This window comes from Myotis myotis, unplaced genomic scaffold, assembly GCF_014108235.1.
Source record: "Myotis myotis isolate mMyoMyo1 unplaced genomic scaffold, mMyoMyo1.p scaffold_m19_p_19, whole genome shotgun sequence".
In the NCBI taxonomy this organism is placed as follows: domain Eukaryota; kingdom Metazoa; phylum Chordata; class Mammalia; order Chiroptera; family Vespertilionidae; genus Myotis; species Myotis myotis.
The window spans coordinates 10,076,086-10,220,264 of record NW_023416323.1 but is presented as its reverse complement, the minus strand read 5'-3'; the positions used below and the strand labels follow the sequence as shown (position 1 = coordinate 10,220,264).

Below are 144,179 nucleotides of genomic sequence, written 5' to 3'. Positions count from 1 at the left end.
GTATTACAAATATGTCCTCATCCCCCCATTAACCCCCCAACCCCTCCCCCCCCCCGCCTCGCACACTCATGCTCCCATCCCCCTGTTGTCCATGTCCATTGGTTTGGCTTATATACATGTATACAAGTCCTTCGGTTGATCTCTTCCATTTCTGTCATTTGTGACCTTTTTCTTTGTCTCCACATTTTTTATGCTTTCCTGTGTTGGTAGAGTGATTTTGTGTGCTAGGTGTCCTATAGGGCCCAGTGGCTCAGCCTCCCCAGTTACCTGAGGTGGACACTCTTGGTGCACCCCTTTGTGGGCTTTGTGCACAGTCTTGTTGTAGTTAAGCCTTGATTGTTGTAGGTATCACTGGGAGGAATTGACCTCCAGGCCAATTGGCAGTGAGAATCAGCTGTGTCTGCAGTGGGAGAACTTCTGTGCTGGAGACACCCTTCTGGGGCAAGACTTGCTTCAGTGGGGCTTTGGTGCTCACTGAGTCTGCCCCTGAGTGTGTCGTCCCTTATGGATCTGAGGAGTTGTAATCTGGATGGTCCCACTCTGACCACTGGGTACACTGGCTCTTGGATCTAAGGAGGTGCTAATTTAGTCTCTTCCTGAGGTTACCCAGCAGGAGCTATGAAAAGATCTGCAGATTCCCCTTCCTTTTTTGGAGTTTGGAGGTGCCCAGATGAGGCCCAGCTGTGAAGCAATGCAAGCTGCTGTGGGGCCTTGGGCCTTCTCTTGGAAGTTCTGGGTCTGTCTGGCCCAGCTGTAATTTGTTAGGTAATTTTCAGGTTGCAAAGGGCCAGGGCATTCATATGCAAAAGCCTCTGCTGCAGCCTGGGTGGGGCGGGGTCTCAAGGAATCAACAGGGCGGAGCAAACAGCTATGGCAGATCCTCAGCCCTGCCCTAAGGGGCCCCTCGACTCAGTGTCCCGGTAATTTAATTGCTGCAAGCACCTCTGAGGGAAAGCCACCCTCGAGTTCCAAGTTCTGCCCGTTGCCAGACAGTCCAGTTTCTCCCCGTATGGGTCCTGGGTCCCCAGAGACTTACCGGAATTGGAGTTCAGAGCAGTTGGGAGCTTGTGACTCCCTCCCGATTAAAAAAGACAGCCCCGTCCTCAGGTGCCAGCCCCTTTCCGCGCTCGCTCGAGCCTCTGTACCTCTGCACTTTACTTCTGCAGCTCCTCTGAGTCTCAGTGTGCTTTTCTCTTTGTCGAATGTTTCCTTCCACGACCCGCGTGGAGTAGGGTTCGGTACCTGAAAGAGGAGCCGCACAACAAATGAGAGAAAAAGACACGAGATAATTTTGCAATATTGGAGCTCCAGGCGGGCAAGTCCAACTCAAGGAGAGGAACTTCCACCCATGCTCAGGCTGCTCCAATCTTTTATTGATCTGGAGTAGCCCTTAGGCAGGTGACCCCCTAGTAACAAACAGACTAGCCCATCAGCAAGGATTTACCTAATAATAAATGGGGGAGTAGTTTCAGCTACCACTGTCTGGACAAACAGAGGTGGCGCCTAGCTCCGGGCTTTGCTAGGGCTTCAAAGGCACCCAGCCTTCGGGGGGTTTCGGGGAGTTCTCTGTCTATGCTTATCAGATAGTGAAGGCAATAAACAGTTTCCCACACTCTTTCCTTCTAGTTGTAGAATTTCCACTCAGCCAGCCTTCCTGTAGTTCTGGATGATAAAAGATAAAAGATAAAACCAGGCGAGACGGACACGGTAGTGTGGAACGAGATCCATCACAAGACAGAGATGGACCGCAACGTGACAGGCCATGGCTACCCGGACCCCAACTACCTGCAGAATGTGCTGGCTGAGCTGGCTGCCCAGGGAGTGACTGAGGACTGCCTGGAGCAGCAGTGACCACCAGCTGGCAGCCAGCCGCCCATCCCCACTGCTGGCTGGGCTGCTCTTGAGATGGACCGGCAGGAAGGTGCTTTCCGCAGGAGCTGGCATGTTTATTGGGGGGTGGGCATTTTCCACCAAAGCTGGGGCCTCTCCTGTTTGCCTTTCCTCCTTCCTCTTCCCCTCCAGGCCTGGATTTGCATGGGAATCCGCAAGCCTGGGGAGTTGAACTTGTGGGGGCGTAAGATGCAGCTACCTCAGTGCGGGGCCTGGCATGGGCTGAGGAGAGACTGCCCCACCCCTAGCCAGGGGCAGGCATGGGTCTGGGTCAGCTTCTCATACCTCAGATGTTCTGTTTGCAATAAATGTCCAATAGCCAAAAAAAAAAAAAAAAAGTTGTTGTAGGAGGCAGCAATTTCAGTGTTTGACTATGCCGCCATCTTGGTTTCTCCCGTACCATAGTTTTAAACCCACTCAACTGCTGATGGGCACTTAGACTGTTTCCAAATCTTAGCTATTGTAAGTTGAGCTGCTATGAATATAGGGGTATATATATTCTTTCTGATTGGTGATTCTAATTTCTTGGGATATATTCCTAGCAGTGTGATTACTGGGTCAAATGTGAGTTCCATTTTTAATTTTTTAAGGAAACTCCATACTGTTTTTCATATTGGCTGCACATTCTGCATTCCCTTCAGTAGTGTATGAAGGTTTCCTTTTCTCCACATCCTTGCCAGCACTTGTCATTTGTGGATTTGTTGATGATAGCCATTCTAATAGGTGTGAGGTGGTACCTCATTGTTATTTTGATTTGCATCTCTCTGATGATCAGTGACTTTGAGCATTTTTTTCATATGCCTCTTGGCTTTCTGTATGTCCACTTTGCAGAAGTGTCTATTTAGGTTCTTTGGCCATTTTTAAATTGGATTGTTTGTCTTCCTTTTGTTAAGTTGTATGAGTATTTTATAAATTTTGGAAATTAACCCCATATTGGATGTATCATTGGCAAATATGTCCTCCTATGCAGTGGGCTCTCTTGTTAGTTTGTTGATGGTTTCTTTTTCTGTGCAGGAGCTTTTTATTTTATGTCGTCCCATTTGATTTTCTCCTTAGTTTCCATTGTCCTAGGAGATGTATCGGTAAACATATTACTACAAGATGTGTTTGATATTTTCCTACCTATGGATTCTTCTAATATATTTATGGTTTCCCATTTTATATTTAAGTATTTTATCCATTCTGAGTTTATTTTTGTGTATGGTGTAAATTGGTGGTCTAGTTTCATTTTTTTTGCATGTATCTGTACAATTTTCCCAGCACTGTTTATTGAATAAACTGTCTTGAGTCCATTGTATGCTCTTGCCTCCTTTGTCAAATATTAATTGAGCGTAATGTCTTGGATTGATTTCTGGGTCCTCTGTTCTGTTCCATTGCTCTATATGCCTGTTCTTGTGCCAGTACCAGGCTGTTTTGAGAATAGTGGCTTTGTAACATAATTTGATTTCTGGTATTGTGATTCCTCCAACTTTTTTCTTTCTCAGGATTGCTGCGGCTACTTGGGGTCTTTTTTATTCCATATAAATTTTGGAGAATTTGTCCTAAGTCTGTGAAATATGTTGTTGTTATTTTATTTTATTTTATTTTTTAAATATATTTTATTAATTTTTTACAGAGAAGAAGGGAGAGGGGATAGAGAGTTAGAAACATCGATAAGCGAGATCAATCAGCTGCCTCCTGCACAGCCCCCAGTGGGGATGTGCCCACAACTAAGGTACATGCCCCTGACCTGAATCGAACCTGGGATCCTTCAGTCCGCAGGCCGACGCTCTATCCACTGAGCCAAACCGGTTTGGCTGTTGTTGTTATTTTAATAGAGATTGCATTGAATCTGTAGATTGCTTTGGGTAGTATGGACATTCATTTTAATGATGTTGATTTTACCAATCCATGAACATGGTATATTTTCCTACTTGTTTATTTCTTCCTTTATCTCTTTTTTCAACGTCCTGTAGTTTTCCAAGTACAGGTCTTTTACCTTCTTAGTTAACATATTGCAGACAGATCATGAGAATTCTCGTGTTTTCATATTACAAAGTATCATACTTTAAAAAGACATTAGCTCGTAAGAACATGTAATAAATAACTTCAAAATGCAATGGGTAGTTAATTTTAAGTCGTGCCTTTAACATTTATGTAAAACGTTTTTTGTACTCATTCAATAGAAACTTATCTGGCCACTGGATAAAGCTAGCAATAAAACTACTGTGTTGCCAAAACCGGTTTGGCTTAGTGGATGGAGCGTCGGCCTGCAGACTGAAGGGTCCCAGGTTCGATTCCGGTCAAGGGCATGTACCTGGGTTGCGGGCACATTCCCAGTGGGGGATGTGCAGGAGGCAGCTGATCGATGTTTCTCTCTCACTGATGTTTCTAACTCTCTATCTCTCTGCCTTCCTCTCTGTAAAAAATCAATAAAATATATATTTTTTAAAAAAACTACTGTGTTAAGTTTATTCCTAGGTATTTTAATCCCATGGTAAATGGGATTTTTTTTTTTTTTTAAGTTTCTCTTTCTGTGAGTTCATTATTGATGTATAAAAATGCCCCAGATTTTGAGGTGTTAATTTTGTATCCTGCTACGTTGCCTAATTCATTATTAAACCTAGTAGTTTTTTGATGGAGTCTTAGGGTTTTCTATGTACAGTATCATGTCATCTGTGAATAGTGACAGTTTTACTTCCTCTTTTCCAGTTTGGATGCCTTTTATTTCTTCTTCTTGTCGGATCACTAAGGCTAGCACTATATCGAACTAGTACTATATCGATCTAGTACTATATCGAACAGGAGTGGTGAGAGTGGGCATCCCTGTCTTGTTGCTGTTCTTAGGAGAAATGGTTTTAGTTTTTGCCCATTGAGTATGATGTTGGCTGTAGGTTTGTCATATAGGGCTTTATTATGTTGAGTTATGATCCCTCTATTCCCATTTTGATGAGAGTTTTTATCAAAAAAGGGTGTTAGCTTTTGTGAAATGCTTTTTCTGCCTCAATTGATATGATCATGTGATTTTTGTCTTGCAGTCTGTTAATGTGCTGTATCACATTTATTGATTTGTGAATATTGTACCAGCCTTGCATCCTCGTAATAAATCTCACTTGGTCATGTGTATGATCTTTTTAATGTATTGCTGGATGCGATTTGCTAATATATATATATTTAATATATTTTTATTGATTTCAGAGAGGAAGAGAGAAGGATAGAGAGATAGAAACATCAATGATGAGAGAGAATCATTGATCGGCTGTCTCCTGCATGCCCCCAACTGGGGATCAAGGCCGCAACCCAGGCATGTGCCCTTGGCCAGAATTGAACCTGGGACCCTTCAGTTCGCAGGCAGCTGCTCCATCCACTGAGCCAAACAGGCTAGGGCAGTGGTCGGCAAACTGCGGTTCTCGAGCCACATGCGGTTCTTTGGTCCCTTGAGTGTGGCTCTTCCTAAGCCTTAGGAGTGCCCTAACCTAATCTAATAAAAGACAAACATGCAAATTGACCGTATCTTCGCTATGCCTTAAGCCACGCCCACCACCCAATCAGAGCGGCTATCTGCAAATTAACCCAACCAAGAAGGCGGCCGGCAGCCACGGAGCTGAAGCGAGCAGAGGAGGAAGCCAAGCTTCCTGGCCAGCTCTGAGCTCCACTCAAAGCAACAAAGTTTCAATTATAGAAGATAAATAAACCCCAGATACCTGCTTTCAGCCGGCCGTGGCCACGGAGCTGGAGCAAGCAGGAGCCGGCTCTGAGCTCCACTGAAGGCAACAAAGTTTCAATTATAGAAGGTAAATAAATCCCAGAATAAAAAAGAAAAAAGAAAAAAAGGAGAGACTGGGAGCTTCCGTTGCCAGGGGGGCTTGGCCAGCCTGAAAATGGCCCTTAGCCCCTCACCCAGACTGGCCAGGCACCCCAGTGGGGACCCCCCACCCTAAAGGGGGTGTGGCCAGCCTGAAAACAGCCATCAGCCCCTCACCCAGGCTGGCCAAACCTCCATGGGGTGAGGGTCCCCACTGGGGGGGGACTTGACCAGCCTGCAAACAGCCATCAGCCCCTCACCCAGGCTGGCCAGGCACCCCAGTGGGGACCCCCACCCTGAAGGGGATGTGACCAGCTGCAGACAGCCATTAGCCCCTCACCCAGGCTGGCCAGGCACCCCAGCGGGATCCCCACCCTGATCCGGGACACACTTCAGGGCAAACCAGCCGGCCCCCACCCATGCACCAGGCCTCTATCCTATATAATAAAAGGGTAATATGCAAATTGACCCTAACAGCAGAAAGACTGGGAATGACTGGTCACTACGACACACACTGACCACCAGGGGGAAAACGCTCAATGCAGGAGCTGCCCCCTGGTGGTCAGTGTGTTCCCACAGGGGGAGCTCTGCTCAGCCACAAGCCAGGCTGATGGCTGCCAGTACAGCGGTGGTGGTAGGACCCTCTCCCACCTCCTCAGCAGTGCTAAGGATGTCTGACTGCAGCTTAGGCCTGCTCCCTGCTGGCAAGTGGACATCCCCTGAGGGCTCCCGGGCTGCCAGAGTGATGTCTGACTGCCAGCTTAGGCCCAATTCCCCAGGGAGAGGGCCTAAGCCAGCAGGTGGTCATCCCCCAAGGGGTCCCAGACTGCGAGAGGGCACAGGCCAGGCTGAGGGACCCCCCCGAGTGCACAAATTTTTGTGCACTGGGCCTCTAGTTAATAACAATGTACCTACCTATATAGTTTAAGTTTAAAAAATTTGATTCTCAAAAGAAATTTCAATCATTGTACTGTTGATATTTGGCTCTGTTGACTAATGAGTTTGCCGATCACTGGGCTAGGGCAATGATTTGCTAATATTTTGTTGAGGATTTTAGCATCTATGTTCATTAGGGATATTGACCTGTAATTCTTTCTTTGTAGTGTCTTTATCTGGTTTTGGGATTAGGGTAATGCTGGCTTCATAGAAAGAGCTTGGAAGTGTTCCTTCCTCTTCAAATTTTTGGAATAGTCTGAGGAGGATAGGTGTTAGTTCTTCTTTGAATGTTTGGTAACACTGCCTTGTGAAGCCATCAGGACAGGGCTTTTGTTTGCTGGAAGTTTTTTGATTACTGCTTCAATTTCATAAGTAGTTATCAGCCTGTTCAGTTTTTCTTATTCTTCCTGTTTGAGTTTTGGAAGGTTGTATTTTTCTAGGAATATGTCCTTTTCATCGGGGTTGCCCAGTTTGTTCTAACAGAGTTGTTCATAGTATTTTTTTTTTTTATAATCCTTTGTATTTCTGTGGGGTCGGTTGTACTTCACATCTTTCATTTCTGATTTTGTTTATTTGGGTCCTCTCTCTCTCTCTCTCTCTCTTTTTTTTAAAATATATTTTATTGATTTTTTACAGAGAGGAAGGGAGAGAGACAGAGAGTTAGAAACATCGATGAGAGAGAAACATCGATTAACTGCCTCCTGCACATCTCCTACTGGGGATATGCCCGCAACCCAGGTACATGCCCTTGACCGGAATCGAACCTGGGACCTTTCAGTCCGCAGGCCGACGCTCTATCCACTGAGCCAAACCGGTTTCGGCAAGGGTCATGTTTTCTTATCAATTCAGCCGCTGTATCTTTTGATTGGGGCATTTAATCCATTTATGTTTAAGGTTATCATTGATAGGTACTTGTTTGTTGCCATTTTTATTATTTACTTAACTTTTAAATTTTTTATTGATTTCGGAGAGGAAGGGAGAGGGACAAAGAGATAGAAACATCAGTGATGAAAGAGAATCATTAATTGGCTGCCTTCTACATGCTCCACACTGGGCATTGAGCCTACAACCTGGGCATGTGCCCTGATCGGGAATCGAACTGTGACCTCCTGGTTTATAGGTCGATGCTTAACCACGGAGCCATACCAGTCTGGCGCCGTTTTTATTCTTTTTTTTTTTTTTACAGAGCTCCTCAGTTTATTGGCAATTATTTATGCAACATAAGTGGTCGTTTGTCCAGTTCTGAGGCACTCAAACCAGCAGAGTCCATTAGTGATTGTTCTTTAAATAACTTATGAGAAGCAAGCACAATTAGCAAGGAGCCCACATAGAGAATCAAGCATCTTGCCCGCACACCCATTGATGGCAAGCAGGCTGGGAGCGGGCAGGCACCAGGTGCTGGTGTAGTGGAAATTTCAAGGCACATATGCCGTCCTAACAGATAGCAGCTCCAGGGTCTGCCCTTGAGACCTGGTTCACATCTGGAACCACCAAGCTCATGCTTTGTGCATCACACCCCCTTTGGTCTACCATGGTTTTTATCACCTAACATGCTTCAACCTCGGATGTGTTGGGGGCTGCGTGCTCGGAGTCACAGTCCTTGCCCTTTACATTCTGAAGACAAGAGAGATGCAAAGAACGGACAACGACATGGCAATGATGTTTCTAGCACCACTAGGAGGTCATTGTTAGGGCGTCTTTAGATGTCTGTCTTCGGAGAGATGTGGGGGTGGGGGAGTTCCATCCCGGGAGCCAGAGGAAGGGGATGAGGGAGGGGATGCTTCCAATGAGATTCAAGGCACTAAAGCAGCGGTTCTCAACCTGGGGGTCGAACGACCCTTTCACAGGGGTCGCCTAAGACCATCGGAAAACACATATATAATTACATATTGTTTTTGTGATTAGTCACTATGCTTTAATTATGTTCAATTTGTAACAATGAAATTGGGGGTCACCACAACATGAGGAACTGTATTAAAGGGTCCCGGCAACAGGAAGGTTGAGAACCACTGCAAAGGATGGACGGATGGGGTGGGCCTTGGAAAAAGTCAGCTGGAAGCGGAGGTCCCCAGAAAAGAGCGGGTGGCTGGGTAGGCGACCTGGGCCTCCCCCCCACTCCTAAATGTGACCCTCCTATCCAGCCAGAAGGTACAAGGTACCCACCCCCAGGACTTTCCAGCCAGCCCAGGCGAGGTCTGGGGTCCACCTTCACAATCCCGTCTTCTCACTGCGATGGCTCGGCTGCTGGCACTCAGATCAGCACACAGCTCACGTTTATCGGACACCAGCCCGTCAGAGTTCAATTATGGCTTTTTGACTTAAAAATCATGAAGTGTTTTCCTAACTCTGTTCTCTCCCTGTGACCCAACCCTGACCATGGTGCGTGGAGCAGGAGATCCCTGAATGGACCACAGAGACAGAAAGAGTTGCACCCCTTGGTGTGGCCCCACATGGAATATGCCAAACCTGGGTCGGGGAGAGCAGGGGCAGTGCCCAGACCGGAGCACACGGCTCAGGTCCGTCTGCAGGCACAGCAGACAGTTGCGGGTGCACAGTGGCTCCTGCAGACGCCACGGGGAGGCGCTGGCCTCGCTGCCTGGCAGCACCCGACAGGCTAAGCCAGTCTGCGCTGTGACCGCCCCGGGCCTTTCCGGGCCTGCTGGCCCCCAGCAGGGCCCCCCCAAGTCCTTGGGGAGAGCCAACTCCACTTCAATCGAACCGCGCATCTCAGCAGACGGTGGGCCAAAGGCTGTGGTTCAAGCGGAAGTAGGGAAGGGCCGAGGCCAGGGCCCAGTCTAGTTAGTACCCAGGCCAGGAAGGACCCCGAGGCTGCGGGAAGCGGTGGGAGGGGCCGGCCCTGGGGGTAGGGAGGCTGAGGGGGCCAGCGGGGCGGGGACTGGCCTGGGAAGCTGGGGAGCTGGGGCTGCATCGGTAAGGAGGTGTCCCTCCCCCGAGGGGTAGGAGGGCTGTTGAAGATAAACCAGGACTGGGAGTCCGGCCCCGCCAAGGGGTACCCGGGGCCAGAGGCACCAGAGGCGGGCGCGGGATCGCTAGGCGGGATCGCTAGGCCAGGGCGGTGTGTCCTCTGTGGGGACCAAGAGTAGCTCCAGCAACCCTGGGCCCCGGCTGGGCTGACGGGAAAGGGGGACCCAGAGGTCCGCTATAGGAAAAGGGGGGCTGGGTCACCACGGGGAAGGGTGCTGGCTGCGGCACCCTGGGTGGCGGGGCCCATGGGCAACTCCGGAGAAGGGCTGTAGGGCAGAAGGTAGGGAGGCACCCCTGCCGGCTGCGGGGCGGGGTGGCTGCTCTTTGGCTGCAGGGGGGTCTCCTGGGGTCCGGGCGAGATGGGAGAGGCGGGCGGAGAGGAGGGGTGCCACCTCCGCCCGCGGGCTCCTGGGAAGCTCTGGGCTTCCTCACCACGTCCTGGAGCTTCTCCACGAACCCGCCGCAGGTGCGACAGCCATGGCTCAGACTCTTCTACCTTCATGCCTTCGACCTGCAGAAGGTCTAACAAGCTCCCCAGCTGTTGCGCCGACTAGACTTTCTCCAGCTTTTCTTTCTTTTTTTTTTTTTTTTAAAATATATTTTATTGATTTTTTACAGAGAGAGGAAGGGAGAGAGATAGAGAGTCAGAAACATTGATGAGAGAGAAACATCGATCAGCTGCCTCCTGCACATCTCCTACTGGGGATGTGCCCGCAACCCAGGTACATGCCCTTGACCGGAATCGAACCCCGGACCCTTCAGTCCGCAGGCCGACGCTCTATCCACTGAGCCAAGCCGGTTTCGGCTTTCTCCAGCTTTTCATTCTGCTCCTGGCATTGCTCTGCGGGCTTCCGGAGCTCCTGATACTTTTCCGAAAGGTCTGAGCGGCTGATCTACAGGGGCCTTGGGACTCCAGGTTCCACTCAGCCAGGCTGCTTTTGTTGGCCAGTGCCATCTCTTGTTCCAGCTGCAGGTCCTAGACCTCAGGGGACTCCTGGGCCAGGCGGTTGAGGGCCTCCTTGCTGGGGTCCAACCCCAGCAGGTCCAGGGGTCCCCAAAGGTGTGGACGGAGTCGGCGAAGAAGGAATGACACGGAGATAGCGTTCAGTTGATCAGCAGCCTAGCCAGGATCTCTAGCCAGGATCTCCAGCCAAGTTCTGTCCAGGTTCTCTTGCCATGTTCTCTCGCTAGGTTCTCCAGCCAGGTTCTGTCTTTTATTGTCTTGTTACATCTGTATTTATACCAGTTGATTTTAATCCTATCAATTTCTATTCCAAAGGTTAGAGCATTTCTTATCTCCATTCCAGGGAGCAAAGATTATGTAGCTTAAGCGTGATTGTTCATAGTTAAAGTGATTAACTACCCGCCTGGCATTTAGTTAAGGGGTTTTATTCCCTCCCTAACTTCAGGGAAAAATCCTCACCTGGGGAAACAACCTTTCTCGGAGAGGTGACCTTGGTTAAAACACATAGCTCTAAGAAGGGGAGCAAACATATTAAGAACAGTATGCCATATACACCAGGTCCCTTGAAACATGCTGTGCAGATGTTTCTTCTCTGCAGCGACTGTGTCAAGCAGCAAGGATGGACTAGCTTCTGGCACCTCCTGGTCATTCTGCATCTCCTCCAGCTCCTCCAGGGTCTTGTCTTTCAGGGTCTCCATCTCTCCCTGCAGGGCCGCAGCCGCCCTGGGGAAACCACAGCCCACACCCACCCCATTTTTATTCTTTATGTCTGCGTTTCTCCCTCTCTTTCTATTCCTTCTTCTTACACCACTCCCTTTAGCATTTCTTGCATTGCTGGTTTGGTGGTAAACTCTCTTAGCCTGTTTTTGTCTGTGAAGCTCCTGATCTCACCTTCAATTTTGAATGATAGCCTTGCTGGATAGAGTATTTTTGGATTCAGTCCCTTGCTTTTCATGACTTTGTATATTTCTTTTCTTTTTTTTTTTTTGTTCATCAGATTATTTATTCACTTAATTCTTAGATTCACTTGTTGATAGATGCGTATTTGTTGTTCATAATTTGTATCTTTACCTTTTTCTTCTTCTTCCTCTTCTTAAAGGATACCTTTCAGCATTTCATATAATCCTGGTTTGGTGGTGATGAACTCCTTTAGCTTTTCCTTATCTCTGAAGCTCTTTATCTGACCTTCAATTCTATCCAATACTTTGCTGGATAAAGTAATCTTGGTTGTAGGTTCTTGGCATTCATCACTTTGAATATTTCTTGCCACTCCCTTCTGGCCTGCAAAGTTTCTGTTGAGAAATCAGCTGAAAGTCGTATGGGTACTCCCTTGTAGGTAACTGAGTTTCTTTCTCTTGCTGCTTTTAGGATTTTCTCTTTGTCTTTTGCTCTTGGCATTTTAATTATGATGTGTCTTGGTGTGGTCCTCTTTGGATTCCTTTTGTTTGTGGTTCTCTGCACTTCCTGGACTTGTAAGTCTATTTCTTTCACCAGGTAGGGGAAGTTTTCTGTCATTATTTCTTCAAATAGGTTTTCAATATCTTGCTCTCTCTCTTCTTCTGGCACCCCTATAATTCGGATGTTGGTACGCTTGAAGCTGTCCCAGAGGCTCCGCTCCTTACACTATCTTCGTATTTTTGGATTCTTTTTTCATTTTGCTTTTCTGGTTGGGTGTTTTTTGCTTCTTCGCATTTCGAATCTTTGACTTGATTCTTGCGCTCCTCTGGTCTGCTGTTGGGAGTCTGTATAATATTCTTTATTTCAGTCAGTGTATGCTTAATTTCTAGTTGGTCCTTTATCACAACATCGAGGCTCTCATTACATTTCTTGAAGATCTCACTATATTTATCGGCGGTCTCATCAGTCTTTTCGAGGGCCTTACTAAATTTATCGGCGGTCTCACCAGTCTTTTCGAGGGCCTTACTAAATTTATCGGCGGCTTCTAGACAGTTCTTGAGAGACCTTAAAAGTGTGGTTTTGAGCTCTATATCCAGCATTTTGCCTTCCTCCATTTCTGTCCTGTTTCTTTGTCTCTGCATTTTTTATGCCTTTTTGGTGCACCCCCTAGTGGTCTTTGTGTGCTGTCTTGTTGTAGTTAAGCCTTGATTGTTGTAGGTAACACTGGGGGGGATTTGACCTCCAGGCCAACTGGCTGTGAGACAACTTTGTATATTTCATTCCATTCCATTCTGGCCTGATGCATTTCTGTTGAGAAATCATTTGATATTCTAATGGGAGATCCCTTGTAGGTAACTTTCTATCTCTTGCAGTCCTTTAGATTCTTTGTCTTTGACACCATTTTAATTATGATGTGTCTTGGTGTGAGTCTTTTTGGATTCATCTTGTTTGAGACTCTGTGCTTCTTGGACTTGTGTGACCTTTTTTCTTCCCCACGTCAGGGAAGTTTTCTGTCATTATTTCTTCAAACAGGTTTTCTATTCCTCGCTCAGCTTCTTCTCCTTCTGGCACCCCTTTCATGTTGCCCCAAAGCTCCTTTAAGCTCTCTGCCTACCCCCCTCCTTTTTTTTCCAATTGCTGTTCAGATTGGGTGTTATTTTTCTTTCTTTTTTTAAAATACATTTTTATTGATTTCAGAGAGGAAGGGAGAAGGAGAGAGAGAGAAACATCAATGATGAGAGAGAATCATTGATTGGCTGCCTCCTGCATGCCCCCTACTGGGGATTGAGCCCATAACCGAGGCATGTGCCCTTGACTGGAATCGAACCCAAGAAAGACCGCTCAGTCTTCAGGCTGAAGCTTCATCTACTGAGCCAAACCAGCCAGGGCTGGGTGTTATTTTCCTACCCTGTCTTCTAACTCGCTGATTTGGTCCTCATCTTCTTCTAGTCTACTGTTGAAACCTGCTAGGGTGTTCTTTATTGGAGCTATGTCATTCTTCATTTCCTCGTGTTTTTTTTCTTCTTCATTTCCTCTTGATTCTTATCCATGTTGGTGAATTTCTCATTCAGCTTCTTATAATTCTCATTGAGCTGCTTGTAATTCTGTCAGATGTTTAAGCATCTTTATAACCATTACTCTGAATTCTTTTTTTTTTAATTAAATCTTTATTGTTCAGATTATTACATTTGTTCCTCTTTTTTTCCCCCCCATAACTCCCCTCCTCCCAGTTCCCGCCCCACCCTTCGCCCTCACTCCCCACCCACTGTCCTCATCCATAGGTGCACGATTTTTGTCCAGTCTCTTCCCGCATCTCCCACACCCCTTTCCCCCCCAGGAATAGTCAGTCCATTCCCTTTCTATGTCCCTGATTCTATTATAATCGACAGTTCATTCTGTTCATCAGATTATTTATTCACTTGATTCTTAGATTCACTTGTTGATAGATGCATATTTGTTGTTCATAAATTGTATCTTTACCTTTTTCTTCCTCTTCCTCTTCTTAAAGGATACCTTTCAGCATTTCATATAATCCTGGTTTGGTGGTGATGAACTCCTTTAGCTTTTCCTTATCTGTGAAGCTCTTTATCTGACCTTCAATTCTGAATGATAGCTTTGCTGGATAAAGTAATCTTGGTTGTAGGTTCTTGGTATTCATCACTTTGAATATTTCTTGCCACTCCCTTCTGGCCTGCAAAGTTTCTGTTGAGAAATCAGCTGACAGTCATATGGGTATTCCCTTGTAGGTAACTGAGTTTCTTTCTCTTGCTGTTTTTAAGATTCTCTCTTTATCTTTTGCTCTTGGCATTTTAATTATGATGTGTCTTGGTGTGGTCCTCTTTGGATTCCTTTTGTTTGGGGTTCTCCGCGCTTCTTGGACCTGTAAGTCCATTTCTTGCACCAGGTGGGGGAAGTTTTCTGTCATTATTTCTTCAAATAGGTTTTCAATATCTTGCTCTCTCTCATCTTCTGGCACCCCTATAATTCTGATGTTGGTATGCTTGAAGCTGTCCCAGAGGCTCCTTACACTATCCTCGCATTTTTGGATTCTTTTTTCATTTTGCTTTTCCGGTTGGGTGTTTTTTTCTTCCTCGCATTTCAAATCATTGACTTGATTCTTGTGCTCCTCTGGTCTGCTGTCGGGAGTCTGTATAATATTCGTTATTTCAGTCCGTGTATGCTTAATTTCTAGTTGGTTCCCCAATATAAGATCGAGGGTCTCATTAGTTTTCTTGTAGATCTCATTAAGTTTATCGGCGGCTTCTAAACAGTTCTTGAGAGACCTTAAAAGTGTGGTTCTGAACTCTATATCTTCCATTGACAATTTTGTCCTGTTTCTTTGTCTCCGCATTTTGTTATGCTTCCTTGGTGCAACCCCTAGTGGTCTTTGTTCGCAGTCTTATAGTTAAATCTTGATTGTTGTAGCTAATTCCAGGGAGGGTTTGACCTCCAGGCCAAGTGGCTATGAGAATCAGCTGTGTCAGCAGTGAGAGAACTTCTGTCCTCTAGGGAGGTGCTAATCTAGCCTTTGCCTGAGGCTATCTGGCAAATGCCTCTGTGCAGGGCTTGGGTGGGATGGGTCGCACAGGATCAACAGAGTGGGCCGGAGAGAGCAGTTATGGCGGCTCTCAGTCCTGTCCCCAGGGGCTCTGCCTCTCTGAGTCCCAGCACCCGCTGCAAAGCTCGGAGAGAAAGCTGCACTCGCTCTGACCGAAGTCAGACAGTCCCGCTTCTCCCGTTTGAGTCTGGGTCCCTAAAGACTCGCCTGTATCTGGAGCTCAGAGTCTGCGACTCCCTCCCGATTGAAAACGCCAACCACGCCCTCCGCCGCCAGCCCGCTCCGCGCACTCCGCACCTCAGAATTTGACTTCAGCACTGCGCCTCCTCTGAGTGTCCGTATGCGTTTCTCTTTCCTCCTAGTTGTAGGACTTCCACTCAGCCAGCATTCCTGTGGTTCTGGGTGATGTCCCTTCCGTTTTTTGGTTTCACTTTTGAAGTAGTTGTTCAAAGCAGCAAACTCTGGCGTTAACCTATGCCGCCATCTTGGTTCTCCCTATTTCTCTATAACCATTACTCTGAATTCTTTATCTGACAAATTATTTGCCTCCATTTCATTAAGTTCCTTTTCTGGTGATTTCCCCTTTTCTTTCCTTTGGGGATTGTTTTTGTCTCCCCATTTTTGCTGTCCTTTTGTATTTGTTTCTATGTAATGTGAGTTGCTGTCTCTTCTGGCCCTGGGCAACTGATTGAGGTCCAAGAGGTTGAAGTGCCTAGTGGCCCAGTGGTCAGGTACTCCTTAGCCCAGAGGCTGGGTCTGCTTTGAGTCTCACACCTTTATTGTCTCTACTCTGAGTTGTTCTCCCTTTCCCCACAGATCTTGTCCCTCAGGTGTCCGCTGTAGATGCTCAGGGTTGGCGGGGCACTTGCACAGTTCCTTTGGTATGCAACTCCTTGTGAGGTCCCAGAGCCCTCTGGCATGCAGTTCACTGTGTAGCTCCAGCGCCTGTGGCAGGGTGGTGCCGAGGTGCCTCTGGCATGCACTTGTAGTGCAGCTCTGGGGTCTGGGTAGGGTGTTGTGTGAGGTGCCTCTGGCAAGCACTCACAGCACGCAGGTCCTGGGGCCTGGGGGGGGGTGGTGGTGCAGGAGGTCTCTCTGGGCACTCACCATGCACATCTGGGAGCCTGCAGTGAGGTAGTGTGGCACTCACTGAGGGGGTGCAGTGGAGGTCCCTTCCAAATTATGGCTGATGAGCAGCTCACTGCGCAGGTTTGGGGGTGGTGTCCCAGGCCAGTCTGGGTGTTGGTTTGGCTGCACTCTTAGCCTCTGCTGCTCCCCCTTTTGAGATGGCATGGTCTCTGTGCCAGAGCCATGCCCAGCCTGGGAGTGCCTATGGCAATAGCAGCGGCTCCCTGTCCAGGAGAGCCTGATCCACCAGTCCCCAAGACTTCTGCAAAATCTAACTGTCCCTCACTCACCCCCACACACACCACACATGTCCACACTCTCTCCTTGCACTCTTTTACTCACACTCTTTTCCTCACTGCCATTCTGCTGGCTGCCATGTTGCGATAAGCCAATTTGGGTACCTTTTATTACTTCTTCTTGTCTGATTGCTGTGGCTAGGACTTCCAGTACTATGTTGAATAAGAATGGTGAAAGCAGACATCCTTGTCTTGTTCCTGTTCGTAAGGGAAACATGTTTAGTTTTTGCCCATTGAGTATTATTTTGGGTATATGTCATATCTTGAGGTATGATCTCTCTATTCCTACTTTAGTGAGAGCTTTTATCAAAAAAGGGTGTTGGGAGAGCAACAGAAACTAAGAGGAGCTCAAACTGTTATAGTCTCGCCTTCAGAACTTTCGGAAAACATCACAGCCCTGCCAATACCTTGATTTGAGCCCAGAAAAACGTCCAACCCACAGAACGGTCAAACTTCAAGTGAAGGCCGGCCGCAACAGTGACGCAAGATGCAGCCAGCATAGGCTTGGGAGTAAAAGTCCCTCACAATTTTCGACTGTTGGAAGAACTTAAAGTGGCCAGAAAGGTAGAGGAGATTGAACAATTAATTGGGGTGTAGAAGATGACAAAGACATGACACTTACAAGATGGACAGGGATAATAATTGGGCCTCCAAGAACAGTTTATGAAAACCAAATGTACAGCCTTAAAATAGAATGTGGACCTAAATACCCTGAAGAACCCCCCGTTGTAGGATTTGTAACAAAAATTAATATGAATGGAGTTAATAGTTCTAATGGAGTGGTGGACCCAAGGGCCGTATTAGTGCTAGAGAAATGGCATCGTTCATATGGTATCAAACATGTCCTGCACGAGCTTCGGCATCTAATGCTGACTAGTGATAATATATCACTCCCTCAGCCTCCTGAAGGGCAGTGTTACAGCAACTAACCAAAAAGAAAACCACAGGCCCACCCCTCCCCCATTTGATTTAAGCAGTCTTCATTTTCCACAGTAGTAATCTTTCTAGATACGTCTTGTAGACATCAAAGTACTGGAAAGGAAGCTCCCGTTCAAAGGCAGTTTATCTTAAGATGCTGTAAGTGATACTAATTTGTTGTCCGTTTGAAATATAAGAAAAAAAAAGGGGGGTGCTGGATTTTGTCGAGTGCTTTTTCTGCATCTATTGATATGATCATGTGGTTTTTATATTTCAATTTGTTTATGTGATGTATCACATTTATTGATTTGTGAATATTGTATCAGCCTTGCATCCCTGGAATAAATCCCACTTCATCATGGTGTATGATCTTTTAAATATATTGCTGGATCCGATTTGCTAATATTTTAAAAAATATTTTTAAATTGAATTCAGAGAGGAAAGGAGAGGGAGATAGAAACATCAATGATGAGAGAGAATCATTGATTGGCTGTCTCCTGCACGCCCTCTACTGGGGACCGAGCCCACAACCCAAGCATGTGCCCTCGACAGGAATCAAACCTGGGACCCTTCCATCTGTAGGCTGATGCTTTATCCACTAAGCTAAACCCGCTACGGCTAATTTGCTAATATTTTGTTGAGGATTTTATTATCTGTGTTCATCAGGGATATTGGCCTGTAATTTTCTTTCTTTATAGTGTCTTTATCTGGTTTTGGAATTAGGGTAATGCTGGATTTGTAAAAAGAGCCTGGGAGTGTTCCTTCCTCTTGAATTTTTTGGAATAGTTTGAGGAGGATAGGAATTAGCTCTTCTTTGAATGTTTGCTAAAATTCACCTGTAAATCCATTCAGTCCAGGACTTTTGTTTGCTGGGAGTTTTAAAATTACTGTTTCAATTTCATCAGTTGTTATTGGTCTACTCAGGTTTTCTGATTCTTCCTGATTGAGTTTTGGAAGATTGTATGTTTCAATAAATTTGTCCATTTCACCCAGGTTGTACAGTTTGTTGGCATATTCATAGTATTTTCTTACAATCCTCTGTATTTTGTGGTGTCTGTTGTTATATTGCTTCTTTCATCTCTGATTTTATTTATTTGGGTCCTCTCCCTTTGTTTCTTGATGAGTCTGGCTAGGGGTTCATCAATCTTGTTTATCTTTTCAAGAATCAGCTCTTGGTTCTATTGATCTTTTCTACTGTGTTTTTAAGTCTCTATGTCATTTATTTCTGCTCTAATGTTTATTATTTTCTTCCTTCCACTTTCTTTGGAAGTTCTCTTTCTAATTCATTTAGCTGTAGGGTCAGACAGAGTGTTAGTGCTCTTTCTTGTTGTTTGAGGTAGGCCTGTAGTGCTATCAATTTCCCTCTCAGAACTCCTTTTGCATAGGTTTTGGGTGGTTGTGTGTTCATTTTCTTTTGTTTCCAGGAAGTTTTTAACTTCTTGCTTGATCTCATTGGTAACCCATTCATTGTTTAATACAAGCTATTTAGCCTTCATGTATTTGAGTGTTTTGTTTTTTATTGTCATTGATTTCTAACTTCATGCCATTGTGATCTGAGAAGATGCATGGTATTATGTCAATCTTCTTGAATTTGTATAGGCTTATTTTGTGTTCTAACATGTGGTCTATCTTTGAGAATGTTCCTTGTGTGCTTGAGAAGAATGTATATTCTGTTGCTTTGAGGTGAAATGTTCTGTAAATAACAGTTAGATCCATCTGATCTAGTGTGTCATTTGAGGCCTCTGTTTCCTTATTGATTTTTTATCTGGAAGATATATCCATTAATGTCAGTGGGGTGTTAAAGACCTCTAGTATGACTGTATTGTTCTCAATCTCTCCCTTAAAGTCCATCTAGAGTTTTTTAATGTACTTGGGTGCTCCTATATTGGGTGCATATATATTTACAAGGGATATATTTTCTTGTTGAATCATTCCCTTTAATATTATGAAATGGCCTTCTTTGTCTCTGGTTATGGACTTTATTTTAAAATCTATTTTGTCTTATATGAGTACTGGTGACCTGGTGCACAGATTCGTGCACATTGAAAGGAAATTAATTAGAAGGTGGCCAGCGGGGCAGGACTGGGCGAGAAGGGCCAGACACGCCCTGGAGCCAACCTCCTGTAGTCCCGCCCCGGCATCTGCAGAGTGAGTGGGGTCCCTCCGATAGGTGGGGCCCCTCAGCCTAGCCTGTGGGGATTGGGCCAAAACTGGCTCTCCAACATCCCCCAACGGGTCCTGGAGTGCGAGAGGGCACTCTGCAAAGTTGCTGTTATACAGGGTGTGGAATGCAAACGCAAGTGTGCAGTAAACTAGATTCGGGGCCAACAGTGCCCCAGTAACAATATAACCCACGGCCGAAGGTGGAATCGTATGGCCCCACAAGGAATCGGGCTCCTTCCTCTCTGGTTTTGGGGTGCATCACCTGAGAACCACCACTGCCAAGTCACTGCAGCTCGGCAGCTCCTGTGTTGAGCATCTGGCTCCTGGTGGTCAGTGCATGTCATAGCAACCAGTTGGATGGTAGGAGGGACACTTAACATATTAGCCTTTTATATATATAGATTGCTACCCCAGCTTTTTTTTCCTTTTCCATTTGCATGGAATATATTTTTCCATTCCTTCACTCTCAATCTGTGTGTATCTTTTGTTCTGAGTTGGATCTCTTATAGAGACCATATATATGGGTCATGTTTTCTTTTCCACTCAGTCACCCTATGTCTTTGGACTGAAGTATTTAATCCATTTACATTTAAGGTTATTTTTGACAGGTCTTTACTTATTGCTATTTTTAGTTTCTTTATGCTTATGATCTACTCTCTGTTCTTTTCTTCTTCCTCTTAAAGCATTCCCTTTAACATTTCTTGCATTGCTGGTTTGGTGGTAATGTACTCCTTTAACCTTTTTTTGTCTGGAAAATTTTCATTTTACCTTCAATTTTAAATGATAGCCTTGCTGGATACAGAGTCTTGGATTTAGGCCCTTGCTTTTCATTACTTTGAATACTTTATGCCACTCCCTTCTGGCCTGAAGTGAGTTTCTATTGAGAAATCAGCTGACATTCTAATGGGAACTCATTTGTAGGCAATTTTCTGTCTCTCTTGTTGCCTTTAAGATTCTTTCTTTGTCTTTAACATTTGCCATTTTAATTATGATGTGTCTACGTGTGGGTCTCCTTGGGTTCATCTTGATTGGGACTCTGTGCCTCCTGAACTTGTGTGACATTTTCCTTCACCAGGTTAGGGAAGTTTTCTCTCATTATTTCTTTAAACAGGCTCTCTGTTCCTTGCTCACCTTCTTGCCTTCTGGTATTCCTATCCTGTGGATATTGTTACCTTTAATATTGTCCCAGAGCTCTCTTAAGCTCTCTTCCGACTTTTTAATTTTTTATTTGCTGCTCTAATTGGGTATTTATTTTGACCTTGTCTTCCAAATTGCTGATTTGATTCTCTGCTTCATCAAATCTAATTTTAATTCTTTCCAGTGTGTTCTTTTTTTTTTCACTTTCATCTTTTAATCTTAAAATTTTAATGTAAGTTTATGCAATAGTATACACAATGAAAAGAGGAAAAATACATAAAGGTTTTTATCTATATTTTAAAACTAATGTTTCCCAGTTGCTGACTCTTGATCATCAAGTAGGTTTATATACAATTCCAGTTAGTATAGGAGCCTGAATACTTTGACCTATGAAAATACACATTCAACATTAAGTACAAGAAAGTGCAAAACTAGAAAGTAGCAAACTCAAGAATTTAACTCAGGATTACAGACCCCAAAGCCCTTTTATCAAGTGCCTTTCTTCACAGAGCCTTGGGCCTCTGAGGGTCTATGACTCCAGGAGGATGGAGCCAACACAGTTCTGTGACAGAAGCTGGCTGATCTAGTCTCTACTATATTGATTTGAAGCAAATCAAATCTTAATCTTTCTATGGCATCCACAATCCTTCCTGGGATGGTATGTCCTCAATTTTAAGATATCTGCTTTCCTACTTGAAGGTTATGCAATGCGAAGTAACTCACACATTTTAGCCTAAATCTTCTCTCCCTGTGAACCCTGCAAAAAATGACCAATATTTAAAATGCATACCCTTATGCAAGGATGGTTCAACATATGCAAATCAATGTGATACATCACATTATATAACATTAACAGAATGAAGGGGGAAAAATCATATAATCATCTCAATAGATGCAGAAAAAGCATGCAAGAGATTTCAACATCCATTTGTGATAAGAACTCTTAATGGCCGAAACCGGTTTGGCTCAGTGGATAGAGCGTCGGCCTGCGGACTGAAAGGTCCCAGGTTCGATTCCGGTCAAGGGCATGTACCTGGGTTGCGGGCACATCCCCAGTAGGGGGTGTGCAGGAGGCAGCTGATCGATGTTTCTCTCTCATCGATGTTTCTAACTCTCTATCTCTCTCCCTTCCTCTCTGTAAAAAATCAATAAAATATATTAAAAAAAAGAACTCTTAATGAATTAGGCATAGAAGAAACATATTGAAACATAATAAAGGACATATATGAAAAGTCCATAGCTAACATTATATCCAGTGTGTTCTTTTTTTTTTTTTAATAAAACATTAAATATTTGCTTTTTTTCTTCATAATCTCTTTTTTTTAAATTAAATCTTTATTGTTCAGATTATTACATTTGTTCCTCTTTTTTCCCCCCATAACTCCCCTCCTCCCAGTTCCCGCACCATCCTCCGCCCTCACTCCCCACCCACTGTCCTCTTCCATAGGTGCACGATTTTTGTCCAGTCTCTTTCTGCATCTCCCACACCCCTTTCCCCCCCAAGAATAGTCAGTCCATTCCCTTTCTATGTCCCTGATTCTATTATGATCACCAGATTATTTATTCACTTGATTCTTAGATTCACTTGTTGATAGATGCATATTTGTTGTTCATAATTTGTATCTTTACCTTTTTCTTCTTCTTCCTCTTCTTAAAGGATACCTTTCAGCATTTCATATAATACTGGTTTGGTGGTGATGAACTCCTTTAGCTTTTCCTTATCTGTGAAGCTCTTTATCTGACCTTCCGTTCTGAATGATAGCTTTGCTGGATAAAGTAATCTTGGTTGTAGGTTCTTGGTATTCATCACTTTGAATATTTCTTGCCACTCCCTTCTGGCCTGCAAAGTTTCTGTTGAGAAATCAGCTGACAGTCGTATGGGTATTCCCTTGTAGGTAACTGGGTTTCTTTCTCTTGCTGCTTTTAGGATTTTCTCTTTGTCTTTTGCTCTTGGCATTTTAATTATGATGTGTCTTGGTGTGGTCCTCTTTGGATTCCTTTTGTTTGGGGTTCTCTGCGCTTCCTGGACTTGTAAGTCTATTTCTTTCACCAGGTGGGGAAAGTTTTCTGTCATTATTTCTTCAAATAGGTTTTCAATATCTTGGTCTCTCTCATCTTCTGGCACCCCTATAATTCTGATGTTGGTATGCTTGAAGCTGTCCCAGAGGCTCCTTACACTATCTTCGTATTTTCGGATTCTTTTTTCATTTTGCTTTTCCAGTTGGGTGTTTTTTGCTTCTTCGCGTTTTGAATCTTTGACTTGATTCTTGCGCTCCTCTGGTCTGCTGTTGGGTGTCTGTATAGTATTCTTTATTTCAGTCAGTGTATGCTTAATTTCTAGTTGGTTCTTTATCATAACATTGAGGGTCTCATTAGATTTCTTGAGGATCTCACTACATTTATCGGCGGTCTCACCAGTCTTTTCGAGGGCCTTACTAAGTTTATCGGCAGCTTCTAGACAGTTCTTGAGAGACCTCAAAAGTGTGGTTTTGAGCTCTATATCTTCCATTTCTGACATTTGCGTCCTGTTTCTTTGTCTCCGCATTTTTTTATCTTTTCTTGGTGCACCCCCTAGTGGTCTTTGTGCGCAGTCTTGTAGTTAAGCCTTGATTGTTGTCGGTAATACCAGGGGTGATTTGACCTCCAGGCTAACTGGCTATGAGAGTCAGCTGTGTCTGCAGTGGGAGAGCTTCTGTGCTGGATCTCTAGGGCGGTGCTAATCTAGCCTTTGCCTGAGGCTATCCGGCAAATGGCTCTGCGCAGGGCTTGGGCAGGGCGGGTCCCCGGGGATCTACAGGGTGGGCGGAGCAAGCAGTTATGGCTGCTCTCAGTTCCGTCCCTAGGGGCTCTGCCTCTCAGAGTCCCAGCAACTGCTGCAAACCTCGGAGAGAAAGCTGCCTTCAAGTTCTGACCGAAGCCAGACAGTCCCGCTTCTCCCGTTTGAGTCTGGGTCCCCAGAGACTCGCCGGGATCTGGAGCTCAGAGTCTGAAACTCCCTCCCGATTGAAAACAACAACCGCGCCCTCCTCCGCCAGCCCGCTCCGCGCGCGCACTCTGCACCTGAGTATTTCACTTCAGCACTGCGCCTCCTCTGAGTCTGGGTATGATATTCTCTTTCCTCCTAGTTGTAGAATTTCCACTCAGCCAGCCTTCCTGTGGTTCTGGATGATGTCTGTTCTGTCCTTTAGTTATATCTCTGAAGTGGTTGTTCGAGGCAGCAATCTCCGGCGTTAACCTATGCCGCCATCTTGGTTTCTCTCCAGTGTGTTCTAGATGTCAGATATGTTATTCTTCATTTCTGTCTGGTTCTAGTTAATGGTTTCATTTCATTGTTTATGCTGCTATAGTTCCTACTGAGTTTCTTGTAATTTTCACTAAGCTCCTTAAGCACCATTAAAACCATTACTTTGAACTTTATGTCTGATAGGTTGCTTGCCTCCATTTCATTTAGTTCTTTTTCGGGAGATTCCTTATTATCTTTCATTTGGGGGTTGTTTCATTGTCTTACCATTTAGCTGTCTCTTTGTATTTGTTTCTATGCAGTAGGTAGAACTGCTATGCCTCCCTTATGTAGAAAGTATCTTGAGTCTAGTGGTGCAGTCTCTTTTATCACCTGAGCTGGATGTTTTAGAAATGCCCCTTGTGTGCATTATTTGGGCTTTCCTGTTGTAACGGGGACTTGATTGTTGATGTTCCTCTCATGGGAAGGATCTCCCCTCCAACTTTTTACCAGTGAGGTTCAACCCCAATATCATTGTGCTAGCTGTTATACAGGTGCTGACAGAACAGAGTAAGACACAACAGAACCAAAACAAAAACACCCCCAAAATCAATGCAACAACAACAGGAAAGACTTAGAAGGGGAAAAAAAAGCCAAGCAAATAAAAAATAAAAAGGATACTATAAGACATGTGACCAAAGACTTGGAGGGAATATAAAGAAAAAGAGAGAAAGAAGAAAAAAAAAATGGCAATATGGAAGCAAGAAGGAAGCTAAAAGAACTTGTATAGGAGGAAAAAAGAAAATGAAACAGAAAGTAATTGAAATAATAATAATGAATTTTAAACATATTAATAATGGGTATATTAAGATTAAGATAGGAAAAGTAAAATGGAATAAAATGAGAAAAAAGAGAAAAACAAAACAAGATAAGAAAAATTAATAATAATCAAAATAGGCTAAAGTAGAATATAATAAAAGGAAAGAGAGAAATTAGAGATATGCAAGAAAAAAAGAAAAAGGGTCAAACAAAAAAACCCCCAAAAATCCACATACACACACACACACTCATATGAAGACCTTTGGGTCTGCTATTTGTGGGGCTCTCTGGATTTTGCTCTGAAAAATTGAATCTGATCCCTTGGTGTGTCTATGTCAGGCTTCTTGGAAGCTGCTCTAGTGTAGGCCAGTGTGAGTCACTCCCTTTCTGGCCCTGTGCAACCTGATTGAGGTCTGAGAGGTTGAAGCCCCTAGTAGTCCAGTGGTTAGGGACTCAGCCCAGAGGCTGCGTCTGCCTTGAGTTTCACGTCTTCATTGTCTCTGTTCTGAGTTGTACTCCCTTCCCCCATGGACCTGGTCCTGCAGGTGTCAGCTGCAGGAGCTCGGGTCCATGGGGGTATGTGTGAAGTCCCGCTGGTGTTCCACTCACTGCTTGGTCAGGGAGTGGGGCTGGGGGAGGGGTGTCCAAGGCTAGACTGGGTGGTGGCAAGGCTGTACTCCTAGTCACTGCAGCTCCCCCCTTCAGGATGGGGGAGTACCTGGTTTTTGAGCCATAGCCGTGCTCGTTGGGGTAGTACCTGTGGTGGTAGCAGCCGCTCTTTGTCCAGGAGAGCCTGATCCGCCTGCTCCTGAGACTCCTGTCAGCTCTCTCTCTCTCTCTCTCTCTCTCTCACTCTCTCTCTCACACACACATACCCCTCTCGCTCCGCTCCCTTACTCACACTTTCTCCCTCACTCCAGTCCTGCCATGTATGTATCCACTTTCTATTGCTATTGTTACAAATTACCACAATAGTTACTTGAAATAATGTAAACTTACTCTCTTACTGTTCTGGAGATAAAAATCCAAAATTAGCTTCACTGAGCTAAAGTCATGATGTTGGCAAAGCTAATTACTTCTGGAGATTTCAGAGCACAGTCAATTTCCTTATCCTTATCCTTTCCATCTGCATTCCTTGGCTCATGACTCCTAAATCACTTCAACCCCCTGCTTCAATTGTCACATCTAATACTTTGATCTTACCCAAACCCTGTGGGCCCGGGTGTGGCTCAGTGGTTGAGCATTGACCCATGAACCAGGTCACGGTTTGATTCCTGGTCAGGGCACATGCCCAGGTTGCGGGCTCGATCCCCAGTGTGGGGTGTGCAGGAGACAACTGATCAATGATTCTCTCTCATCATTGATGTTTCTGACTCTCTTCTCCCTTCCTCTCTGAAATTAACAAAAATATATTTAAAAAAAACCCCAAACCCTTGTGGTTACATTGGGCCCACACCTGGATAATCCAGGATCATTTCTCCTTCTCAAGACCCTAACTTAATAAAACCCCCTTTGTCCTATATGACAGGAGTTTTAAGATGTGGTCATCTTTGTGAGGCCATTATCTAGCCTCCCACACCCAATTGTTTTTGTATGGTGCTGTCTGTAACCTTGTCATTGAGCATGACTAAAAGCAGGCCTAGCACCTAGCCATAGCAAGAACTCAAATAGTTTTAAAGGCCTTGAGTACTATTTTGGCTTTTAAAAAATATATGTTTTGCCCTGGCTGGTTTGGCTCAGTGGATAGAGTGTTGGCCTGTGGACTGAAGGGTCCTGGGTTTGATTCTGGTCAAGGGCACATGCCCTGGTTGTGGGTTTGGTCCCCACTGTGGTACATGCAGGTGGCAGCCAGTCAATGATTCTCTCACATCATTGGTGTTTCTCTCTCTCCCTCTCCCTTCCTTTCCGAAATCAATAAAAACATATATTTTAAAAAATATGTTTTTATTGCTTTCAGAGAGAAAGGGAGAGGGAGAGATAGAGACATCAAGGATGAGATGAAAACATCCATCAGCTGCCTCCTGCACACCCCCTACTGGGGATCAAGCCCACAACCCTGGCGTGTGCCCTGCCTAGGAATTGAACTGCGATCTTCTGATTGATGGGTCAATCACTGAGCCACACTGGCTGGGCTTTCTAGGCTTTTAAGCAACTTCATTTTTTTTTTTTCTATCGTCTGTTAATATTGTGGCTTTTTCTGTCTGTCTGAGTTGTCTTATTGGGCTAATAACCCTAATATGAATTTAGACCCTGGTTCTGCTGCTTACTTAGCTTTAGCCACCCCAAGTCTGTTTCATTTGTAAAATGGGATTATGACTACATCCCAGGCAATGTATATGAGAGAGGGAGAAAGGGCTGATCCCCAGCTGGTATGGTATGAGGGGAAAGGGACACAGGTCCATGTGGGTGTCAGAAGGGGTACATGGATGTCAGAGAGTGAGGACGGATCCTCCAGATTTGGGGGGAGGGCATGCATAGTTAGGTGAGTCTGGAAACCTCTTCCCTGTCCTTCCCCAGCTGCCTCAAGACCCTGACTGTCCCCAGGAGAGAGCCTGAGTTGGGATGCCCTCTGAATTTCAATGGCTCTGTCCTTAGTTACAGGCCATCATTGTCCCTTGAAGGTGAATATGTTTGCTTGCCAAGGTCTGGAGGGAGCATCTTTCGTTCCAGGCCCCGCCCCAGGCCTTTGGGCCTCTGATAGAGGGTGGAGAACTGCCCAGGAAAATCTCTTATCTTTCCTGGTACCCTTTTTCCTTCAGATTCTTATTTTAGCAAAGTCAATTAAGCCAGCGATGTTTTTAAACTTCCAGAATCACTTTTATTTCTGTTGAAATAGGAAAATGACCCAGTTAATTGATAACCTTCACACTCCATCTTAGTTAAGCCTACTACTGGATCTTTTCTGTCAGGAGAAACACATATAAAATCATGATTAATTTTCACACTGAACATTATCAGAATGTTTCAAAAACAGTTTGGTGAACTGAAAGGGATCTAATGAATCCTTTATTTTATTTTATTTTTTTAAATATATTTTATTGATTTTTTACAGAGAGGAAGGGAGAGGGATAGAGAATTAGAAACATTGATGAGAGAGAAACACCGATCAGCTGCCTCCTGCACACTCCCCACTGGGGATGTGCCCGTAACCAAGGTACATGCCCTTGACCGGAATCGAACCTGGGAATTGAGTCTGCAGGCTGACGCTCTATCCACTGAGCCAAACTGGTTAGGGCTGAATCCTTTATTTTTGAAAAGTAATTATTATGTTTAATAGCAAGGTAAAAAAAACCCCAGTTCTTTTTACCTTGGGTGTCTGAAGCTAGAACAATCATTACCCTATACAAGTGATGGCGAACCTTTTGACTCGGCGTGTCAGCATTTTGAAAAACCCTAACTTAACTCTGGTGCCGTGTCACATATAGAAATTTTTTGATATTTGCAACCATAGTAAAATAAAGATTTATATTTTTGATGTTTATTTTATATATTTAAATGCCATTTAACAAAGAAAAATCAACCCAAAAAATGAGTTCGCGTGTCACCACTGACACGCGTGTCATAGGTTCGCCATCACTGCCCTATACTATGATATTTAGTTATTTTTGTGGTTGCAAAGCATCCTTCTCTGTCATTTCAGATGAGATCACAGAGTGACCTGTCCCTCTCTCATTTCATCTCATCACAGGAAATAATGGACTGTGAGCATGGGTTGCAAGTGGCTTCAATAGTTCCAGTGAGATGGAGCTAGTGACCTCAGCAGCATATAGAGCCAAGGTTGAGGGGGAGGGGAGGAGGCTTAGTGCTGAGCTTGGCCTCTATTCAGTGAGGGAAGACTGTTGATACGACATGCTTATGTTAGGTTTTAGACCCAACTCTCTGGTGGCAAATAAGAGATGATGAGGGCTGAATTAAGGCAATATTAAAAATTATAACAATGATAAAATATAATTGATTATACAAATAACACAAGTTAATAAAGAATACATTTATAAATTAAGTATTAATGAATATAATTAAATACTTAGTAATAGTAATAACTATTATACATTAAATATATAAATATTATATAAAGACTATAAGTATTTTTTTTTATTTTTTATTCATTTTTTACCGAGAGGAAGGGAGAGGGATAGAGAGTTAGAAACACCTATGAGAGAGAAACATCAATCTGCTGCCTCCTGCACACTCCCTACTGGGGATGTGCCCCCAACCAAGGTACATGCCTCTAACCGGAATCAAACCTGGGACCCTTCAGTCCACAGGCTGATGCTCTATCCACTGAGTCAAACCGGTTAGGGCCTAATAATTATTAAATAATCTGGTAATGATACTAAATAGTAATGATTCCCCTCACATTTGTGATCTCCTTTACTTTGCCCTTTTTTCACCTTAATATCTCTTAATATTAACCTCCTATAAGTGGTCTTATTAAGAAAATTAAGTCTCAATCTGATTAAGCTTCTAGATACCAACTACCAATTAATAGGAAATACCAGGGATAGAGGAGCATGTTAAATTACACAAGGATGCAGCCAACAAAAAGCAGTCTCTGGAAAGTCTCCAGGGCAAACAACTTCGTTTCTTCAAAAAATACATTGCAAGAAAAAAAAAGGATGAGGGAGAATGCATAGACTTAGATTTAAGAGACATGACTATCAACTGCAGTTTGTGAACATTATTTGTTTTTTTTAAAGTGACATTTATAAAATCATTAGAAAGCACTATCATATATGTAATGGATTTAAAGCAGTATTGTCAGATTTTTAAGGACTAAAAAGCTTTTCTAAAGTTGTAATATATTTTAGAGATAAATACTGAGATATTTATGGATGAAATACTATGTTTTGGATTTACTTTGATAAGATGGAGGTGGGGGAGAGTGAATGAGATTACAGATAAAACAAGACTGGCCATGAGCTGATAATTATTGAAGCTAATGATGGGGGCATTGGCCTACATTATAACATTCTGTGTATTTTTAAAACAATACATTTTTATTCATTTTTTACAGAGAGGAAGGGAGAGGGGGTAGTTAGAAACATCGATCAGCTGCCTCCTACACACCTCCTACTGGGGATGTGCCCGCAACCAAGGTACATGCCTTTGACCGGAATCGAACCTGGGACCTTTCAGTCCGCAGGTCAACGCTCTATCCACTGAGCCCAACTGGTTAGGGCACATTCTGTTAATTTTTATATATGTTCACATTTTTCACAATAAAGTTAAAGTATATACATTTTGATCTTGCACTTCCACTTCTAGAGATGTATGTGTAAGGATATTTGTTATAGGATTCTTTGAAAGAGCAAAAAAATAATGAAAAAATGAAATTGATATGGTTTAAATAAAATTATGAAACATACACATGATGGAATACTATGCAGCTGTTAAAAATAAGGCAGTTATATATGTATTGATATGGTCCAATCTTCATGGTGTATGGCTAAGTAAAAATAGCAATGTTTAGAGATTTGCTACCATTTGTGTCAATTTTTTAAATAAAGAATAAGTTATGCCCTAGCTGACTTGGCTCAGTGGATTGAGCGTCAGCCTGCAGACTAAAGGGTCCCAGGTTCGATTCCAGTCAAGGGCACATGCCCAGGTTGCGGGCTCGATCCCCAGTAGGGGGTGTACAGGAGGCAGTCGATCAATGATTCTCTCTCATCATTCATGTTTCTACTTCTCTCTCCTTCTCCCTTCCTCTCTGAAATCAATAAAAAGAAATATATTTTTTAAAAAAGAGTAAGTTATGTATAACTATGCAATATAAAAATCAGGGCATATATACAGGACCTTGATACCAGTGATTGCTAAAGAATAGTTAATAGGGTGAAGAGTGGGCAGAGATAGCGTGGAAACTTATGTCTATATACCAAATTATATTACTTTAAAATTTTTATCTTGTGCATGTGTATTAACTATTCAAAGTGACAATTTTTAATGTCATAGGTTAGTTAAACCACTTAAAGAAAAAATGACATACAGAACACTGCTTTCTCATCATTTGTAGGCAGTGGCACATGCAGAAAATGCAGGTGCTTTTATGGAGCACTCAGGGTATCTGAGAAGATGGATGGCATTTGGGGCAAAACAGGCCCCCCTGCCCCAAACACTGCCTGGCTACCACAAGGGCTGAGGATCTATTTCTTTTCTTTCTTTTTTTTAAAAAATATATTTTATTGATTTTTTTTTTACAGAAAGGAAGGGAGAGGGATAGAGAGTTAGAAACATCAATGAGAGAGAAACATCGATTCAGCTGCCTCCTGCACACTCCCTACTGGGGATGTGCCTGCAACCAAGGTACATGCCCTTGACCGGAATTGAACCTGGGACCCTTCAGTCCACAGGCCGATGCTCTATCCACTGAGCCAAACCGGTCAGGGCTATTTCTTGAGATCTGGATTCACAAGTCCAGATCCAAAGGTCAATGGGGCTGGATCAAGGCTCTTCTCTTCATCATTGTCCTCTCCTAGAGTCACACCACCAAAGTTCTAAAGACATCATTAACCCAGAACTTGTGAAATCCCAAATATTCCATTTAAAGTTAGCTTCTTAATTTTAATAGATTGGATTAAATTAGAATAAATTTTACTTATATTTATCTTCACAAATGATAACCATCTACAATTTATTTTTTGGGCGCTATCCTTGTTGAGATTTTTTAAATCATAATTTTATTTACCCTTGAAGACGAACTGGCAGATAATCCCTCCTCTCAGGGATTATTGGTTCCTTGAAGTTTTTGTAGGAAAACTACTTTCTCTGAAGAGACAGAGCTTTGATGACTTTTTATGTCCTTTCATAATCTTTGATTTATCCAGGTATTCTACATCTTCTTGAACCAAGTTTGATATTTTAGAAAATACATTCTCTCTAGATTTCAAATATATTAGAATAAAGTCATGCATAGGAGCTACTTCAAAAAAATCTACCCCTTCCTCATTCATACTGATAAATGTGTTTTTTCTAGATCAGACTTGTGAATCACCTTATATCGTGTTGAATAAACTACGTCCAGGTTAAGTCTACTGTTTTCTACTTTATTGAAATGTTCTTTTCTTTTTAATACTAATTCTTTTTTAAAAAAAATATTTTTATTGATTTCAGAGAGGAAGGGAGAGGGAGAGGAAGATAGAAACATCAATGATGAGAGAGAATCACGGATCGGCTGCCTCCTGCAAGTCCCCCACTGGGGATCGAGCCCACAATCCGGGCATGTGCCCTTGACTGGAATTGAACCTGGGACCTTTCAGTTCGCAGGCTGACGCTCTATCCACTGAGCCAAACTGGCTAGAGCTAATACTAATTCTTACTGTTGACTTGAGTTTGTTTATGTGGTAATTTTTCCTAACTTTTAGTTGGCCATTCATTCATTCAGAGTGCTTGATATGTGACCTGCAATGACTAGGTGTTGAAGATTGACATTAGGAGAACAAAACCCTTACCTTCAATTTTTGCTTCTGACAAAAGTACAGCTTTGGCTACAATGATCTGGTTTTCATACATAGAATTCACTGTCATTCATTTCTAGTTTGTACATTTAGTTTTTATTTTTCTTGAAATAAAGATATACAGTACTTGTGGTTTTAGATTTCTAAATGGCAGCTTTCTTTTGGCTACTTTTCTGTTAACTTTTAATTTTCTGATTTTTGTTTTTTGCTTTTTTAAAAAAAGTATTTTTATTGATTTCAGAGAGGAAGGGAGAGGGAGAAAGCGATAGAAACATCAATGTTGAGAGAGAATCATTGATCGGCTGCTTCCTGCACACCCCACACTGGGGATTGAGCCCGCAACCCAGCCATGTGCCCTTGACTGGAATCGAACCTGGGACCCTTCAGTCTGCAGGCCAACGCTCCATCCACAGAGCCAAACCAGCTAGGGCTTGCTTTTTTTTTTTTTTTTTCAGATAAAAGATGGGAGACCATGCTCTATTGACTTTGCTCCTATGAATAGGTAGCTATAGGCACCTAGGACTAATATGAATTTCTAACCTTTTAAGTGAAGTAACTTCTCATGATAATTATATTTTACTGTTTTTCAGAATGAATTATCATAAGTTATGAGGACTTTCTGATATTTGATATTCATTCAGAAGGCCCTCTTCTCATATGGTCCTTAACAGGAAGACTGTTAACTAATGATAATAACTAATATTTATTCAACACAGGCTTTATTTAAAATATCGGACAGTCCTCACAAAAACTCTATTAGGTAGGCATAATTACCATTGCTTAAAAACAAGTAAACTGAGGAACAGAGAGATTGCATAATTTACCCAATGATATACCATCAGTAACTGGTAGAAATGAGATAATGCTAAGTAAGGTATATGCTACGGCAAAAGGCACATTCACAAAATATTTTAATTGGGTTATTTTCTCTTAGGAATTCTCAGAAGGTTGATACATTTTGAGTGGCAAGAGAGGACTTTACATTCATATTAATATTTTTTCACCATAAGTTCTCTGATATATAGTAAACAGTGATTTTGAGGCAAAAAGAATTCCGTTTATTGACTTTTCTTCTGGTATGAGTTGTCTGATGTTCCACAATGGAAGTGACAAATGAAGGTTTTCTGATATTATACTACATTAGGCATTATATAATATTAAGTCAGGTGTGAACTCCATTAAAGGCTTTCCTGCATCCCTAATATTAAGAGCTTTCTAACCAGTATGGGTTCTATAGTGTTCAATGAGATGTGCACCAAGAATAAAGGCCTGTCCACATTCTCTACATTCGTAAGGCTTGATACCAGGATGAATTCTCTGATGTTCAGTAAGTTGTGAACTGCGAATAAAGGCCATTCCACATTCCCTACATTGATAGGGTTTCTCACAAGTATGGATTCGCTGATGATGCGTCAGTTGTGAAACACGAATAAAGGCTTTCCCACATTCCTTACATTTGTAGGGCTTGTCACCTGTATGGATTCTTTGATGTTGAATAAGGTATGAACTACGACTAAAGGCCTTCCCACAGTCCTTACACTCATAGGGTCTGTCACCAGTATGAACTCTCTGATGTCGAGTAAGCTGTGCATGCTGTCTAAAGGCCTTTCCACATTCTTTACATTCATAAGGTTTCTCCCCAGAATGAATTCTTTGATGTCGAGTAACTTCTGAGCTATGAATAAAGCCCTTTCCACATTCCTTACATTCATAGGGTTTCTCCCCCGTGTGAATTCTCTGATGAACAGTAAGTTGTGAATGCTGTCTAAAGGCCTTCCCACATTCTTTACACTGATAGGGTCTAGCACCTGTATGTATTCTCCGATGAACAGTAAGTTGTGAGCCACGAATAAAAGCCTTCCCACAGTCTTTACATACATAAGGTTTCTCACCTGTATGGGTTCTTTGATGCAGAATAAGTTGTGAATGCTGTCTAAAGGTCTTTCCACATTGTTTACATTCATAGGGCTTGATACCAGTATGAAGTCTCTGATGTAGAGTAAGTTCTGAAGTACGACCAAAGGCCTTCCCACATTCCTTACAGTCATAAGGTTTCTCACCTGTATGGATTCTTTGATGCTGAACAAGGTGTGAGGCTCGACTAAAGGCCTTTCCACATTCCTTACATTCAAAGGGCTTTTCACCAGAATGAGTTTTCTGATGTTGAATAAGGTGTGAGCCACGGCTAAATGCTTTCCCACATTCATTACATTCAATCAGTTTCTTTTCAGTCTCATTGCTCTGATGTAGAGTGAGGGATGCATGATGTTCAAAAGTGGGTATGTTTTCATATGTGATTTTTACTTGCTTGAAATAGCATTCCTGGTTTACTTGTTGTCTTTCAAATTGGCGTTTGTATTCCCAGTCTTCTCTAAAACTAGAGCTCTCAAAACCACAGCATTTAAGGCTTTCCATTAGCTCCCAATTGAATGTCTCTACTTCAAAAATATCTTTTTGTGGAAATTTCTCACACCTGGACTCCAAGTCTGAAAAACATATATATATACACATATAAATGAATACAAGTTGTTCTCCTGGTCTAAAAGAAATAAAAAAATTCTACAGTAGACCAGAGACATAAAAGAAAATAACCATAAAAGGTGAATAGCTTATATTGAGGCAGGAGAGAAAGAAATTAGGGAAACTCACTAAGTGGAATGAGGAAGTAGGAGTGGACATCACAGGGCCATAGTGTCAGATCCTCTCACCAGAGCCCCAGCCTCCACGCATGATCATGGGAAATAGTTTATGGCAGGAAAGTCCTGCACTGGTGCAGAAGTCAGCAATAGCAAGAACTGGCTAAAACCAGATCAATCTGAGATGGAGGAAAAACTGACCAGAGAAAGACCCCAAAGCTCATTATACCATCACTAGTGGCCCAGTGCACGAAATTCGTGTGTGTGGGGGGGTTGTCCCTCAGCCCGGCCTGCACCCTCTCCATCAGGGATCCCTCTCGCAATCTGGGACTGCTGGCTCATAACCACTCACCTGCCTGTTGGCCTGCTTGCCCCCAACTGCCCCCCCGCCCGCCAGCCTGATCACTCCCAACTGCCCCCCTGCCAGCCTGCTTGCCCCCAACTGCCCCACCTGCCCCCAACTGCCCCCCTGCTGGCCTGCTCACTCCCAACTGTCCCCCCTGCCGGCCTGCTCGCCCCCAACTGCCCCCCCCTGCCTGCCTGCTTGCCTCCAACTGCCCCCCCCCCCGCCTGCCTGCTTTCCCCCAACTGCCCCCCTGCTGGCCTGCTCACTCCCAACTGTCCCCCCTGCCGGTCTGATCGCCCCCAACTGACCCCCACTGCCGGCCTGCTCACCCCCAATGGCCCCCTTGCTGGCCCGCTCACCCCCAACGGCCCCCCCCTACTGGCCTGATCACTCACAACTGCTGTCTCATCCTGGCCTGATCACCCACAACTGCCCTCCCCTCTTGGCCCCTAACCGCCTCTACCTCAGCCCTGCCACCATGGCTTTGTCCAGAACGTCTGGAAGGTCTCTCAGTCTAATTAGCATATTACCCTTTTATCAGTACAGATAGAGGCCTGGTGCACAGGTGGGGGCCAGCTGATTTTCCCTGAAGGGTGTCCCGGCTCAGGGTGAGGGTTCCCTTGGGGGGAGGGGCGGCCTGGACGAGCAGCCTGTGGTGGTTTGCAGGCCGGCCATGCCCCCATTGGGGTGGGGGTTCCCACTGGGGACAGTGCTGGCCTGGGTGAGGGGCTGGGGCTGTTTGTAGGCCATCCATGCCTCCATGGGATGAGGGTCCCCCTGGGGGTGTGTGGCCAGCCTGGGTGAGGGGCTGAGGGCCGTTTGCAGGCCCCTCCCTCAGCGGCCAGCCTGGGTGAACCAAGCCTCCCATGCACTCAGGCTGGCTCCATGGCCGCCACCCACAGGCTCCTCCTTCAGCAGCTGGCCAGAGTGGGTGGGAAGCTTGGGTCACCCCTGGAAACAGAGAAAGACAAGCTTCTTCCGTCACTGGGGTGACCCAAGCCACCTGCTCGCCCCGGCCTGCTCCGTGGCTGTCGCCCACAGGCCCCTCCTTCAGCGGCCAGCCCAGGCGGGCAGGAAGCTTGACTTCCTCCATCGCCGGGGGCGACCCAAGCCTCCTGCCCACTCCAGCTGGCTCCGTGGCCGCTGCCAACTTTGTTCCGCTAATTTGCATATTCCCTCCTGATTGGCTGTGGGGGTCGTGGAAGTATGGTCAATTTACATATTTGTCTATTATTAGTGTAGATTATAATGAAAACTGACACCATTATAATGAGAAAGACACCAAAGCTCATTATATCATTATTATAATGAAAACTGACGCCACAAGTAGAAGGGAGGCTGAGAAGAGTGAACATCCTGACACTTGCCGAATGAACCATATTAGGGAAAAAGCCCCTCCCAACCGGAAGGTGGGGCCAGAATTTGGCATCACAAAGTTCAGAAATAAACTATCCTTGGAAACACATAAAATACTAAGAATTTACTGACGCAGTGCACAACTCACTTGTGAGTTCAACACAATACATTCAGATGTGTACTTTTGCTTCTCTCATAGTGGTGCCCTGTGAGACTTGCAACCAGGGGAGCAGCAGGGGGCACCACCTTTGATCCTATCTCCAGTTATCCACATCCTAGCCTCTTTCTTTAAAAAAAAAAAAAATATATATATATATATATATATATATTTTTTTTTTTTTTTTTCACTTGATTTCAGAGAGGAATAAAGAGGGAGAGAGAAATAGAAACATCAGTGATGAGAGAGAATCATTGATCAGGTGCCTCCTGCCTGCCCCCTACTTGGGACCAAGCCCACAACCCGGGCATGTGCCCTTGACCGGAATCAAATCTGGGACCCTTTAGTCTACAGGCCAACGCTCTATCCACTGAACCAAACTGGCTAGGACTCTCTATTTCTACTTGAATAAAACTTGCTTTTGCTTTCAATGAGATTTCACTTGAACTCATTCTTCTTTTGTTTTGTTAATCTTCACCAGGATATATTTTCCATTGATTTTTTTTTTTTTAAGAAAGAATGTAGGGCAGACACCACTGCCGCCCACACCCCACAGCGTGTGTGGAATGTGCCTCCCGGCTCCCACCAGATTTCGTCTGGGCAGGCGAGGGACCGTCCAAACACGGGGGCCACAGATCAGCTTCCCACTCCGCTCAACTGGTCAGAACCAGCGTTTCTCACCAGCCTGTAGGTGATGCCGAGGTGCTGGTCCTCGACCGCACTTGGAAGGAGCCTGGTGTGCGGAAGCCTCTCCTTGCGTGAGCTGCGCCCCTTTCTGCATTTCACCTCCTGTCACTCAGTTCAGGATTGGATGGAAGCAGGGTGGGGAGAGGGGCGGGGGTGTGGAGAGGTGCGCTACTGGAGGCTAAGGAATTGCAGTGCCAAGCGAAGTCAGCTCCACTGCACACCTGCAGGGGCTCGGATGCTTTTGAGTGAATAACACAGAATTTGAACCAAGATGGTGGCATAAGGTACAGACCTGTGCGTGCTGCCTCCCACAACAACATTGAAAATACCAGCTATAAGACAAAACAGCTATCATTCAGAACCATGGGAAAGCAGGCTCAGTGGAAGTTGTACAACTGGAAGGAAAGAAAGAAGCGCATTGAGACTGAGTAGTATATGCAGAGGCACCAAGAACAGAGGTACGGAGTTGCATGCCAGGCGGGCTGCAACTGGATGCACGGTTTTTTTTCAATCGAAAGGGGTTACAAACTCTCAAATCCACTGAGCTTGTTTGGGGTGGGATTCTGAGGTCCCAGACCCCTACGGGGAGAGGTGGGACGGCCTTGCAGTGGGTCGGAGAGCGAGGGTGGCTTTCTCGCGGAGCTGCTCGCCAGCACTCAGGGACACGGAGACGCAGAGTCACGGAGAGGCGAGGAGTCGCGGAGACGCCATTGCTGTTTGCTCTGCCCTGGTGACTCCCTGAGACCCTGCCCTACTCAATTTACATCCCTGCCCAAGCTGTGCCAGAGGCACAAAAGGAACCACCAGCGCTTTTACAGCATAACCCAACAAACTGCAGCTTTCAACTCCTCGCACCCATAAGGGACACACTCAAGAAACAGAATCAGGTTTGGAGGAAGACGGAACTGGATCCGGGTGGGTCGGCAACATGGAATTGCTGTACCAGCAAACACACAAACAGGTCCACCAGATCCAGTCTCACATGGAACGCCGGAAGATGGCAGACAAGCAGTCTGTGCACTTAGTAGAAAACGAAATCTAAGCAAGCATATCAGATATTCAGCCAGCAAGAACGCCTGGAGATTTTGTCCAGCAAGGAGCCGCCCAACAAAAGACAGAATACCAAACTTCATGTTGACCAGTTAAAGTATGATGTCCAGCACCTGCAGACTGCTCTCAGAAACTTCCAACATCGGTGATACGCAAGGGAGCAGCAGGAAAGATAGCGAGAGGAGCTTCTGTCTCACACCTTCACCCCCAACGTGGGATGTGGCACCCCCTGCAAGGCTGTGCCGGCTCCTGCGAGGCTGCGCCAGCCCCTGCGAGGCTGAGATGGCCCCTGTGAGGCTGAGACAGCCCCTGGGAGACTGAGACGGCCCCTGTGAGGCTGAGACGGCCCCTGTAAGGCTGAGATGGTCCCTGTGTGGCCAAACACAGGGACACATCGTGGATGGAAATAGCTACATTTTCCAGGTGTATGGCCCGGCAACAAAAAGCGTACACCTATGGATGAGGACAGTGGGGGGGGGGGTAAGGGCAGAGGGTGGGGTGGGAACTGGGTGGAGGGGAGCAATGGGGGGAAAAAGGGGGAACAACTGTAATAATCTGAACAATAAAGATTTATTTAAAAAAAGAATGTAGGAAGGGAGGAGAGGATAGAGAGGGAGAGAGAGAAAGGGAAACATCAAAGTGAGAGAGACACATTGACTGGTTGCCTCCTGCACGTGCCCCATCTGGGGCAGGGGATGGAACCTGCAACCCACAACAGCAGCTCTTCTACTGTAGTCACAGCTGGTCCTCACAGGCAATTAGCCTGAAGGTCAATTCCTCTCAGTGATACAGATAGCAATCAAGGCTCAAGTACAAGACTGGGCACACAGCCCACACAAGGGCATACGTAGAGTGCCCCATTCAGGTAACTGGGGAGGCTGAGCCACTGGGCCCTACAGGACATCTATTACACAAGGGCACTCTACCAATTCCAGGAGACATAGCAGCTCTATCTAATACATGGAAACAAACACAGGGAAGCAGCCAAAATGTGGAGATAAAGAAACATGTCACAAATGAAAAGACACACACACAAAAACAAAACAAAACAAAACAAAACAAACAAAAAAAACAAATGAAAGGACAGAAGAAATCTCCAGAAAAAGAACGAAATGAAATGGAAGCAAACAAACTACTTGATACAGAGTTCAAAACCATGGTTATAAGTCTGCTCAAGGATCATAATGAGAGCTTCAAGGGACTTAGTGAGAATTTCGAAGATTTCAGTGAGACTTTCAAAGATCTTAGTGAGAATGTCAAGAAAAAGAACCAGTAAGAAATTAAGTATACACTAATTGAAATAAAGAATAATTTACAGAGATTCAACAGTAGAATAGAGGATTCTGAGAATAAATCAATGATTTGGAATATTAGGAAGGAAATAAAACACCCAATCAGAAGAGCAAAAAGAAAAAAGAATCCAAAAATATGAAGACAGTGTAAGGAGCCTCTGGGACAACTTCAAGTTTACCAACATCCTCATTATTGGGGTGCCCTAAGGAGAAGAGGGAGAGCAAGATATTGAAAACCTCTTTTAAGAAATAATGACAGAAAACTTCCCATACCTGGTAAAAGAAATAGACTTACAAATCCAGGAAGCACAGAGAGTCCCAAACATGATGAACCCAAAGAGGCCCACACCAAGGCACATCATAATTAAAATGCCAATGGTTAAAGACAAAGAGAGAATCTTAAAAGCAGCAAGAGAAAAGCAGTTAGTTACCTACAAGGGAATGCCCACCTGACTGTCAGATGATTTCTCAACAGAAACTATGCAGGCCAGAAGGGAGTGGCAAGAAATATTCAAAGTGATAAATAGCAAGGACCTACAATAAAGATTACTCTACCCAGCAAAACTATCATTTAGCATTGAAGGTCAGATAAAGAGCTTCACAGAGCCCTGGCTGGTTTGGCTCGGTGGATAGAGTGTTGGCTTGTGGACTAGGGGGGTCCCAGGTTCAATTCCAGTCAAGGGCTCGATCTCCAGTGGGGGGCGTGCGGGAGGCGGCCGATCGGTGGTTCTCTCTCATCATTGATATTTCTAGCTCTCTCTTCCTCTTCCTTCTTCTCTGAAGTCAATAAAAATATATTTTAAAAAAAAGAGCTTCACAGACAAGAAAAAGCTAAAGGAGTACATCACCACCAAAACACTATTACATTAAATGTTGAAAGGTATTCTTTCAGAAGAGAAAGAGGAAGAAGAAAGGATAAAAAATATGAAAAATAAAATGGCAATAAATCAACAACTGAATCTAAAAATCAAAATAAACAAACAAGGAATCTAATGAATAAAATAAACTGATGAATAAATAGAACCAGAGGCATGGAAACATGGGACACACTGATGAATCTCAGAGGGAAGGGTGAGTGATGGGAAGCGATTAACCAAAGAACTTAAATGCATATATGCATTACCTATGGACACAGACAACAGGGTGGTGAAGACCTGGGGGAACAGGAACCGGGTGGAGGGGGGGCATGGGGAGGGGGAAGGAAAGACATCTGTAATACTCTCAACAATAAAGATTAAACAAACACAAAAAATAAAAAATGAAAATAAAAAAATAAAGAGGAGAGAACCAAGATGGCGGCATAGGTTAACACCGGAGTTTGCTGCCTTGAACAACTACTTCAAAAGTGAAACTAAAAGACGGAAGGGACATCACCCAGAACCACAGGAACGCTGGCTGAGTGGAAGTCCTACAACAAGGAGGAAAGAGAAACGCATACGGACACTCAGAGGAGGCGCAGTGCTGAAGTCAAATTCTGAGGTGCGGAGTGTGCGGAGCGGGCTGGCGGCGGAGGGCGTGGTTGGCGTTTTCAATCGGGAGGGAGTCGCAGACTCTGAGCTCCAGATACGGGCGAGTCTCTAGGGACCCTGACTCAAACGGGAGAAGCGGGACTGTCTGGCTTCGGTCAGAGCGAGTGCAGCTTTCTCTCCGAGCTTTGCAGCGGGTGCTGGGACTCAGAGAGGCAGAGCCCCTGGGGACAGGACTGAGAGCCGCCATAACTGCTCTCTCCGGCCCACCCTGTTGATCCTGTGCTACCCACCAGCCCGAGCCCTGCACAGAGGCATTTGCCGGATAGCCTCAGGCAAAGGCTAGATTAGCACCTCCCTAGAGGACAGAAGTTCTCTCACTGCTGACACAGCTGATTCTCATAGCCACTTGGCCTGGAGGTCAAACCCTCCCTGGTATTAGCTACAACAAGGTTTAACTATAAGACTGCGAACAAAGACCACGAGGGGGTGCACCAAGGAAGCATAACAAAATGCGGAGACAAAGAAACAGGACAAAATTGTCAATGGAAGATATAGAGTTCAGAACCACACTTTTAAGGTCTCTCAAGAACTGTTTAGAAGCCGCCGATAAACTTAATGAGATCTACAAGAAAACTAATGAGACCCTCGATCTTATATTGGGGAACCAACTAGAAATTAAGCATACACTGACTGAAATAAAGAATATTATACAGACTCCCGACAGCAGACCAGAGGAGCGCAAGAATCAAGTCAATGATTTGAAATGCGAGGAAGCAAAAAACACCCAACCGGAAAAGCAAAATGAAAAAAGAATCCAAAAATGAGAGCATAGTGTAAGGAGCCTCTGGGACAGCTTCAAGCGTACCAACATCAGAATTATAGGGGTGCCAGAAGATGAGAGAGACCAAGATATTGAAAACCTATTTGAAGAAATAATGACAGAAAACTTCCCCCACCTGGTGAAAGAAATAGACTTACAGGTCCAAGAAGCGCGGAGAACCCCAAACAAAAGGAATCCAAAGAGGACCACACCAAGACACATCATAATTAAAATGCCAAGAGCAAAAGATAAAGAGAGACTCTTAAAAACAGCAAGAGAAAGAAACTCAGTTACCTACAAGGGAATACCCATACGACTTTCAGCTGATTTCTCAACAGAAACTTTGCAGGCCAGAAGGGAGTGGCAAGAAATATTCAAAGTGATGAATACCAAGAACCTACAACCAAGATTACTTTATCCAGCAAAGCTATCATTCAGAATTGAAGGTCAGATAAAGAGCTTCAGAGATAAGGAAAAGCTAAAGGAGTTCATCACCACCAAACCAGAATTATATGAAATGCTGAAAGGTATCCTTTAAGAAGAGGAAGAGGAAGAAAAAGGTAAAGATACAAATTATGAACAACAAATATGCATCTATCAACAAGTGAATCTAAGAATTAAGTGAATAAATAATCTGATGAACAGAATGAACTGGTGATTATAATAGAATCAGGGACATAGAAAGGGAATGGACTGACTATTCTTGGGGGGGAAAGGGGTGTGGGAGATGCGGGAAGAGACTGGACAAAAATCGTGCACCTATGGATGAGGACAGTGGGTGGGGAGTGAGAGCGGAGGGTGGGGCGGGAACTGGGAGGAGGGGAGTTATGGGGGGGAAAAAAGAGGAACAAATGTAATAATCTGAACAATAAAGATTTAATTAAAAAAAAAAAGACGAAAATAAAAAATAAAAATCAATGGAAAAAATATTCTCCAGTTAGGATTAACAACAAAAAACAACTACAACCACCACTACAACTAAAACTTTGTTTACAACTATGTAGCCTTTTGTCATTAAAATCTTTTTTGTAACTTTGGTTAAATAAATAATGTAAGTACTATTCCACAATGACTTATAATTTTATTTGACCAAATATTTAAAAAAAATTGATATAGCCCTAGCCAGTTTGACTCAGTGGATAGAATGTCAGCCTTTGGATTGAAGGGTCCCAGGTTTGATTCCGGTTAAGGGCACGTGCCAGGGTTGCATTCTCAGTCCCCAGTGGGGGGTGTGCAGGAGGCAGCTGATTGGTGATTCTCTCTTATCATTGATGTTTCTATCTCTCTCTCCCTCTCCCCTTCCTTTCTGTAATCAATAAAAATATATTTTAAATAATTGAGCCCTAGCTGGTTTGACTTGGTGGATAGAGCATCGGCCTGCAGACTGAGGGGTCCCAAGTTCGATTCTGGTCAAGGGCATGTACCTTGGTTGCAGGCACATCTCCAGTAGGTGGCGTGCAGGAGGCAGCTGATCAATGTTTCTCTCTCATCGATGTTTCTAACTCTCTCTCTCCCTTCCTCTCTGTAAAAAATCAATAAAATAAATTTAAAAAATTGATATATCTGACAAGCTTCCCAAGATTAAAAAATTAAAGCCTTTTCTTTGACTTTTGAGATTTTTAAAAAAATTTGGAGTTTTTCAAAAGGATCCTTAAATCATTTCAAAGATTTGTTCTCTTTTTATAAAAGAAAAACAAATTAAACTAATCAGGCATATTTAGTATATTAAATACATAGGACAATTGTCAAATAAATAATGCCAAAAAACTTAGTCTTCCTGTCTTTTTTTTAAAAAAATATATTTTCATTGATTTCAGAGAAGAAGAGAGAGGGAGAGAGAGATAGAAACATCAATGATGAGAGAGAATCATTGATGGGCTTGCCTCCTGCACATCCTCTACTGGGGATCAAGCCCACAACCTGGGCATGTGCCCTCGACCTGAATCGAACTTGGGACCTTTCAGTCCGCAGGCTGACACTCTATCCACTGAGCCAGACCAGCTAGGGCTCCTCTGTCTCTTAAAATTGTAACTCTTACCAAAAAAAGACTGATAAATTCCACTATGCAGTGGTGAAAAGAAAACATAAAAAACTTGCATATGAACAAAAACCACCAAAAGCGAAGTAAAAAAGAGACAAATGCCTGAGAAAAGATTTGAAATTTATATTACGGATAACAAAATAATCTTTATAATTCGTAAGAAATTTTTTAAAATAGAGAAATATCCTAAAAAGGTTAAACATACAGTTACTATCTGATCATAGGTATACATACAAAAGAAGTGAAACTAGGGATTCAGATACTATACACAAATATTTATAACTAGAGGCCCGGTGCACAAAATTTGTGCGGGGGGGGGGGGGGTTGTCCCTTAGCCCAGCCTGCACCCTCTCCAATCTGGGACATCCTTTTCACAATACAGGACTTCTGGCTCCCAACCGCTCGCCTGACTGCCAGCCTGATCACCCCCTAACCCTAAGGGGTCCTCAAACTATGGCCCGCGGGCCACATGCAAATACAAATATTGTATTTGTTCCCATTTTGTTTTTTTACTTCAAAATAAGATATGTCCAGTGTGCATAGGAATTTGTTCATAGTTTTTTTTTAAACTATAGTCCAGCCCTCCAACGGTCTGAGGGACAGTGAACTGGGCCTCTGTTTAAAAAGTTTGAGGACCCGTGCCCTAACCACTCCCCTGCCAGCCTGTTCACCACCTAACTACTCCCCTGCTGGCCCGATCGCCCCCAACTGCCCTCCCCTGCTGGCCTGGTCACCCCCAACTGCCCTCCCCTGTTGGTCTGGTCGCCCTAACTGCCCTCCCCTGCCTGCCTGATAGCCCACAACTGCCCTCCCCTGCAGGCCATCTTGTGGCCAAATGGGGGTGGCCATCTTGTGTGTTGGAGTTATGGTCAATTTGCATATCACCTCTTTAATATAGAGGATAACATTATTCACAATAGCCAAAGGATGGAAAGAACCCAAGTGTGCATCAATAGGTGAATGGATGAACAAAATGTGATATATCACATAATTCAGCCTTAAAAAGAAATGAAACTGTGATAACTACTATAACCTGAATGAACCTTGAACACATTATGCTAATTGCCCTGGCCAGGTGGCTCAGTTGGTTGGAGCATTGTCCTGTACACCAGAAGGTTGCAGGTTCAATTAAATTCTGGGTCAGGGCACATACTTAGGTTGTGGGTTCAATCCCTGGTCCTGGCACACACAGGAGGTAACCGATGACTATGTCTCTCACATTGATGTTTCTCTCTCTCTCTCTCTCTCTCTCTTCCCTCTCTCCTTCTCCCCCATTCTAAAATTAATTTTAAAGCCTATATTCTTAGGTGAGGAATAGAAACAAATAAAAAACACATTATGATAAGTGAAATAAGCAAGATGCAAAAGGCTACATATTCTATGATTCCACTTATATAAGGTACCTTGGATAGACAAACAGAGACAGAAAGTAGAACAAGGATTACCAGGGGCTAGGAGGAGAGGAAAATGGAGAGTTATTGTTTAAAGGGTACAGTTTATGTTTGGGATGATGAATAAGTTCTGAAAATGGATAGTGGAGATGGCTGCACAACACTGTGAGTGTAATTAATGCCAGTGAATTGTATAGTTAAAACTGGAAAAACTGGTAAATTTTATGTAATGTTCATCACAATTTAAAAAATATATTTTTATCCCAGAACTACAGCTTAGAAAATATACCAGCCAAATATTCTGTAAAAGATAATACTTATTATGGAATAAATAGCAATGGGATTACTAGCAATAAAATATAGAATTTCAGTGGAGTAATCTTATATACGCTGAATTTATGCATATTTAATGATATGGTTCAAAAACACATACAGAGTGGGAGGCAGAATAATGATCCCCTAAAGATCTCCATGTTTTAATCCCTAGAACCTGTGAATATTTTATGTTACATAGCAAAGGAGTTATCACAGTTTCATTTCTTTTTAATTTATGGAGATGAAATTATGGTTGCTACTCAGCTGATGCTCCAACCATGGAGCCATACTAGTCAGGGCCAGATGACTGATTTATATTATTACTGTTAGTGAAGAATAACGCATACTATGTATTTATGAAATGTTATAAGAACCATAATAGTATGAAACAAAATTTAAGGGGAGATCTTGGATTGTCTGGGTGTGCCCAATAATTACATGGGTCTTTATAAGTGAAAGAAAGAGGCAGGAGAGTCAGAGTAAGAGACAGAGAGAGATCTGAAGATGCTACGTTGCCAGCTTTGAAGACAGAAGGGGGTTAAAGAATGCAGGCAATCTCTAGAACAGTGGTTTTCAACCTACTGGACCTTTAAATACAGTTCCTCATGTTGTGACCCAACCATAAAATTATTTTCGTTGCTACTTCATAACTGTAATGTTGCTACTGTTATGAATCGTAATGTAAATATCTGATATGCAGGATGGTCTTAGGTGATCCCTGTGAAAGGGTCGTTCGACTGCCAAAGGGGTCGCTACCCACAGGTTGAGAACTGCTGCTCTAGAAGTTGGAAAGGGCAAGAAAACGAATTCTCCCCTAAAGCCTCCAGAAAGAAATGCAGCCCTGCAGACACCTTGATTTTATGCATTTTGGACTTCTAATCTCCAGAACTATAAAATAATAAATTTGTGTTTCAAGCCCCCAGTTTGTAGTCATTTGTTACAGAAGCCACAGAAAACTCATAGGGAAAGAAAAAAAACTGAGTAATTCATTCATATATCACACCTGTTCAATCTTATCCTTAGAGTCTACCCTCCCAAGGAAATGTAGGCTAGAGCCAAAGTAATAAGCTTCCTGGAAACAAATGAAATTGAACACACAACAACTCAAAATCTCTGGGACACAGTATAAACAATCCCGAGAGGGAATTTCATAGCACTACAGGCCTATATCAAAAAGTAAGAAAAAGTAATAAATGAATTAACCCTACAACTTAAAGAATCAGAAAGAGAACATTAAGAAAAGCCCAGAGACTTTATAATTAAAAGGCCAAAAATTAAAGACAAAGGCAGAATCTTAAATGCAGCAAGAGACAAGCAATTTGTGATCTACAAAGGAGCTCCCATAAGGGTGTCAGCTGATTTCTCATCAGAAACTCTACAGGCCAGAAGGGAATGGCATGAAGCATTCAAGGTAATGGAAAGCAAGGATCTGAGACCAAGATTACTATATCCAGCAAGGCTATCATTCAAAAACAGATGGTGAAATAAAGACCATTCCAGACAAAAAAAAAAGGCTAAAGGAGTCTATCACTACCAAACTGGCACTACAAGAAATGCTAAAGGAACTGCTGTAATGAGAAGAAATAGCGAGAGAGAGAAAGAGAGAGAGAGAGCGAGAGAGATAGGCATACGTAATTAAAATAGCAAATAAATAAGTACCTATTAGTAATGTTAAATGTAAATGGATTAAATGCCCCAATCAAAAGACATAGAATAGTTGAATAGATACAAAAACATGACCCAACTATATGCTGCTTAGCAGAGACTCACCTCATAACAAAAGACTCACACAGGATGAGAGTGAAGGGATGGAAAAATATTTTCCAGGCAAATGGAAAAAAAAAAATTGGGGGAAGCAATACTCATATCTGACAAAATAGACTTCAAAATGAAGGCCATCACAAGAGACAACAAAGGTCACTACATAACACTAAAGGGATCAATCCAACAAGAGGACATAACCCTGGTAGACATATATGCACCCAACATAAGAGCACTTAAATATATAAAAACTTCTAGAGGACTTTAAGGGAGAGATCAACAACAATACAGTTATAGTAGGGCACTTTAACATCCTGCTGACTTCAATGAATAGATCTTCCAGACAAAAAGTAAGCAGGAATTAGTGACTATAATGATACACTGGATCAGATGGATTTGATTGATATTTATAGAACATTTCACCCCAAATTTGCAGAATATACATTCTTCTCAAGTGCACCTAGTTCATTCACAAAGACAGACCGACCACATATTAGGACAAAATCAAGTCTCTACAAGTTCAAGAAGATTGAAATCATATAAAGCATCTTCTCAGATCACAATGGAATGAAATTAGAAATCAGCTACAGTAAAACACGCAAAACATTCAAACACATGGAGGCTAAATAGCATGTTATTAAACAACTAAAGGCCTGGTGCACGTGCACCGGTGGGGTCCCTCAGTCTGGCTGTGCCCTCTTGCAATCTGGGACCCCTCGGGGGATGTCAGACTGCTGGTTTTGGCCCAATCCCTGCAGGCAGGTGATGCAGGGAGCAGGGCTGGAACTAGATTTCTTATTGGCCGTGCAAGTAGTAAAGGGTATAGCACATCATGGTGGGTAAAGAATGTGACTGGGCCTACCACTGGCTGGGCCAGAGCTAGATATTTATTGACTGTGCAGGTTGTGAGGGTGTGGCCTCACTTTCATTGGTACCTGACGCTGTGTTGCTGTTGGCAGCCGTTGGTGCAGCCAGTGGGGATCAGACCAAAACAGGCAGTCCAACAGCCCCTGAGGGATGTAGTAGTGCGAGAAGTGGCAGGGGGCTGGGGAGGAGCTTGAGCCTAGGCCAGGTGCCACACTGGTCCCACTTATTCCGGCCCTGCTGTGCCTGCTGCCGCCGCCACTTGGTAGCGCTGCCGCAGAGGTGTGAGAGGCTCACGCCACCACAGCTGTGTTTGCCAGCTGTGAATCCAGCGTCTGGTGCCCGTCGGTCAGCTGAGCGGTGCTCCTGCTGTGGGAGCGCACTTACCAGAGGGCAGCTCCTGCATTGAGCGTCTGCCTCCTGGTGGTCAGTTCATGTCATAGTGACGGGTCAACCGGTCATTCAGTTGCTTAGGCTTTTATATACAGTGGGGCCTTGACTTACGAGTGTCCTGACTAACGAGTTTTTTGAGATACCAGCTGTCTCTTGGTTGATTTTTTGCATTGAGTTGACAAAGTAATTTGAGTTAACGAGCTCCTTAATGAGTTCCTTAGCGAGCTCGGTCTCGGAACGAATTAAACTTGTAAGTCAAGGCCCCACTGTATATAGATGAATGGGTTAACAATGAGATCAACAAAGAAATAAATAACTTCTAGGAAACAAATGAAAGTGAACACACAGCAAATCAAAATCTCTGGGACCCAGTGAAAGCAGTCCTGAGAGGGAATTTCATAGTACTACAGGTCTACCTCAAAAATAAGAAAAAGTAATAATAAACCATTTAACCCTACAACTTAAAGAATTAGAAAGAGAAAGCCCAGAGTAAGTAGAAGGAAGGAAATATTAAAATTAGAGCAGAAATAATTGATATAGAAACTAAAAAACAAAAAACAAAAACAAAAACAAAAAAAATCAATGAATCCAAGAGCTGGTTCTTTAAAAAGATAAACAAGAAAAAAAAAAAAGGTAAACAAGATTGATGAACCACTAGCCAGACTCATCAAGAAACAAAGAGAGAAGAACCAAATAAATAAATCAGAAATGAAAATAGTGAAGTAACAACTGACATCACAGAAATACAAAGGATTGTAAGCATATACTATGAACAACTACATGCCAACAATCTGGACAATGTGGATGAAATGGACAAATTCTTAGAAAAGTACAATCTCCCAAAACTGAATCAGGAAGAATCAGAAAACCTGACTAGGCCAATAACAACTGATGAAATAGAGGCAGTAATAAAAAAAACTCTCAGCAAACAAAAGCTCTGGTCCAGACTGCTTCACAGGGGAGTTTTACCAAACATTCAAAGAAGGACTAACACCTATACTACGTAAACTATTCCAAAGAATTCAATAAGAAGGAACACTTCCAAGCTCTTTTTATGAAGCCAGCATTATCCTAATTCCAAAACCAGATAAAGACACTACAAAGAAAGAAAATTACAGGCCAATATCCCTGATGAACACAGATGCTAAAGTCCTCAACAAAATATTAGTGAATCAGATCCAGCAATATATTACAAAGATCAGACACAAGGATCAAGTGAGATTCATTTCAGGGATGCAAGTCTGGCACAATATTTGCAAATCAATAAATGTTATGCATAACATAAACAAATAGAAAGATGAAAACCACATGATCATATCGACAGATGTCAAAAAAGCATTTGACAAAATCCAGCACCCTTTCTTGATAAAAGCTCTCACTGAAGTGGGAACAGAGGGATCATACCTCAACATAAAAGCCACATATAACAAACCTACAGTCAACATCATACTCAATGGGCAAAAACTAAAACCATTTTACCCAAGAACAGGAACAAGGCAGGTCTGCTTTCATCACTCTTATTCAACACCAGAGGTCCAATGCACGAATTTTGTACAAGAATAGGCCTTTCTGCTCCCGGCTGCCAGCATCAGCTTCCCTCTGGTCCCTGGGACCCGGGCTTCCCTCTGGCACCCTGGACCCAGGCTTCCCTCCGGGCACTGGAAGGCACCCGGGACCCGGGCTTCCCTCGCAGCCCCGGCTTCATCTGGAAGGATGTCTGATCTAATTAGCATATTATGCTTTTATTATTATAGACTAGGGGCTATAATAATAATATAGACTAGGGGTGGAATGTCCCTCAGCCCGGCCTGCACCCTCTCTAATCCGGGACCACTCAGGGGATGTCCAATTGCTGGTGTGCTGGCAGTTGGACATCCCTCTCGCAATCCAGGACCCCTGGCTCCTAACTGCTCACCTGCCAGCCTGATCCCCCTAACTGCTCTCGCCTGCTGGCCTGATCCCCCTAACTGCTCTCCCCTGCTGGCCTGATCACCCCTAACTGCCTCTGCCTCAGCCCCGCCACCGTGGCTTTGTCCAGAAGGTCATTGGAAGATGTTCAGTCTAATTAGCATATTACCCTTTTATTAGTATAGATAATACTGAAAATCCTAGCTACAGTGGTCAGACAAGAAGAAATAAAAGGCATCCAAATTAGAAAGGAGGAAGTAAAACTCTCCTTTTTCACAGATGATATGGTATTGCACACAAAAAACCCTAAAGACTCCACTGAAAAACTACTAGATTTAATAAATGAATTCGGCAATGTAGCAGGATACAAAATCAGCACCCAGAAATCAATGGCTTTTTTATACACCAATAATGAACTCTAAGAAAGAGAAAGTAAACAAACAATCCCATTTAACATTGCAACAAAAAAATTAAGATACTTAGGAATGAACTTAACCAAAGAGGTAAAATACTTGTAATCAGAGAACTACAGGATGTTGAAAAAGAGATAGAGGAAGATATAAACAAGTGGAAAAATACACTGTGTTCATGGATCGGTAGAATCAGTATCATTAAAATGTCCATATTAACCAAAGCAATCTACAGACGTCATCACAAGATGGCCACCCTCACGTTGTCATAAGATGGCTGCCACAAGATGGCTGGCAGGGGAGTGCAGTTGTGGGTGATCAGGCTGGCAGGGTAGGGCAGTTGGGGCAAATAGGCCGGCAGGGGAGGGCAGTTGTGGGTAATCAGGCCGGCAGGGGAGGGCAGTTAGGGGCAACCAGGTCTGCAGGGGAGGGCAGTTGGGGGCGATCAGGTTGTCAGGGAAGCAGTTAGGCGTCAATCAGGCCGGTAGGGAAGCGGTTAGGGGGCGATCAGGCTGGCAGGCAGAAGCGGTTAGGGGTAATCAGGAAGGCAGGCAGGTGAGCGGTTAGAAGCCAGCAGTCCCGGATTGTGAGAGGGATGTCCCCAAAAGGGTCCCAGATTGGAGAGGGTGCAGGCCGGGCTGAGGGCCCTACCCTCAGCCCGGCCTCTAGTTAATATTTACTAACATTTATTAAGTCGTCATGATTGCCTGGCGTGGTTCTGGGAATATTTACATTATTATTAATGTACACAAAAGCCACAATAACTACATGAGACACTATTTTTATCCCAATTTGCAGAGGAGAAAACTGAAGCACAGAGAATGTAAATAACTTACCTAAATTCTCAAATCTAGTAAATGGCAGAGTCAGGATTTAAACTAGGGCAGTCTAACTCCAGAATCTGTCCTTAGCCACTACACATCCTTACCTCTCAAAAGTTAATAGTAGAATTGCTGAATGAGGTAAAGTGAGAAGCTGTTTTAAGAAAATAAGTATAGCCCTGTGTGGTGTGGCTCGGTTGAGTAGCCTGTGCACTGAAAGGTTGCTGGTTCTATTCCCAGTCAGGGAACATGCCTGGGTTACGGGCTTGTTCCACTATAGGGGTGTGCAGGAGGCAGCCAATTGATGCTTCTCATTGACATTTCACTCTTCTCCTCCCTTCCTCTCTCTTTAAAATCAATTAAAAAATATTTTAAAAAAGAAAATAAGTATTTGTTAAGGGATAAAGAGACTTTCAAGAGAAAGGATCCAAAGTACAGGTTAAAAGGCGGCCACTGTGAAAATGAGGACACATCTCACTTTGAAATGGGATGAAAATATGAGAAAAGGAACAGAGAGGAATTAATGAGGGTAAGGACAAAGTTCCCTTGGGAGCTGATGCTGACAAGGTCTTTGTTCTTCATGACTCTGGTTTTATTTTCCTCAGTTTTTGGTAGGGCTTTGAAGGGAATTTCCTGACAAGATCTCAAGTTACTATTTGATAACTCATCCACTGGGCTATTATTTCCAACTAGAGGCCTGGTGCACGAATTTGTACCCAAGTGGGGTCCCTCGGCCTGACCGCCAATAGGGGCTGTCTTGCTCAGTCCCAATCGGGGCCAGCTGGCCAGGGGGAGGGACCGTGGGAGATTGGCCAGCCATGGGAGTTTGGCTGTGGGAGTGCACTGACCACCAGGGGGCAGTTCCTGCATTGAGCATCTGCCCCCTGATGGTCAGTTCACGTCATAGCTACGAGCCAGTCATCACAGTCGCTTAGGCTTTTATATATAGACTAGAGGCCCAGTGCACAAAAATTTGTGCACTCAGGGGGCGGGGAAGATGGGGGTCCCTCAGCCCGGCCTGTGCCCTCTCACAGTCTGGGACCCTTCAGGGGATGACCACCTGCTGGCTTACGCCCGCTACCCGGGGGATTGGGCCTAAGATGGCAATCAAACATCCCTCTGGCAGCCCAGCAGCCCTCGGGGGATGTCCACTTGCCAGCGGGGAGCAGGCCTAGCTGCAGTCGGACATCCTCAGTGCTCCTGAGGAGGCAGGAGAGGCTCCCACCACCACCGCTGTACTGGCAACCATCAACCTGGCTTGTGGTTGAGCAGAGTTCCTCCCAAGTGAGAGCGCCCTGACCACCAGAGGGCAGCTCCTGCATTGAGCGTCTGCCCCCTGGTGGTCAGTGTGTGTCATAGTGACCAGTCATTCCCAGTGCTTCTGCTGTTAGGGTCAGTTTGCATATTACCCTGTTACTATATAGGATAGAGGCCTGGTGCACGGGTGGGGGCCAGCTGGTTTGCCCTGAAGGGTGTCCCGGATCAGGGTGGGGATCCCGCTTGGGTGCCTGGCCAGCCTGGATGAGGGGATGATGGCTGTTTGCAGCTGGTCACACCCCCTTCAGGGTGGGGGTCCCCACTGGGGTACCTGGCCAGTCTGGGTGAGGGGCTGAGGGCCGTTTTCAGGCTGGTGGGTGACTGAAGCTCCCAACCTCTCCTTTTTTTCTTTTTTATTCTGGGATTTATTTACCTTCTATGGCTGTCACTGGAGCTGAGAGCCGGCTTTAGCTCTGAGGCTCGGCTCCAGCTCTGAGGGCTCGGCTGCTGAAAGCAGTTATTTGGGTTTGTTTGGCTTCTATAATTGAAACACTGTTTCAACTCCAGCTCTGAGGCCAGGCTGGCTGAAAGCAGGTTTCTGGGGATTGTTTAGCTTCTATAATTGCAACATAGTTGCTTAGAGTGCAGCTCAGAGCTGGGCAGCGGCAGGCGGGGAACCTTGGCTTCCTCCATCACTGGAGCAAGCAAGCCTCCTGTTCGCTTCAGCTGCCTGGCTGCCAGCCACCATCTTGGTTGACAGGTAATTTGCATATCACCCTGATTAGCCAATGGGAAGCGTGTTGGAGGTATGGTTAATTACCATGTTTGTCTATTATTAGATAGGACTAGAGGCCTGGTGCACAAATTCATACACAGGTGAAGTCCAGCCAGCCCGCTTTGATGGGGGCCCATCAGGCCAGGCCAGTGGGGCAGGAGAGGCTGCGGGAAGTTGGTTGGCCGGCCCCATGCCCGATCGGGGGTGGGGCTGGATGGGGAGGTGCTGCAGGCGGTTGGCCGGCCGGCCACACCCTTGATTGGGTTGTTGGGGGCCTATTGGGGGCTGGATCAGGCTGGTTGGCTGCTGCAGTGCATGTCATAGCCATCAGTTGTTCTGGTGGTTCCACCGTTCCGTTCGCTGGGCTTTTATATATATAGATGACCTCCCCCACTGGATTAACCTTTGCTCACCTGTGCACCTTGGTCCTCTTATATCATTTGCAATCATCCAGGGTTCTTTCCCTCGCTCCAATAAGGAGATGATATCAGGCTTAGAAATGGAAAGTCCTGTTTATAGGAAAAGAAATGGGGAATGATCATGCTGTTCCAAAATTCAAACCTAGTCTCTTCATCACCAAGAAAGAGAGGCAATTACATAAAGGAAGGTGTGAAGGTTGTCCAAAGGATGGGAAGATGGAGGTGCCAATGAAACTGTCCAATTCCATTTCCACAAAGCACAAAACAATTCCTTTGAAACAGAGAGCAGAAATTCAGCTGGAAACTTGTAAGTGTCCCTAGATATTCACCCCGAAGAAACTAGAAATTCCAGAAGGCTAGTTGAAGTATTTGGAATTGATAATTATGGTGCTTATTCTCTGTCCCCCCTCCAGTCTATTCTTTGCCATTTCTGACCCTGCTCTGTGTCCTGGACAGCTTACGTGTAAAGGACTGTATTATAGTGGCCCTATCATTTTTCACTGGTTTTGGCAGATGGAAAGCATCAGTAGGAGATCAGCAGGCAGGAGGAGACAGACTTCAGGGTATTTCTTATCCCTCTCCCTCCCTTCTTTGACCCAAGAGTTGTGGAAGTAGCTTTAGTTGCTGCTAGCCAGGCCCTTCTCCATGATTTTACCTCTCACAATCTTCCAGTGGCAGTGTTTCCTCCCTTTACCCCTTCTGGCCAGGGGTGGTAACAGCCTCCTACTGTTGCAGTTCCTGGGAGCCTTGTTTCTGTTTGCCTTGTGTAGTTATTACACAACTAGAGGCCCAGTGCACGAAATTCGTGCACTCAGGGGGGGTGGTCCCTCAGCCCGGCCTGTGCCCTCTTGCAGTCCAGGAGCCCTTGGGGGATGTCCTACTGATGGCTTAAGCCTAAGCTGTCAGTAGGACATCCTTAGCGCTGCTGCAGAGGTGGGAGAGGCATCCTGGCAGCTGTGCTCGCCAGCCTTGAGCCCGGCTTCTGGCTGAGCAGTGCTCCCCCTGTGGAATTGGGCCGAAATCGGCTCTCTGACACCCCCTGAGGGGTCCTGGATTGCAAGAGGGTGAAGGCCAGGCTGAGGGACCCCACCAATGCACGATCTGGGCCAGGGAGAGACGCAGGACGTTGGCCAGCTGGGGAGGGACCGTGGGAGGGCTTCAGGGCATGTCCGGCCCATCTCACCCAGTCCCGATTGGCCCGAGTCCAGCAGCAAGTTAACCTACTGGTCAGAGCATTTGCCCCCTGGTGATCAGTGTACGCCATAGCGACTGGTCGACCAGTCGACTGTCTGTATTCTGGTGGTCAATGCACGTCAAAGTGAGCAGTTGAGTGGCCTTAGCATATCATTACCACATTACACTTTGATTGGTTGAACAGCCTATCAGTCGACCAGACATTTAGCATATTAGGCTTTTATTATATAGGACTAGAGGCCCGGTGCAAAAAATTCGTGCACAGGGTGGTGGGGGGGGTTCCCCTCAGCCAAGCCTGCACTCTCTCCAATCTGGGACCCCTCGGCGGACATCCATCTCACATTCCGGGACCACTGGCTCCTAACTGCTCACCTGCCTGCCAGCCTGACTGCCCCTACTGCCCACCCTGCTGGCCTAGTCACCCCCAACTGCCCCCCTTGCTGGCCTTGTCACCCATAACTGCCCCTCCCCCACTGGCCTGGTTGCCCCTAACTCCCCCCCCCCCAGCCTGGTCGCCCCCAACTGCCCCCCCTGCCGGCCTGGTTGCCCCACGCAGCCCGTTTGGTCGTCCGTTCGGTTGCAATGGTCGCTTAGGCTTTTATATATATAGATATCCTTACCTAGTGAGACCAAGTTACCAAAGTTCTCCAAAGTCACATCCCTGTACAAGTCCCTCTGGGCAGGTTCCAGATACTTCCATTCTTCCTGAGAGAACTCTATTTCCACATCCCTGAATGTCACCAATCCCTGAAACATGCATTACTAGTAAATGAAAGGACTTCTTAATTTTTTCATTTATTACAAACATTTTCAAAATTACACAAAAGTATAGAGAATAGTATAATGACCCCATAAATCCATCCCTCTGTTTGAACAATTAACAAGAGTTTGCAAATCTTGTTTCATCTTTTCCCTTTCATTTTCTACCCCTGGTGTATTTTGAGGCAAATTCCACATACCCAACATCATAGTATTTCACCCACAAAAACTTTAGTATCTAACAGACTAGGTTTTTTTAAAAGCATAACCAGAATAACATTATCACACTTAGTAACATCCACACTAATAAAAGACAAAGATGCTAATTGACTGCACCTCCGCTACACACACCAGCCAATCAGAAGAGTATGCAAATTAACCCAACAAAGATGGCCGTTAATTTGCATACTGAAGGCAGGGTGGGACAGCACCATCTGCCGCCTGCCGCGCTGCCATCCGTGCCTCCTGTGTGCGACCCGGGGTGGCTGGGCGGGATAGCAGCGGAGATGGGAGGAAGCCAGGCAGCGGAGATGGGAGGGAGCGAGGTGGCGGAGAAGGGAGCTCCCTTCTCCAATGCTTTGCTCCGGCCTCAGGAAGCCCTATTCTTACAGGAATAGGCCTGAGGAAGCCCTATTTTTGCAGGAATCTTCCTGCAATGGGCCTCTAGTTAATAATAATTTTCTTTGATCTTCAGGCCCATGCTCTATCCACTGACCGAAACCAGTTAGGGCAACAATAATTTTCTAATAACCAGATCAAGTTTCAAATTGCCCCAACTTTCTCAAAAGTAATTTGCTGTTGGTTTACTCAAATCAGGATTCAAAAATTGTGTTTTGCTATAGGTTTCCTAAAGTTTCTCAAATCTCTAACAGGCCCCAAAGGCCTTTATAATCTTTATTGCTTTATTTATTTACTTATTGTTAATCCTCACCTGAGGATATTTTTCCATTGATTTTTAGAAGAGTGGAAGGCAGGGGGAGAGACAGAGAGAAACACATCGATTGGTTGCCTCCCACGAGCCCCAAAGAGGGCCGGGGATCCTGGGATTGAGCCTACAACCGAGGTACATGCCCTTGACTGGAATCAAACCTGGGACTCTTCAGCCTGCAGGCTGACGCTCTATACATTGAGCCAAACGAGCCAGGTCACTATCTATTTATTAAAGAAACATCTGAATCCGTAGAATTTCCCATACTTTGGATTTAACCAACTGCACCTTCATCATGTAGTTTAACATGTTCTACTTCCATATTTTCTGTGAAATGTTGTTAGATCTGGAGGCCTAATTGACATATTTTTTGAGGGGGCATGAATATGTTAGAGGTGGTACTGTGTACTTTCTGTATGTCTCAATAGGAGGCACATTATGACTAGTTGTCCCAATTTTAGTAAGGTTAAAATTGATGAGTAGGTTCAGGTTTTAACAATCTGATCCATCCAGGAAAATGTCTTTAAGATAAAAAGGGTGTTGCAGGAAGGAGGTGATCAAGCAAGCAAGCTAAGGCTGAATGCCTGTGCCATTAAGGAAGTACAAGAAGCAAATTTATATGACTAAAGGCTTACATGCTTTTGAATATTCTGGTGGCTACAGATAAGAAAGATCTCCTTCATATAGCCAGACTCTCTTCTATTGTCCACAAGGTCAATGAGCAAAATCTAGCTAAATGGGGTCTTATAAATAAACAAAATAACATATACAAAACACACAGCAAACATGGGCCTTGCAAATAATAATGTCTTTAAAAATGCATTCCTTTTTACCATTTTTCTTCCTTGAGATAAAAAATGTCTTATAAATCTCTATCTTAAAATATAGCATTTATAGAAGTTTTAAATCTGTCCTGAAGACTCAGGATCATAGTCTTTGGATCTCAACACAGATTTTACCTTCCTCTTCAGAATGCACTTGGGACCATGCAGAGGGTGGTCTAGTTGTCATAATGGGGGAGATTGGGCTGGGAGGGGAGCAGTATGCTACTGACATTAGTGCTGGCTGGCATCAGGAATGATAAGTGTCCTGAGTTATCTGGGCTTTGTACCTAGGGCAGTCCCATACAACAAAAAATATACTGCTGAAAATGACAGCAGTATTCCCACTGCTTCTTTTTGCCAGACATCATTAACAATTTTTGGTTATGGCAAATTTTATAATTAACACAGGGATTTTATTTGCTATATAATATTGTACTTTATATCTTACTAGAGGCCCGGTGCATGAAACTCGTGCATGGGGGGCGGGGGGGAAGAGAGGGACCCCTCAGTCCGGCCAGCACCTTCTCTAATCCGGGACCCCTTGGGGAATGTCCGACTGCCGGTTTGTGCCTGCACTTTTAACAGATGACAGCTCCATTGTTGTTTCTTTCTTTTCATGCTTAAACCCATTGGAATTAGTAGGTGTTCAAAGTGTGTATACATTTTGGGGGGACACCCTGTATATCTCTAGTCAGCGGTGAAAGGAACCAATGGCGGATTTGGAACCCCCAGACAGGGAACCTCGCTCACTCCCGCATGTCTCCCCACTCCACTTTCCACCTTCGCGGGCAGCGGGAGAATCAATGTTTTCTCTCATTAATTCGGAAAAGCACGTCCTGTCACCCGCTGCCCAGCAGGAGTGCGCTAGGCCCCATAAGAGCAAGGCTCAGTAAGGGTAGCCTTCACTCATGGGTGCTGGCACCCAAAGTGCACATTCCTCCTCTGCAGTCGCCCTGACTATCCCACCATTTCACTGAGAGAATGGAACTTCTTGCCTCCTCTGGGCTCCTGATCTTGAATGCTGACTGAAGGCACCTCAGCGAGAGCCACCCGCGCTCACCAGGTGTGCCTGTCTGCACTTGCTCCTGCCTCAGCACCTGCTTTAGCTCCATGGAGGTGATCTCGTCACTGCATTGGCCTCCTGCGGGAAAAGGGCGTCACCACTCCGCCCTCTCACTGTCATCTCACAGGTGCCCACCCCAGCACCCAGAACACCCAGACACTCTCCAAAGGACGTGAGCGTGCTGGAGGGGACGTGCGCACGTCCTCTGGGCGACACAGGCATGCTGGGGTTGATGGAAGTGTGGCGGAGTGGGACTTGTATGCGCAATGGTCCGGGACTGTTGTAGGCTTGCGTAGGTGACAGCGCGCTGGGGGACATTCGCATGCCAGTGGGGGAGGAGAGGATGCGTGCACCAGAGGCCTGCAGCTGCAATGATCCGCAAATCCCCCCCTCCCCCCCGTGGTGCAGCCAGGAGGACATCAATCTGGCCCGCCATAGTGGCTGTCCGTGCAATCTTGCACCTTCTAGACCAGGAGGCAGGACTTGCACAGCCACTCCTCAGCGGTGCTGATGGCTTGCAGGAGCTACTTCAGGTCGGCCTGTAGGCTCCACTTGGTGTGCTCACAGCTGCCGCAGCCGCCATGTGGGGAGTACAGGCCGCCCTCCGCTGGCCTGCCTCCCCCGCCCAGAGGCTCCTCGCACGCTGCCCACAGGCCTGGCAGCTCCACGCCTCAGCGGCTGGCTGGGGCGTGCGGGAGGCTTGGCTTCCTTTGTTGCCGGGACAACGAAGAAAGCCAAGCCTCCCGCGCAAAAGAAGTCAAGCCTCCTGCCTGCTCGGGTTGGCTCTGTGGCTGTCGCCCAGAGGCTGGCCCTCAGTGGCCAGCCGGGCATGCGTGAGGCTTGGCTTCCTTTGTCGCCGGGGTGATGAAGGAAGCCAAGTGTCCTGCCCACTCAGGCCGGCTCTGTGAAGAGCCTCTGCTGGTGCTGCCATCTTTGTGGCTATAGGCACCTCCATATTTGTCATGGAATGATGGTTAATTTGCATATTACAATTTTATTAGTATAGATAAGATATAATCATTCCACTATTTTGAGGGCATTTAGCTTAAATGAGATTTGTGAAATCTTCACAGTTACTTATATACTGTGAATAGTTATCATCTTTCACTGTCTACTTTTCCTTGGTCCCGAAATAAGAGAGCTGATGGAGCCACACCAGCATGGCTCAGTAGTTGAGAACCGACCTATGAACTAGGAAGTCTCAGTTTGATTCTGGGTCAGGCCATATGCCTGGGTTGTGGGCTCGATCCCTAGTGGGGGATATGCAGGAGGCAGCCAATGAGTGATTCTCATCATTGATATTTCTCTCTCTCCCTCTTCCTCCCTCTCTGAAATTAATAAGAATAGATTTTTTTTAAAAAGCTGACAGAGGCTATATCTTAGTCACATAAATGTGGCCCATAACCAACACATATTGTTCAACCTCAAAATGAACCATTTTACAGTTACTCATCTCTCATAAATCACCTTGCAAAAATGAAGAAGTTTTGATAGTGTGAAATATTTTATGACTTTAAAGAGGGGGTGACATTTAAAAGTAGAAAAAAAGGAAACTACCCAGTTTAATAAAAAAGATCAAAGCTATCTGATCTTTGGCTCCTGTTAATGAGAGGCTCTGCCCTAGCCAGTTTGGCTCAGTGGATAGAGCATAGGCCTGCGGACCAAAGGGTCCCAGTTTCAATTCCAGTCAAGGCATGTACCTCGGTTGCAGGCTCCTCCCTGACTTGGGCCCTGGTCAGGGTGCATGCAGGAGGCAACCAATTGATGTGTTTTTCTTACATCAATGTTTTTCTGTTTTTCCCTCTCTCTTCTACTCTCCCTAAAAATGAAAAAACATCCTTGAGTGAGGATTAACAACAACAACAAAAACCCACAAAAAAACGAAAATGGATAGAGGGAATTTCAACTTACCTGGGCCATCGCTTTTAGAACTACCCGATCTAATCAGATTTCTCTAGGTTCTTCTCTTGGACTAGTAGAGTCCTGAAAAAGCAGAGGAAGATGGAGCAAATCTCATAAATTAAGCTTGCTTCAGTAATCCTAAATAGATGAGCTGAAAAACAACTGAACTTCCAGTGTTCCTGCTCTGCTTCCCCTGCTCTCCCTGGGTCTTCCCACACAACACTAATGCAAAGAACTACAGAGTTAACAAAACCCAGCCCCTCCTTAAACCCTAGGGAAACCAAAAGATGGTTTCATGCAGATATGCTCCATCACTGACACAGAACCCATGCACCTCAGCAGAAGGGATTCTGGCCTGAACAGTCCCCTATCTTGTTTCTGATAGTCTATACCAGTGATGGCGAACCTTTTGAGCTTGGTGTGTCAGCATTTTGAAAAACCCTAACTTAACTCTGGTGCTGTGTCACATATAGAAATTTTTTTATATTTGCAACCATAGTAAAACAAAGACTTATATTTTTGATATTTATTTTATATATTTAAGTGCCATTTAACAAAGAAAAATCAACCAAAAAAATGAGTTCGCATGTCACCTCTGACATGCGTGTCATAGGTTCGCCATCACTGGTCTATACCCTAGATAGCTCCCCACCTGTACCAAGCAGATCTTCCTTTGCAGCTGCAGCAAGGAGGATCATAATTCATACCCACTTTACCCTCTAAGGCTGAGGACAGTACCATCTTGTGAAAAAAGACATTCTTAGACAATGTCTTCCAGCTTCTGTGGTCTCTACAGGCAAAATCTCTTGGGTACTTCCCTGGTTTACTTTCTCTTTCTAAGTCCAAAAGGGTACCATGCTGACCATACCACCAGAGACTTCGTCAAAGCCTCCAGTCCCAGCTGGACTCACTGGACAGGAGCAAGAAAACCACAGTAATACAGGCATCTTACAAGCTAACCTGAGTGGCAACTCAATTTGTAGCAGCCTTTTGGCCCAGCACTTCTTATTTTCCATTTAAACCCTCCCTATTGCTTTCCTGCAGAACATGGCTTCCTCACTGACTAGCAGTTAGCACGGCAGAAGTTCTATGGAGAATGGCCTGTACCCCCAGGTAATGAGATCTCAGGGGTTTTAAGGAAGGTAGCAAGGTTGGTTTTAATTAGAGGGGCAAGAAGCATGGTGAGGGTGTCAGGAGGAAGACTAATGTAACCAATGGGGGTGGTGTCGAGGAAAATTTCCTGTAAGATACAGAACATGATTTGGGATCTAAAAATCAGAAATTTTAATAGTCAGGAAAGGCACAGAAGAGCATTCTGAGCAGAGTAAAAAGCAGTGGCAAAACGGTGGACCAACTATATGGTGTGTTTGAGGAGCATTTGGAATGACGTATATAGTTTGGAAAAGGTCTAGATCAGTGTGTGCTGTCCAACAAACTTTCTATGATGATGGAAATCTGTATTGTCAATAATGTAGCCATTAGCCCCATGTAGCTAATATGACTGGATAACTAAAATTTTTACTTAATTTAATCCAAATTTAAATTCAATTAGCTCTAGAACTTAGGCAGTGGTTCTCAACCTTCTGGCCCTTTAACACTAGATTGCCCAAGGAAGTCATTTTGACTGCTTTTTAATTTCAATTAGAAAAACAATTATGTATATAAGGACACAATGTCTTAGAATTTTGTGACTTTTTGTACAACATATAAGTGCGTTTATTAATAATTGTAGTTACCTCCCCCTCCTTCATTTCCGGTATAATATATGTGTTATACCTATATTGCCCAAAAGCAAAAGCAGTCATTTTGACTGCTTGGTAAATTTCAAATAATCAAATGACTCTTATTATTGAATTGAGTAAATTTCTTATATGACCAGTTCAGCTCTGTATTGAAATAACAGTTTTCATTTTTTTTCGATTACCGTCACATGATAACATACAAGTACATGATAAATTGTCGATACTTGATAAGTTGCAGTTGCTCAATAAGGTAAACTAGTACTTGGTATTCGAATCTTTATGCAGTGATACTTGTTCTAATAGGTTGTTTATTGTATTTCTTTTGCTCCCTAAATTCATGAAAGAAATGTCGAAGAGAAGGGAGTTACTGGAAAAGCTAATGAACATAAGTGAAGAGTGCTCCGATATAAAATCAGATGCAGCAAATTCTGAAGTATCATCTGAAAATGAAGTGGATTATATTCAAAGTGAAACATCTGACACTGAAGATAGCGATGAAGAGTCGATCACCAATGATGAAAAGGAAAGTGCCATCAATATGCCCAGGAAAAGGTGTAGGGTGCTAAGTAGTTCAGACTCTGATGAAGAAACTGAACACACCGTTCAGGAGACCGAAACAGCTGCCGATGGTACTGTGTGGTCAAAATTTGACGAAGGTGGTATTCCTGGAAGGTTACCATGTACTTGTATTTTCAAGGGTGTGAAAGGGCCAACAGGCTACGCAAAAAGGAACATTATGGCAGATAATCTTATCAGTGCATTCTTGTTGATAATAGATAACTATATTATCAAACATATAAAGAAGTGCACAGAAGAAGAAGGCCGCCGAATTTTGAGGAACGATTGGACAACAACATTACCGGAAATACGTGCATTTATTGGGATTTTATATGCTCGTGGAGCCTACGAGGCAAAAAATTTAAAACTCAGTTATTTATGGTCAGCAAAGTGGGGTCCCGAATTCTTCAGGAAAACTATGGCCAGAGAAAAGTTCAAGCAAATCCTACGATTTATTCTTTTTGACAGAAGAACCGAAAGAAGTAGGCACCTACAAACAAGTGAGTTTGCCTTGGTTTCGGAAGTATGGGACAAGTTCATTGAAAAGAGTCAAGCTTGCTATCAACCAGGGCAAAATATAACAGTTGACGAGCAATTATTTCCGTCAAAAGCCAGGTGCAGATTTACACAGTATATGCCTAATAAACCCAACAAATTTGGCATCAAATTCTGGCTTGCATCAGATGTTAGTAGCAAATATGTTTTGAATGGTTTTCCTTATTTGGGGAAAGATGAACAGCAACCATCGTCAATGCTTCTCAGTGAACACGTTGTTCTGAAACTTGTCGAGCCATATACAGGCTGTGGAAGAAATGTCACGACCGATAACTTTTTCACTAGCATGTCACTCGTGACAAAATTATTGGCCAAACAAACAACTCTAGTTGGAACTATTAGAGGAAACAAAAGAGAACTACCCAAAGCAGCCAAACAAACGAAGGATAACATGCCTCGTTTTTCCACTCTGCTATACAAATCAGAGAATTGTGTTCTTACAATGTATAAAAGCAAACCAAATAAAGAGTAGCTGTTCTAAGTTCTAGGCATAAATTTGTGAAAATTGATAAGAGTAATAAAAAAATGTTACCGGAATCTATTCAATTTTATAACAGCACAAAATTTGGAGTTGATATGGCGGATCAAATGGCCAGAAAATACACAGTAAAGCTAGTTCTCGTAGATGGCCCCTCCAAATATTTTTCAATATTTTAGATTTGGCTGCTATAAATGCTTGGATCCTTTACAAAGAAACGACAGGAATACAAATACAACGAAAAGAGTTCTTGTTTTAATTAGCAGAACAGCTTTCCACCGAATACAGAGCTGCAAGACAGAGAAATTCATCAGAACATGAAGACCCACAAAGATCAACTGCAACATCATCAAATGCAACCCATTCTAAGAAACGCAAAATTTGTCAAGTACGACTTTGCCACAACAACAAAACAAATAATATATGTGAAAAACGTCAAATGTATGTTTGCGGAAGATGTACACATAAAAAGATTTCCACTTTCATTTGCACTAAATGTACAAATAATAATGCATAAATTATTTTTTTTCCAAGTGAGGTACATTTTTTTGTTAATATTTACTAATACCTTGTTATATAACTGTAAATACTATACAAAATTTTTTTTTTATATATTTTATTGAATTTTCACAGAGAAGAAGGGAGAGGGATAGAGAGCTAGAAACATCGATGAGAGAGAAACATCGATCAGCTGCCTCCTGCACGCCCCCCACCGGGGACGTGCCCGCAACCAAGGCACATGCCCCTGACCGGAATCGAACCCGGGACCCTTGAGTCCGCAGGCTGACGCTCTATCCACTGAGCCAAACCGGTTCGGCAATACTATACAAAATATTAAAAATTAATTTTAAACAAATTTCTTTACACATTAGTTATTCTTTCACAATGCAGTCATTTTGACTGCTTTTGGGCAATATAGGTATATACTAAATTTCAGTCTTTCTAGTGTTAAATATAGTTCCTCATGTTGTGACCCAACCATAAAATTATTTTCGTTGCTACTTCGTAACTGTAATGTTGCTACTGTTATGAATCGTAATGTAATATCTGATATGCAGGATGGTCTTAGGCGACCCTGTGAAAGGGTCGTTCGATGGCCAAAGGGGTTGCAACCCACAGTTTGAGAACTGCTGACTTAGAGGATGACAGTGCTGGAGATGACATTTAGGGGTTGGAAAATGAAAGTGTATGAATGAAATAAAAGAACTATAAGAGCAAGGACCAGGTCTCATCATCACTGTGACTGGCACTTGCCACGGTGTCTGAAGGCTATAGGTGACCAATGAACACTGACTGAATATATAAAAGTTTGGTTTTCATTAATTAATAAGTAGAAGACCACTGAAGAATTTAAAGAAGGAAGTGATAAGGCCAATATGACCAGATTATTTTATTGGAGAGGAGTAAAACTGAAGTTAGGAATATCAACTGAAAGGTGCTTGTACTTTCCCAAGCAAACTAAGGATCTGCCCTAGGATAGTTAGTGGAAACAAGAAGGAAGGGGATACATTCAGGTATAGAGAAGAAGTAAAATCCAGTCCTGTCCAGTGTGGCTCAGTTGGTTGAATGTTGTCTTGTGCACCACCAAAAGGTAGCTGGTTCGTTTCTTGGTCAGGGCACATGCCCAGGTTTTGGGTTCAGACTCTTGTGGGGGGGAAATGGGAGGCAACCAATAGATGTTCGATGTTTCTTTCTCTAAAATCAATAAAAACATATTAAAAAAAAGAAGTAAAATTAACAGGCTCTGGCATCTAATTGGACATGCCAGCAGAGAGAAAAAGAAATCAGGAATTCTCTCTTATTTACTAAATTCCTACTTCAATTGGCATTTTCTTGTCTGTGAGGAAGATAATAAATGTGAGATTTACTGTCTCAGTAAATCTTTTACATTCTAATGGAAAGAGGAAGTAGCAAATATACTGTTTTTTTTTAAAAAAAAAAATATTTTTATTGATTTCAGAGAGGAAGGAAGAGGGAAAGAGAGATAGAAACATCAATGATGAGAGAGAATCATTGATCGGCTGCCTCCTGCACGCCCCCCACTGGGGATCGAGCATGTGCCCTTGACCGGAATCTAACCTGGGACCCTTCAGTCCGCAGGCCTGTGCTCTATCCACCAAGCCAAACCGGCTAGGGCTATACTGTTTTTTTTTTTTTATATGCCAGGTGGCCAAAGTTTTATGGAGAAAAATAAAGAAGGGGATAGGGAATTTGGGGGCAATGGAGGGTAGCCCGAGACTTTTTATTGAGAAAGTGATATATAAGAATGAAGTGAGTGAGCAATGCAGATATCTACAGGAGGTACATTCCTAGCAAGGGGACAACAATCGCAAAGGCTCAAGGCAGGAGCAGGCTTTCTTTGATCAACAGAGGAGACTAGAGTGGCTGCAATGAAGTATATGAGAGAAAGAGGGTCAGAGGCTCATCTGGGTCAGAGAAGTAGCTGGAATCTGGATCACATGGGGCTCTGTGTCATTGTAAGAATTTAGGTTTTTACTCTTGAGTAAAACAGGAAGCTACTGAAATGTTTTTAATCCAAGGAATGACATAATCTGATTTACACTTAAAATGATTACTCACGGAGAATGAACCAAAAAGGATAAAGGCGTGGGGGAAGCAGGGAGACCATAAGGTCACTGCAGTAATCCTGGCAAGGGGGAAGTGTGATTTGCATTAGGGTGGTGGTGCTGGAGGTGATGAGAACTGATTAGATCAGATTCTAGAATCTAGAATCTAGATATTCTCTGAAGGCAGAGTTGACAGGATTAGCTAATGTTAGATATATAAAAAAATAAAGGCAAGATGACACTAAGATTTTGGGCTTGAGCAACTAGAAGTATGAAGTTGCTATTTTTTAACATGAAGGACTGCGCGAGGAGCAAGTTTGGTGAAACCACTATGAGTTCTGTTTTAGACCTTAATACCTGAGATGACTATTACATACCCAAGTGGAAATGTCAAGTGTCCATTAGACATTTGGTTCTGGAGTTCAGGATAGAGTACAAATGTAGAAATATAAAGTTGGAAATTACTGATGTACAGATGACATTTAGAGCCCTGAGACTAAGTAAGTGCACATACAGAGTGAGTGAAATTAAGGAAAATGTCTGTAAAAAAAATACAAACAAAGCCACTTTATAATTCTTTTTTTAAATATTTTTTTTATTGATTTTTTTAATAGAAAGTAAGAGAGAGCAAGAGTTAGAAACATCGATCAGCCGCCTCCTGCACACCCCCTACTGGGGATGTGCCCACAACCAAGGTACATGCCCTTGACCAGAATCGAACCTGGGACCCTTCAGTCTGCAGGCCGATGCTCTATCCAATGAGCCAAATCGGTTACAGCTACAAAGCCACTTCAAAATGGAATGGAAGTTGCCATCCCAGAGGAACTGCCTTGTATTCTTACTCCTCAAACCTTTGGAATGTTAAAACTGGGTAAATAACATTTGGACTGGGCCTAAAGCAATACTGTATCTCAAACAACTGTTTGCAAAGATAATAGGAAAGCAGACATCATGATTATTTGCCGGGGTCCGACCCCAGCAGGTCCAGGGGTTCCCAAAGGTGTGGACGGAGTCGGCGAAGAAGGAATAACACGGAGACAGTGTTCAGTTGATCAGCAGCCTAGCCAGGACCTCTAGCCAGGATCTCCAGCCAAGTTCTGGTCTGGATTTCCAGAGAGGTTCTGCTTTGGATCTCCTGCCAGGTTCTGTGTCCATGTTCTCTTGCTAGGTTCTCCAGGTTCTCCAGCCAGGTTCTGTAGCCATGTTCCCTCGCTAGGTTCTCCAGCCAGGTTCTGTCCAGGTTCTCCAGCCAGGTTCAGTCACCAGGTTCTAGTCAGGTTCTCTTGCCAATTTCTGTAGTCAGGTTCAGCCCAGGATCTTTTGCCATGTTCTCTCGCTAGGTTCTGTCTCTAGGTTCTGAGGCCAGTTTCTGTCCAGGATCTTTTGCCATGTTCTCTCCAGCGAAGTTCTTCTGTCTCTAGAGAACGTTCTGTGTAGGTTCTGTGCCTCGGTTCTGTCTCTCTCGGTTCTGTATTCTAAGTTCTGTGTTCTTACAACTGTATTTATACCAGTTGATTCCAATCCTATCAATCTCTATTACAAAGGTCAGGGCGTTTCTTATCTCCATTGTAGGGAGTAAAGATTATGTAGCTTAAGCATGATTGTTCATAGTTAAAGTGATTAATTACCCACCTGGCACTTAGTTGAGGGGTTTTATTCCCTCCCTAACTTCAGGGGAAAATCCCTACCTGGGGAAACAACCTTTCTCAGAGACCTTGGTTAAAACACATAGTGCCAAGAAGGTGAGCAAACATATTAAGAACAGTATGCCATATATGCCAGGTCCTTTGAAACAGCAAGGATGGACCGGCTCCCGGCAATTATTGAATTGAAAATTAAAAACATTCTTTAGAATTAGCATCACTGTATTAGTTTATCTGCACTTATAGAAATGCCTTCCTTGTAATTTTCCCTTTCCCTTTCTCTTGAAAACATTCTTTGCCTTTGTCTCCTAATCTGAACACTGATTCAGGGCCAGGGGGCTTAAATTCGGTTGAAGAATAGAGTGATGAAAAGATAAAAAAGGAGTCTGAAAAGGAGAAACCACTGGGATAAAAGGAAAAATAAGAGACTTGGGCTTCACTGGAAGCCCAAAGAAGAAAGTATACCAAGAAGGAAGGCGAGAACAGTAGCCAAATAAAAAATGAGAACTGTCCACTTGGCATTATAGAGATCATTAGAAATCTTGACAAAAGCTGATTCTCTGGAGTGGAGGAAACAAAAGCTTGGGTGGAGTGGGGTTCAGGACAGAATGGAAGTGGAGACAGAAGAGCCATCCCTTTCAAGGAGCTGTGCTGAAAAGAACAGGAAAACAGAGGTAGCAGTGGATATGGGGTCCAGGCAGAGTTCTTTGTTTTGAATGTGGGAGAAATTCTGGCATGTTTTATAGTAATGGGAATAATCCATACAGAGAAATTGATATGACAGGAACACAGGAGACAACTGCTGGAGCAATGATCCTGAGTAGGAGAGAGGGGATGGGAACTAGCACTCAAGTGTTGGGGACTGAATTACAGAAGATCACAGATAGCTTATCCCTGGGGAAGGCAGAATACATAGTTACAGAAATGATTCCCAGGATTCCAGGGTGACGTGATTTGGTGCCATTCATATACACTTTTCATTTACTTTTATTTTTACAACCACCCTGTGGGTTAAAGTTTATTGTATTTCCCACATTATATAGAAGAGAAGCTAGAATGCCTGAGAGGTTATGAGATTCACCTAAGGCCACAGTGCTAGTAAAATCTGAGATGGGATAAAAACCCCAGTGTTCTATTTTACTGCCCATGAAAGTTTCTATCAGAGTAAATTGGTTCCCTGTGGTTACTGCCATTAAGAATGAACAATAAATCCCAGAGTAGAAAGGGGGCAACTGAAAGAGTTGGGGGTTAATGAGAGAAGGAAACTAGAACCTCTGTAAGTGCTTTGCCACAGAAGACAGTGGTTTTGTGACAATAGTTTCTTCTAAGAATTACTAGAGAAGGTACCAGATGTGTTAGAAATCGAGATAGCGGAGGTGGTAGGGAGCCTAAGAGAACATCTCAGAATTCAGAGGAAAAATACACAGAAGAATGAATTCTGAAAATAAAGATCAGAGATATGGAAGAGAGAAATCCAGAAGACCTAAAATAGAATAAAAGTGATTAATAGAACAGCTGGAGAAATAATGAATAAAATATTTTCTGGAGGAAATGAAATACTTGAATCTTTAAATTAAAAAGAATTCTTGAGCGCTTATAAAAATTCATAAAGAGCCACATCTAGATGCATCCTGATAATAATTCTGAAATTGTACTTACCAGTAGGATATTCATTAATCTTAAATGCCCATGGACTATTTAGAACTCACCAGGCATGTTCCCTTGGAAGCTTTGTATGCTCTTTCTGGAACACTCTTCCACCAGACAGCCATAGAGCTCACTTTCCCTCTTCAAGAAGGTTTTTGCTAAAACTTCACCTCTGTAACCAAACTATTAAATTATTACCCATTGTCATTCTCTCTAGCCATCCCTGCTTTATTTTTTTTATAGCTCTCAGTGCTACTAAATGTTGTACTATACATTTGCTTGTCAATTATTTGACTCTTCCACTAAACTTAAACGCAGGGATCTTGTTGGTTTGGTTCATTATTAATTCTTCAAGACAAAATATTGCCCTAACTGGTTTGGCTCAGTGGATAGAGTGTCGGCCTGCGGATTGAAAGGTCCCAGGTTCAATTCTGGTCAAGGGCATGTACCTTGGTTGTGGGCACATCCCCAGTAGGAGGTGTGCAGGAGGCAGTTGATTGATGATTCTCTCCCATCAGTGTTTCTAACTCTCTATCCCTCTCCCTTACTCTCTGTAAAAAATCAATACAATATATTAAAAAAAAAGACAAAATACTGCATGGGAGGCACTAAGCACTGCAATGAATACACAAGATCACAATGAAAACCTTAAATACTGATCAAAGTAGAAATGTCTCAGTCTATCTTTTGTCAGCCAAAAAGAAGTTCTAGTTTGATAAAATATTTACTGTACAAAATTAAATACTGTAAAAATATTTCAGATAAATATATTTTATGAACACATGACATAAAGGCAGAAAAACAAAAAAGAAAAAACATATTCTTGAGAAGATTAAAAAGTTCAACCCCCAAATATTAAAATCAAAATGAAAAGGCAAATGAAAACAACAAAAACCCTTCAAACTGCTTTTAAAATTAAATTTTCAGAAAAAAAGCAGTAATTTTAGGTAAATGAGCAATGGTTATGCATGGGCATTCCTAAATAATAAAATGGCTCAACCTATCAAAAGTTTTTAAACTTTAGTAATGAAGGGAGTGCATTAAAGTAACAAGAAAATATCCTATCTAATAAAAGAGAAACATGGTAATTAGCCATACATCCGCTACCCTTCCCATTGGCTAATCAGGGCGATATGCAAATTAACTGCCAGCCAAGATGGCGGCCAGCAGCCAGGCAGCTTGAAGTGAACATGAGGCTTGCTTGCTTCAGTGACGGAGGACTCCAACGTTCCCTGCCTGCCTTGCTGGCCTCTGAGCTTGCAGTTTGAAACATTGTTAGAAATACAGAAGCTAAACAAAACCCCAGAAACCTGCTTTCAGCCAGCCTGGATCTCAGAGCTGGAGTTGAAACAGTGTTTCGATTACAGAACCCAAACAAACCAGATACCTGCTTTCAGCAGCCAAGCCTCAGAGCTAAAGCTGGCCCAGAATAAAAAAAAGAAAAAAAGGAGCGGTTGGGAGCTTCAGTCAACCGCCAGCCTGAAAACAGCCCTCAGCCCCTCACCCAGACTGGCCAGGCACCCCAGTGGGAACCCCAACCCTGAAGAGTGTGTGACCAGCTGCAAACAGCCATCATCACTCATCCAGGCTGGCGAAGCACCCCAGTGGGGACCCCCACCCTGATCCAGGACACCCTTCAGGACAAACCAGCGGGCCCCCACCTGTGCACCAGGCCTCTATCATATATAGTAACAGGGTAATATGCCTCCCAGCACTAGGATCAGCGGAGCCGTGAGGCCTCCCGGCACCGGGATCAGCGTGACAGGGGGCAGCGCCCAAACCCCGATTGCCCTGCGGCTCTGTGTGACAGGGGGCGGGGCCACAACCTCCCTATCCACCCTGCTCTGTTTGTGACAGGGGAAGGCGCCCCAACCCCCTGATCAGCCCTGCTCTGTGCCTGATAGGGGGGAGCTCCCCAACCCCCTGATCGCCCTGCGGCTCTGTGTGTGACAGGCTGCGGTGCCCCAACCCCTTGATCGGCCCTGCTCTGTGTGTGACAGGGTGCGGTGCCCCAACCCCCTGATCGGCCCTGCTCTGTGTGTGACAGGGTGCGGAGCCCCAACCCCTCCCCCCCCACAGGCCCTGCTCTGTGTGTGACGGGGTAGAGCCATAACCTCCCCATCGGCCCTGCCCTGAGTGTGACAGTGGTGGCGCCCCAACCCCCTGATCCGCCCTGCTCTGTGTGTGACAGGGGGCGGTGCCCCAACTCCCCTATTGGCCCTACTCTGTGAGTGACAGGGAGGAGCTCCTCAACCCCCTGATCGGCACTGCTCTGTGCGTGACAGGGGGGAGCTCCCCAACCCCGATATGCCCTGCTCTGTGCGTGACAGGGGGGAGCTCCCCAACCCCCTGATAGACCCTGCTCTGTGTGTGACAGGGTACGGAGCCCCAACCCCCCTGATCGGCCCTGCTCTGTGAGTGATAGGGGGCAGTGCCCCAACCCCCTGATTGGCCCTACTCTGCATGACAGGGGGTGGTGCCCCAACCCCCCAATCGACCCTACCCTGAGCGTGACTGAGGGTGGCATCACAACCTCCCGATCCGCCCTGCTCTGTGCATGACAGGGTTGGTGCCCCAACTCCCCAATCGGCCCTGCTCTGAGCCCGACCAGGGGCTGCACCTAGGGATTGGGCCTGCCCTTTGCCACCCGGGTGCAGGCCTAAGCCAGCAGGTCATTATCTCCCGAGGGGTCCCAGACTGTGAGAGGGCACAGGCCGGGCTGAGGGACCCCCCCCTCCCCCGAGTGCACAAATTTTTGTGCACCGGGCCTCTAGTCATTTTATAATTATCAATTTGGCAAAAATTTAAAAGATTGCTGATGGGGGTGGGTAGAGGTGGAGGAGGGCATAGAGTGGATAAATGATGATGGAAAAAAACTCATAAAAAATTGGTGACACTCCACAATAGCATATCATAAGAAAATGGACACACACGGTATAGCTAGTGTAAACTTCCCAAAGGCAATGTGAGCAGAAATTAAACCACTTATGTGCTCTAATGAAGCATTCCATATGAGGCTCTATCTAAAGATGTATGTAGGGTATCCTAACCGGTTTGGCTCAGTGGATAGAGCGTCGGCCTGAGGACTGAAGGGTCCCAGGTTCGATTCCGGTCAAGGGCATGTACCTTGGTTGCAGGTACATCCCCAGTAGGGTGTGTGCAACAGGCAGCTGATCAGTGTTTCTCTCTCATCAATGTTTCTAACTCTCTATCCTTCTCCCTTCCTCTCTGTAAAAAAATCAATAAAATAAAATATATTAAGAAAAAAAAGATTGGAAGTCCAAAAAGATGAGATTAAAAAAAATGTATGTAGGGTACATGATGAATATCCTGTTAAAAATGGAAACAACTTGGAGAGAGCTTTAATGTCCTACAAAAGAGGACTGATTAGCCCTGGCCAGTGTGGCTCAGTTGGTTGGAGCATCATCCCATGTACCTAAAGGTTGTGGGTTCGATTTCTGGTCAGGGCACAGGTTTGATCCCCAGTCAGGGCATGTACAAAAGGCAACCGATTGATGTTCTCTCTCACATTGATGTTCTTTCTCTCTCTTTCTCAATGATACATTTCTTTGCTCATGTTAAGATGTTAAACAATGTTGGGTAAATAAGGTCGGTAATAAAACTCTTTCACATACTCACAACTGTAAACCTACTTTTGCCCCACCCTGTATGTGTAATGAAACCTTATTTTTATAGGAAAAATATACCTGTGTATATATACGCATATGTGTATGCATCAAAGATGGACTGAAAGGCTTTTCAATCAAATTTTCACAACATTTGTCTCTAAGTGTATAATTATGGGGGATCTTTGTGTGTTTTTTTTTCTGTATTTTCTTTCTTTTTTCTTAAATCCTCAGCCGAGGATAGGTTTATTGATTTTAGAGTGAGGAAGGGGGTGGGGAAAAGAGAGAGAGAGAGAGAAGAGAAAAAGAGAGAGAGAGGAGAAACATCGATCTGCTGCTTCCTGCATGGCCACTACTGGGGATTGAGCCGGAAACCTGGGCATGTGCCCTGACCAGGCCAATATGCAACCACTGAGCAACACTGGCCGGGCATGTCTGGGCCAGGCATGTTTTATCCTTAAAGATTCCTTTGGTTACCTCTGGGTTGTGATCTTCAATTTACTTAAGTGCATGTTTTTTCAATAACCATGTATTAATTTTTAAATGTGTATTTTCTCATTAAAAATTTTAAAAAATGTTTTTATTGATTTTAGAGAGAGAAGAAGGGAGCGGGAGAGAGAGAAACATGGATCAGCTACCTCCTGCACAGCCCTTACTGGAGATTGAGCCCATAATCCGGGCATATGCTCTGACCAGGAATCGAAACAGTGACCTACTGGTACATGGGTCTCTGAGCCACACCGGCCAGAGCTAAATGTGTATTTTTAAATTCTGTAAATGTAAGCTTATTCCCAAATAGCAGAGGAACAAGAAAATACTTTTTTTTAAAAAACAAGCTCAGGATATTCTAAAAAACAGTTGTATTTTTGCTTGGTTAGTTTCCAATAATCGAAAACTTCTTTATTTCATAACTATAGTCATGTGTACCAAAGTCTCACCTGGAAAAGAACTAAAAATCACATGGATATGTCCTCTGTATAAGTGATGCTTCTTTACAGCCCTTCTTGATGGATGGGTTTGTTATGTTTCTGCACCTGTCCTATTTCCTGCAATGTTCTCCAAACAGCTACAGAATCATCATGCTCCATCCACTGGTCATACTTTGGATTTCTGATAATGCAAATGAAAACTGCAGGGAATATAGCAATTCAAGGAAATGAATGTATTTCCACAAAATTCTTATGGGGTCAGTCAACTTAGTTATAATATGACATGAAAACAGCTACTCTGGTTATACAAATATCTCCCTCTTATTAAATCTCACAGCATACTACCAGGCTAAGCTAGTGCTATTTATCAACCTTTACTTTGGATATTTGTATGCAAGTTTATACAAATCTCCCTTATAAAATCATTTGCAATTTTAAAATAGTGACTGTAACTTTTTAAAAGTTTTTTTTTCTGCCAAAACCGGTTTGGCTCAGTGGACAGAGCGTCGGCCTGCGGACTGAGAGGTCCCAGGTTCGATTCCGGTCAAGGGCATGTACCTGGGTTGCAGGCATATCCCCAGTGGGAGATGTGCAGGAGGCGGCTGATCGATGATTCTCTCTCATCGATGTTTCTAACTCTCTATCTCTCTCCCTTCCTCTCTGTAAAAAATCAATAAAATATATTAAAAAAAAAGAACAGAAGTGATCATTTAAAAAAAAAAAAAAGTATTTTTTTCTCCCTGAATTCTAGAAGATTCTGCATATTTGCAAATTCTTAATAAATATCTAATGCTTAGCCCTAGCTGGTTTGGCTCAGTGGATAAAGCGTCAGCCTGCAAACTGAAAGGTCCCAGGTTCGATTCCGGTCAAGGGCACATGCCCGGGTTGTGGGCTTGATCCCCTGTAGGAGACTTGCAGGAGGCAGCCGATCCATGATTCTCTCATCATGGATGTTTCTATCTCTCCCTCTTCCTTCCTCTGTGAAATCAATAAAAATATATTTTAAAAAAATATCTAGCCCTAACCGGTTTGGCTCAGTAGATAGGGCGTTGGCCTGCGGACTGAAAGGTCCCAGGCTCGAGTCCGGTCAAGGGCATGTACCTTGGTTGTGGGCACATCCCCAGTGGGAGGTGTGCAGGAGGCAGCTGATGGAAGTTTCTCTCTCATCGATGTTTCTAACTCTGTCCCTCTCCCTTCCTCTCTGTAAAAAATCAATAAAATATATATTAAAAAAAAAAATCTAATGCCTAACCCCAAGAAATTCATTATAAAAACACAAGAAGTTGTATGCACAGGAATATTTTTTGGGACTATTTCACAATTAAAATATCCTATATAATAAAGAGGGAATATGCAAATTGACCATCACTCTGCCACAAAGATGGCGGTGCCCACAGCAGAAGCGGGGGTTTCTGTAACACAAGATGACTGCACCCATAGCAGAGGCTGAGTTCCCGTAATGACCCTTAATGAGCAATCAGCAGGGACCTGAGGCTGCGCCTCCACCTCTGTCCCCGTGGGGATTGACAGGGGACCTCAGGCCACACCCCCCCGCCCAGTGGGGCTTGATGGGGAACCTCAGGACACACCTCCCCACCCTGGCACCAGGCCAGGGAACCTGAGACCGCACCCCCCACCTGGCAGGGCTTGACAGGGGACCTTAGGCTGTGCCCCCGCCTGGCAGGGCTTGACGGAGGACCTCAATGTGCACCCCCCCGCCCCAGTGCTGGGCCCGGGGACCTCAGGCTGCTCCCCTCGTCCCGGGTCAGGGGACCTCAGGCTGCGCCCCCCGCCCAGTGGGGCTTGATGGGGGACCTGAGGCTGCACGCCCCACCTGGTGGGGCTTGACAGGGGACCTGAGGCTGCGCCCCCTTCCCGGCGTTGGGCTGGGGGACCTGAGGCTGCGCCCCACTCCTGGCGCCAGGATGGGGGACCTGAGGCTGTACTCCCCGCCCGGCGGGGCTTGACAAGGGTGGGACTGACTGGCCGGGTCTGGATCTAGCCCAATAGTTGGGGGGGCTGGCCGGGTCTGGGTCTTGTGTGATTTTGAGGTGCATGTGGGTGGGCGGGGACTTGACTCTGGGTCCCATGGTGCGCCCCAGACTCTGACAGGAGGAAGATTTTCATATACATTTTACTAATTTTCTTTGATCTCTGACACTTCTATTATAGAGAAAGGGCAAATAGCAATATTAAAATATTTCCTCTAATTAATCCCCTTTTAATGTGCATGAATTTCATGTACCGGGCCACTAGTATAAGTATAAATACTCTGTAGTAGGCAGTAAAATGAATACATTAAGGCGCATCTCAATAATGAAATACTATACAGTGATTTTAAAATGTAACAATGATATAGTCAATACATTATTAAATGAGGCAGGTCTAATGGACATCCCTGCCTGAGTAGTCAACACATTCTGCAGCTGAACCCAGTGACAGAAACAGAGAGGAACATAAAGGCATGGCAGCTGTGGTCTAGCAGCCGTCATTACCATGCAGAAAACACAGTCCCAGACAAGTAGCTGCCTGCCCTCATCTCCCAGAGAAGTAGCCCCAGCAGACCCTGTAGCTGCTAAGGGTCGGATTACAGCACACACTCTTGGCAGCCCCGACGACTAGAGAGCAAAAACATTTCTCCCTGAGCAGCAGGTGCATACTGCCGCTAAACCCATGAACAGTGGCCAAGACACAGAGGTGTGTCAACTGAAGTTTAGCAGCCACCATTACTGGGAAGAGAACAAGGCCACAAATGGAAGAATAGGCCCAACCTGCCCCCTTCCATTGCAGTGGAGTCCAATGGAGGCACCTGGGACACCTCAGATAGTATAGCACTGCTGGCAGCATCTTGTTGTAGGCAGCACTGGGATCACAGAGGCCCCATCACCCACCACATTTCCTCACTAGGGTAGAGCCCTGAGAAGGAGGTGACAGAGGGGATGCCCACCTCCCCAGGGAATAGAGGGCATTTTCCACAGTGCAGGAAACACCACCCTACAGAGATCCTGGAAGCCCCAGCAGTGCAAGCAAGAGAAAAATAAAAACTTGCACCCCCCTACTAAAAAACAAAAGAAACTTTCTTACCCACTTCCTAAAATAAAGTGTCAAATACATTTTTAAAAAATCAGTTTTCAGTCCCATAAAAGCAGAGACATAATGCATCAGATACCATGAGTAATCTCCAGAAAATAAGCTTAAAGACATGAAATGTGATTTAAATGACAAAGAATTTGAGACTGAAGTTTATGAAAAAACTCCATGTGATACAAGAAAACTCAGAAATACAGTTAATGAACTCAGAAATAAAATCAACAAACAGAATGAGTACTTTGCCAAAGAAATGGAAACTATAAAAAAAATAAAAAAAAATTCTGGAGCTGAAAGAGCTCAATAAAAGAGATGAAGAATGAACTAGCAAGACTTAAGAAACAGAGCAGTCCTAGCCGGTTTGGATTAGTGGATACAGCAGGGGTTCTCAAACTTTTTAAACAGGGGGCCAGTTCACTGTCCCTCAGACCGTTAGAGGGCCAGACTATAGTTTAAAAAAAACTATGAACAAATTCCTATGCACACTGCACATATCTTATTTTGAAGTAAAAAAACAAAACGGGAACAAATACAATATTTGTATTTGCATGTGGCCTGCGGGCCGTAGTTTGAGGACCCCTGGGATAGAGCATCGGCCTGAGGACTGAAGCGTCCCAGGTTCGATTCTGGCCAAGGGCACATGCCTGGATTGCAGGCTCAATCCCCAGTGAGGGGCTTGCAGGAGGCAGCCAATCAATGATTCTCTCTCATCATGGATGTTTCCATCTCTCTCTCCCTCTCCCTTTCTCTCTGAAATAAATAAAAACATATTTAAAAAAAGAAAGAAACACAGCAGACCAGACGGAGAAAATAGTGACATCGAAAATATAAATCTAGAAATGATTCAGATGAAAAGCGGGAGATTTGAGAGTAAAAAAAAAAAGGAAAGAAAGAGAACTCTCTGATGGAGAACTATCTGACTCCATCAGAAAGAGCAATATAAGAATAATGGATAGCCTGGCCAGTGTTGCTCAATGGTTGAGCATCAAACCATGCACCAAGAAGTCACTGGTTCCTTTCTGGGTCAGGGCACATGTCCGAGTTGCAGGCTTAATCCCCAGTAGAGTGTGTGCAGGAGGCAGCCCATAGATGTTTCTATTTCTCCCCCCTTCCTTCCTCTCTAAAAACTAATAAAAACACATTAAAAAAATAATAATGGGTATACCTGAAGCAGAAGAGAGGGAATAGAGGGCCTATTTAAACAAGTAGCTGACAAGAACTTTTCAAACCGATTAAAAAAATGGATTCTTTATAAAAAATCTTTACTGTTGAAAGTATTACATATGCTCCCCTCCCCCCCCCCCGCCCCCATTAACCACCTTCAGCCTGCCCCCAGGCCTTCACTACTCTATTGTCTATGTCTATGGGTTATGCATATGTGCATACAAGGTCTTTGGTTGATTACCTCCCACCCACCCACCCATACTCCCCCACCTTCCTTCAGAGATTCCGCACTCTGTTCCATGCTTCTATGTCTCTGGATCCTCTCCATTCATCAGTTTATTTTGTTAATTAGATTCCACATATGAGTGAGATCATGTGATACTTGTCTTTCTCTGAGTTATTTCACTTAACATGATACTCTCCAGGTCCCTCCATGCTGTCTCAAAGGATAACAGACTCTTCTTTTTTTACTGCTGCATAGTATTCCATTGTGTAAATGTACCACAGCTTTTTTATTCACTTGTCTACTGATGGGCTGTTTACAGATCTTAGCTATCGTAAATTGTGCTGCTATGAACATATGGGTACATACATTCTTTCAGATTGGTGTTTTGGGTTTCTTAGGATATATTCCTAGAAGTGGGATCACTGGGTCAAATGGCAGTTCCATATTTAATTTTTTGAGGAAACTCCATACTGTTTTCCATAATGGCTGTACCAGTCTGCATTCCCACCAGCAGTGTACTAGGGTTCCCTTTTCTCCACATCCTCACCAGTACTTGTCATTTGTTGATCTGTTGACAGCAGCCATTCTGACAGGTGTGAGGTGATACCTCATTGTTGTTTTAATTTGCATCTCTCTGATGATCAGTGACTTTGAGCATTTTTTCATATGTCTCTTGGCCATCTGTATGTCCCCTTTGGAGAAGTGTCTATTTAGGTCCTTTGCTCATTTTTTAATTGGATTGTTTGTCTTTCTTTTGTTACATTGTATGAGTTCCTTATATGTTTTGTATATTAATCCTTTATCAGATGTATCATTGCCAAATATGTTTTCCCATACAGTGGTCTCCCTTTTCGTTTTGTTGATGGTTTCTTTTGCTGTGCAGAAGCTTTTTATTTTGATGTAGTCCCATTTGTTTATTTTCTCCTTAATTTCCCTTGCCCTAGATGTATCCATAAACATATTGCTATGAGAGATGTCTAAGATTTTGCTGCCTATGGTTTCTTCTAGGATTTTCATGGTTTCACGACATGCTTTTAAATCTTTTATCCATTTTGAGTTTATTCTTGTGTATGGAGTAAGTTGGTGGTCTAGTTTCATTTTTTTGCATATATCTGTCCAATTTTCCCAACACCATTTTAGAAGAGACTCTCTTTATTCCAGTGTATGTTCCTGCCTCCTTTGTCAAATATTAATTGAGCATAATGGCTTGGGTCAATTTTTGGGGTCTCTGTTCTGTTCTGAGCTATATGCCTGTTCTTGTAAGAACTGGATTCTTGAATCTAAGAGGCTAAAAGAACACCTAATTATCTCAATCCAAATTTCTCCAAGGCATATTGTATTAAAACTGTCAAAAATTAATGATAAAGAAAGAATAATTAAGGCAGCCAGGGAGAAGAAGATGGTAAGCTAAGGAGGAAATCCCATTAGATCATTATAGGGTTTTCCAGCAGAAACCCTACAAAAATTAGGAAAGAATGGATTTAAATATTTAAATTACTGAAAGACAGAAATCACCAGCCAAGATTAAGTTATCCAGCAAAGTTATCCTTCAGATATGAAGGAGAAATAAAGGCTTTCCAGACATACAGAGGCTGAGAAAATTTACCGCTACAAGACCTGAATTATAGGAAACACTGAAGGATATTCTTCTACCTGAGACAAAAAGACAAAAGGATACAAAACTATGAATAAGATGACCAGCAGACAGAAGGAAGTAGGAAATTGTAACTCTTGTTCAGAATAGGATCCTATCTAATAATAGACAAACATGGTAATTAACCATACCTCCGACACGCTTCCCATTGGCTAATCAGGGTGATATGCAAATTAACTGCCAACCAAGATGGCGGCTGGCAGCCAGGCAGCTGAAGTGAACAGGAGGCTTGCTTGCTGCAGTGAAGGAGGAAGCCAAGGTTCCCTGCCTGCTGCTGCTGGGCTCTGAGCTTGCACTCTAAGCAACTATGTTGCAATTATAGAAGTTAAACAAAACCCATGCTTTCAGCCAGCCGGCCGGCCGAGCTGGAGTTGCAACAGAGTTTTGATTATAGAACCCAAACAAACCCAGATACCTGCTTTCAGCAGCCGAGGCCTCAGAGCTGGAGCCGAGCCTCAGAGCTAAAGCCGGCTCTCAGTTCCAGTGACAGCTATAGAAGGTAAATAAATCCCAGAATAAAAAAAAGAAAAAAAAAGGAGGGGTTGGGAGCTTCAGTCACCCGCCAGCCTGAAAACGGCCCTCAGCCCCTCACCCAGACTGGCCAGGCACCCCAGTGGGGACCCCCACCCTGAAGGGGGTGTGACCAGCTGCAAACAGCCATCATCCCCTCATCCAGGCTGGCAAGGCACCCGAGCGGGACCCCCAACCTGATCCAGGACACCCTTCAGGGCAAATCATCCGGCCCCCACCCGTGCACCAGGCCTCTATCCTATATAGTAAAAGGGTAATATGCCTCCCAGCACCGGGATCAGCGGAGCTGTGAGGCGTCCCGAACCCGGGATCAGTGGAACCGCGAGGCCTCCCGGCACTGGGATCAGCGGAGCCGCGAGGTCTCCTGGCACCAGGATCAGCATAGCTGTGAGTCCTCCTGGCACCGGGATCAGTAGAGCCTCCCAGCACCGGGATCAGCGGAGCAGCGAGGCCTCACTGCCCCTGTGTCAAGCAGAGCTGCGAGGCCTCCCAGCACCGGGATCAGCGGAGCAGTGAGGCCTCCTAGCACCGGGATCAGCTGAGCAGTGAGGCCTCACTGCCCCAGTGTCAAGTGGAGCTGCAAGGCCTCCTGGCCCCTGGAGCAGCGTGACAGGGGGCAGCGCCCAAACCCCCTGATCGCCCTGCGACTATGTGTGTGATGGGGGCGGGGCCACAACCTCCCTATCTGCCCTGCTCTGTTCGTGACAGGGGAAGGCGCCCCAAACCCCTGATCGGCCCTGCTCTGTGTGTGACAGGGTGCGGTGCCCCAAACCCCCCATGGGCCCTGCTCTGTGTGTGACGGGGTGGAGCCACAACCTCCCCATCGGCCCTGCCCTGAGTGTGACGGGGGGAGTGCCCCAACCCTCTGATTGGCCCTGCTCTGTGGGTGACAGGGGGCAGTGCCCCAACCCCCTGATCCGCCCTGCTCTGTGCATGACGGGGGGAGCTCCCCAACCCCCCTGATGGGCCCTGATCTGTGTGTGATAGGGGGCAGCGCCCCAACCCCCTGATCGGCCCTGCTCTGTGCGTGACAGGGGGTGGTGCCGCAACCTCCCCATCAACCCTGCCTTGAGTGTGACAGGGGGCTGTGCCCCAACCCCCCAGTCAGCCCTACCCTGAGCGTGACTGGGGTGGCATTGCAACCTCCCGATCCGCTCTGCTCTGTGCATGACAGGGGGTGGCGCCCCAACTCCCCAATCGGCCCTGCTCTGAGCCCGACCAGGGGCTGCTCCTAGGGATTGGGCCTGCCCTCTGCCACCCGGGAGTGGGCCTAAGCCAACAGGTCGTTATCTCCCGAGGGGTCCCAGACTGTGAGAGGGCACAAGTGGGGCTAAGGGACACCCCCCCGCCAGTGCACAAATTTTTGTGCACTGGGCCTCTAGTCTATATATATAAAACCCTAATATGCAAATAGACCTAACAGTCGAATAACCGGTTGCTATGACATGCCCTGACCACCAGGGGGCAAACGCAGAACATGGTGGGTGTTGGCAGCAGGCCGCAGAGCACAGACCATGGTGGGCATCGGCTGTGGCGGGATGGTGGAGCAGGTGAGCGGGGGCGCCAGACCAAGGCAGGGCACCGGTCGCTGTCATCAAGGCGAACTTCTGGTGGTTACTGAAAATTCTTTGCTCCCGCATGCCGTGGTCCCACTGGGCACTCGTACCTGCTGCTGGTGCCAGAGATGCTGCTCACACCCACTGCTGGCACCAGCCCCGATCTCTTGGCACCATCAGCAGGTGCAAGTGGTGGCTGCCAGCCCCGATTGCCCCTCAGGGCTTCTCCACCTCCCCCTGCTCCTGAGGGGCTATCGGAACTGGCAGTTGGCTCTCACACCCCACTGCTGGCGACAGCCCTGCTCGCACCTGCTGCCAGTGCCAGAGCTGCTGCTTGCACCCTCTTCTGGCGTTGGTCCCAAACACTCCGTGCCGTCAGCAGGTGTGAGCATGGCCAGCGCCAGGAGCAGGTGCGAGTGGGGCCGGCGCCGTCAGCATGTGGGAGCAGCAGAGGTGGGAGTGGGGCTGCTGGCAGACAGGGGACTGGGGGCTGCGGTGGGAGGGGCCAGGTGGGGGTGCGGAGGATGGGCCAAGACCTGTTCCTGTGCACACTGTAGCCTCACAGCCCATAGTTCCTTTCAAGGTGCACGAGTTTGTATACTGGGCCCCTAGTCTGTATAATAAAAGCCAAAGTGACTGTTATGGCAGAACAACCAGAACAACGGATCGCTATGATGCACACTGACTACTAGGGGGAAGACGTTCAACACAGGAGTTGCTGCCTGGTAGTCAGTGCGCTCCCACAGAGGGAGCGCCACTTATCCAGAAGCCAGGCTTATGGCTGGCAAGTGCAGTGATGGCGGGAGGCTCTCCCGCCTCTGCGGCAGCGCTAAGGAGCAGTGAACCAAACAGTAAGGAGCAGCGAGCTGGGAGGTAAGGAGCGAAGGGTCCTGGACTGCGAAAAGGATGTCCGACTGCTGAAAGGCGGATGTCCCCTGAGGGGTCCTGGATGGTGAGAGGGTGCAGGCCGGGCTGAGGAATCCCCTCCCCCCGTGCATGAATTTTGTGCACCGGGCCTCTAGTTAAACAATGAACATAAAATAAAGGTTAAAGGAGGTAAAAACATTTTTAAAAAGAACGCAATAATATTACAAGTTGCAAATGAACTCACAACATAAAAAGGAATAATTTGTGACAACAAAAACATAAAAGGGGTGGGGGCAAAGGTCTGAATTTGTATAAGAGAATAGAGATAAGATACAACTAGAAGAAAAAGTACTACTGTATATATGAAACTTTCTTTTAAATACACCTAATGGTAACTACAACACACACACACTCACATGCACACATCTACAACTGAGACACATAACAAAAAAAAAGAGGAAACAGAGGGTAAAATCACAGACTACTACCAAATTAAAATCACAGACAGAAACATAAGGGAAAAGAAACAATGGCTATACAGAACTACCAGAAAACAGAAGACAAAATAGCTATAGCATATCCTTATCCTATATAATAAAGAGGGAATATGCAAATTAACCCTTATGTCATCACAAAATGGCTGCACCCACAGCAGAGGCGAGGTTCCCATAACAAGCGATCAGGGACCTAAGGCTGCATAGCGTCAGGCTGGGTTGGGGGACCTGAGGCTGCACTCCCCGCCTGGTGGGGCTTGATGGGGGACCTGAGGCTGCGACCCCCGACCCAGGGGGGCTTGAGAGGGGTGGGGCCTGCTGGGTCTGGATCTTGCCCAATGGGGGTCTGGATCTTGCGCGATTTCAAGGTGCACACAGGTGGGCAAGGACTTGACTCTGGGTCCCACGGTGTGCCCCAGACTCTGACAGGAGGAAGATTTTCATATACATTTTACTAATTTTCTTTCATCTCTGATACGTCTATTATAGAGAAAGGGCAAATAGCAATATTAAAATATTTCCTCTAATTAATTCCCTTTTAGTGTGCACAAATTTTTGTGCACCGGGCCTCTAGTTTATATATAAAAGGCTAAACGACCGGCCCACTGGCTGACTGGCTGGTAGGTATGACATGCACTTACTACCAGGGGGCAGCTGCTCAGTGCAGGAGCTGCCGATCAACAGCAACTTTGCAGAGTGCCCTCTCGCACTTTGGGGCCCCTTGGGAGTGTCACACTGCCGGTTTCAGCCTGATCCCCGCAAGCCAGGCTGAGGGACCTCGCTCACGCCATAGATGCCCTTTGAGTCCTGGTGCTGCCCCAGGTGCAGCTGGCTGGGGAGGGACCATGGGAGGTTAGCTCCAGGGCGTCTTACCTAGTCCCGCCCCGCCGGCCACCTTCTAGTTAATTTCCTTTCAATGAGCATGAATCCGTGCACCGGGCCTCTAGCATATCTATAATCACCCTCAATGTAAATGGACTGAACTCACCAATAAAAAGGCACAGAGTAGCTGGATGAATAAAACAGCAAGAAAACTATATGCTCCCTTCAGGAGATGACACCTCAGCTGCAAAGACAAACACATAAAGTAAAGGGGTGGAATGCTACTCCAAGCAAATGGCACCCAGAGAAATGTGGGTGTAGCCATACTTATATCAGACAAAATAGATTTCAAGATAAGAAAGGTAACAAGAGACAAAGCTGTGTGTGTGTGTGTCTGTGTGTGTGTGTATTTAATCCTCATTGGAGGATATTTTTTCCACTGATTTTTAGTGAGTGGAAAGGATTGGGTGGGGGAGAGAAGGAGAGAGAAACATCAATGTAAGAGAGACACCTTGATCGGTTGCCTCCACATGCGCCCCGATGGGGCCAGAGATTGAATCTATAACCCAAGTATGTGCCCTTGACTAGGAACCAAACCCTAAACCCTGCAGAGCACAGGCTGACATCTAGCCACAGGACAATACTGGCCAGGGCAAAGATGGATATTTTATAATGATAAAGGGGAAAATACATCAAAAAGACATAACACTTATTACTATATTAGAGGCCTGGTGCATGAAATTTGTGCACTTGGGGGGGGGCAGTCCTTCAGCCCAGATTGCAAGAGGGTGCAGACCAGGCCGAGGGACCCCACCCGTGCACGATCAGGGTGGGGAGGGACGCGGGAGGTTGGCCAGCCGGGTAGGGACTATGGGAGGGCTCCAGGGCGTGTCTGGCCATCTCATTCAGTCCTGATTGGCCAGACCCCAGCAGCAAGCTAACCTACTGGTCAGAGTGTCTACTCCCTGGTGGTCAGTGCATGTCATAGCGACTGGTTGACTGTCAGCCCCCTGGTGGTCATTGCACATCATAGCAAACAGTTGAGCGGCTTTAGCATATCATTAGCATATTACACTTTGATTTGTTGAATGACTGACCGGAGAACTATACACTTAGCATGTTAGGCTTTTATTATATAGGATATGCACCCAAGCTGGGAGCACCAAAATACACACACACACACACACACACACACTGACACTAGTGGCCCGGTGCACAAAATTTGTGCACATTAAAAGGGGATTAGCCGAAACCAGTTTGGCTCAGTGGATAGAGCGTCGGCCTGCGGACTGGAAAGTCCCGGGTTCGATTCCGGTCAAGGGCATGTATTTTGGTTGCGGGCACATCCCCAGTGGGAGATGTGCAGGAGGCAGCTGATCGATGTTTCTCTCTCATCGATGTTTCTAACTCTCTATCTCTCTCCCTTCCTCTCTGTAAAAAAATCAATAAAATATATTTTAAAAAATAAAATAAATAAAATAAAAAATAAAAGGGGATTAATTAGAGGAATTATTTTAATATTGCTATTTGCCCTTTCTCTATAATAGAAGTGTCAGAGATCAAAGAAAATTAGTAAAATGTATATGAAAATCTTCCTCCTGTCAGAGTCTGGGGCACACCGTTGGACCCAGAGCCGAGTCCCTGCCCACCCATGTGCGCCTCAAAATCACACGAGACCCAGACCTAGCCAGCCTCCCCAACTATTGGGCTAGATCCAGACCCGGTCAGTCCCACCCTTGTCAAGCCCCACCAGGTGCGGGGCACAGCCTCAGGCACCCTGGCCCGGCGCCGGGGCTGGGGGGTGGTGCCTTGAAGTTCCCTGTAGAGCCCCGCCGGGTGGTTGACACGGCCTGAGATTCCCTGTCAAGCCCCCCTACTTCATAATTTTAATTTTGCTACTGTTATGAATTGTAATATAAATATCTGATAAGCAGGATGTATTTTCATTGTTACAAATTGCACATAATTAAAGCACAGTGATTAATCACAAAAAAATATGTAATTATATATTCAATATGTGTTTTCCGATGGTCTTAGGTGACCCCTGTGAAAGAGTCGTTCGACCCCCAAAGGGGTCGCAACCCACCGGTTGAGAACTGCTGCATTAAACCAAATAGACATAATTGATATTTACAGAGCTTTGTATCCTAGAATACCAGATTATATATTCTTCTCTAATGCACCTGGAATATTCCAAAGGATAGACTATATGTTGGGAAACAAAACTAGCCTTAACAAATTTAAGAAGATTGAAATCATACCAAGCGTATTATCTAGCCCCAGTGCTTCGAAACTGAAAATCAACTGCAAAAAGAAAGCAGGAAAACTCACAAATATGTGGAGATTAAATAATATGCTATTAAACAATAGCAGGGTCAAAGAAGAACTAAGAGATAAAAAGATACATAGAGACTAATGAGAATGACAATATGACATATAAAAATTTTGGGGATACAGCAAAAGTGGTAATAAGACGGAAGTTTATAGCATTACAGGCATGCCTCAAGGAACAAGAAAAATCTCAAATAAACAACCTAACATTTTACTTTTAAGAACAAAGCCTAACGTCAGTATAAGGAAGGAAATAATAGAAATCATATGAGAATTAAACAAAGTAGAGAACAAGACAATAGAAAAAATTAACGCAACAAAGCTTTCCCTTTAAAAAGATTGATAAAATTGACAAACTTTGGCTAGGAAAAAAAAAAAAAAAGAAAATACTTAAACAAAATCAGAAATGAAAGTGGAGAAGTTACAACAGACACCACAGAAATACAAAGGACTATAAAATAATATATGATACTACAACCACCAAATTCAATAACCTAGAAGAAATGGACAAATGCTTAGAAATATATAGCCTTCCTAGACTGCATCATGAAGAACTGGAAAATCTAAATAGACCCATGAACAGTGAGTCTACTTAGATTTTCCGAAGTAAAAGTCCAGCACCAGATGGCTTCACTAGTGAATTCTACCAAGCATTCAAAGAGTACTTAATACCTATCCTTCTTAAACTCTTCCAAAAATAGAAGAAGTAGCAATACTATCTAATTTATGTTATGAGGACAACACTACCATGACACCAAAACCTGGCAACACACACACACACACACACACACACACACACACACACACGACATACAAATTACAGACTAAGCCTCTGATGAATATAGATGCAAAAATCCTAAACATAATACTAGCAAATTGACTACAACAATACATTAAAAAGAACCAGGTAGGATATATTCCAGAAGGGCAAGAATGGATCATATCAATAGGTGCAGAAAAAGCTTTTGACAAGATACAATGTCCAATTATGATTAAAATGTTCAATAAAATAGGTATAGAAGGAAGGTACCTGAACATAATAAAGGTCATATATGACAAACCCTCAGTAAATATCACATTCAGTGGTGAAAAACTGAAAGTATTTCCTCTAAAATCAGAAATAAGACAAGGATGCCCACTCTCACTACTATTATTCAACAGAGTACTGGAAGTTCTAGCCAGAGCAATCAGGTGAGAGAAATAAATAAAAGGCATACAAACTGGGAATAAAGAAGTAAAATGATCTCTTTTTGCAGATGACATGATTCTTTATATAGAAAACCCTAAAGATTCCACCAAAAAATTACTAGAAACAATAAAGAAATACAGTAGAGCTGCAGGATGCAAAATTAGTGTACAAAAATCCATTGTGTTCCTATATACTAACAATGAAATTAAACAAAAATATAGAAAACAATTCCATTTACAACTGCAACAAAAAGAATAAAATACTTAGGAATAAACTTAACAAAGAATATGAAGGACCTATACACTGAAACTACATTATTTAAAAAAAATTAAAGCAGACACAAAGAAATGGAAAGATACTCCATGTTCATGGATTGGAAGAATCAATATAATTAAAAGGGCCATATTACCCAAAGCAATATACAGATTTAAAGCAATCCCCATCAAAATACCAAAGACATTAAAAAAAAATGATTTCAGAGAGGAAGGGAAAGGCAGAGAGAGAGAGGAACATCAGTGATGAGAGAAAATTATTGATCAGCTGCCTCCTACACGCCCACACTGGGGATCAAGCCCACAAATCTGGCATGTGCCCTGACCGAGAACTGAACCGTGACCTCCTGGTTCATAGGTCCACACTCAACCACTGAGCAACGCCAGCCAGGCCCAATGACATTTTAAAAACAAATACAAGAAGAAATCAAATGTGTATGGAACCACAAAAGACCCTGAATAGCCAAACAATCCTAAGGAAAAAGAACAAAGCCAAAGATCACTCCCTGTCTTCAAATTATACTACAGCCCTAGCAGGTTTGGCTCAGTGAATAGAGTATTGGTCTGTGGACTGAAGGGTCCTGGGTTGGATTCCGGTCAAGGGCCCGTACCCAGTTGCAGGCTCCTCCTGAGCCCAGGCCCGGGTCAGGGCTCGTGCAGGAGGCAACCAATTGATGTGTTTCTCTCACATCGATATTTCTCTCTGTCTTTTCCTCTCTCTTCTACTCTCTCTAAAAATCAATGGAAAAAAATATCCTTGGATGAGGATTTAAAAAAAAAGAAATTATACTACAAAGCTACAATAATCAAAACAGCATGGTATTGGCAGAAAAACACACACTGACTAATAGAATAGAATTGAGAGCCCAGAAATAAATCCACATATATATGGGCAAATAATTTTTGATAAAGGAGCCCAAAACATATAATGGAGAAAAGAAAGCCTTTTCAATAAATGGTGTTGGAAAAATTGGAAAGCCACATGCAAAAGAATGAAACTAGAGACTATTTGTTGCCACATATAAAAATTAAATCAAAATGGATCAAAGACCTATATATAAGACATGCAACAATAAAATACATAGAAGAAAACATGGTCTCAGAGAGGATTTTATGAATTTGACCCCAAAGCCAAGGGAAGTAAATGCAAAAATAAATGAATGGGGTTATATCAAACTAAAAAGCTTTTGCACAGCAAAAGACACTATTAACAAAGCAAAAAGGCAACCAACCAAATGAGAGAAGATATATGCAAACAATATCTCTGCTAAGGGGCTAATATCCAAATATACACAGAACTCATACAACTCAACAACAAAAACAAACAATCCAATTAAAAAATGAGGAGAGGACCTAAACAGACTTTTCTTCCAAAAAGACATATAAATGCCCCACAGATATATGAAAATATGCTAAACTTCACTAGCTAAAAGGGAAATGCAAATCAAAACGACAATCCTCAGACCTGTTAGAATGGCTATTATCAACAAAACAAGAAAGAACAAGTTTTATGGAGGCCATGGAGAAAAAGGAACCCTTATACACTATTGGTGGGAATGTAAATTGGTACAGCCTCATTGGTAAATGGTAAGAAGGTTCCTAAAAAAATTAATAATAGAGCTACCATATGACCCAGTAATCCCCTTTCTGGGTCTCTACCCAAAAACTTTGAAAACATTTATTTGTAAAGATATATGTACACCTATGTTCATCACAGGTTTATTCATGGTGGACAAGACATAGAAACAACCTAAGTATCCTTCGATGGATGATTGGATAAAGATGTGGTACATATTCACTACAGACTGCTACTCTAAGCTGATAGATCCTCCCTTCCCCCAACTGGTGGGCGGAGTATGACGTAACCTGCAGCCCAGAAATACCTGAGTGACTAACCAGGTACCTTATATGGACTATACGTTGGACCACCAATCCACACCTGCCAAATATCCTAAGCCCTTGCCCTATATGGACAATGAAGTAAGCCACCAATCAGTGTGCGCCGAGTATACTAAGCCCCCACCCCTCCCCATTCCGCCCCTCAAAAGGCATGCTCACCCCTGCATGTGCTGCTGTTCTCCCCTTGCGAGACAGCCCGGCAGGTCCTTCTCCTCTAATAAAGCCTGTAGTCCTGGTTTTTGCCCTCTATCTGATCTTTCATAAGCCATAAGAAAACATGAAATACCGCCATTTGTGACAACATGGATGAATTTTGAAAATATCATGTTAGGCAAAATAAGTCAGACAGAAAAGGACAAGTATCATGTAATTTTACTCATATGTGGGATATTAAACAGAAGCCAACAAACCTACAAATAAGACAAACAAATTCATAGACACAGGCAACAGTATGGTGGTTACCATAGTGGAGAAGGGGGGATATAGAAGAGGGTAAAGGGGGTCAAATTTATAGTGATGAAAGGAGACTTGACTTTGTTGATGAGCACACAATGCAATATACAGATGATGTATTTTAGAATTGTGCAATTAAACTTATACAATCTTATTGAACAATGTCAACCCCAATGAATTTAATAAAATTAAAAAAGTGATACCATTCTATAAAATCCCAAAGAAAAATATTTAAATATCCATCCAAATATTAAGAATATTTATCACTAAATTAAGGAATTACATTTTTAGCAAGTTTTTAGATTTTTGCATTAAGCTTATGTATTTTATAATAAAATTATAACATTATTTCCATTTAAACAAAAATGCATAACCAGAGTTGTAGCAGTATTTATTAAGAGCAATTGAGCCAATGTCTATGTCAAGAATGGGGACAAAAAAGGAAATTAGTGTGATTCAAACAAATAATAAGTTCTTTAACAGTCCTTTAAATGTTGACAAATGAGATAGCTTCATTTTGTGAATGACCAATGTCCAAGAAAGGACTATTTCCAGATTAAATAAAAGTGTATGCAAACCAAAAAGCATGATTTCAGATACACAGTGAGTTACTTATTCATTCAATTATTAATTAAAAAAATTTTGGCCGAAACCGGTTTGGCTCAGTGGATAGAGTGTCGGCCTGCGGACTGAAAGGTCCCGGGTTCGATTCCGGTCAAGGGCATGTACCTGGGTTGCGGGCACATCCCCAGTAGGAGGTGTGCAGGAAGCGGCTGATCGATGCTTCTCTCCCATCGATGTTTCTAACTCTCTATCTCTCTCTCCCTTCCTCTCTGTAAAAAATCAATAAAATATATATTTAAAAAAAAAAAATTTTGGATGGAATCTCTGCACAATTTCAACACTATTTTATTAATTATTTGGAATGTTGTATCATTAAAATGTTTTCATTGTTCTGGCTAATTCTTTGTAAGCATATTTTTATTAGCCAGATAATATTCCATCATACAAATGTAAAACACTCCTCTTCTGTTTCCTTATTGTTAGGCACAAATTTTGGACATTTCAAAGGCCTTACTGTCTTTGATTTTATATCTTTGGTTCTAAATTTTCATGGGTCAGGAGTCTCCTTGAGAATCTTATGAAGTTCTTGCTTGGGTAGCTCTGATGGTTGGAGTGTCCTCCCAATACATGAAGGTTGTGGGTTCAATCCCCAGTCAGTGCACATATGGGAATCAACCAGTGAAGGCATGAATAGGTAGAGCAACAAATTAATGTGTTTTTTCTCTCTCTCTAAAATCAATCAATCAGTAACATTTTTCAAAGAAGAAAAAATAATTGGCTTAAAGAAAAAGCCAATTTAAAAAGAAAGAAATAAAATCTTATGAAATCATGAACTTTCTTCTAAGAAAAAATAAAATGAATAAATATATGCAAAAACTGTGTATAAAATTTCACACCCTGAAATTTAAGGGTGGGAATAAAGACCTTGTTTAAACCCTGCTGTAACCACTTACTCACAAACATCAAGTACTACGACTACATTCGTTTATTTTAATTAACTTATCAAAAGAAAAACAAGGAATTTGGCCTGAAACAAATTTAAGGCTATTCCAAAATCAAATTAGATCTGTGAAGGGGTTAACTGGAGAACACAAGGCTTGAGCCTTACAAAATCTAACAGATGTCAAAGGGAAAGCTCGTTCTGCAGCCTAAGCCTTGCACAAACATGCTCCCCTTGAGTGACTATTTTACAGAAATGCCTAAAGATCATAACTCCTGCACAGCCCCCAGGAAGAAGGACGTCTGGCACCAGAAGAAGGACAAAGGGCAAGGCTGTAAAACTGAGGTCCTGATACATGTGTGAAGCAGAAGCCCTGTCTGCAGCTCTCCCAGACTACCGGACTGCTCCCTCCCCAATTCACCGCTGGCACTTTGAGTCAGACCACCTGCACCCAGGTGACATGAATAAATATCATTCTTATTACACCCAGCCTTGAGTCCATTCTGTGTGATCCCAGTCCAACCCCGCACCTTTCAATCTGGTCACTGAGACAAACTTTTATCCCAGATTTGTGAATCTAGACTTCTGTAATAGGTCCTCACATTTTCTCCTAAAAGATAGGAATAGCAGAAGACCTTTTTTGTCAAACCATACTGTGAAAATTAGAGATATCAATAATGAGTGCTATAATGACCTAGGGTATCTAAAAATAATTACGCAGGGGCCAGTGCTTATAAATCAACAAATCACAACTGCCCAAAAGATGTAGATCTATGCCATTAGAATTCTTGGGTGCAGAAATAGTGAAAATAATAAACAGAACAACATTAAAATATACTGTAAAGCTTCTATAATTAAACTGTGTGGTAGTAATGCATAGACAACCAATCAGTGGAATAAAAGAGAAGGCTTGGAAATCAACCAAGTATATATGGAAATTTAGTATATGATAGAGATGGCTGCTTCTCAAATCGCCGGGGCAAAGACAAAGTTTTTAATAAGTGGTGCTGGGAACACTGTGTAGCCAGTTGGAAAATGTAAAATTAAATCCATATGTCATAGCATATACAAAATTAAATGCCAAATGGATCAGGGAATCTAAATGTAGAAGATGAAATAATACAGGTATTAGAAAAAAACACAGATAAATTCTAAATTCCTCTTTAATCCTGGAGTTGAGAAAGGCTTTCAAAATCAGAAGCAATAAAAGAAAATATTGGTAAATGTGTACATAAATATAAGAAAAAATGCATGACATAAAACACCATAAAAGTCAAAAGAGCTCTGGCTGGTGTGGCTCAGTTGGTTGAGTTGTCCTGTCAGGGTACATACGCAGGTTGTGTGTTCGATCCCCAGTTGGGGTGTGTACAGGAGGCTACTGATCTGTTTCTCTCTCTCTCTCTCTTTCTCTCTCTCTCTTCCTCTCCTTATCTCTCCTTTTCTCTCTAAAATCAATACAAAATACTTTCAATAATAATAAAAAAGAGGAACGTCAAAAGATAACCGACAAATAGAGAAAATACTTGCACCATACATCACAGATGAAGGGCTACTATTCCTAATGTGAAAAGAATTCTTGGTCCTCCTCGGAAGAAGGCTGCAGGGAGTGGCCTGTCCCAATGCCCCTCCCAGGCCACAGACAGGCACACAGGGCCCCACTGCTGGGACCCTATGCACCGGGACACATGGGCCTCACTCAAGAGCACCTCAACCATGGCCCCCTACTGGTTCTGCTGCCTTGACTCCAGGCCCTCTGGATGCACGCACCTGCCTTCCTGACCTGAGGTACTCAAACCGGTGCCCCTAAATGACTGGCCCCACGGCCACAGTGACCAATGCCCCAGATGCATGCACCTGCCATCCTGACACATTGTGCCTGACCCAGTACCCCCAGAAGACGACCTGCTGGGCCCAGTCCTTCAGTTGTGACCAGGCGCCCCTGCAACACAGCCTGCCTCACTGGGCCCCCCAGACTACCGGACTGCTAAAATGGGGAGACAAAGAAGTCCCCAAATGAAAATAAAAAGAGGAATCGCTAGAAAAAGATGTAAGTCGTGAAACCATAAAAATCCTAGAAGAAAATGTAGGCAGCAAACCCCAGACATCTTACGCAGCAGAATTTTCACCAGTGCATTGCCTAGGGCAAGAAAAACAAGGGAAAAAAAATTAATGGGACTACATGAAATTAAAAACTTGCATGGCAAAAGAAACCAGCATCAAAATGAAAAGGAAATCCACTGTATGAGAGAACAAATTTGCCAGTGATACATCTGATAAAGGATTAATTCCCAAAATATATGAAGTACTGATATTACTCAACAAAAGACAAACAATCCAATTAAAAAATGGGCAGAGGACCTAAATAGATACTTCTCCAAAGAGGACATGCAAATGGCCAAGAGACGTATGAAAAAATGCTCACTGTCATTAATCATCCGAGAGATGCAAATTAAAACAATGAGATACCACCTCACAACTGCCAGAATGGCTACCATCAATAAATCAACAAACAACAAGTGCTGGCAAGGATGTGGAGAAAGGGAACCTTTGGGCACTGCTGGTGAGAATGCAGACTAGTGCAGCCACTATGGAAAACAGTGTGGAGTTCCCTCAAAAAATTAAAAATGGCCCTGACTTGTTTGGCTCAGTGGATGGAGCATCGGCCTGCAGACTAAAGGGTCCCAGGTTCAATTCCGGTCAAGGGCATGTACCTTGGTTGAGGGCACATCCCCAGTAGGGGGTGTGCAGGAGGCAGCTGAGCCATGTTTCTCTCTCATCGATGTTTCTAGCTCTCTATCTTTCTCCCTTCCTGTCTGTAAAAAAATCAATAAAATATATTTTTAAAAATAATTAAAAATGGAACTGTCAATTGACCCAGTGATCCCACTTCTAGGAATATATCCTAAGAATCCAGGAACACCCTTATGTTCATAGCAGCATTATTTACAATAGCTAAGAAACAGCCCCAGTGCTCATCAGTAGATAAATGGATAAAAAAAAACTGTGGTACATTTACACAATGGCATACTATGTAGCAGTAAATAAGAAGGCTCTCCTACCCTTTGAGATAGCATTGAGGGATTGGGAGAGTATTATGTTAAATGAAATAAGACAGAAGAAAGACAAGTATCACATGATCTCACTCATATGTGAAATCTAATGAACACAATAAACTGATGAATAAATAGAACCAGACACATGGAAACATGGAACAGACTGACGAACTCAGAGGGAAGGATGGGAGGAGGGAAGAGATTAACCAAAGAACTTGTATGCATATATGCATTGCCCATTAACATAGACAATAGGGTGGTCATTTTGTGCACCAAAAGGTTGCCGGTTTGATTTCTACTCAGGGCACATGGAGGGGTTACAGCTTGATCCCCCGTAGGGGATGTGCAGGAGGTAGCCAATCAATGGTATGCTCTCATATTGATGTTTCTCTCTCAAATTGATGTTTCTTTCTCTCCCTTCCTCCCTCTAAAAATCAATTTTAAAAATCTTTAAAAAAATTAAAAACATTTTTGTGCCTCAAAAGACACTGTCAACAGAAGTGAAAAGGCAAACCAATGGGATGGGAAGAAATATTTATGAATCAAATATCTGGTGAGGGTTTGATATTCAGAATATAGAAAGAACTCCGACAACTCAACAACAAAAAACAAACAGCCCAATTAAAAACTAGGCGAAGGACATTTCTCCAAAGATATACGAATGACCAATAAGCACAAGAAAGGATTCCCAACATCACTAATCATTAGGGAAATGCAAATTAAAATCATATGAGAGAGAAACCAAGATGGCGGCATAGGTAAACACCGGAGATTGCTGCCTCCCACAACCACTTCAAAAATACAACTAAAAGACGGAACAGACATCATCCAGAACCACAGGAAGGCTGGCTGAGTGGAAATTCTACAACTAGAAGGAAAGAGAAAAGCATACCGAGACTCAGAGGAGGTGCGATGTGGAAGTAAAATACAGAGGTACAGAAGTGCATGCGGAGAGGGCTGGCGGCTGAGGACACGGTTGTCTTTTTCAATAGGGAGGGAGTCTCAAGCTCTGAGCTCCAGTTCCGGGCGAGTCTCTGGGGACCCAGACTCATACGGGAGAAACTGGACTGTCTGGCATCGGTAGGAACTTGAGTGCAGCTTTCTCTCGGGGGTGCTTGCAGCGATTGCTGGGACACTGAGAAGCGGGGCCTCTGAGGGCAGGACTGAGAGCAGCCATAACTGCTCGCTCCACCCTGTTGATCCCCTGGGACCCCCACCCTGCCCAAGCTGTGCACACGGAGGCTTTTGCATATGAAAGGCCTGGCCCTTTGCAATCTGATAATTACCTAACAAACTGCAGCTGGCCCAAGGCCCCAGGGCAACTTGCATTGAGTCACAGCTGGCTCCTGCTGGATAGCCTCAGGCAGAGGCTAGATTAGCACCTCCTTAGAGATCCAGGAGCTAGTGTGCCTGGTGGTCAGAGTGGGACCATCCAAATTGCAGCTCATAGGATCCATAAAGGACACACTCAGGTGGCAGACTCAGTGAGCACCAAAGCCCCATTGAAGCAAGTCTTGCCCCGGAGGGGTGTCTCCAGCACAGAAGTTCTCCCACTGCAGACACAGCTGATTCTCACAGTCAAGTGGCCTGGAGGTCAATCCCTCCCAGTGTTACCTACAACAATCAAGGCTTAACTACAACATGACTGTGCACAAAGACCACAAGGGGGTGCACCAAGAGTGTCTACCTCAGATAATTGGGGAGGCTGAGCCACTGGGCCCTACAGTACACCTAGCACAGAAAGCCACTTTATCGACACAGCGAAGCATAAAAAAATGCGGAGATAAAGAAACAGGACACAAATGACAGAAATGGAGGAAAGCAAACTACTGGATATAGAGTTCAAAACTACACTTTTAAGGTTTTTCAAGAATTTTCTAGAAACCGCTGATAAACTTAATGAGACCCTCAAGAAATCTAGTGAGACCCTCGAGGTTATGATAAAGGACCAACTAGAAATTAAGCATACACTGACTGAAATAAAGAATAATATACAGAATCCCAATAGCAGACTAGAGGGTCGCAAGAATCAAGTCAAAGATTTGAAATATGAAGAAGCAAAAAACACCCAACTGGAAAAGCAAAATGAAAAAAGAATCCAAAAATACGAGGATAGTGTAAGGAGCCTCTGGGACAGCTTCAAGCATACCAACATCAGAATTATAGGGGTGCCAGAAGAAGAGAGAGAGCAAGATATTGAAAACATATTTGAAGAAATAATGACAGAAAACTTCCCCCACCTGGTGAAAGAAATAGACTTACAAGTCCAGGAAGCGCAGAGAACCCCAAACAAAAGGAATCCAAAGAGGACCACACCAAGACACATCATAATTAAAATGCCAAGAGCAAAAGACAAAGAGAGAATCTTAAAAGCAGCAAGAGAAAGAAACTCAGTTACCTACAAGGGAGTACCCATACGACTTTCAGCTGATTTCTCAACAGAAACTTTGCAGGCCAGAAGGGAGTGGCAAGAAATATTCAAAGTGATGAATGCCAAGAACCTACAACCAAGATTACTTTATCCAGCAAAGCTATCATTCAGAATTGAAGGTCAGATAAAGAGCTTCACAGATAAGAAAAAGCTAAAGGAGTTCATCACTACCAAACCAGTATTATATGAAATGCTGAAAGGTATCCTTTAAGAAGAGGAAGAAGAAGCAAAAGGTAAAGATACAAATTATGAACAACAAATACACGTCTATCAACAAGTGAATGTAAAAATCAAGTGAATAAATAATCTGATGAACAGAATAAACTGGTGATTATAATAGAATCAGGGGCATACAAAGGAGTGGACTGACTATTCTTGGGGGGAAAGGGGTGTGGGGGATGCAGGAAGAGACTGAACAAAAATCGTACACCTATGGTTGAGGACAGTGGGCGTGGGAGTGAGGGCGGAGGGTGGTGTGGGAACCGGGTGGAGGGGAGCTATGGGGGGAAAATGAGGAACAACTGTAATAATCTGAACAATAAAGATTTAATTAAAAAAATAAAATAAAATAAAATCATATGAGATACCACTTCACAGTAGGATGGCTATTATTTAAAAAACAAACAAAAAACAGAAAATAAGCACTGACACCGATGTGGAGAAATTGGAAGCCCTGTGCACTGCTGGTAGGAATATAAAATTGTGCAGCAGCTGTAGAACATATGATTCCTCAAAAAATTAAACAGAACTACCATGTGATTCAGCAATTCCACTTCTGGGTATATACCCAAAGTAAGTGAAAGCAGGGACTCAAACAGATACTTGTAAATCCATGTTCACAGCCAAATATTCACAAGAGCCAAAAGATGGAAGCAACCCAAGTGTTCATTGACAGATGAATGGATAAACAAAATATGGTCTATGTGTACAAATAAATATTATTCAGACTTTAAAAGGAAGGAGATTCTGATACATGCTACAACATTGATGAATCTTGAAGATATTAATGCTAAGTGAAATAAGCCAGTCACAAAACGACAAATACTGTATGATTCTACTTGCATGAGGTCCTTAGAATAGTGTAGTTTATAAAGAGCAGAATGGTCGTTTCCAGGGGCTAGAGGGAGGGGGTCTGGAGAGTTATTGTTTAACTAGAGACCCAGTGCACAACATTTAGGGTTAGGGTTTAGGGTTTAGGGTTTGGGTTAGGGTTAGGGTCTTGCAGTCCGGGACCCCTTGGGGGATGACCGACTGCCTGCTTAGATGGTAGAGGCTCCTTAGTGCAGCGGCGGTGGCAGGAGCCTCTCCCACCACTACTGCTGTGTTCACCAGCCATGAGCCCACTAGCCATGAGCCCGGCTTCTGCTGCGTGGCGCTCCCCCTATGGGAGCGCACTGACCACCAGGGGGTAGCTCCTGCATTGAGCATCTGCCCCCTGGTGGTCAGTGCACATCATAGGAACTGGTCGTGCCGCTGTTCGGTTGATTTGCATATTAGCCTTTTATTATATAGGATGGGTTCAGAGTTTCATTTTTAAAAGATGAAAAAAGTTCTGGAGATGGATGGTGGTGATGGCTGTGCAGTAATGCTTTGCTTTCTTAATGCCACTGAACAGTACACTTAAAAATAGTTAAAATAGTAAATTTTATGTTATGAATATTTATCCATAAAAACCCCTAATAAACTGATGACATTGATAACCTACATTGGGTGATTGGATACAGTGTGGAAAGAATGGGGGAATGTGCTCAGTCGGTGTGGCTCAGTGGTTGAGTGTCCGCCTTTGAACCAGGAGATCACGGTCCGATTCCTGGTGGGGGCACAATGAACCTTTAATTATTGATGTTTCTATCTCTCTCTCCCTTTCCCTTCCTCACTGAAATCAATCAAAATATATTTAAAATAAATGGGGGAATGGGATTGGGAGAGAAGAAATGATGGAGGAGTGACTGAGTATATCATTTTGTGTAATTCTGACTTCTAGAACAATGTTAATGTTTCACATACTCAAAAAGACTAAAGACAGAAAGAACTGTATGGGGTATGGGAGTATGGTTAGCAATTCTTAAACTATTTTCTACTCAGGACTGAGGCAAAAAATATATTGTGGTTAAACAGAGCCAAGTTTTTCACTGTCAGAGAAAGGAATTACAAAAAAAGAAAAAAAAAAGAAAAAAAGAAATGGAGGTCGTAAGAATAAAACCTGTTGTGTTGAACCAGAATAGGCGACATCATATGAAATCATGGATTATCTGTATAGATATACATATATATATATTTATATACAGGTGTGTGTATGTATAGATACATACATTTATTTCAAGAAGCGAAGACATCCCAGTAGCTATGAGCACATCTAATCTTGATTTCTAAATACCATCTATAATAATAAAAGCATAATATGCTAATTAGACCGGACAGCCAAACGACCTTCTGGACGTCTTTCCGGATGAAGCAAAGGCTGCCAAGCCCTTTGCACAAATTTCGTGCATCGGGCCTCTAGTTTTCTGATTAAAGGAGCTAGTGCTCCTTGGGAATCTGCTGATTCCAGGGCTAGGGCTGAAAAAGTACAGTATCAGCTTGGAACATATATTGTTGTGCATTAAAATAAATAAGTACTAAAAGAAATAGCGCGCGCGCGCGAGAGAGAGAGAGAGAGAGAGAGAGAGAGAGAGAGAGAGAGAAAGAGAGAAAGAGAGAGAGAGAAAGGGAAAGAGAAAAGGAGAACACGTTGAAATGACACAGGAGCCAACACTAAGGGGCTCCCAGTGGTCATAATAATTGAGCAACAACATAGTGATAGTAATGGATTATAACCTATAGAATAACAATTAATCCAGTATATACTTATATAATGTAGTAAATAAGTAAATGGGAGAGAAGGAAAACCTCTAACAGTAGGATTCCAATGAATACATAAAGAAGGAATGATGGAAACAAAAAAACCCACCATTTGGCAAATAGCTGGCAATAACATTTTCAGGTAAGAATTAACAATGGATTAAGATTAGTAGGCGAAAGTAGGATGAGAAACAGGATATTTATAATAGATTTAAAGTATTTCTCCATAAGACACTTTAATTATAATGGGAAAAATAGTGGAGACACCACTGTAATCAAGTTATTAAAGTTAACACCACTAATAATGAATCAAATTGACTTCATGGGTCTCTTAATATAATGCACTGAGAACATATCACTTTTGGGACATTCTTGCCTCAAATGCATAATCTGAATTTAATAATGAGGAAGCAGCAGACAACCTCAATTTGAGGAACATTCTATACTGCATACTTCACAAAATAAATGGCCAGTCACAAACACAACCACGCATCCACTCTTGAGACACACAGGACACAACCACACGATCACAGACACAGTCATAACCTCACACCTACTAAGAAGACACAAAGTCACACAATCTCACCACCATGACACACAAAGTCACACTCATATAGTCACAGACTTCCTAAACCAAAACCCACAAATTCCCAGCAGACACAATTACATACCCACTTAGAGGATACACACAATTACTGGCACTCTACTCAATGTTAACCGTGAATCCAACACTTACTCTGGAGACACAATCACACTTACATAGGCAAAGACAAACCACACCCGCACACCACACCCCAAGGGACACAGCTGGAATACACACGTAGTGTCATCATCCAGTCACAGACACACGACAATTACACATGGTACCAGACACGGTCACAGTATCACGCAACCATACACCCACCTTGGAGACATGCAATCATAACCCAGATACCCGCACCCGTCACACTCACACCTCCAAAAACAAGACGTGCGGTCATACGTACACAACGGGGACACAGTCATAAGGACCAAACCACACTCCAACACAGTATCACACTTGGTTACAAAAACACAACCAGACACATACCCTTAAGACACGTGAACACAACCGGACACTCACAGTCACCCAACCACAGCTCACTCAGAATCTGGCATTCTCAGCCCGCTACCGCCAGCGCGCAAAGACCTGAAACTCTGGACACGCCCCATCCCGCCCCGGATTCCCAGACCCCTCACCTTCGGCCTCCCCTTGGTAGCGTCCGGGTCCCAGCGGAGCTAAAGACCTTGCCACCACGTCGAGAGACGTAATGTCGGGCCGCTGTGGTCTCTGGGAAACGTAGTCCAGATCCGGACCAGCCAAACATGATGGCGTCCTCGTATTTCAGAATTTGAGCTTGGCTCGTTTGACACGGCACTCGGGAGACTTCAAAGAGGGAGTTCCCGATCCAAACCTACCACCAGGATTGAGCTGATCTTCCTCCAAGGCAAGTCTACTTACCTCGAGAGCGCCATAATGATAGAAAGGGGCAGTCAAGTTCGCACAGGACAGAGGCAGAGTGTCGACCAGCAAAGCCTTAAGGGAAATGTAGTCCAAAGCCGGAAAAGCGGCATTGTTAATAGAAGGTAATCTGATACCACCCGGGGCCTGGCCGTGGTGACTGTTCGTGCTGCGTCGCGAAGACTTGTGGGAGTGCTCGGTAGGCTCCCCTCTCTCCCCCGCCCCCACCCCCCATGCGCAGGCGCAGCACACCGAGTGGACATTTTGGTCTTTGTCTTCTGGTCAGCCGGCCCCTGGGTCCACGTGGCGTGAAAGTAGGAGGTGGGATGTGGGGGTTTTGGGCCGGTCGGGTCCGGGAGGTTAAAGGGGAGATTCCGAGTGTATTGGGGTACGGCGCGGGGGAGAGGGAGTGGGTTTAAGAGCTTCTGGCCTGTCTGTGGGGTGGGGTTGGGGGGGATCTCCGAGGAGGATTCGAGCGTGTGTGACCCTCAGTTTGACCGGGTGTTTGAAGTTATTGAGTGAGAAACTGGTTGCAGGATTGTGTATGGATGAGTTTGAGAGGGAGCTATGGGAGACCAGCATTGAGTTAGTAACACTGGAGAAGCACTTCCCTTGTCGAAAGTGCTGCTGATAACGATGCCATCTTCGTGGAGCATCAGTTTTCCTTGACGATTTGAAGGGCGGGGAGGAGCCAAGTGGTAAATACTAAAATGGATTTTTATATAAAACCGCATTTCTTTTTAATTGGGGTAAAATGCAACTCACCGTGATTTTTTTAAGCAACCAAGAATGTTTCAAAGGAACTTTTTGTTTGAGAGCGCCTGCTTCAGACGGTCTGATTCCCCTGATTTTGGGGGTACTTAAATAGCGCTGCTATTAAATCGTGGACCAAGTATCAGCGTTGCAGTTTGAGAAGCAGCGCCGTACAGCGCAGAAAGCCCAGGATTAGGGAGTCAAGGGTTTGGGGTCCTAGGTTAGACAGTTACTTCCTTCTTTGAAGACATTTTAGTTGCAATCTTTATCTGTGAGTCTGGAGTAGATTCTAGGTGTCCTAACTCCTAAATGAATCTAGGTGTTCTTAGATCGTATAGAATTTGTGAAGTAATGAAAAAAGTTACTTTTGCTTGCAAAGATGCTTTTTGTAAGGAATCCACCCACAGTTATCCCTCACATTTTTAATAATAAGAGAATTAAAGTTATTGGGCACTAAATTAAAATAGACAACAACAATTAGAAGACATAACAGAAGGAAATCGCTATTTACAAGAGCAATCGAAGATTGAGGAGTAAACTTGAGAAATAGGCAAAACTATTAGAAAAGAATTTAAAAATACTAAGGGGTGTAACATTAGATGTGAACAAATTGATATACCATGTTTTTCAATAGGAATATCTAAGGAAGTGTGTGCAAATATCTACAGTCCCCGCCCCTTTGTAACTAGATAATTGGATTCTACACTTCATATGGAAAAATAGACAAGCTAGAATAGCCAATAAAATGGAAAAAGAAAAGGAGTTGCATGGGGATGTGTGAACCCACTTGGTAACATATTTGAAAATATAAATCCTTGGAAATTTAAATAGTATTAGTATTAGCATGGAGCTGGCCTGGGAAGGACAATTCAGCAATATCTATAATTGCAAATGTTTTCTTTGTTTTGTCTTTTTTTAGCCAGCTGTTTCATATCAAAATTAATCCTACAAGTGTATCTGCATTTGCATTGAATTATACAGGTAAGAGGTTGTTCATTTTATTTATGTTTGGCATAGGAAAAGATTAGAAACAATTCTTGCCCATCATTTGGAGACTGATTGAATAAAATTATGGTACATCTACAGAACAGAATAATATGCAGCTGTACAAAAAATGAAAAGGAAGCTTTTTGTATACTGACACTTGAAATAACTCAAAAAATAAATTAAGTGAAAAAAGCAAGATGCAGAATGTATGATATGCTTCATTTGGAGTAAGAAGCGGGAGAAATATATATATATATTGGTTTCCATTAAAAAACTCAAGATACACCAGACACTAATAAAAGTGGCTATCTCTGTTGGGGGTAGTGGTACAAGGATAGGTGGGGCAAAGGCAAATACCTTTTTATGTTTGTTTTCTAACTATGAGTTTAGTATATATTCAAAAGTTAAAGTGTTTGTTTGTTTGTTTGTTTGTTTGTTTTTAAAGGTGGAAACAAGCTTTGGAGTCAGACGGCCTCTGTTAACTCCTTCCTCTGCCACTTTGTACCTTGGTAATCTTAGGTACTTAAACCTTGTGCCTCAATTTCTCATCTAGTAATATAGAGAAAATAATAGTATTAGATTCACAGGTGGTTGTGTAGATCATGGAGTTCTGAATTCTATAGAATAGTTCCTGATATATAGTAAGTACTGGATAAATGTTAAATAGTATTGTTATGCCATGTGCAAAATAATACTTCCTCAGAAATAGTATAGTTATTTGTACTATTTCTGGTAGAAATTTCTGAAAGATTCAGATGTGTATACACTCCTTTCTTATTTCCACCTTTAAACATTTTGGGGTGAGGGGCATTTCTTTTTATAATTGGAATGAAGAAGTTAGCTTTCTGGGTTCAAGTTACATTTGTCTTAGAAACTTATCACCACCACCTTCAGGAACTTTGTTCTTTGATTTCTATGGTGGTTACTTTCTCATGGTCCTAATTCAGAACCTCTGATATTTTTAAAAAATTTCAATTGTGACATTTTAGGGACAGAATAAGTAGGTAATGATCTTCAAATTGCATAATATCAGGAGAGACATACTATATGACTGAGCAAACATTAAAGATTATATTTTTCCCTTTTTGTCACTGGCAGTCGGACATCCCCTGAGGGGTCCTGGATTGGAGAGGGTGCACGCTGAGGGGAGCGCCCCCCCCCCCCCCCCCCGCTTTCCCACGTGCACGAATTTCATGCGCCAGGCCTCTAGTATATATATATATATAAAAGCCTAAACAACCAGTTGACCAAAGGACCGGATGACTGGCAGGTAGCTATGACATGCACTGACCACCAGGGGGCAGATACTCAACGGCTCAACGCAGGAGCTGCCCCCTAGTGGCTCAGCTGACCAAATGGCGCCAGATGCCAGGCTCACAGCTGGCGAGCGCAGCTGTGGCGGTGTGAACCTCTCCTGCTTCCATGGCAGCACTACCGAGTGGCAGTGGCAGGCACAACAGGGTGGGGATGAGCAGGAGCGGCACCCTGGCCACCTGCTGCTTCGCACATTACTACATCCCTCAAGGGATGTCGGACTGCCAGATTGGGCTGAAACTGGCAGTCCAACATCCCCTGACAGGTCCCAGGTTTCGAGAGGACGCAGGCCAGGCTGAGGGACCCCACCGGTGCACAAATCCATGCACCAGGCCTCTAGTAATAAATAATTCTTGTCTGAAAGGGTACTTTTGTCAGGGGTTGGAAAGTGATAATTTTCTTTTTTTAATTAAATCTTTACTGTTGAAAGTATTACTATGTCCTCCCCCCCCCCCCCATTGATCCCTTATAACCTGCTCCCATGACCCACCTGAGACCTTCAACACCCTATTGTCTGTGTTCATGGGTAATGCATATATGCATACAAGGTCTTTGGTTGATCTCTTCCTACCTACCCACCCCACCTCCACTTTCCCTCTGAGATTCTATAGTGTGTGCCATGCTTCTATGACTCTGTATCCACTCTGTTCATCAGTTTGTTTTGTTCATTAGATTCCCCATATGAGTGAGAACATGTGATGCTTATCTTTCTCTGACTGACTTATTTTGCTTAGCATAATACTCTCCAGGACCCTTCTGTCTCAGAGGGTAAGAGATCCTTCTTTTTTACTGCTGCATAGTATTCCATGGTATAAACGTACCACAGCTTTTTTATCCACTCATTTACTGATGGGCACTTGGGCTGTTTCCAGTTCTTGGGTATTGTAAATTGTCCTGCTGTGAACATAGGATTACACACATTTTTTCAGATTAGTGTTTTGGGTTTCTTAAGATATATTCCTAGAAGTAGGACCACTGGGTTAAATGGGGTTTCTTAAGATATATTCCTAGAAGTAGGACCACTGGGTTAAATGGCAGTTCCATAGTTAATTTTCTGAGGAAACTCCATACTGTTTTCCATAGTGGCTGCACCAGTCTGCATTACCACCATCAGTGTACTAGGGTTCTCCTTTCTCCACATCCTTGCCAGTATTATCCTTCCTATATAATAAACAGGTAATGTGCAAATTAACCCTCACGCCCTCACAGATGGCTGCCTACGACCAAGCCAGCAAGGGAGTGTTAGGGACAACCAAATGACTGAACAAGCAGGCTGCATGGGGCGACCAGGCTGGTAGGGTGGTTACTGAGAGATGACCAAACGACTGAACAGCAGGCTGCGTGGGGCAACCAGGCCGGCGAAGGGGCCATGAGGGGTGACCAGGCCGGCAGGGGGGCAGTTGGGGGGGTGACCAGGCCGGCACGGGGGGTAGTTGGGAGGTGACCAGGCTGGCAGGGAGGGGGCAGTTGGGGGTGACCTGGCCAGCAACAGGGGGCAGTTAGGGGTGACCAGGCCTGCAGGGGGGGGCAGTTAAGGGCGACCAGGCTGGCACTCAGAGGCAGTGAGGGCCAATCAGGCAGGCAGGCAGGCAGGCAGGTGAGCAATTAGGAGCCAGTGGTCCAGGATTGTGAGAGGGATGTCTGACTGCCGGTTTAGGCCCAATCCTGGCCTAAACTGGCAGTTGGACATCCCCCGAGGGGTCCCGGATTGGAGAGGATGCAGGCTGGGCAGAGGGGACCCCTCCCCACCGCACCCCGTTCATGAATTTCATGCCCCGGGCCTCTAGTGTTGAATAAGAGTGGTGAATTCAGACCTGTCTTGTTCCTGTCTCAGGAAAAATGGTTTTATTTTTGCCCATTGAATATGATGTTGTCGGTAGGTTTGTTATATATGGCCTTAATTATGTTAAGATATGGACCTTCTATTCCCACTTTGCTCAGAGTTTTTATCAAAAATGGGTGTTGGATTTTGTCGAATGTTTTTTCTGGTTCTATTGACATGATCATGTGATTTTTGTCTTTCAATTTGTTTATGTGATGTATCACATTTATTGATTTGCAAATATTGTGCCAGCCTTGCACCTCTGAAATAAATCCCACTTGGTCATGGTATGATCTTTTTAAAATATTGCTGGACCCGATATGCTAATATTTTGTTGAGGATATTAGCATCTGTGTTCATCAGGGATATTGGCCTGTAATTTCCTTTCTTTGTGGTGTCTTTTTTTTTTTAATATATATTTTTTTATTGATTTCAGAGAGGAAGGAAGAAGGAGAGAGAGATAGAAACATCAATGATGAGAAAGCATAATTGATTGGCTGCCTCCTGCACACCCCCTACTTGGGATTGTGCCCACAACCCAGGCATGTGCCCTTGGCGGGAATCAAACCTGGGACCCTGCAGTCTGCAGGCTGACGCTCTATCCACTGAGCCAAGCCAGCTAGGGCTCTTTGTGGTGTCTTTATCTGGTTTTGGAATTAGGATAATGCTGGCTTCATAAAAAGAGGTTGGAAGTGTTCCTTCCTCTTGAATTTTTTGGAATAGTTTGAGGAGGATAGGTGTCAGTTGTGTTTTTGAAGGTCCGGTAAAACTCCCCTGTGAAGCCGTCTGGATCGGGGCTTTTTTCTGCTGGGAGTTTCTTCATTACTGCATCTATTTCTTTGGCCTATTTGGGTTTTCTGATTCCTCCTGTTTGAGTTTTGGAAGGTTGTATTTTTCTAGTAATTTGTCCATTTCATCCTCATTGTCCAGCTTATTGGCACATAGTTGTTCATACTATTTTCTTACAATCCTTTGTATTTCTGTGGTGTCATTACTACACTGATTTCGTTTCTTTTTACTTATTTGAGTCCTTTCTCTTTGTTTCTTCATGAATCTGGCTAATGGTTCATCAATCTAGTTTATCTTTTCAAAGAACCAGATTGGTTTCATTGATTTTTTGTTGTTGTTTTTTTTACCCTCTATGTCATTCATTTCAGATCTAATCTTTATTATTTTCTTCCTTCTACTTACTCTGGGCTTTTCTTGTTTTTTAAGTTGTATGGTTAAGTTTATTATTAATTTTTTTTGGTTTTTGAGGTAAGCCAGTATTGCTATCAACTTGCTTTTCAACACTGCTTTTGCTGTGTCCCAGAGATTTTGCATTGTTTTGTGTTCATTTTCATTTGTTTCCAGGATGTTTTTGATTTCTTTCTTGATCTCATTGGTAACCCATTCATTGTTTAATAGCCTCCATGTATTTGAATGTTTTTGAGTGTTTTTACTGTAGTTCAGATTTCCAATTTCATTCCATTGTAATCTGAGAAGATGCTTGATATGATTTCAGTCTTCTGGAACTTGTAGAGCATGTCAAACTTGCGGCCCGCGGGCCACATGCAGCCTACAAAGAATATTTTTGCGGCCCAGTCAATATAATGGTATGTAAGGAACATTTTAATAAAAATTTCAACTTAATTTTTATAGTATCTTGTTATACATAATCCTATCTAATAAAAGACAAAAAGGGTAATTGACCGTACCTTCGCTACGCTTCCCATAGGCTAATCAGGGTGATATGCAAATTAACTGCCAAGAAAGATGGTGGTTAATTTGCATATGTAGGCACCAAGCGACGGAGCGAAGCCAGCTGGCCCCGGGCAGGAGCCGCGAGCGAAGGCCGGCGTGGCAAGCTAAGAGCAAAGAGGGGGGGCCCCCGGTGCGCCGCGGCCTCTGCCACACCACTGGGATGCCCCCAGGGCCCGCGGCGCACGGCTAGCGGGGGGCTTAGCTAAGCCCCCGGCCCTCGCGCGCTGGCCCCTCCTGGTGTAGAGCGAAGGCCTGGGTTCCGGAGGAAAACTGGTGCCAGCAGCCAGGGGAAGGGGCCCCCAAGGGGCCCCAGACTGTGAGAGGGCACAGGCCTGGCTGAGGAGGGAGAGTAGTTGGGGGTGATCTGGCTAGTGAGGGGGGGCAGTTGGGGCAATCAGGCCGGGAAGTGGGGGCAGTTGGGGGTGAGAAGGGTGGTGGGGGGCAGTTGGGGGTGAGCAGGCAGGCAGGCAGGCAGGCAGAGTGGTTAGGGGTGATCAAGTAGGCAGGCAGGTGAGTGGTTAGGAGCCAGTGGTCCCAGATTGCGAGAGTGATGTCCGACAGTCGGATTAGGCCCGATCCCACAGTTCGGGCCTAAGCTGGCAGTCGGACATCCCCCGCGGGGGTCCCAGGTTGAAGACTGTGCCGGCTGGGCTGAGGGATACCCCTCACTCCCCCCCGCACCCCCTGCCCCTTACACGAATTTCGTGCACCCGGCCACTAGTTATTAATAATGAACTACAACATTCACTATTGACTGATTATTGTAATTGTGTTGCATTCATTTTCTTTACGTTCCGGTGCTCCATTTCTCTCCACTAATACTAGCAGTGAATATTTTAGCATCTGATTGCCATGTCATTCATTAGTCTTGGACTGACTTGTTTGGTGTGAGCAACAGGAAATATTTCGTTTCTGGAGAACAAGAAAAATAGGTTTAGTATTTGCGTTATGCTTACTAATTTGTGCAGTTATTCAGTATCTGGTATGTTAATGTTTAAGAAAAAGGTTAATTTTTATTAAAATGTTCTATCTAATAATAGACAAACATGGTAATTGACCGTACCTTTGCTATGTTTCGCATTGGCTAATCAGGGCGAATGCAAATTAACCGCCAACAAAGTTGGCGGTTAATTTGCATACATAGGCGCAATGCTGGGAGGCGAAAGGGGAAGGACGGAAGAAGCTGCCTGCCACTGATGGTGATCGGAAACTCAGGTGGCAGGCAAGAGCCAGGTGGCAGGGCAAAAGGCCGCCTTTGCCATGCCCCCCAGCCGTGATTGGAGAACCGGAGCCGCCTTTGCCCGCCCCCTGGTTGGTGATCGGAGAAGCCAGGTGCGGCAGGGAAGAGGCGGCTGCCGGCCCCCCCGACCCCCTGGCGCCTCCAGCTGGTGATGGATAATCGGAGAAGCCGGGCGGGGCAGGGAAGAGGTGGCCACCAGCAGCCGCCTCTTCCCTGCCCCCCCCCGGCTGGTGTTCGGAGAAGTACCTGTATTTTTTTTTTTTTTCAAAGTACCTGTATTTTTACTAATTTCTTGACATGGTAAAAGAATTTTACATTACAATCCAAGGGTGGTGGGGTGAGGAGAAGGAGCAGCAGGACAATCCAACAAACAAAAAGGGAAACAGAAATGCATGGTGGAAGGGATTTGAAGGGTGGGTAGGGGCATTGCCCAACTAAAATGCAGTTGGTTTGTTACTGAGTACTATTCATGGGAAGACAGCATCCTGACTCCTTCTCTATACAGCATATTGGGAGTAAAAATGATGCATCCAGGTGGAAATATGATTGGGGTTGGAAGACAGGGAAAGAAGTCAGAAATAGACACTGAGAGAGTCACTGGCAGTCTGGCTGCAAATACTGACTCTCCAGTAGTGATAGAATAAAAAAGTGGGGGATATCTCTGGAAGATTCAAGAGATAGGGGGCAACTCTTCTATGGTTTTGACTTGCCCAACAGATTTCCACATACACACGTGTACACGCCTATGTTTGCATGCACACACATATACACATAACTGACTGCCCTCCCTGGAAGCACAGAAGAAGAAGAAGACCCCAGAAGAAGCTGCCCACCTTTGGTCCACGCGCCAGTGCCTGCGGCTGGCTGCAACCCAGGAGACGGACAAGCTACCCGCCCGAGGTCCCAGGCTGCACCCACCTGGAGAAGCTGCCAGCCCTGTGGTCCAGGGCCTCAGCGCCGGTGGCTAGGGAAATAGGTTCCCTCTTCTCCTACAGCAGTCATTACTTCAATATTCCCCTTCTGAATTTCTCTCCTGTGCCGCAACCCAATTCCATTTTTCATCGGAAGGATACGGAACAGAGAGCAGTGTTAAAAGCTTACATTTTTAAGCCGGTAAGGTTGGTACTTAAACATATAAATGGAAAACTAGAGTCCTTAAAGTAACAAAGGCTACAAAGGACAAGGACAGCGCATGACCTATTATATCCTGCAGTACAATTGGGACTGAAAACTTTGCAATGATGACAATTAGTGAAGATATGAATCAACTAAAATAGTTGACAGGGACAATTCTTCCATCTTTGAAAATATCTACATCAAATCTGTTTAAATAGATTTTCATTTGCATAATATAACACATTCTGGCAAGACCATCACCCCCACCAATGTGGTCAGTGTTGTGCTGATAAATGTTTAATAACTGAGGGACCCCCCCCCCCCCGAGGGTACAAATTTTTGTGCACGGGGCTACTAATTATTTTATGTTAATGATTACTCATTTATTTCAACCCTTTGTATTCAGCATGTCTCTATCAAAATAAACCTAGTTTCTATGAAAATTGAAGGTTTTTTTTGGGGGGGGCCCACGTAAACTTAGCCTTGTTTATTTGGCCCGTGTTAGCCTTTGATTTGACATGCTTGTTGTAGAGACTTGCGTCCTAACATGTGGTCTGTCTTTGAGAATGACCCATGTGCACTTGAGAAGAATGTATATACTGCAGCTTTGGGGTGTTCTATAAATGTCAATTAAATACATCTGATCCAATGTGTAATTTAGATTCTCTGTTTCCCTTTTAATTTTTTGTCTGGAACATATATGCAGTGAAGTCAGTGGGGTGTTATGTTTCTTACTATGAATATATTACTGTCGATCTTTCTCTTAAATTCCACTAGAAGTTTTTTTTATATATTTAGGTGCTCTTATATTGGGTGCATATATGTTTACCAGGGTTATATCCTCTTGTATCAAACTCTTTTGTGTTATGTAGTGACCTTTGTTGTCTCTTGTGATTGCATTCATTTTGAAGTCTATTTTATCAGAGATGAGTATTGCTACCCTAGCTTTTTTTTTCCTTTTCTCGTTTCCATTTATTTTGAAAACTTTTTCCATTCCTTCACTCTCATCCTTTGTGAGTCTTAAGTTCTGAGGTGGGTCTTTTCTACACAGCATATAATTAGGTCATGTTTTTATCTTCATTCAGCTACCCTATCTTTTGATTGGAGCATTTCATCCATTTAGATATAGTTTATTATTGATAGGTACTAATTTATTGCCATTTACATTCTATACGCCTATGTTTCTCTATTTGTTCTCATTACAGAAGTCTCTCAAGATTTATTGTAGTGTTGGTTTGTTGGTCATAAACACCTTTACTTAATCTTTTCTTGTCTGGGAAGCTCTTTATTCCACCATCAATTTTAATGATAGTCTTGCTGGATATAGTAATCTTAGTTTTAGATCCTTGAATACTTAATGCCCTTCCCTTCTGGCCTGTAGAATTTCTGGTGAGAAATCAGCTGACAGCCTTATGGGAGCTCCTTTGTAGGTAACAAATTGCCTTCTCTTTTGCTGCCTTTAAGGTTCTGTCTTTGTCTTTAATTTTGGCATTTTAATTATGAAGTGTCTGGACGTGGGTCTGTTTGGGCTCTTCTTACTTGGAACTCTCTGTGCTTCCATAACTGGTGTGAATTTTTCCTTCACCAGGTTAGGGAAATTTTCTGCCTTTTCTGCATCAATTAATATGATTATGTGATTTTTGTTTCTCAATTTGTTTATGTGATGTATCACGTTTATTGATTTGCGGATATTGTACCAGCCTTGCATCCCTGGAATAAATCCCACTTGGTCATGGTGTATGATCTTTCTAATGTAATGCTGGATCCGGTTTGCCAGAATTTTGTTGAGGATTTTGGCATCTACGTTTATCAGGGATATTAGCCTGTAATTCTCTTTCTTTCTGGTGTCTTTATCTGGTTTTGGGATTAGGGTAATGTTGACTTTATAGAAAGAGCTTGGAAGTGTGCCTTCCTCTTGAATTTTTTGAAATAGTCTGAAGAGGATTGGTTTTAGTTCTTCTTTGAATATTCGGTAAAACTCCCCTGTGAAGCCATCTGGTCCAGGGCTTTTGTTTGCTGGAAGCTTTTTGATTACTGTTTCAATTTCATCAGTAGTTATCAGCTTATTCAGGTTTTTGAATTCTTCCTGATTGAGTTTTGGAAGCTTGTATTTTTCTAGGAATGTGTCCATTTCGTCGAGGTTGTCCAGTTTGTTGGAGTAGAGGTGTTCATAGTATTTTTTTACAATCTTTTGTATATCTGTGGGGTCAGTTGTTACTTCACCTCTTTCATTTCTGATTCTGTTTATTTTGGGTCCTCTCTCTTTGTTTCTTGGTGGGCCTGGCTAGAGGTTCATCAATCTTGTTTATCCTTTCAAAGAACCAGCTCTTGGTTTCGTTGATCTTTTGTATTTTTTTTTTTTGTCTCTATGTCGTTTATTTCTGCTCTGATCTTTATTATTTCCTTTCTTCTGCTCACTCTGGGCTGTTCTTGTTGCTCTCTTTCTAATTAAGTTGCAAGGTTAGATAATTTATTACCATTTTTTTCTTGTTTTTTTGGGTAGGCCTGTAGAGCTGTGAACTTCCCTCTCAGGACTGCTTTCATTGTGTCCCATAGATTTTGGATTGTTGTGTTTTCATTGTCATTTGTTTCCAGGATGCTTTTTATTTCTTCTTTGATCGCTTTGGTAACCCAATCATTGTTTAATAGCATGCTATTTAGCCTCCAAGTGTTTGATTTTTTTTTATTGTAGTTGGTTTCTAGTTTTATGCCAATTGTGATCTGAGAAGATGCTTGTTATGATTTCTGTCTTCTTGAATTTGAAGAGACTATGCCTGTGTCCTAATATGTGATCTATCTTTGAAAATGTCCCATGTGCACTTGAGAAGAATGTATATTCTGTAGCTTTGGGGTGAAATGTTCTGAAGATGTCCATTAAGTCCATCTGATCTAATGAGTCATTTAGGATTGTTGTTTCTTTGCTGATTTTTTGTTTAGAGGATTTATCCAATGGTGTCAGTGGGGTGTTAAAGTTCCCTGCTATGATTGTAGTGCTATCGATCTCTCCCTTGATATCTTCCAGATGTTGTTGTATTTATTTGAATGCTCCTGCATTGGGAGCATATATGTTTACCAGAGTTATATCCTCTTGTGGAATTGCTCCCTTTACTATTATATAGTGGCCTTCCTTATCTCTTGTTATGGCCTTCACTTTGAGGTCTATTTTGTCAGATGTAAGTATTGCAATCCCAGCTTTTTTCTCACTGTCTTTTGCCTGAAAAATTACTTTCCATTCCTTCACTATCAGTGTGTGTAAATTTTTTGTTCTGAGGTGGGTCTCTTGCAGATAGCAAATATGTGGTCCATGTTTTCTTACTCATTCAGCTACCCTGTGTCTTTTGATTGGAGCATTTACTCCATTTACATTTAATGTTATTACTGATAAATTCTTGTTTGTCATCATTTTTATTCTTAAATTTTGTTTTTCTTCTTGCTTTTCTGTGTCTTCTTTTTACAGCAGTCCCTTTAGCATTTCTTGCATTGCTGGCTTGGTGATAATAAACTCTCTTTGCCCTTTTTTGTGAAGCTCCTGATTCCACCTTCAATTTTGAATGATTGCTTTGCTGGGTATAGTATTTTTGGATTCAGTCCCTTGCTTTGCATCATTTTGTATATTTCATTCCATTCCCTTCTGGCCTGGTGTGTTTCTGTTAAGAAATCAATTGATATTCTAATGGGAGATCCCTTGTAGGTAACTTTCTGTCTCTCCCTGGCAGCCTTTAAGATTCTTACTTTGTCGTTGATGTTTGCCAATTTAATTATGATGTGTCTAGGTGTTGGTCTTTTTGGGTTCATCTTGTTTGGGACACTGTGCTTCCTGGACTTGTGTGGTTTTTTCTTGCCAATATCAGGGAAGTTATCTGTCATTATTTCTTCAAACAGGTTTTCTATTCCTTGCTCCGCTTCCTCTCCTTTTGGTACCTCTATTATGCGGATGTTGTTTTGTTTTGTGTTGTCCCAAAGCTCCCTTCGGCTCTTCTCTTGCTTTTTAAGTTTTCTTTCTGGTTGCTCTTGTGTTTGTGTATTTTTTCCTACCTTGTTTTTTAATTCGCTGGTGCAGTCTTCGGCCTCTTCTAGTCTACTGTTTAAGCCTTCCATTATGTTCTTTAGTGCAGGTATGTCATTCTTCATTTCCTCTTGGTTCCTTTTCATGTTGGTGACATTCTCATTCAGCTCCTTATAATTCTCATTGAGTTGTTTGTGTCTGCCATCCAGGCATTTGAGCATCCTCATAACCATTACTCTGGCTTCTTTCTCTGACATGTTACTTTCCTCCATTTCATTTAATTCCCTTTCCTGTGATTTCTCTTTTTCTTTCATTTGGGGATTGTTTTTGTTTGTTTTTTTTCTCCCAATGTTTTGCTGGAATGTTTAAATTGTTTCTGTGTCCTAGCTCCAACTGCTTTGCTATCCAGGTTCTTTTGGGGGTGGTGCTACTTGTGTGATCTCTCAGGTCTCCTGGGCTTGGTGATCTAGCGGAGCTCCCTACTTGAACTATTTGGGTTCTCTTGATGCAGTTGGATCTTGAATGTTAGTTTCTTTTCTTTTTTTTTTTTTAAATATATTTTATTGATTTTTTACAGAAAGGAAAGGAGAGAGATAGAGAGTCAGAAACATCGATGAGAGAGAAACATCGATCAGCCGCCTCCTGCACATCCCCCACTGGGGATGTGCCCACAACCCAGGTACATGCCCTTGACTGGAATCGAACCTGGGACCTTTCAGTCCACAGGCCGATGCTCTATCCACTGAGCCAAACCGGTTTTGGCATTAGTTTCTTATTCATGGATGAAATCTTGTCATGGGCTTTGTTGTGCAAGCTGTTTTGGATGTGATTGTGGTTCTGGCTCTTGTGGAAAAGGTTGTCTGAGGTCTCAATAGTATGGGCTCACTGTGGGTTCCTAGAGTCCACTTCCTGGGAGGAAGGAGTCTTGGGGCCTGAGGCTCAGGTACTGCGACTTTGGCCGGTGTGGTATAACTCTTGCTGGATTAGTGTCACTCTGCAACTCACTACGAGGGGCTTGGAGCCTGTTACAGGTCGGGGGGCAGGTGTCTTGTAGTCTTTGGTTGAGGCAGTGGGACTCTGGCCAAAGTGATTTCCCTCTCTGAATCACGAGAGGGTTCAGGATCCAGCACCTGGGGATGTGGGAATCTCGAGGTCTGTGGCTGAAACAATGTGACCTTGTCCAGGGAGACAAGTCCTCAGTAACTCATCAAGGTGTCCACAGGTAGGTAGCCAGGAGGGGGATGTCATGGATCCTACTGAGGGAGCTGTGTGGCCTTGGTTGGAGAGGCACACGCCCAGTGGTAGCACACAGAGGGTTCCAGGAGCTGTCTGTAAGGGGTGTGTGCTCGTGGGCCCACATGCTGGATTAGAGTGATTGTGGGTTGCCACCGGTCCCGTGGAGGGAGAAGTCCCAGTTTCTGCTTTGGGGGATGTGCACCCTTGGTTGGATACGCATGCCCAATGGCTGCTTACAGAGGTGCCCAGGAGCTGTCTGCTGGAGGAGTGGGTTCAGGGGACCCTTGTGCTGGAGCGGTGCTGCTGTGGGTACTGGATGCCAGCAGCCGGGGTTGTGCCTTGAGGCAGCTTAGAGAAACACCCACGGGCCACCTGCCGGGTCAGTGGGTTCAGGGGGCTTGCACACTGGATCGGTGCAACTGCAGTGACCGGAGGTTGGCAGCTGAGTAGGGGGAAGTCCCAGTTTCTGCTGCCAAGGCCTTGAGCCCTTGATTGGATACGAGTCTGCCTAGTGGCAGCTCACAGAGGGACCCGGGAGTCGCCTGCTGAGATGTTGGCCTCAGGGGGCCTGCGTGCTGAAACTACGTGACCACGGTGTCTGTGGATAGGTAGCTAGCTGGGAAGGGGGAGGTTCAAATTGTTACTGCTGGGGCTATATACCCTTGTTTGGATATGAGTGCCCCCAGCCAGGGTTGAAGGAGGCATCCACGAGCCACCTATAGGGACAGCGGGCTCAGTAGGCCTGTGTGCTGGAAAGGCACAACTGAGGTGTCCAGAGTTCAGCAGCTGGCGAGGGGGATGTCCCAATTTTTGCTGCCTGCACCCTTGGTTGAAATCGCGTGTGCCCCGCGGGGGCTCACAGAGGCACCCAGGAGCCGTCTGTCTGTGTGGTGGGGCTCAGGAGGCCTACGCTCTGGAAAGGCGTGACTGTGGTGTCCAGAGGTCTGCAACTGTGGAGTGGGGAGATTCAGTTTTTGCTGCCGGGGTCTTGTGCCCTTGGTTGTATTCCCATGTGCTCAGTGGCAGCTTACAAAGGTACCCTGGAGCCATTTGCCAGGGCGGTCTACTCAGAGGGGCCCTGGCACTGAAGCCGTGTGACTGAGGTGTCTATGGGCAGGCAGCCGGAAGTGGGGGAAGTCCAAAATTCTATTTCCCTGGGCCTTGAGCCCTTGGTTGAATTTGTGCATGCCCAGTGGGGGCTTACAGAGGCACCGCGATCCGTTTTCGAGGGTGGCGCACTCATGCACTCAGAGGGGCCCTGGCAATGAAGCCATGCGACTGGGGTGTCTGTGGACAGGTATCCAGGAAGGGGGAATTCAGAATTTTTACTGCCAGGGCAATGCGTCGTTGTTTGTATAAGAGCATGCCCAGTGGGGGCTCACAGCGGCAACCAAAGCTGCCTGTGGAGTGGTGGGCTCCAGAGGCCTGATCGCTGGAAAAGTGTGACTGTGGCTTCTGGAGGTCTGCAGCTGGAGAGGGGGGAAGTTGCACTTACTGCTGCGGGAGCTGTGCAAGTGTCCAAGGCCTGGCTCATTGATGGAGTTGCAGTCAGATGGGACATGGATGCCTGGAAGCAGTCCACCGTTAGTCTGGAGCTGGTGCCGTACGCTGGGGTGTTCTCTACAGCAGAGCTCGTCCTCCAGTAGGCTAGACTGGCTTCTTCTCCAGATGATCTCAGTGCTGCATTCCTAGAAACTATTAGGTGTGGTTTTATATATTATCTCCTTTTTATTTAGTTCTTCTGGCGAATTCTTTTGTTCTTTCTTTTGGGGCTTTTTTTTTTATTGTCTCCTCATTTTAGCTGTCTGTTTTGATTTGTGTCTGTGGATTAGGTAAATCTGCTACGACTCCCAATCTCGAGTGCAGGACAGTGTCAGATGCTGTTTGTGACTAGCCCTGAGTACCCTGTTGGGAGCAATCCCTAGCTTGTGGCTCCTTCTGCAGAGGCTGGATGCCTTTGGAAAGGATCAAGATGTGCACCATGTCTGCTCTTCCTAGCCCCAGGCCTGGGATTAGATTAGTCAAGGACTCAAAGCCTCCATAGACCTGCCTCTGCCTGTAGTGCCATTGACAGTGAGACTTGACTAACCTTGGGTGTCGACCACAAGGTGGGGCAAGGGATGTTTTAACTGGGTGAGGCAACTACCTTCCCCCCAAGCAAATCACCGAGATAGCAAAGGCCTGCAGGTGAAAGATGTCCTTCACAGCATGAGAGAATGACAGCACAGGAAACGGGTGTCTGCCCTCTGAGCTCCAACCCCAGAGCCCCCATCCTGGCTTTTGCTCACACACTCCAGTCCATTCTGCCCTCTCTATGCCAGAGCCTAAGATGAGTGGCTGCACACAAAATTTTGTGTGTTAGCCCCTTTAGAGGGTGCCTCCATTTGTAGCCTCTCCCTGGCAGACAGCAACCCTGCTGCTTTTCACAGATGTTATGTGGGCGCCTTTCTCAGTTCTGGTGCTCTGGTCTGGGGAACCCAGATTCGGGGTTAAACCCCAGAGTTCTCAATGGGAACCCCCCATAGCTGAGATATCCCTCTGGAACTTCAGTTGCTGTCTGTGGGAGCCAGGTTAGCCCTTTCATGCCTCCACCTTTCCTACCAGTCTCTTTTCAGTATCCACTTTTTGTCCTTGGTTTTCAGATTCTCTCCAGCAGGGTTCCATCCTTGATATTTCAGGGTGGTTTTTCTGTATGTTAGTTGTATTTTCAGTTCGGTCCTGGGAGAATGTCAGTGTAACTTTTACTTACTCAGCCACCATTTTGGAATCTTAAGCAATGTGATAATTTTCTATTTTTTCATTCCTTTTACAGTTATTTTATTGCTACCTTAAATTGTTCCTAAAATTTCCTGCCGTTTACTTCTTTAAGCGTCATCTTATTTTTTATTTTTAAAAGTCACTTGAGGACATTTTTTAAATTGATTTGGAGAGAGAGGGAGAGGGAGAGGGAGAGGGAGAGGGAGAGGGAGAGGGAGAGGGAGAGAGAGAGAGAGAGAGAGAGAGAGAGAGAGAGAGAGAGAGAGAGAAAGATGTTGATATGGGAAACATCGCTGGTTGCCTCCTGTATGTGCCTCAACCAGGGATTGAACCCATGACCTAGGTATGTGCCTTTACTAGAAATTGAACCTGCAACCTTTTTGGTGTACTGGATTATCCTCTTAATAACCGTAGCTAGGCCCTAACCGGTTTGGCTCAATGGATAGAGCGTCAGCCTGCGGACTCAAGGGTCCCAGGTTCGATTCCAGTCAAGGGCATGTACCTTGGTTGCAGGCACATCCCCTGTAGGGAGTGTGCAGGAGGCAGCTGATCGATGTTTCTCATTGATGTTTCTAACTCTCTATCCCTCTCCCTTTCTCTCTGTAAAAAATCAATAAAATATATTTACAAACAATAACCGTAGCTAGTTTTCTTTGCAACACTCATCAAAGTTTTAATTCAGGGACATTCTTTTAAGCTGACTCCTGTTTCATTTTGACATGCCACCATTTAATTTTGAAAGCTTTCTTACCTAGGGCCTATCTTATACTTTCCCTTCCAGACATGGAAATGGCCATGTCTTCAAAGAGCTCCAGTTCCTTTTATTGGAGAACTAGAGTCCTGGTGTATAAAATTCATGCACGGTTGTGGGGCGGGGGGTCCCCTCAGCCCGGCCTGCACCCTATCCAATCCAGGACCCCTCGGGGGATGTCCAACTGCCTCTCGCAATCGGGACCTCTGGCTCTTAACTTCTCACCTGCCTGATCACCCCTAACCCCTCTGCCTGATCACCCCTAACCACCTCTGCCTGCCTGATTGCCCAGGACTGCGGGGCATGCAGCTTGTCCCTTCTCCCGGGCTGCAGGCGCAGCCACTGGTGCCCAGGACCTCAGGGCAGGTGGCTTGTTCCTGTCCCAGGCCGCAGCCTGGCTGGTCCCCATTCCTCTCTCCCCAGTGTTGATTTTCTGAGCCTTTACAACATGACAGCATGAGGGTGTGACAACCATTTGCATATTTAGCTCTTTATTATATAGGATAGTGTTAGAGATCAAGATCTGAGTACTGCATGTTTTTATTGCTGCAGAGGTGACATTGTTTTAAGGCCATTTCAGTAACAGAGCTAGGAAATGTATTTTTAAAAACCATGAGTTCATATTATTATTTCTAATTAAATATAAATAGTACAGCTCTTTGCTTACTAATTATCTCCTAGCTGTATTTTATAATAAAAATTCTGAAACAAGCCGAAACCGGTTTGGCTCAGTGGATAGAGCGTCGGCCTGCGGACTGAAAGGTCCCAGGTTCGATTCCGGTCAAGGGCATGTACCTGGGTTGCGGGCACATCCCCAGTGGGAGATGTGCAGGAGGCAGCTGATCGATGTTTCTCTCTCATCGATGTTTCTAACTCTCTATCTCTCTCCCTTCCTCTCTGTGAAAAATCAATAAAATATATTTAAAAAAAAAAAAAATTCTGAAACAAGTTAACATAAATACTTATTTTCTTAGCTTTGTCTTATATTATAAAGAAAATGGTTTCAAAATAACAATGCTGATATTAATAGTAACCATAAATACTATATCATGTGAGAAATTTTTTTGTATTGATTTTTGTCTTTATTGTTTTTGTTTGACCAATGATGTATGGTCAGAATTCTCTGTTCTTAAGTCATTTGAAATAAATCCTTTCTTTGAGGAATTATGTTACCAAGTTAACAGTTGGGTTTGTTTCTTCAGTTTGTTCTCAAGTTCAAGGACTGCTTTTTAAAAAATGAATTTGATTATTTAGAAAAGTAATGCATTTCTGATGTAACAAAAAATATATTTCAGAGATATCTTGTCTCATTCTATTCCCCTCCCCTATCACATTCTTCATTTCAATTACATATATTTTCTTGTTTATCAAGTGAGTTTTTTGTTTGTTGGGCTGCTAGTGTATATTTATTCTTCCCTCCTATTCCCCACCCTCCTTCTTACATTAAAATTATCATACTATATACATCACTTTCTCACTTCCTTCACTTAACAATATGGCCTGGAGATGCCTTTTCTTAATTGTTATCTTTTTTTCTTTGTAACATCTGAATAGATAAGATGTTATTATGTTCATATAGCATAGTTCATTTAGTTATTGGACATTATTTTGTTGGCCATTTGGGTTGTTTCTAATCTTCTGCAGCTACTAACTGTAATAATGAATTTTTTTTATCTATGTCATTTTGTACTTAATGCAGGAGTATCTCTAAAGTAGATTGATACAAGTGGAGTTGCCCATGTAGCTAAGTACTTAATAATGCCCATTAGCAAAGTACAAGAGTACCTTTTCTCGCAGAACCTTACCATCAGAGTATAGTGTTGAATAGCTAATTTTATTTTATTGGTTGTTGTTTTTTTGCCAAAGGCATAAGTGAAAATTGGTATCTCAGTGTAGGTTTAATTTACATACCTCATCAGTGAGTTTGAGTATCTTCCATATGTTTAAGGCTTACATGTGTTTATTTGGGAACGATTTCTATCCCATTCTCCTTTTTTCTTTGGGGTGTAGCTTTTAATTCTACCTGTTACATTAGGCAGTTTAGCTGTATGTGAAATTAGTTGCAAAATTTTTTTCCAGTTTTAAATTTGTGTTTTGATACTATTCATAGTGGTCATTTCTTAATGCAGAATCCAGAGGTAAATTTTTATTTTTATGTAGTTAGATTTATTAATTTTTTTATTTATGGTCATAACATGCCTTTCTCACTCCAGATTTCACCTATACTTTCAAATACCTACAAGGCTAAAATTTTTATAGGGTTTTATTTTCATATTTATATATATTTTTTATTAATTTATTTAGAGTTTACCTTGGTATATGGTATTAAGTGTTTATCTTAATGCCAGATTTATCTTTTTCCAATTGACTACCCATTTCTTCCAACACCATTTATTTCAAGTCTTAAATTCACTGTTTTAAGATTCCATTTTGATCATATACTAAATTCTCATATGTATTTAGTCTATTTCTGGACTTTATACTCTCCTCCATCTTCCAGTCTATATTTGTGTACCACTATTTAACTCTATTTTCGAGGTTTTATAATTTATAATTCTTTGTAGAGTTTCCTAGCTATTTTTGCTTGTTTTTCTATGTAAATGTTGAATCAGCTTATTCTAGGGGGACAAAACACCTCATTTTAATTGGTATTGCATTAAACTTTTAACTTAGGGAAAAGGGACATTAGATCTTTATGATGTTAAATACTCCCATCCATGTTCATGATAAGTACAATTTCTGGAGTGCTTAAAAATTTTCTTTATATAGGTTTTAGACACTTCTTACTAAATTTGTTTCTGGGTATTTTATCGTTTATATTGCTATTATGAATGGAGTCATTATGGGAAGCTTGTTGATTTCTATAAATTAGTTTTATTCCCTGCTTAACATACTGAGCAGTTGTTTATATTAAATAATTGAGGCAGTGGGCTTCCTGTCTTTATTTAGAATTTAATAGAAATGGCTTCATCATGGTTTTTGTGGTCAGATACAGATTATGATTTCCTGTACAGTATTGCTATATAGATTACTCAGACTGCCTGGATCTCTGGGGATGTTAGTAGAAATAAAAAGTTTAAGGCTGCAGCCACTGCTGTGTCTCAGATACAACAACCAGGAAAGATCATGTTAATTGAGAGGGGAAAAAACATTTACAAACTGTGATACTGTAGTCTTTAAACAAACAAACAATAGAAATAAGATGTTCATTCTTATTCTGTTTTCTTTCCTTTCACTCTTTTTTCTTTATGAAGTTTTTTTTGTGTGTGTGTGTGTGTGTTCTTTGTATAGCTTAGCTTGTTTCTTAAAGTTTTAATGTCTTTTTTTAAAACATTTTGTTACATTGTGTTTCATTTTTTACCTACTTTGTGGCAATATTTTCAGATGAGTTTATTAAACTGTTGGAAAATTATGCTGTTTATTTTCACTGTTTTTTATAGTATCCTCTTATGGACACAAAGAGATTCTTTTGTGTTACTCATGTTTGTATCAGATAGATTTTCCTAGACTAGTACCTGGAAAAAGGAGGCATAGTATCATTCTATGGTTCAAAGTTCACCTGCCTTTCTACTTTTTAAAGCACGGGATTTGTGTACCTTCTCTGGCTCAATGAACTAACCTTGTGAGGCAGACTTCTGTTTCCATCTCGGTTTCCCATAATTTTTCATAGGACTTGCCTTTTAGGATGATGTATTCACTTTTAGAAGCTGGTAAATCTGAGGATGCTCCCCACTCCCAAGTACAGCAGGTCCTGGAATAATGTTCTTCCCTAAAGTGTCCTTTGGCTATAAAGTTGATGAGATGCCATGGGAACTGAACTCTTGTTTATATCAAGTAGCCTGTGGTAAAATTGGTTTTGTTATACATTGTTTTGCTTAAAGTTGCAGAACCTATTGATGATGTTAAGTAAGGACTCACTGTATTTTTTAAGCCTACTCTTTTTGCTTCCCCCCTGCAGTCCTTTTCTGTTTAATTAGTTTTTGCTTTCATTAGTTACCTCTTAGGATGAGGCCTACTTATTCTGTAAGGAAATATCTGCAGATTTTTAAAGTTTGAAATCCTTAAGAGTCCCCCTCAGCATTTCTGTTTTTTTCTAGACTTCTTTGCAACTTTCTGCTTAGGCCTCCTTTTTGGGTCTGCCTTTGGCAGAGGTACATGGAATTTGGGAGTTGGTTTTTTTTTTAATCCCTAATTTTCTTCATTATTAGAATTGGTTACAAGTTTTTACTCAGGGTGAGTACCTCATTTTGAGAATGAATATTTGCTAGTTATTTCTGGGATCTATTAAGTCAAAGACTTCTCTCCATTATCTAGTCTTTCTTGATACACCTACCACACTATTGTGGTTCCTGTAGCATCTGTGTTTTGGGCCACACTTACATATAATTTAGAGTTAACATATATTATCTCTCTACTAGTTTCACTAAAGATTGACTGGTTGATTACTCCTTCCTGTTGTTCTTGATGTTTGTATGGTTTTTCGAAACGAAGTATTTGAAAGATTCAAAACTAAGCAGCCACAATGTTCCTGTGAAACTTTTTCTAGCCTCCTACATTGTTGGTGTTTCTAGGATTCTCTCTGTCCTTGACCATCTTTTTCACATACGTGTATATATATTTTAATCCTCACCTGTGGATATGTTTTTATTATTTTGTTTTGTTTTGTTTTTAGAGAGAGGGAGGATAGAGAGAGAAAAACATCAATATGAGAGAGAAACATTGATTGCTTGCCTCCCGTAACCCGCAACCTTTTGGTCTATGGGATGACACTCCAACCAACTGAACCACTCGGCCAGGGCAGAATGTATATTCTCTGTAAGCACTTACATCTCTGTAACATTCCATCTGTGTCTTTTTTTTTTTGTTAATTAAATCTTTATTGTTCAGATTATTACAGTTGTTCCTCTTTTTTCCCCACATAGCTCCCCTCCACCTGGTTCCCCCCCCCCCCCTCAGCCTTCACCGTCCCCACCCCCCCCCCCACTGTCCTCATCCATAGGTGCACGATTTTTGTCCAGTCTCTTCCTGCATCCTCCACAACACTCCCCCCCCCGCAAGAATAGTCAGTCCACTCCTTTCTATGCCCCTGATTCTATTATAATCACCAGTTCATTCTGTTCATCAGATTATTTATTCACTTGATTTTTACATTCACTTGTTGATAGATGTGTATTTGTTGTTCATAATTTGTATCTTTACTTTTTTCTTCTTCTACCTCTTCTTAAAGGATACCTTTCAGCATTTCATATAATACTGGTTTGGTGGTGATGAACACCTTTAGCTTTTCCTTATCTGTTAAGCTCTTTATCTGACCTTCAATTCTGAATGATAGCTTTGCTGGGTAGAGTAATCTTGGTTGTAGGTTCTTGGGATTCATCACTTTGACTATTTCTTGCCACTCCCTTCTGGCCTGCAAAGTTTCTGTTGAGAAATCAGCTGATAGTCATATGGGTACTCCCTTGAAGGTAACTGACTTTCTTTCTCTTGCTGCTTTTAGGATTCTCTCTTTGTCTTTTGCTCTTGGCATTTTAATTATGATGTGTCTTGGTGTGGTCCTCTTTGGATTTCTTTTGTTTGGGGTTCTCTGCACTTCCTGGACTTGTAAGTCTGTTTCTTTCACCAGGTAGGGGAAGTTTTCTGTCATTATTTCTTCAAATAGGTTTTCAATATCTTGCTTTCTCTCTTCTTCTGGCACCCCCATAATTTGGATGTTGGTACGCTTGAAGTTGTCCCAGAGGCTCCTTACACTATCTTCATATTTTTGGATTCTTTTTTCTCTTTGCTTTTTGTGTTTTTTGCTTTTTCGTATTTCAAATCTTTGACTTGATTCTTGCAATCCTCTAGTCTGCTGTTGGATCTCTGTATATTATTCTTTATTTCAGTCAATGTATGCTTAATTTCTCATTGGTCCTTTTTCATATTCTTGGGGGTCTCACTAAATTTCTTGGAGGTTTCTAGAAGATTCTTGAGTAACCTTATAACCGTGGTTTTGAACTCTATATCCAGTAGTTTGCTTTCCTCCATTTCTGTCATTTGTGACCTGTTTCTTTGACTCTGCATTTTGGCTGCTTTCCTGTGTTGATAGAGTGGCTTTGTGTGCTAGGTGTCCTATAGGGCCCAGTGGCTCAACCTCGCCAGTCACCTGAGGTGGACACTCCTGGTGCACCCCTTTGTGGGCTGTGTACACAGTCTTGTTGTAGTTAAGCCTTGATTGCTGTTGGTATCACTGGGAGGAATTGACCTCCAGACCAATTGGCTGTGAGGGCCAGTTGTGTCTACAATTAGAGAACTGCTGTGCTGGAAACACCCTTATGGGGCAGGACTTGCTTCAGTGGGGCTTTATTGCTCAGAGTCTGCCCCCTGAGTGTGTCTCTTATGGCTCTTATGGATCTGAAGCATTGTAATCTGGTGTGTGGTCTCACTCTGACCACTGGGTACATTGGCTCTTGGATCTCCAAGGAGGTGCAAGGTCAGCCACTGCCTAAGGCCAACCAGTAGGACCTCCAGAGAGATCTGCAGATTCCTCCTCTTTGTTTGGGGTTTGGAGGTGCCCAGATGAGGCGCAGCTGTGAAGCAATGCAGGCTGCTGACGAGCCTTAGGCCTCCTTTTAGAAGCTCTGGGGTTCTTTGACCCAGCTGCAGTTTGTTAGGTTTTAGATTGCAAAGGCCAGGCCATTCATATACAAAAGCCTCTGCTCACAGCTTGGGTGGGGTTGTCAATTGGGTGGTGCGGGGTCTCAGGGAATCACAGGGCGGTGCAAACAGCCATGGTTGCCCATCGGCCCTGCCCCAGATAGATCCCTGGGTCTCTGTGTCCTGCAGCCCCGGGCAGGAACAATGAACGCTGCGAGCACCTCTCAGAGAAAGCCGCCCTCGTGTTCTGGCCCGATGCCAGACAGTCCAGTTTCTCCCCGTATGAGTCTGGGTCTCCAGAATCTCTCCCGGAACTGGAGTTCAGAGCAGTTGGGAGCTTGTGTCTCCTTCCCAATTGAAAAAGACCACAGCGTACCCATTTGCCAGCCTGTTCGCACGCCTCCGTACTTCCGCTCTTTCGCACATCTGCACCTCCTACCAGTCTAGATGCTTTTCTCTTTCCCTCTAGTTGTCGAACTTCCACTCAGCCAGCCTTCCCATGGTTCTGGATGATACCTGTTTTGTCTTTCAGTTATAGTTTTGATGTGGTTGTGCAAGGCAGCAAATTCAGGTGTTTACCTATGCCACCATCTTGGTTCCTCCTCTGGTCCAACTTTTGAAGTATCACTAGGTATGAATTCTTTAAATACTTTAATATTTCTAGTTATCATTTTTTCTTTAGATTCTAGGCAACCAGGTTCCCTATTATCTTTAATCTGAATGTCCACACTTGTACTTACACTGCCTCTGTGTAATTGTTCTCTCTTTCATTGATTCTCTGAGTCTTATATCCCCCAATGTGTATAGACTCCTTCCCTCATGCATTGTCTTTTATAGGTTTTAAGTCTTTACATATTGTCTGACATTTAGGTTCCTTTTTATTACTGACCACTTTCTCGCATTCTTTCAGTGGTTAAATGGTTCAGAATTTTATTTTACATCTGTGATCATACTTCATATTGTCTTATCCACTGTGCTGGGTTCGTAAGCCTGAGTGAGGGCGGCGAAAGGATGAAGAAATGGCAAAGAGAATAAGCTGGATCTAGGTGGATCTTCCTGTGCCTGGCTGAGGCCACAGAGAGAGATCCGGAGGCAAGCTGAGCCTTTATTTTATAGCCAGAGGTAAACAAGGTAGTGGTCACCATAGTTACAATGTTCGTGTGAGTTTCACTTGTTTTGGTAGCACTTGCTGCACCTCCCACAGCCCATTAGCTACCTAGGAAGGATGTAGGAAGTGTCATATGGTCAAGCCTAATTATGCTAACAGGACTGTGCCCTCTAAGCTGGGACTTGTTTGTGGCTTTGCCAACAGGTCAGTCCGAGGCTTAGCCCTATAGCGGCGCCCTACAATCCACCTCCCCCATTTTACATCAACAGACTGCTTTCCTCCCTTCCCCTCTCATATACCTCTTTCAGAAGTTGTTGCCTAGGAAATCAGTTCTGTCTTTCTGGAGGGAGGGAGGGAGGGAGGGCATGTGTATATTTTTTAATATAATACATGAATGTAAAACATTTTTGAACATTAAGGTAAATGAAAAAATTTTCTTCTAACCTCTGAGCTTTGATCCTAACACTTTTTCAAAGATGCAGTCACTTTCACGTTTTTATTTATTTTAAAAAATGATTTGAGAGAGAAAGAGAGAGAGAGAGAGAGAGAGAGAGAGAGAGAGAGAGAGAGAGAGAAACATCGATGTGAGACATTGATCTTTTTCCTCCTGCCATGGTCCCAACCTTGGATTGAACCTGAAATCTGGGTATGTGCCCTAACCGAGAATCAAACCCACCACCCTTTGATGAACAGGACGATGCTCCAACGAAACCATGTTGGCCAGCTTGCAGTCACTTATAAGAGTTTCACATGTATCTTTCTTGAGGTAGTCTATGAATAATCCAGCATATATTATGTATCTGTTCTGCAAATATGAATATACTAGAGCCCCGAATTTCGTGCACTCGGGGGGTCCCTTAGCCTAGCCTGTGCCCTCTCACAGTCCGGAAGCCCTTGAGGGATGTCCGACTGACTGCATAGGCCCGCTTCTCACGGGGCCCCTAGTTCATAAATAATGATAATAATATAATGCTAACTTTTATTGAGTGCTTACTGGTGCCAGCCACAGTTCTAAGCACTTTATACGGTAACTCTTTTAAATGATGATTGTTTTGTATTCCTTTTTAGAAGAAGCCTGAGAAGATGATGAGCAGATAGAGGGGCAACAAGACTTGGAAATCAAGTTGCATCCATCTTCAGTAAAGTACAGACTGAGGAAAAAAGCAGTGAATGTAAGAAAATTGGAAAAATACTTCCTCTGATCTCAGACCTTTTATCTTTTAAGGCAACGTTCTTTTCACCTTACCTAGAAAAAATTTGAAACACAAGACTTAATCGTGAGGGACATTGTGTAGGAACAAATCATCAATTTTATTGATTTAAAAATTTTGCCACACTTTCTCCTTATAGTAATAACCCTTTTTAAATGTAAATCAGTGTGGAAATGCCTTCAGTTAAAATAGTTTGATCCCTATCAGGTACCAGAACATTCATACTGGATTCATACCCTATGAAGTAACTGAATGTGGGAAAACTTCCACTTGTGTCACACCTTATGAAATGAATGAAGTCAGGCTGGAGAAAAACCCTGTGCTTCTAAGGAATATTGAAAAGCCTTTAGCTAGATGACATTTCATTGAGCAGAAAAAAATTCATACTGAAGAGAAACCACTGAATATAACAATTCACTGAGTATTAGAATATTTATACTTTGAGAGAAAGCTTTGAATTCAATAAGATAAAGTTTTATCTTAAATCTATCCCTTACTTTACATTTGAAAGGTCATACACAGAGAAGCTCTACTAATGTAAGAAATGTGGAAATACCTTCAGCCAAAAGTAAATCCTCATTCATCAAAAAATTCTTACTGGAGAGAGAATTTGTGAATGTTGGAAAGCTTCCTTTCAGATGTCACACCACAGTCAGCAGAGAATTTGTAGTGGGGAAAACCCCTTTGCTTGTAAGGTATGTGGGAAAGTCTTCAGCCACAAATCAAATCTCACTGAGCATGAGCATTTTCATAATAAAGAGAAACCTTTTGAATGTAATGAATGTGGAAAAGCCTTCAGCCAAAAGCAGTATGTCATTAAACATCAGAACACCCATACTGGAGAGAAGCTTTTTGAATGTAATGAATGTGGAAAATCGTTCAGCCAGAAGGAAAACCTTCTTACCCATCAGAAAATTCACACTGGAGAGAAGCCTTTTGAGTGTAAAGATTGTGGGAAAGCTTTCATTCAGAAGTCAAACCTCATCAGACACCAGAGAACTCACACAGGAGAGAAGCCCTTTGTATGTAAGGAGTGTGGCAAAACCTTCAGTGGCAAATCAAACCTTACTGAGCATGAGAAAATACATATTGGAGAGAAACCCTTTAAATGCAGTGAATGTGGAACAGCTTTTGGCCAAAAGAAGTACCTCATAAAACATCAAAACATTCACACTGGAGAAAAACCCTATGAATGTAATGAATGTGGAAAAGCCTTCTCTCAACGAACATCACTTATTGTACATGTGAGAATTCATTCAGGTGATAAGCCTTATGAATGCAATGTATGTGGGAAAGCTTTCTCTCAAAGTTCATCTCTTACTGTGCATGCGAGAAGCCATACAGGTGAGAAGCCCTATGGATGTAATGAATGTGGGAAAGCTTTCTCTCAATTCTCAACCCTTGCTCTGCATTTGAGAATTCACACAGGTAAGAAACCTTATCAATGTAGTGAATGTGGGAAAGCTTTCAGCCAGAAGTCACACCATATTAGACACCAGAAAATTCATACTCATTAAAAACTCTAAATATCTTGAAAATTGGAAAGCAATTCGATGGAGTTTACACCTATGGCAAGCACATCAGAAGTAATCGTTCTTAAGGAAAGGGTCAGAAATGAGGGAAGCAAAAGCTAAAAACTTATGGGATACCAGAGAATTCATACTGAAGAGAAAGACATAAAAATCCTATGCCCAACAAAATCCCACAGTAAAAGTAATGCTGAAACTTCAGACACATTTCCACTAAAATTGGGAATGGGAAACATGCTTATCATTACTGTCTGTCTGCCTAGATCTGGAGATCTTCACCATTGTAATAAGAACAGTAAGTTGTATGTGTTAGAAAGGCAAATACTTTTATGGTATTGTTTTAGCAGAACAGAAGAGATTTTGGAATACCTATGCATTTATTAGAATTTAGAATTGGAGAAGAAAATGGGACTGTTTAAAAAATGATTTGGAAGTGATTTGTTCTCCAAGGAAAGAAAGATAATGAACTATGCATAAAGGTAAAATCCATGGGGATTAAAAACAGGAATATGGCCCAGCAGATGTTGCTCAGTGGTTGAGCCTCAACCCATGAACCAAGAGGTCAATAATTCCATTCCCACTCAGGGCACATGCTGGGTTGCAGGCTCGATCCCCAGTAGGGGGTGTGCAGGAGGCAGTCAATTTTGATGTTTCTCTCCCTCTCTTGAAATCAATAAAAACACATTAAAAAAAACAAACAGGAATATTGAAAAACTGTGTAGTGAAATGGTTATGACCCTGGGAGTAGGGAAACATCCCTTATAATGAATTAAAAATATTTAGCTTTTCTACTCTTGAGTTTGTATGCTCAGGAAATATATACCAGGCTATTTACTGTGGTATGATTTGTAGTAGCCATAAGTTGGAAACAAATGCCCATCAGTAATAAAGTAGAAAGTACTTATGAAGGGATATTATGTATCTGTAAAATGTAACAAATGAAATCTATGTGTGTTACAGAGAATGGTATAAAAAATGTTGAGGAAAATGAAGCCGCAGAATGACAATTCTGATACCATGACATTTTTGTAAATTTGAATTAAAACTTCCCTTATAAAATTCAGTACTATATATTGGTAATAGATACATATATGTATTTATGTATGTATGTTTTTAAAATGTTTTTGAAATGGATTGCAAGGATAGAGACCAAACTCTTGATAGGGGCTGCCTGTGAAGAGTTGAAAAAGGAAGGGGATGAGTGTGGGAGGGGTGGAGTGAGGAATTGGTTAAAGAGGACTTCATTTTTTATATGTAAACATCTACTTCTCTAAAAAACAGAAGAGACTGCTCGTAAATACATATATAAAAATACTGAGTAGTTCTGGATTGTGTTATATGGATATCGTGTCTTATTTTTTTGTACTTTTCTGTATTTTTCAAGTTTCTCAAAATTAATCATGAGGGTGAGGATGGGATCACTGTACCTATAGAAATCATGTTCCAATGGATTTATTCCCAATCAAATGCTAAACTTTTTATAGAAAATATTTCTAAAATTTAACAATGATGAGTAGATGGACTTGTTCTCTATGTAGTATGAAATTATCTATTTTATTAAAATTAAGAATGATAGCATAATCCAAATCTGTTTAATTTATTTTTACATGTCAGTGTATACTGTGTGTTTGTCTACTCATTTTACAACATATCATTTGAGCTTAAAAATGTTGATAACTTGTAAAGTTTACACAGCCTTCGTGTAACTTGTCTTTTTAGATAAACTTTCTGGAATGTCAAATTTACTGTCCTATAAATTACCTTGGGAACAGTGTGTGCATTAAAAATAAGTTTGTGATTGTTTTCTTTTCAAAAGAAAATCATTTAACTGCACACATCTTCCACAGTTTGAGTTAAATGCTAACACCTGGATCTCAATTATAACCTGCAGATTTTCATTCCTCCCAGTACTTTGACAAATACATCCTTTTGGGCCCATCTACCCTCCCCCGCCCCCCCACCTAGCTTTATTGATATGTAATCAACAAATAAAATAGTAAGATATTTAAAGTGTACGATGTGATGCTTTGATGATATACATAGACATTGTGAAGGGAATCCTCCCAGCCCCCCTCAAGTTACTGTTTGTTTCTTTTAGAGAGGTGTAGAGGATAGGATGTGTATGAGAAAAGTGGTCCAGAACCTGAACAGAATTTTATTGTGTAAACCAATCCTTCCTGAAAATGATTTTTCTTTGGTTCATATTTACAGTGTAACTTTATATAAATATTATTAATTAAAAGTTTCCTTATATAATGGTGACGATCAGCAATACAGCATTTTGAGCTTGATTTCAAAAGCTGCTTTTTAAAAAGCTTTTAAACTTGTTAAATACTACATCATTACTGTGTATTTTTTTTGTTAGCTTTTATGGAGGGATGACCAGGAATTATATACTTAGTTATCTAAATGAAACTTAGTCCTTTCTAATATAGAGCCCCTCCACTACCTTTTTAAAAAGGATGTTACATACTAAATCTAAGAAATTGGACCAGATATTTGTGCACCATTTAAAAATTACCTGCATTTATCACCCAAAGAAGGAAAAACAAAGATTTTAGCCAAAGGTAGGTTTTCCTAAACTGATTTTTCGCTCCTTAATCTCTTGTGCTTCACTTAACTATGAATTCTGCTCTTGTGTTTGTGTAGCTTTGGAGTCAACAGAATAAATCGTATGACTAAAGACAAAACCAGGGAATACCTTAATATGTATTTATGGGCCATGGCCTAGGGCCCCCGCCTAGCAAGACTGGTTGTGTTGACCTGTAGAGGAAAGTTGACTCTGAAATTCAGAATCATTTTTATTCAGCATGTCAGGAGGCGGATGAGCTGAACCCTATCTTACTCTATCCTAATTGATAGAATATAGATATTAGTGACTTGAACATTGGACACCTAAATTGTCATTCAAGGCTTGTAAGATAAACAGTAGTTGGAGGAGTGAACTTTAGGGAGAGTCTGCTTTAGCTCAGTGGAGTTAATTAGCATATGGAGCCAGGGAATTCCTGGTAATTCTATATCAGGAATCTTGTGGAAAATAGATTGGTATGTAAAACGAGAAAATGCTGGTGACCAGACTAAAATATACCAAGGGTTAAATAGGCAAAAGAACTTTTCATATAAATGTTTTTATTAAAGGAATAGTGAGTATAAAACAATGATGTCTATTTTCTGGAGTTAAGAGAGCTGAAATTTTGAGAAACAAATTTGGGGATTATTGGGTTAAAGCAGCAGTTTTCAACCAGTGTTCCACAAGAGGCACACTGATGTGCCACAAGAATTTTTAAAACATGCTATACCTATTTAGGCGCACTGACCTCTTTTCCCTTAAAGATTGTCAAAAGATGACAACAGCCAACAACAATAGCTGTCCAGTATAAATGAATCAAAATTATGCCCCCCCTTTTTTTTTGTAAGATCGGGAAATACTTTTTTGGTGTGCAGCAGAATTTTAATAATTATGTGTGCCATGAAATGGAAAAGGTTAAAAATTGCTGGATTAAAGCATTCTAAGGTCCTTTTCAAGTGATTGACAGACATTGACTTAAGTGTACAGTGCATGTTAAAATAACTAGGGCAGCCATTAAGAGGGAGAGAGGGACCGGTGGCAGGTAGAGAGAATTTTTGAACTAGAAGTAAAGAATGGAGAAAAACCACAAAGAAAGGCAGGAAAGTGAGTTAACAAAAACAAAACAAGTAGAAACAACATAAATCTAAGTATATAAGTAATCCTAAAGCATGGAAATGGACTCAACTATTCAGTTAAAATCAAAGATTGTGAAATGCGAGTTTTATTTTAAAGTACCTATAGGGTATTTACAAGGGATACATCTAAAAAGATAAGGCCCTAGCCAGTTTGGTTCAGTGGATAGAAGTCAGCCTGCAGACCAAAGGGTCCCAGGTTTGATTCCAGTCAAGGGCACATGGCCAGGTTGTGGGTTGATCCCTAGTGTGAGGCATGCAGAAGGCAGCCAATCAATGATTATCTCTCATCATTGATGTTTCTATCTCTCTCTATGAAATCCTATCTAATAATAGACAAACATGGTAATTAACTGTAGCTCTGACATGCTTCCCATTGGCTAATCAGGGCGATATGCAAATTAACTGCCAACCAAGATGGCGGCCGGCAGCCAGGCAGCTGAAGTGAACAGGAGGCTTGCTTGCTCCAGTAAAGGAGGAAGCCAAGGTTCCCCGCCTGCTGCTGCCGGCCTCTGAGCTGCAGTCTAAGAAACAATGTTGCAATTATAGAACCTAAACAAACCCCAGAAACCTGCTTTCAGCTGGCCGGGCTTCAGCCAGCAAGACTGCAATATTGTTTCAATTATAGAACCCAAACAAACCCAGATCCCTGCTTTCAGCAGCCGGGCCTCAGAGCTAAAGCCGGCCCTCAGCTCCAGTGACAGCCATAGAAGGTAAATAAATCCCAGAATAAAAAAAAGAAAGGAGAAGTTGGGAGCTTCCGTTGCCCGCCAGCTTGAAAACAGCCCTCAGCCCCTCATCCAGGCTGGCCAGGCACCCCAGTGGGGACCCCCACCCTGAAGCAACAAGATGGCAGCTAATTTGCATACTGAAGGCGGGCGGCAGTGGGCAAGGCTGTCCGCGGTCTGAGACCAGATCCGAGACCCTGCCTGGTGAGGGGCAGTGCTTGAGGCTGTCCGCAGTCTGGGACCCGGATCCGTGACCTGGCGGGCCGGGGGCAGTGCTTGAGGCTGTCCGCAGTCTGGGACCCGGATCCATGATCTGGCGGGCGGGGGGCAGCGCTTGAGGCTGTCCGCAGTCTGGGACCCGGATCTGTGACCTGGCGGGCAGGGGGCAGCGCTTGAGGCTGTCCGTGGTCCCGGGACCCGGATCTGTGACCCTGCCGGGCAGGGGGCAGTGCTTGAGGCTGTCTGCGGTCCCGGGACTGGATCCGTGACCCTTCCCGGTGGGGTGGCAGCTCGCACAGGGGCGGATCGGCCAGGGTTGGGCAGGGCAGGACACCTGGCTTCCGCCCAGCCCCAGTCACTCTGGGCAGGTGAGCAGCGCAGAGAGGGGAGGCAGGCCGGTGGAGGGCAGCCTGTACTCCCCACATGGCAGTGGTGACAGCTGTGAGCGCGCCAAGCGGAGCCTGCAGGCTGAGCTGAAGTAGCGCCTGCAGGCCATCAGTGCCCTGGAGTGGCTGTGCAAGATCCGCCTCCTGGCCCAGAAGGTGCAGGATCGCAGGGACAGCCACCATGGCGGGCCAGACTGACGTCCTCCTGGCCATACCATGGGGGTTTGCGGATCTGCAAAGCTAGAGGCCTCCGGTGTACACATCCCCCCCTGGCATGCGAACATCCCCCAGCACACTGTCACCCTCCCGCGCCTGCAACAGTTGCAAACCAAGGCGTGCACAAGTTCCCCCCACCTCTTCACCGCACTTCCATCAGCCCAGCATGCATAACACCCCCACAGGATGTGCACACATTCCTTCTGATGTGCTCACGTCCTTTGGAGTGTATAGGTGTTCTGGGTGCTGAGGGTGGGCGCCTGTGAGATGACAGTGAGAGGGCGGAGTGGTGATGCTCTGTTCCCACGGAGGCCAGTGCAGCTACGAGATCACCTCTAGGGGGTTAATGCAGGTGCTGAGGTGGGAGCAGATGCAGACAGACACACCTGGTGGGCGCGGGCGGCCCTCGCTGAGGTACCTTCGGTCAGTGTTCAAGATCAAGAACCCAGAGGCGGAGAGGAATTCCGTCCTCTCAGTGAAACAGTGGGATAGTCGGGGCGACTGTAGAGGAGGAATGTGCACTTTGGGCGCCAGCACCCATGAGCGAAGGCTGCCCTGACTGAGCCTCGCTTGCTTGGGGCCTAGTGCACTCCTGCTGGGCAGTGGGTGACAGGATGTGCTTTTCCGAATTAATGAGAGAAAACGTTGATTCTCCTGCTGCCCACAAAGGTGGAAAGTGAAGTGAGGAGACATGTGGGGAGTGAGCGAGGTTCCCTGTCTGGGGGTTCCAAATCTGCTGTTGGTTTCTTTCACCGCTGACTAGAGATATGCAGGGTGTCCCCCCAAAATGTATACACACTTTGAATACCTACTAATTCCAATGGTTTTAAGCATAAGAAAGAAACAACAATGGAGCTGTTATCTGTTAAAAGTGTGGGCACAAACAGGCAGTTGGACATTCCCTGAGGGGTCTCAGATTGGAGAGGGTGAAGGCCAGACTAAGGGGCCCCTTTCCCCCCTACCCCAGTGCACGAATTTCGTGCACTGGGCAACTAGTTAAGTAAATAAAAGGATAAGGACTCAAGTGAAAAAATACAGAAGATATACAAGGCAAATAGTATCCAAGAAAAAGCTGTTGTATTTAAATATCAAACAAAATAGTCTTTAAGGCAAATACACTTTTAAAAAGAGTTGAAGTCACTAGAGAATAGTAAAAATTTCAACTCATCAGGAAGAAGTAATGACTCTGGTCTTGTATGTTCCTAAATAATATAGCCTGGGAATATTCACAAAGCAAATAAACAAATTGACAAATTTACCCAATATTTTAAAACTATCTCAAGCAAAGCCAATTCTAAATTCATTTCTATCATTTTTAAATTTCTTATACTTGGATGCCTAAAAAGATGGGAGATGGAGTTCTTTGTAAGAGATGAGAACTGACTCCCAAATTTTTTCATGGTCTTGACCTGGCTCTTTCTATAGGGTTCTTTCCTCAACTGTTATGGATAACCATTCAGGCTGGCCTCATAGGGCTATGTGTAAGTTGGAAGGTTTACACCCTTTTAGAGAACTGTGTCTCAATTTGGGAGTGCCAAGAAGCATGGATAGAATGGGGTGGGAAAGTTATAGGACACTAGGGGCCCAGTGCACGAATTCCTGCACCTTGAAAGGAACTGTGGGCCACGAGGCTGCTGTGGGCAGGTGGGTCTTGGCCCTTCCTCTGTGCCCATGCCTGGCCCCTCCCACTGTGGCCCACAGTCCCCTGTCTTCCAGTAGCCCTGCTCCTGCTGCCGCTGCTGCTTCCACACACTGCGCTGGCTCCACTCACACCCGCTGACGGTATGGAGTGGTTGGGGCTGGTGCCAGCAGCGGGTGTGAGCGGCAGCTGCTGCCTTGATCGCCCCTCGAGCAGGAGGAGGTGGAGAAGTCCTCAGGGGTGATCAGGGCCGTCAGCTGCCACTCGCACCCGTTGATGATGTCAAGCAATTGGGACCAGCGCTGGGCGTTGGCAGCGGGTGCAAATGGCGGCTTTGGCACCGGCAGCAGATATGAGTGGGACCGTTGCCGGCAGCGGGTCTGAGAAGCAGCTGCCAGCCCCAGTTGCCCCTCAGGTGCAGAGGGGGGTGTGGAGAAGCTCTCAGGGACAATTGGGGCTGGCATCACCGCCTGCACCCGCAGAAGATGCTGAGCGATTGGGGCTGGCACTGGACACTGTCAGCAGGTGCGAGCAGGGGTTCCAGTGCCGGCAGTGAGTGCGAGTGGGGCCAGTGCTGGCAGCAGGCATGAGCACCCAGTGGGACCACAGCACGTGGGAGTAAAGAATTTTCAGTAACCACCAGAGGCCCGCCCTGATGACTGCAACCGGCACCCTCCCGTGGTCTGGCGCCCCTGTTCACCTGCTCCACCATCCTGCTGCGGCTGATGCCAGCCATGTTCCATGCTCTGCTGCCTGCTGCTGATGCCTGCCATGTTCCACATGTGCCCCCTGGTGGTCAGTGCACATAATAGCGATCTGTTGTTTGGTTGTTCCGCCATTTGGTTTATTTGCATAGTAGGGTTTTATATATATAGGTATATATATATTTTACCCTCAAGTCTCTCTTCCCACTGACCGTATATGTTTTTACAGTGCAATAAAAAGTCCTAGGGCAGGGGTGGGCAACCTTTTTGTGAGTGTGTGCCAAAACCAGCAAATCTCTGACTCAAAATTCTTCTGCGTGCCAACCCTAATTTTTTGAGAACATGTTACGCCTACTTGATATCTCTTAAGGTGTACGTATGTGAAGAACCTTGAAGAAATAATAAAATTCATTCAAGCGACAAAAACACAGTATATGATGATGAAAAATACATTTATTTTTTAATGTATACATGTAAACTGATAGTCCGACAGAAAACTTTATGACTCCATTTGATATTATCAGTGGGACTTTTGCTGCTGCATCACTGATGACAGAGATTTACATCAGGTTTATATTTCGTGACCTTCAGAGATATGTACGAGCTACTACTTTCATCTGTCAGGCTACTCCTATTACGAGACTTAACAAAATTCACCACTGAGAACAAAGATTCACAATTGTAAATGGAAGATTATAAGAGAGGGTTTTGCGTGCCAACAAAAGTTACTCGCATGCCATGTTTGGCATGCGTGCCAGGGGTTGCCCACCCCTGTCCTAGGGTATGATAGGAAATTTCTGAATAGGTAGAATTATGGATGATTTACTATATTTTTCTTTTAAAAAAGTAGAGGTATTCTATATAATAAAAGCCTAATATGCAAATCAACTGAATGGCAGAACAACAGGTCGCTATGACGCGCACTGACCACCAGGGAGCAGACGCTCTATGTAGGAGCTGCCCCCAGCCTGCAGGCCCTAGGCTAGCCAATGCGGGTGCCAGCAGCGGTCCCCCGATCGCCCTGCTGGTCACCCCACAGATCGGCTCTGATTGCCAGCCAGGCCTAGGGACCCTACCTGTGCACGAATTTCGTGCACCGGGCCTCTGGTGGTTTAATAAAAGTGAACAATAAAATTCTATATTGCATTCCTTGTAAAATTTCTGTTTGACCAACTTGGAGTCTTACTGGAATAATCCATAATCCATTATATTTAAGCTTTTAAATATGATTACATAAATTAAACAGATATACACTTTCCCTTTAAACTTTAGTTTATAATACACATGATATGTTTTTATTCATTACTATTTTCTACCATTGTGAAAATATATGTGAGAAGAGGGGGACCAGAAAATTGGTTTAAGTTTTCCATGCAGATAATGATAAAGTAAGTAGAGATAGAGAAAATGAAAATACTAGTATTGAATTTCTCAATGAGTGGGGAGTTTATTTCCTACAGTTAACATGGAAAAATATCACAAAACTTGCCCTACCTGGTTTGGCTCAGTGGATAGAGCATCGGCCTGCGGACTGAAGGATCCAGGTTTGAGTCCGGTCAAGGGCACATACTCGGGTTGTGGTCTTAATCCCCAGTAGGGGATGTGCAGGAGGCAGCCGATCAATGATTCTCATTGTTGTTTCTATCTCTTCCTCTCCCTTCTGCTCTGAAATCAATAAAAATATATTTAAAAAGGAAAAGAAAAGAAAAATACCACAAAATTTAAGCCATCTAGTATTTTGTTAAGCCCCAAGTTTGGTATTTTGTTCTTCTCTCACAGTTCTGGAGGCTGGTAGTCCAAAACCCAAGGTATGATCAGGGCCATGATCACTCCCAAGGGGTTAGGGAAGAATCCTTCCTTGCCTCATACAACTATTGTGGTCCATTTTTTGGCTTTTGGCTGCATCCCAGTATCTTCACATGACCACCTACTCTATGTGTCTCCAAACCTCCCTGTGTATAAGTATACTAGAGGCCCAATACACAGAATTCATGCAAGAGTAGGCCTTTCTTCCCCAGGCTGCTGGGGGAAGCACCCGGGACCTGGGCTTCCCTCACAGAGGGAGGCCCCGCCCACCCACCGGAGCCCCCTGATTGATCACCCCCCTGCCGGTGACCTGGCCTCCCTCTGTGGGGCAATCATGGGGCGATGGCCGGACCCCCGGCCAATCGCATCACACCTGCCTTGGCTGGCCTGGTGCCAGTGGGTGTCATAGCATGGTCCCGGATGGTCGTCCAGATGGTTGTCCGGATGGTCATTCTGCTGTTTGGTCAATTTGCATTTTATGTTTTTATTATATAGAATAAGCTATTGGGTTTAAGGCCTATCCTAGTCCAGTATGATCACATTTCAGCTTCATTACATCTTCCAAGATCCTGTTTCCAAATAAAGTCTCATTCACAGGTACCATGGTTAGGGCTTAAACAAATCGTTTTGGAGACAATCCAACCCACAACCTGGAAATCAGTAAACTTAGCTGAAACAGCTCATTCTGTGAAAATAAGCTGATACACAAATCCTTAAAATTACCAGCATAAGTTTGATCAAATCTAGCTGAGATGCAAGTTTCTTTTTTAAAAGCACACACACACACACAAAACGTAGATCTATGAGTTTTCTCAAAACTATTCCAGAATGAATTTTGAGCAAGTTACAGTATAGGAAGATAAGCAGTTGAAATATAGAAGGGGTATAAGCATAGACATAGTTCTCACTGAAGGGCTTTATGTGAGGATGAGGTATAGAAATGTGTAGGTAACAAAAGACATTCAACCTTTTTCTGGAATCCATGGGAAATGAGCAACATCAACTCTAGAGGGCAATAGGGGAATAGAAATCCTTAGAAAAAGCATGGCTAAGTTAAGGCAGAAAGTAGAGGTAGAACCTTTATTGAGATTTAGCTCATTAGCAGTGTTTGTGCCATTCTCAATTGGCACAGATAGTAGTGGAGGGGAAGTATGGGTTAAGATGGTAGACTGCAGTGGCTGTGCCCACAGGACTGATGAGTAGGAGCTGAAGAGGTCTTACAGTTGGTTTGGCTTTTTGGTGTAAGTTCTCTGGATTATTTCAGACACATTTTTTTTCTTTTTAAAAAATGTATTTTTATTTTATTTAGAGAGAAAGTGAGAGGGATAGAGAGAGAAAAACATCAATGATCAGAGAGAATCATTGATTGGCTGCCTCCTGGGGAGGGTCTAGTATGCATCCTGGGCATGTGCCTTAACTGGAATCGAACCATGACCTCCTTCCTGGTTTATAGGTCGATGCTCAACCACTGAGTTGCACCAGCCAGGCTCACTTTTTTTTTTTTTTTTTTTAACCTATAAACAGAACCAGTTTTAATTTTTTCTAACTTCATTTAGTTGAAATGGTTGAATATCTGGTTGCCTGGGTTGCTGAGATAATTGAAGGATTCCAAGCCAATACATAATCCAGGAAGGAAATGGCAAGGAGAAGCCAATTTTTTGAGATGATAGACACATACAGAATGTGGTTATTGGGTAAACATGCAATCTTCATATATGTCCCAGGAAAATAAAACTTAATTTTATTTTGACATACTAAGAATAAATATGGGTCTTTCATATTTTGTTCACTTTAAAAAATTTATGTACTAGTACTTTATCAACTAAAAATAGATTGCTTGATGGTTCCAGAACTTGCTTTGCATTTTTTCCACATTAGCAATTTTTCTTACGCTTTTTTTCCTATTTGGTATATCCATCTGCTATATTTCTTTTTTTTTCTTAATTAAATCTTTATTGTTGCCGAAACCGGTTTGGCTCAGTGGATAGAGCGTCAGCCTGCGGACTGAAAGGTCCCAGGTTCGATTCCGGTCAAGGGCATGTACCTGGGTTGCGGGCACATCCCCAGCAGGAGATGTGCAGGAGGCGGCTGATCGATGTTTCTCTCTCATCGATGTTTCTAACTCTCTCTCTCTCTCTCTCTCCCTTCCTCTCTGTAAAAAATCAATAAAATATATTAAAAAATAAAAATAAAAAAAAATAAATCTTTATTGTTCAGATTATTACATTTGTCCCTCTTTTTTCCCCCCATAACTCCCCTCCTCCCAGTTCCCCCCCACCCTCCGCCCTCATTCCCCACCCACTGTCCTCATCCATAGGTGCACGATTTTTGTCCAGTCTCTTCCTGCATCTCCCACACCCCTTCCCCCCCCCCCCAAGAATAGTCAGTCCATTCCCTTTCTATGTCCCTGATTCTATTATGATCACCAGATTATTTATTCACTTGATTCTTAGAGACACTTGTTGATAGATGCATGTTTGTTGTTCATAATTTGTATCTTTACCTTTTTCTTCTTCTTCCTCTTCTTAAAGGATACTTTTCAGCATTTCATATAATACTGGTTTGGTGGTGATGAACTCCTTTAGCTTTTCCTTATCTGTGAAGCTCTTTATCTGACCTTCAGTTCTGAATGATAGCTTTGCTGGATAAAGTAATCTTGGTTGTAGGTTCTTGGTATTCATCACTTTGAATATTTCTTGCCATTCCCTTCTGGCCTGCAAAGTTTCTGTTGAGAAATCAGCTGACAGTCGTATGGGTACTCCCTTGTAGGTAAATGAGTTTCTTTCTCTTGCTGCTCTTAAGAGTCTCTCTTTGTCTTTTGCTCTTGGCATTTTAATTATGATGTGTCTTGGTGTGGTCCTCTTTGGATTCCTTTTGTTTGGGGTTCTCCGTGCTTCCTGGACTTATAAGTCTATTTCTTTCACCAGGTAGGGGAAGTTTTCTGTCATTATTTCTTCAAATAGGTTTTCAATATCTTGCTCTCTCTCATCTTCTGGCACCCCTATAATTCTGATGTTGGTACGCTTGAAGCTGTCCCAGAGGCTCCTTACACTATCTTCGTATTTTCGGATTCTTTTTTCATTTTGCTTTTCCGGTTGGGTGTTTTTAGCTTCTTCGCATTTCAAATCTTTGCCTTGATTCTTGCGGTCCTCTGGTCTGCTGTTGGGAGTCTGTATAATATTCGTTATTTCAGTCCGTGTATGTTTAATTCCTAGTTGGTTCTTTATCATAACATCGAGGGTCTCATTAGATTTGTTGAGGATCTCATTAAGTTTATCAGCGGCTTCTAGACAGTTCTTGAGAGACCTTAAAAGTGTGGTTCTGAACTGAATATCCTCCATTGACAGTTTTGTCCTGTTTCTTTGTCTCCGCATTTTTTTATGCTTTCTTGGTGCACCCCCTAGTGGTCTTTGTGTGCAGTCCTCCTATAGTTAAGCCTTGACTGTTGTAGTTAATACTAGGGGGATTTGACCTCCAGGCCAGCTGGCTGTGAGAATCAGCTGTGTCTGCAGTGGGAAAACTTCTGTCCTCGAGGGAGGTGCTAATCTAGTCTTTGCCTGAGGCTATCTGGCAAATGGCTCTGGGCAGGGCTTGGGTGGGGCGGGTGGGTCGCTCGGGCTCGGGATCAACAGGGTGGGCCGGAGAGAGCAGTTATGGTGGCTCTCAGTTCCGACCCTAAGGGCTCTGCCTCACAGAGTCCCAGCAACCGCTGCAAACCTCGGAGAGAAAGCTGCCTTGAGTTCCGACTGAAGCCAGACAGTCCCGCTTCTCCCGTTTGAGTCTGGGTCCCTAGAGACTCGCCCGGATCTCGAGCTCAGAATCTGAGACTCCCTCCCGATTGAAAGCACCAACTGCGCCCTCCGCCTCCAGCCCGCTCCGCGTGCACTCCGTACCTGAGTATTTCACTTCAGCACTGCGCCTCCTCTGAGTCTGGGTATGATATTCTCTTTCCTCCTAGTTGTAGATTTCCACTCAGCCAGCCTTCC

General features: G+C 43.7%; 3 protein-coding genes and 2 pseudogenes across 7 annotated transcripts; 3 read left to right on the top strand and 2 right to left on the bottom strand.

Moving 5' to 3' along the window:
- Window positions 1–9,409: 9,409 nt before the first annotated feature.
- Window positions 9,410–11,395, bottom strand: LOC118674617 (annotated as a pseudogene).
- Window positions 11,396–16,226: 4,831 nt separating this feature from the next.
- LOC118674517 (ubiquitin-conjugating enzyme E2 variant 1-like) lies at window positions 16,227–17,531 on the top strand. The gene has a single exon (XM_036346407.1). The coding sequence runs from the start codon at window positions 17,051–17,053 to the stop codon at window positions 17,366–17,368; it is 318 nt and encodes a 105-aa protein (XP_036202300.1). The 5' UTR covers window positions 16,227–17,050; the 3' UTR covers window positions 17,369–17,531.
- A 15,513-nt stretch (window positions 17,532–33,044) lies between these two features.
- ZNF565 (zinc finger protein 565) lies at window positions 33,045–102,768 on the bottom strand. Of its 3 annotated transcripts, none has more exons than XM_036345452.1 (5): window positions 102,588–102,768; window positions 60,998–61,069; window positions 56,133–56,259; window positions 54,313–54,408; window positions 33,045–34,636 (listed from the first exon to the last, which is right to left on the bottom strand). In XM_036345452.1, the coding sequence occupies exons 2-5, from the start codon at window positions 61,004–61,006 to the stop codon at window positions 33,366–33,368; spliced, it is 1,503 nt and encodes a 500-aa protein (XP_036201345.1). In that variant the 5' UTR covers window positions 61,007–61,069; window positions 102,588–102,768; the 3' UTR covers window positions 33,045–33,365. The 3 variants fall into 3 exon arrangements, with proteins under 3 accessions (XP_036201345.1, XP_036201344.1, XP_036201343.1); XM_036345451.1 differs by lacking the exon at window positions 102,588–102,768 and adding an exon at window positions 102,326–102,579; XM_036345450.1 differs by lacking the exon at window positions 102,588–102,768 and adding an exon at window positions 70,241–70,562.
- On the top strand, window positions 63,923–64,580 carry LOC118674734 (annotated as a pseudogene).
- A 36-nt stretch (window positions 102,769–102,804) lies between the features above and the next one.
- ZNF146 (zinc finger protein 146) lies at window positions 102,805–132,595 on the top strand. 3 transcript variants are annotated; one of them, XM_036345454.1, is made up of 5 exons: window positions 102,805–102,908; window positions 104,260–104,321; window positions 104,773–104,846; window positions 129,122–129,225; window positions 129,776–132,595. In XM_036345454.1, exon 5 carries the CDS (start codon window positions 129,903–129,905, stop codon window positions 130,779–130,781), a length of 879 nt encoding a protein of 292 aa, XP_036201347.1. In that variant the 5' UTR covers window positions 102,805–102,908; window positions 104,260–104,321; window positions 104,773–104,846; window positions 129,122–129,225; window positions 129,776–129,902; the 3' UTR covers window positions 130,782–132,595. The 3 variants fall into 3 exon arrangements, with proteins under 3 accessions (XP_036201347.1, XP_036201346.1, XP_036201348.1); XM_036345453.1 differs by having other exon boundaries at window positions 129,122–132,595; XM_036345455.1 differs by lacking the exon at window positions 104,773–104,846 and having other exon boundaries at window positions 129,122–132,595.
- The last annotated feature ends 11,584 nt before the right edge of the window (window positions 132,596–144,179 follow it).

Coding starts and splice junctions, on each gene's coding strand:
- LOC118674517 (XM_036346407.1), top strand. CDS start 17,051: ATGACACTTACAAGATGGACAGGGATAATAATTGGGCCTCCAAGAACA.
- ZNF565 (XM_036345452.1), bottom strand. Junction 54,409..56,132: donor TGGTAACTTGGTCTCACTAG/GTAAGGATATCT, acceptor TCCTATAAACAG/GACTTTCCATTTCTAAGCCT. Junction 34,637..54,312: donor AAGAGGACCAAGGTGCACAG/GTGAGCAAAGGT, acceptor TATGTTTTTCAG/ACTTGGAGTCCAGGTGTGAG.
- ZNF146 (XM_036345455.1), top strand. CDS start 129,903: ATGTCACACCACAGTCAGCAGAGAATTTGTAGTGGGGAAAACCCCTTT.